The 120,696-nt window shown below is 46.3% G+C and overlaps 5 protein-coding genes and 1 pseudogene across 14 annotated transcripts; 2 read left to right on the plus strand and 4 right to left on the minus strand.

The window, feature by feature from the left end:
* Nucleotides 1-5,550: 5,550 nt before the first annotated feature.
* On the minus strand, nucleotides 5,551-12,557 carry LOC129345559 (cytochrome P450 1A5-like). 4 transcript variants are annotated; one of them, XM_055002770.1, is made up of 8 exons: nucleotides 12,449-12,552; nucleotides 11,694-11,785; nucleotides 10,721-11,584; nucleotides 9,771-9,894; nucleotides 8,737-8,826; nucleotides 8,529-8,652; nucleotides 7,504-7,590; nucleotides 5,551-6,528 (listed from the first exon to the last, which is right to left on the minus strand). In XM_055002770.1, exons 3-8 carry the CDS (start codon nucleotides 11,552-11,554, stop codon nucleotides 6,222-6,224), a joined length of 1,566 nt encoding a protein of 521 aa, XP_054858745.1. In that variant the 5' UTR covers nucleotides 11,555-11,584; nucleotides 11,694-11,785; nucleotides 12,449-12,552; the 3' UTR covers nucleotides 5,551-6,221. The 4 variants fall into 4 exon arrangements, with proteins under 4 accessions (XP_054858745.1, XP_054858743.1, XP_054858742.1 ...); XM_055002768.1 differs by having other exon boundaries at nucleotides 10,721-11,587; XM_055002767.1 differs by lacking the exon at nucleotides 11,694-11,785 and having other exon boundaries at nucleotides 10,721-11,587; nucleotides 12,449-12,557.
* Nucleotides 12,558-18,477: 5,920 nt separating this feature from the next.
* Nucleotides 18,478-24,790, minus strand: LOC129345442 (cytochrome P450 1A5-like). Its single transcript, XM_055002606.1, has 7 exons — nucleotides 24,688-24,790; nucleotides 22,952-23,818; nucleotides 22,115-22,235; nucleotides 20,820-20,909; nucleotides 20,612-20,735; nucleotides 19,626-19,712; nucleotides 18,478-19,204 (listed from the first exon to the last, which is right to left on the minus strand). The coding sequence occupies exons 2-7, from the start codon at nucleotides 23,783-23,785 to the stop codon at nucleotides 18,898-18,900; spliced, it is 1,563 nt and encodes a 520-aa protein (XP_054858581.1). The 5' UTR covers nucleotides 23,786-23,818; nucleotides 24,688-24,790; the 3' UTR covers nucleotides 18,478-18,897.
* Nucleotides 24,791-28,544: 3,754 nt separating this feature from the next.
* LOC129345266 (cytochrome P450 1A5-like) lies at nucleotides 28,545-56,631 on the minus strand (annotated as a pseudogene).
* Nucleotides 56,605-67,986, plus strand: LOC129345516 (cytochrome P450 1A5-like). Its single transcript, XM_055002706.1, has 7 exons — nucleotides 56,605-56,688; nucleotides 58,953-59,807; nucleotides 60,849-60,972; nucleotides 62,065-62,154; nucleotides 62,586-62,709; nucleotides 63,979-64,065; nucleotides 66,201-67,986. Exons 2-7 carry the CDS (start codon nucleotides 58,971-58,973, stop codon nucleotides 66,487-66,489), a joined length of 1,551 nt encoding a protein of 516 aa, XP_054858681.1. The 5' UTR covers nucleotides 56,605-56,688; nucleotides 58,953-58,970; the 3' UTR covers nucleotides 66,490-67,986.
* Nucleotides 67,987-70,241: 2,255 nt separating this feature from the next.
* Nucleotides 70,242-95,265, plus strand: EDC3 (enhancer of mRNA decapping 3). Of its 4 annotated transcripts, none has more exons than XM_055002137.1 (7): nucleotides 70,242-70,294; nucleotides 72,852-73,029; nucleotides 75,276-75,589; nucleotides 80,980-81,312; nucleotides 86,509-86,662; nucleotides 92,766-92,983; nucleotides 93,589-95,265. In XM_055002137.1, exons 2-7 carry the CDS (start codon nucleotides 72,866-72,868, stop codon nucleotides 93,921-93,923), a joined length of 1,518 nt encoding a protein of 505 aa, XP_054858112.1. In that variant the 5' UTR covers nucleotides 70,242-70,294; nucleotides 72,852-72,865; the 3' UTR covers nucleotides 93,924-95,265. The 4 variants fall into 4 exon arrangements, with proteins under 4 accessions (XP_054858112.1, XP_054858111.1, XP_054858110.1 ...); XM_055002136.1 differs by having other exon boundaries at nucleotides 70,250-70,270; XM_055002135.1 differs by lacking the exon at nucleotides 70,242-70,294 and adding an exon at nucleotides 70,497-70,554.
* A 2,699-nt stretch (nucleotides 95,266-97,964) lies between these two features.
* CLK3 (CDC like kinase 3) lies at nucleotides 97,965-119,304 on the minus strand. Of its 4 annotated transcripts, none has more exons than XM_055002325.1 (14): nucleotides 119,091-119,304; nucleotides 112,494-112,645; nucleotides 108,068-108,284; nucleotides 105,582-105,675; nucleotides 105,241-105,307; nucleotides 103,702-103,821; nucleotides 102,515-102,631; nucleotides 101,790-101,956; nucleotides 100,754-100,848; nucleotides 100,325-100,454; nucleotides 99,566-99,648; nucleotides 99,063-99,142; nucleotides 98,617-98,707; nucleotides 97,965-98,385 (listed from the first exon to the last, which is right to left on the minus strand). In XM_055002325.1, exons 2-14 carry the CDS (start codon nucleotides 112,643-112,645, stop codon nucleotides 98,200-98,202), a joined length of 1,599 nt encoding a protein of 532 aa, XP_054858300.1. In that variant the 5' UTR covers nucleotides 119,091-119,304; the 3' UTR covers nucleotides 97,965-98,199. The 4 variants fall into 4 exon arrangements, with proteins under 4 accessions (XP_054858300.1, XP_054858301.1, XP_054858302.1 ...); XM_055002326.1 differs by lacking the exon at nucleotides 119,091-119,304 and adding an exon at nucleotides 118,653-118,786; XM_055002327.1 differs by lacking the exon at nucleotides 119,091-119,304 and adding an exon at nucleotides 116,970-116,987.
* Nucleotides 119,305-120,696: the final 1,392 nt, after the last annotated feature.

A 120,696-nucleotide genomic window follows, 5' to 3' on the forward strand; every position in this document is an offset into this window, starting at 1 on the left:
CTTTTATCCCCCTTCCCTGCCATGTAGGAAGATGGGCTAGAAAGATCAGTTTTGATGACCCCCCCCCCCAAATAAACACACACCTTTTGAAACCCTACTGAGACTTCTGCATGCAGCAGGCTTGTAATCTCTGGATCTTCTCACTTCCTTTCCCAGACTTGAGACAAAACCCATCCCTTTTCTGTCTCTTTCACTCCTGTGCTCCAGTATCGTCTTCTAATTCCTCAGCGTCTTTAGAAGGGAACACAAGATAGGAAAAGAAGGTCCGGGCCCTCGAGAATGATGGCTCATTGTACAATATACAATACCTCGAGGCTCAGTAGAGCTGAATTTCCCCAAAGGGAGAATGGTATCCCCATTGGAGCATCAGACCAATCCACTACTGTAAACATTTGCCTTTAAGCGCCACCGTTTGAAGCTCTGCTTCCCTTTACAAGTTTTTGGGACAGTGAGATAAAACAAAGATTCATGGGGAAGGGTTAGGTAGGTGTGACTTCTACAGCTCACCTGCCTAAATAGTCCACAGAATAAATACTAGTTAGTCTTAAAGTTGTCTCTAAAATCCTGTGTATTTTCATTGCAATAGACTAAGAACCGATTCACATGTTATCAAAGCCCTCATACCCCACTAGTTTCTGCAATGGCTCCATCAACCGGCATATTCTGGGAGTTCTGTGCCCAGAACTTTATTTTCAGGCATGCTTGGGCCCGATTCAGATTGGGGGCACAGCACACAAAGAGATGGACCTTGAGTCACCCTCACTCACTTTGGTTTCCACACACAACCACTGTTTGACCCACTGAAGAAATAAATATGTACTTATGGGCTACATGGAGATTTTCCCAAGGGAGCAAACAGCGACTCCTCTTGGTGTATCAAGCTTAGAAAACGGCACAGGGGAGGTTTGTGCCCTATCTGTAATTTGTGCTGCTTTGTATTTGTATTTTAAATATTTACATTGTATTTATTGTGATTTTTAATTGTGAGCCTGCCAGTGTGGGGAGGGCGGAATAGAAATTGAAACAAATAAATCAATAAATATCTGTGCACCATGGTCCCAATCCAAAGCAGTCCTCCTGTGCATGCCTGGAAATTAAGTTCTGAGCACAGAAGTTCCAGGCCACGTCTGTCGAATGGACACTTGCAGTGCAATCCTAAAAGGAGTTACTCCATGGGATTAGACAGGAGTAACTCCACTCAGGATTGCACTGTTGGGCATTTTAAATCTCACACTGTCTTCCCCTTGAGATGAGCTCAGGTCATCTACCTGCACCACTTTGCTGCTGTCGCCAGATGCCTGACCCTGCATGGTTTAGAACACAATCCAGAGAATGACTTTTATTAGGACCAGCCTATGATACATAAAAGTGTGCAAGCTTTTGAGTTCCACAGAACTCTTCATCTGACCAGATGTTAAAGGGGGGAGATTATAGACCTTGGGGTGATGGAACTGATGTTCTGGAGTGAGTTTTATTACCTCCTGCTTTTATTGCCTTTGGCTTGTAGCAACCTGAAACCTGATTTTTCTTTGCTTGCCTATGCAGGTGTGAGGAGGTTTTCTTAGTACCATGTCCTAGAAAAAGGGTTAAAATCTATTTTTCTCCTCTTTTAACCATTTGTAACATCTTGTTGAATTAAGAGATTTGGGGAACTTGAAAGCTTGCATGCTTTTGCATGGATCGATACTAATAGAAGGTGTTACATGAGTGATGTTCTTGACTTCTTTGGATTTTACTTTGGGAGCAGGGCAGCTGTAAACAATTTGCCTGCACAGCTTGCAACTGAACAGATGGGGGCAGCACAGCCCCAGTTTGGCAGCTCCTGAGACTCCAATCCTAGAAACTCTTCCAGCGCTCCAAAGGCTAAATACTGCATTATGTAATTAGAAATTAAAGCGGCACAGAATGCCTCTTAAAGCACGGACTGTATAGAGGGGGAAAGAGCTGATTAGAGTGTTCCATAAGAATCTGGGAGATGCAGGTTCGAATCTCCACTCTGCCATGAAAGCTCGCTGGGTGACCTGGGGGACGGTAAAATAGAATCAGCCTAACCTACCTCACTAAGTTGTAACAATAAAATGGAAGGAAGGGAAAGGATGTAAACCGCTTTGAGGCCCCACTGAGGAGAGAGGGTAGGAAGGACAGAAGGATGGAGGGACGAACGAACGAACGAACGAACGAACGAAAGAAAGAAAGAAAGAAAGCTCTGCTTAGAATGGCACTGACAGTCTTACAGTGAGGGTAAACCAAGTCTCCCACACCTTAAAAACACACCCTTTATCTGATGGTGTGCAATTCCTTGGTCCGAGAACAGATATTCTTCACAGTAATGCTTCATGGAACATGAATATCCTTTGTGCCTGCACAACTCTCATTCCAAGGAGCCCTTAAAAATCAAAGAGGAGAGGCAAAGGTTGGGGGGGGGGCAGAATGAGAGATCCCTAGACCTCTTGCTACACATGGCCTTATACCTGCAACTGAACTCAGCAAACAAGAGATGTGCAATGACAGGGTCCCAAAGAGGGCTGAGGTGCTCCAAGTCCCCCTCTGAAGTACCCCTGCCCCCTCCCAAAGGAAGACTAGCGTTGCCAGTCTGAATTTGGCTCCCCATCTTAGAGCAGCTTCCAAAGGAAGGGCAGTCAATTGTCACAGGAAGCCAGCAGGGGCTAGGCCTGCTTAAAGACTCTGCAAGCCCCTTCTCTGATTTTGCAGCTTTTTAAAAAGCCGCTTCAGAGCCAGATGTCACTCAGTAGGGGACCAAGTACATTTCTTTTAAAAATAAAATGAAATCTCCATGTTAAGTTTCATCAGAGGGGTAGGTGGCATCCTAGAGAGCGGTAAGCTGCAGTACTGCAGCCCAAGCTCTGCTCACAAATTGAGTTCGATCCTGGCGGAAGCTGAGTTCAGGTAGCCGGCTCAAGGTTGACTCAGCCTTCCATCCTTCTGAGGTTGGTAAAAGGAGTACCCAGTTTCCTGGGGATGAAGTGTAGATGACTGGGGAAGGCAATGGGAAACCAACCCGTAACAAAAAGTCTGCCAAGAAAACGTCGTGATGCGACGTCCCCCCATAGGTCAGTAATGAGTTGGTGCTTGCACCTTTACCTTTACCTTACCTAGGTGGCACCCAAGAATCACCAGTATGTGAAAGGAATGGTAGGCAAAGGTTTTTATAGGACTCAAGAGCTCCTTAGAGATGCTTTGGGAGCCAGTTTGGTGTAAAGGTTAAGAGTGCGGGACTTTAATCTGGAGAACCAGGTTTGATTCCCCACCCCTCCACTTGAAGCCAGCAGGGTGACCTTGGGTCAAGTCACAGCTCTCTCAGAGCTCTCTCAGCCACACCCACCTCACAGGGTGATTATTGTTGTGGGGATAATAATGACATACTTTTTAAACCGCTCTGAGTAGGCATTAAGTTGTCCTGAAGGGTGGTATATAAATTGAATGTTGTTGTTATTGTTGTTGTTTGCAGAAAGGGAAATGATAGGTGTGAATGGTTGCTAGGAATCCAAGCACAAACCATGCACAGATGTATGCCAGTGTACTAAAACAACCACCCGGTGCCCCTGTGTATATTTATGACTTTATGAGATCTTGTGTTGGCCACTTCCTAACAAAGTTCTCACAGCAACCAGTGTTTGGGCGACAGACTTTATGGATTGTCAATCCACATCTCGATGATCAGTCATGTTAAATTGTATAGTTTCTTTTGGGCCTTCTTAGCCTGTTGATCTCTTGCTCTGAATTTTGATTAAGTTTGACTCTTTAATTATTAAAAGGCTGCTGACTCCCTAGGCTAGAACTTTTATTGTTGAGAAAGATAAGAATAGAGCATAGGGCAATATTAGATACAGGCCATAAAGCATACGGGTCTATCGCATAGTACAAAGCCACAATATTTCTGATCTAGCACGGTGGTTGTGAGAATTAGCTGTGATTTGGGAGAGTGTCAGTTGAATTCTTATCTCAGCCATATGCTCACTAGGTGGTCTTATGTAAGCTGGTCTTCCAAGCATTGACCAAATTAAAGGCAAGTGATGGTCAAGTGAAAGGTGAGTGATGGCCAAAGTAGATATGATCCAGGATTCCCCACAGTTGCTGTTTAGCTTTTTAAAGAAACAGGAAAACGTGTTTGTGGACCTCTCAGGTCACATCTACTTTGGCCCTAACTTATCTGTTGAATTTATTTTAAACATTTATTCCCACTCTCTTAACCAATGTGGAACTGTAAGCCCAAGAGAGTAGAAGAAGCCAATGTAAAGTATATAGAGAAATGAAGTAGTCAAAGTGATATGAAAAAAAAATTAGGCCAGCGCAGACCCAAATGTCTTGAGAAGCGAGCCAGAAAGGTGCTGCCACAATTAACCTGAGACAGAATTGTGGAAATGGCCAATATTTTAGTTGTATCAAGGGAAAAGAAAAAGGTGGATCTTAGAAATGTGCAGGAGATGAAAACAACTGAAAATGAACCTGCATAGGAAAGGAAAGAGAACAGCGAAAAATATATTAACTTTTAACCCTAACAACAACCTTACGTAAAGCTAAGAAGAAGGGGGGGGGGGAATCACAATAAGAAAGTGTTCGGCTTAGCTGTTGATAGATTAAGTTTAAGAAAACAAGAGAAAGGCCAACCAGAGATGGCAAGTAAGTCTGCAGAAATGTGATTTATTAGCAGTAGGTGTTTATTTTCAAAACTTAAGACCTGTCAGGCAGGGTAACCAGTGAACAAGGCAGTATTGTTACCTGGAGGCTGGTGACAAATAGGCCAAGTTTAGTTTCCAATGCCATCTGGAAGATGGTTATATAAGTCTGAAATGGCTTTTTCTTCTACGGAGCTCAAGACGCTCTGTTTACTTGGCCAAGTACCAGGGGTGTTATTCGAGTATGGGCTCTAATTGGCTACACATATGTATATGGGATTTGTGTGTTCAATCCACACCATTTTCCCAGGGTTTAAAAGTAATCAGAGCAGGAAGTGGTAATGGGTGGATTAAGGGTACAAAACTCTGGCAGGTTGGTCCTTTGGACAACAAGAACAGTAAGAGCAAATGTAATCAAGCATCTATGGCTGGATCTACTGAGAGAGCCCCTGATGGAACAAAGGTAATTTTCGGTGCAATCCTAAAAAGAATTGCTCCAGTCTAAGCCCATTAATTTCAATGGGCTTAGACTGGAGTAACTCTGCTTAAGATTGCATTATTCGTCTCAAGGACCAAAATAGAGAGGATTGCAGTCTACAAGTTGTATTGAACTGGGAGTTCCCCTTAGCTATGCTGCAAGATATAGACCTTCACATGAGAGAATCTGAGGGCCAAGCTACAAGTGACGAATGACACTTGAATGACAAGTGAACAGACTCAAGTGAACAGACTCACGTGTATTCCTCCCTGTTCACTTGCACTCCACTTGCGCTCCACTTGATCAAGTGGAGCACAAATGAACAGGGAGGAATACACGTGAGTCTGTTCACTTGCCGTTCAAGTGTCATTCATCACTTGTAGCTTGGCTCACAGTCTTTAATCGTCGCAGTGGGTAAGACACTTGACCAGAGACTCAAGGGCTTAATTGACACAGTTTATGAAAGCATGATGCTGCAAAGAAAAGACGAAGGGGTAAACAAGGAATTACAAGGACAGCACAGAAACGAGGCAGATACATTACAAATCAAGCCACTAAAACCCAAGCCACTTTATGAAATTGGCAGTGCAAAAAAGGCTTCTTGGCTGACAACAGCAGTAAAATATTTTCCAAGGAGATACTGTCAGACACAGCTTGACTGCATGGGCAAACTTATGCAAGATGGGACTTTTATTTTGTTTGGAATTACACAGGCTTCTAAGAGGGTCAACAAAGCATAGCTCTTTCACATATCCAAATTATGCAAGGTAACTTGGAATGGTTATACCAGCATAAGCAAGTATGCCCCTTGCAAAAATGTGTATATCCTTTCTGAATATTTTGTACCAATGCCTGTGTAACCAAGGCATTGCAATATACAAAACGTCTTTCTTGAATGGGCAAAGTGTCCCAACTGTCCTCGGGAAGACATCAGAGGGGGCAAATAGGGTGAAGACTGTAAAACCATCTCTGTTAGAAGAGAGTTTGTCTGAAGAGAAAGTTGTGATGGGTCCTTCTAAGAGAAAAAGAGCGCTGCACAATGAAGAGCCTGCAGGGGTGGACATGTGTTAAAATGTCCTTTTCGCTCAGCAACAAGTCTTCACAACTCATTCGGTGGTCTTCTTTGTGGAACGCTTGGTCACTTGGAAGTGCTCGCATCTCGGGAGCTTCATTGTGAGCCCGTAACGAGGCGTCAGGTCCACTTTGACCCCGTCCTGGACCGTGAACTGGAGTTCTTGTAGCAAACTAGTCAAGAACAGGAAGACTTGCCATCGGGCAATCATCTCCCCAACGCATCTCCTCTTCCCCAAACCAAATATCAACACCTTCTCGGCCTCATCTTTGTTGATTTCTTTCCCGCTGGCAGTAAGGAAACGCTCTGGTATGAAGACGAAAGGATCCTTCCAAACAGACCTGGAAAACAAGCACCTTTTTAAAGCCTTGCTTCTTCAAATACTTTTGTTCCAAAGCCTGATTATCCTAATTTATGTATCATTGCATTCATTTTGCAAGCGATCCCAAATGATCGAGGATGAAAACACAACAAACAAATCCTCACAACTTCTGTAACTTGTTTAACAGGAAATCTCTTTATTTATTTGATTCTCAATAGAGACTAAAAGTGCCTTACAACATTTCCCCCATTTTATCATCACAAAGATCCTGGGAGGTAGGTGAGGATTAGAATGTGTGACTGGCCCAAGGTCACCCAGAAAGCTTCCACGGCAGAACACAAACCTGGTTCTACCAGATCCTCTCTAGCCACTACACCACAGTGGCCCCTGATTTCTAGCCCATAATTCCAAATTAAATTTGAAAAAGCCATACTTTCTGATAGATGCTGAGATTTTGGCATTTGTAATCTGCTTTGTGTATCTGCAAGAATATACACAAAGTGGTGGTGGTAGAAGGTGCCATCGAGTCATTGCTGGCTCATGGCGACCAGAGCAGTGATTTTCAAGGCAAGAGACTATAGCAGAGGTGGTTTGCCATTGCCTGCCTCTGCAACCCTCATCTTTGTTGGAGGTCTCCCATCCAATTACTAGCCAAGGCCGATCCTGCTTAGCTTCTCAGATCTAATGAGATCAGGTTTGCCTGGGCTATCCAGAATAAAGTCGAATAAATAAAATTGGAAAGGATGCTCCACACTTAAGGGCAGGGCTCTTTTTCAGCAGGAACGCAGTAGAACAGAGTTCCGGCACCTCTTGAAAATACTCAGCAATAGTGCATGAAAATAATACTATTTCAAAGAATCCTGTGTATTTCTTCCCTATTTCCCTCTTGAGAGTTCCGCCACCTCTTTCCCCAGAAAAAAAAATCCCTGCTTAAGGGTACTATCAATTAGGCAGATGTAGCACATTTTCTGTAAAAAGTTTTCAACATACTCACTTATCATGGTTTACTTGCCACTGGTTGACAAAGACGCAAGTATCCTTTGGGATATAGAAGCCATTCAAGGTGGTATCTCTGGTTGTGCTGGAAAGAGGGGTTTTTAATAATTAAAGAGCCAAACTTAATCAAAATCACTTGTTTTAAATGCCTGTACAAATGGTTCGGTGGATTGTGGATTAATAGTGTTAATGTTGGACTGGGATGCGGGAGGCCAAGTTTTGAACCCCCGGATGAAATGGAGGAAGGAGATCCAAGTATGTCACCCTGAGCTCTGGGGAGGGATGACAGAATATAAATACACTGATCAAAATAGGTAGCCCAAATAGTTTCACAAAGGGATCCTAATTTTTTACAGTCTGTTTTTCTGACAGAGAAGGAGGCACATGGGGAAAGAGAAAGTGTGTGTATCTACAGAAACAGCCATTTATCTATTTATTGTTTGTATAGTTCTTTTATACTCTTTCTACCCAATGGGAATCCAAAGCAGCTTACTTCTTTCTCCTTCCCTTCATTTTATCGTCACAACAACCCTGTGAGGTAGGCTAAGCTGAGAGAGTGTGGCTGCCCATGGCAGAGTGGGGATTTGAACCTAGGTCTCCCAGATCCTAGTCTGACACTATAACCACCACAGCACACTGACGACCTCGAAGATACAAAAGTAAGAGTTGGTGTACTGTCGTACAAACAGAACCTTAAACCGATAGCTGCGTCCCAGGAACATCTCACCCCCTCATGAAAATATGGAAAATATAACACCCACAAAGGGACTGTGGGAGTGGGAAATGAGGAAGAAAGAGACAATAGCAGAGCTACTGTAATGGCTGTAGGATACGTAGCAAAGGGAAGGTGGCCTCTCCTTCTGATTCCGAGACAACACTAGCTTGGCTTTAGAGAGTTCTTCAGAACATTCTCTGTTGAATTTCAAACCAGAATTATATAAGATTCAAGAAAGACATAACCTTGGAGACAAGCCAGAGATGCAAAATTTGCTCAGTGGCCACTTTTCAATGCACGAGACTTACCAGTGGGGGATTGTGAAAGGTATGAAGGACGAGTGTCTGAACGTTTCTTGGATAAAGGCTTCCGTATATGGCAGCAGGGGCCGATCCGAGAGCCTTGGCTTCCTCTCGCTACCAATGGTTTCATCTGCGGGTCAGACGAGAGAGAAAGAAATTGGAATCACCAGCTTCCAAGAAAGAGATGTAAATGCCTGCCAAAATCTGAATTTACCTATTTCTCGTTGAATTTTCTTCTGCATTTCAGGATAAATGACAAGGTACGTGAGACACCAGGACAAGGCGGTGGTTACGGTGTCAAAACCTGTAGAAATATCGAAAGGGCAGTTTTAGGGAGAGAAACAGATGCTGTCAGAAAGGCTTGTAACATATTTTCTGCACAGTCCTTTGAAGTTATCTTGTTCACAATCACACCTTTCGTGTATCTGGCTCAGAACGGTCTTCTACGGCAGGTCCTCCAAGTTAGCCCCGCTACACTTGCTACCTAAGATTCTCAAACTGGAGATGTCAGAACTTGAATGTTCTGTGAAAAAAATTCCAGGATATATCTTGAAAAGCATCATAGCATAGAAAGGGGTTCCCAACGTAGTGCCCGTGGGCACCACGGCGTCCACCAGTACCTTTCCTAGCACATGCCAAGTATTTCTAGAAAGAGAGTGTAGCCAAGTGGGCCTCTGGGCCAGAAAGGCTTTTGATTGACCACTGGAGATATTTTTGCTTCGCAGGTTAAAATAACATTGTTTTGGCAGAAGTCTCTGCTACAGTGCTGGCTTTATTCTCTCTTCCACTCCTCTTTCACAGTGTATTTTTAAAAATTACACTTGTCTGTACTTAGGCCGTCTCTCTATCTGTGTATGTCCGCCGCCCATGGTTGCTGTTCTGTAATTGGCTCTGCCTCTAACATTAGCCATTTTATGGTTGCATCCACCTGTCTGTGTCAGAATTCATAAAGTACCCCAAGGCTGTAAAGACCCCTTGCAAACATCTTAAGAGGCCTAGTTGGCAAGTGAAAACATGCATGTTTTTTCCCCGCTATTATGAATTCCACACACGTTGGATAATGCACTTTCAATGCACTTTATCAATCATTTGAGGTGGATTTTTTGTTCCGCACACAACCAATCTGTTCCAAACGATCTATAAAGAGGATTGGAAGCGCATTATCCAATGTGTGCGGAATCACTCACTGTCTGTCAGGCTCCAAACTGCTCTTGGATTTCCCAGCCCTGATTTTGGAAACGTCCATACCAGCACCGAAAATATCGTTAACGAGGTTCACTATTTTTCCAGTGGGGAGTTGAGTCTTCATATTTTTTTCTTCCTTTTCTTGGCTTAATTCGATGAGCGAATCAGTGATGTCGCGGATGTTGTCCTGAAAAAGCAGAGACAGTTCAAGCGATCCATCACCTTAAGGAGGGTCCATATGAAGGCTGAACATCATGCGTATAGCAAACAGAGCGGAGGAGAAAGCTCACCACGCAATGAAGTGACTGTGCAGTCACTCCACTTGGTGGTGATATCTGAACGCATCCTCAGGTGAGAGAGAGGTTCGTTCTAAATAGTCTGTGGTGGGTACAGATTTACAATACGTGACAGTGGCTACTGAGTCCAAGCACAAAAGCAAGTCAAAATGACATCATTAACTGTAGGATTTGAGTCCAGTGGCACCTTAAAGATGACAAGATTTTCAGAGTGGAAGCTTTCGAGAGTCAGAGCTCCTTTCTTCAGACACAAGTGAGCGGTCTGGCTCTTGAAAGCTTACACTCTGAAAATCTGGTTGGTCTCTAAGTTGCCATTGGACTCAAATCCTGCTGTTCTACTGCAGACCGACACAGCTACTTGCCTAAGATCATTAACCTGTGCAACTCACTGCAACAAAGTGAAGCAATGGCTGCTGCCTTAGATGTCTTTAAAAATGAGTTAGACATTAGATCCATCAATGGATAATAGCCATAACGGCAAAATAGAGTGTCCATGTTGAAAGGCAGAATGACATTTGCTGGGGGGCGGGGGGATGCAGAAATAAAGGAGGCCTGTTTGTGGGTCTTCAGAGATGCCTGATTGGCCACTGTAAGACATAGGATGTTGGACTAGGTGGACTTTGGGTCTTATACCACAAAGCTCTCTTTCGCTCTTGTTTTCGTACAAATGCTTCCTGCTCCTTGAAGGCATGCCTGGACAATCCCCCAGTTCCTTACCTTACTGAAACTCTCAAAGTGGTCTTTGACCATGTTTTTCAAGAAAGTGCTGAATCTGTGATTGAATTCCTTGAACTTCTTCAAGCTCTTCCCTGGGAGAAGTTGAAGCAGAGGGATGAAATCGGCAAGGTTCCCAGAGGCAGCGACTTCCACAAACTGTTCGCTTTCGTTCACGATGCTGAGCAGCTCCTGGTCATCGTGGCCGTAGCGCTTGCCGAAGCACATGGCGGAAACCACGTTGGCCACAGAGACCACGAGGTATCGAAAGGGATCGAGTCTCCGCTGCTCTTGCATCACCTGCTGCAGCTTCATGACCAGGTATTCCGCCTCTTTGGAGACATGCTCTTCTAAGAGGGTGGAGGACACAGAGTCTGGGCTGAGGGAGAACGCAAAACTCTTCAAGGCATTCTGGACCAGTTTCCTGCGGGCCAGCCACATCTCCCCAGAATCCGTGCTGAAACTCAGGCTCTGGCCATCTACAACGTGCCGCATGCTGTACAGGTCCGGGCGCCCCATAAAGTCTCCTCCTTGCCTCACCAACGCTTGCTTGGTGGTTTCAAGCCCACTTAGCACCAACACGGGTCTCATGCCAATGTGGACCTTCATCACATCCCCATATTTCTTGCTCATCTCTGTCAAGCTCAGGTGGGGGTTCTTCCCCACTTCTAGCATGCTGCCAATGATCGGATAGCCCACTGGCCCTGGGAGTGGCTTTAGCCCCTGGGGTATCCGCTTCCAGGAGGATTTGATGGTAACAAAGATCAGAAGGAAAACAACACTGGCGATGAGGAATTCTGTGGCTGAGAGAAGGCCCAGGCTTCCAAAGAATAACATTGTGACCGTCAGGATGTAAGCCCAAGAATCCTACTAAAATTAAACACAAAAAAAGTTCCAGGAAATATGTTTATCAAGCTTCCATGTCAATACTGGTGCATGAGCAATTCCTATATAATAGTAATGCACATAGACCTACCTTCTACTGAGTCGGATCCATAATCTGATAACGTCAGTCTCTGACCGGCAGCTGCAGAGTCTCAAGCAGAGGTCTTCCAAATCACCTGGGTCCTTTTAAATGCAAATTCTGGGGAATCAACCTGGGACCTTCTGCATGCCAAGAGGATACTCTGTCACTAAGCCACCGCCCCTCCCCTTCCCAATTAATTGAATCTAAAGGTAGACTCATGGGAGAACTCTATGTAGATATGATATTGTTGTATAATACAGCAATGCACCAGGGTTCTGCTACAAGGGTGGCATTGGTGGGGGGGTCACTTCTTCCCCCCATTCCCTTTTTAGAATAAAAATTGCCTCCAAGCTGTGGTTAGCCCCAGTGCACGTAAACACATGAAACTGCCTTCTACTTAGTATAGACCCTTGGTCTTGTCAAAGTTAGTATTGTCTACTTTGACCAACAACAGCTTTCCAGGGGCTCAGACAGAAATATTTCATAGCATCTATTGCTTGTTCCATTTAGCTGTATATACTGGGCATTGAACCTGTGGCTTTCCACATGCCCTACCACAGAGACATGTAGCAGAGAAAAGAACTGATCAGTAAACTATCTAAGAGACAAACCAGAGGGGAACTTTCAGTGTTGGTCAATAGCAGTATTCTGTACGGCAACGAGCGTGTGGTTCACACTTTGTCAATCATGATAACGAAACCAGACAAAATAATAAAATGATACATCACAGCTCATCCTGAGTCTGACCCCAAGCCAATAAATACCTCTGTTTTGCAGATGAAGGAAGAAGCGCAAACTAGACAATGGGACTGCCGCAGCCTGCAATGAATCTGGAACTTTGTCTTCTGCTGGGGGAAGAGATATGCCTTCTCAACAGGCTCAAGAGGTCATATTATACTCTGCAGCCAGAGGAGTGATCCGCCCCCTCTTCCATGGCCAAGTCCAGGCTAATAATCCAGTAAGAACTGGAAGCAGTCCAACAACAACACAAGAATTGCTGGAACTTTGGTGAAATTAGCCCCAAGCAGGATTATTGCTCATCAACTACCTTCCAGGGGTTCCCCCCCAATGTTGCATCATTCCTAGAACTAAATGGGATGGACAAGATTTTAAACACGCCATCCCCTCTCTTCTTGCCTGCGTGGTAGTGGTCAGCATGTTGGACTAAGGCCCGGGAGACCCGAGTTCAAATCCCCATTCCCATGAAACGCATTGACTGATCTTAGGCCAATTTCTATCTCTCTCCCCCCCTTTCCTGCCACCACCCCCAACCTAATCCACTTCACAGGTTTGTTGTAAGGATTAAACGGAACAGAAAAGGCCCAGCTATGTTTCCACACTCCACAGAGGAAGGGCAAGGTGAACAGGCAAGTCAGAGCGATCGGTTGCCTGATTCCTAAATGCTCAGTTTTGAGCACTTGTGCTTACGTTTGTTTCTTTGTTTCATTTATACCTCCCTTTTCTTCTTTGTAGAGACTGAAAGAGGCGTACAACGTTCTTCCCGTCTCCACTGTGTCTTCACACAACCACCATCCTGTGAGGTAGGTTAGGCTGAGAGTGCGTGAGGTCACCTAGCGAGTCTCCACGGCAGAGCAGAGATTCAAACCTAGATTTCCCAGAACTCAGTCCAGCACTCTAACCACTATACCACGCACATGCATTCACACACCTCAGAACAAGCTAAAGAGAGAATTTCTCAACTCTTGTCCCGCCGAAAGTCTTAACATTTTATACTCAACAACATTTTAAAACATTGATTTTCTGAAGCCTATTGGGTTTTTGATTGTTCAGAAGATGGAGTCCAGAAGATCTGATCTGAAACACTGCTGGCGACTGAGTGCACAGGTCAGCCTCAGGTTAAAGATTGTCCAGGTTTGCGTGAGAAACCGTTTGGCTGAATTTCCCAATGGCCGCTGGAGCCAAACAGGAGGGAAGGGAAGAGACAGAGATCGTGCAATGAGAAGAACGTTTAGAACAGCTGAAGGAGGGCTTCTAAGAAGAAAGGGGCTATGGCTCAGTGGGAGAGACCCTGCTTTGTGTTTACAAGGTTGCAGGTTTAATTCTTGGCATCCCCACCTCTAAAAAGAGGACCTTCAGTGAAAGATGTTGGAAAGTTTTTTCTGTTCCCTGGCTTTCCAGCTGGAATGGAGAAAACTGAGGTGTTGAACTAGTTTTTGTTTATATGGGAGCTTCATAACTGAAATGAAAAAGAGTCCAGTAGCACCTTTAAGACTAATGAACTTTATTGTAGCATAAGCTTTTGAGAATCACAGTTCTATGGTTGTTGGGGGTTTTCCGGGCTGTGAGCTTCAATCACAGTTCTCTTTGTCAGATGCAGGAGAACTGTGATTCTCAAAAGCTTATGCTACAATAAAGTTCATTAGTCTTAAAGGTGCTACTGGACTCTTTTTGATTTTGCTACTACAGACTAACATGGCTAACTCTTCTGCATCTATAACTGAAATGGTCTTGTATAAGGAAGCTTCATACGTGCCAGAATATGGGAGTCTTGTGTAAGGAAGGAACCTTGTATTAGGAAGATTTCATAGGTGCAAGAATTTGGGAACTATTGAAAAGGGAGTAATCCAAAAAGGTTGTGAAGGTGTTCTATTTTATTTTATTTCTTACATGATTTTTTTAAAAACATGTAAGCAAACAAGCCAGAGGAAGGTCTCTATGCTGAGGACTGTAGTCTGAGAGCCAAGCTACAAGTGACGCCTGACACAGGTTGACACTTGTCAGCTTCCCTCAAGTTTTGATGGGAAATGTAGGTGACCTGGTTTTACAGCTTGGCTCTCCATTACAGCTGCAAGACCAGGATGCCTACATTTCCCATCAAAACTTGAGGGAAGCTGACAAGTGTCCAACCTGTGTCAGGCGTCACTTGTAGCTTGGCTCTGAAATTTCTCCAGTAGGAGAACCAGCAAAGGTGAGGACAGGAACCAGGGGTTGGTTCTGCTTAGCTTTTCTGCTGATGAAAAAGGGAGGAAGGTTTCGTCTAATCCCACCCCCCTCCAGGCTATGCTTGGGGGATCAGAGATCTGCATGGACAAATGGGTTTTGGAATGTAGTACATGCAAGACCGATAGGAAAAGCTGACCGGATCCAACTCAGGGAGAGGAAAGATTAAGGGGCGAATGAGTGTCACTTACTTTTGTCATGCAACTGAAATTCCACACAAATGGATATCAGAATTACTTTCCTCATCTCACCGTTAACTTTTGTTTTATCGCTGGCGAGAACGTTGACACTTCTGAGATAGCCAAATCAAGCAGAAATAACTTTTAATGTCTGTCTTTGCCCCAAGCACAGGTTAACCATTGCCCAGGTTCGCGTGCAAAGCAGAAGCTGGCCCAGTGTCCTCCAGAGCAAACAGAGAGGTGAGACGAGGGTGAGAGGCCAGGGGAGTCCATTCATCTGGAGAGCAAGTTTAAGGAACAGCAGCATCTTAAAGACCAACTTGATTTCTAGGGTATGAGCTTTCGAGAGTCAAAACTCCCTTGATCAAAGCCAGAACGATGCCAAGGGATGACCTGTTAGTTACAAGATAGGCCCAAACAGAACAACAACAAAACACCACTGGTCATCACATACAGTTCCCAGATCAAACCAGTTCATCATTAATGACCTGCAACCTATGCTGGACATGGATAATCCTCTCTCACAGGTGTTAGGAGGCAAAACTTTTCTTGCCCCCAACCTTCAACTCCTTACTCACAACAATGCATTTCCCAACATCGCCATGAACTCTCGGACAAGATCCTGCAACAAACCAGGGCCATTTCCACACGGCTTACCTTCCCTTGGAACGACCCAGAACATTGTGCAAAAACCGCGGAAGATCGTGTTTTCTCGCACGAGATTTGGGCGATGTTGCGCAAATCTCGTGCGAGAAAACGCGATCTTCCATGGGTTTTGCACAATGTTCCGGATCATTCCAAGGGAAGGTAAGCTGTGTGGAAACGGCCCAGGTTAACTCTGCCCCCATATTCACTCCGGTAAATAATCAATGGAAAATTCTTTTAGTCCATATGAGTTTCCACCAGCTTCAAAGGAATTTCAATGAGCTTCAATAAACATTTTCAATATGATACCCAGTTGTTGTTGTTCCGTTTATTTGCAAATTGCTGGACTTGCCAAGCAAGGTTCAATTTTTCAAAGTGTCATCTTCCTGCCCCTTAATTCTCTTGGGTAACAGCAGATTCCAAAATTGGGCAAATGTTTATTGAAGCTCACTGAAATTCCTTTGAAGCTGATGGAAGCTCATATGGACTAAAAGAATTTTCCATTGATTATTTACCGGACTGAATGACAAATTATATGGAGAAGAGTTTGTATGGAATTAAGTGAATATGGTCGATACTGTGTATATAATATTCATTGATATGCTGATGCATTGTAATGATTGTATTTAATCATATAGAGCACTTAATATTTTGAATATATTGGATTCACTTTTGTATGAGAGAGAGCTTTTTGTTCTTTATTCTAATTGGGTTGCTCTCCCTTTAAGAAGCCTCTTTGCTTAGCAGTTCCAACAACCAGGGCTCATTTCAAGGGGGAACATGCAGGAATGCAGTTCCAGTAGTTCCCCAAAGAGGTCATATATCAGGTGGCCCCGCCCACCTGACTCTTGGCCATTTTGGGCCCATTTCAGCCTGGATTGGGACTGAAACGGTCTGGATCGGGCCTCTGACGGGTGGTGGATCACTCTCCCACTCAGCAGCGGCCCAATCCTGACCATTTTGGGCACCTTTTTGGCCATTTAGGTGATGGGTGATGTCAGGGGATGTGGCATATGCAAATCAGTTATGCTAATGACACACTTCCGGTGATGGCAAGGGGCGTGGCATATGCTAATGAGTTATGCTAATGAGTTCCTCCAGCTACGAAATGACCTCTGCCAACAACACAATCACTGGACCTAACAACACCAGCTGTACCATCTCAGGCTTATTCACTTGTTCATCTTCCAGCTCTCTATATTGGACGAACAGGTAAGTTCCTTTGCAACAGGAAAAATGGACATAAATCTGATATCAAAAATCACAACATTCCAAAACCAGGGGAAGAACATTTTAATCTTCCAGGATGTTCCATCGCTGACCAAAGAGTAGCAGTTCTCAAGCAGAGAAAATCCCAAGGAAAATTACAGTTCCTGAAATTGGGTATATTTGCAAATTTGGAACAGTGGATCCCCCAGGGTTGAATCAGGAGGTCAAAGGATTTTCCTTGCATTACAGATGTGAATTTTCTTCACTTAGCGCCCATGCTCTATCAAGCTAATCACAGCATGTATTATAGCTAGCTTCCTGACACTCTAATTGGTAATACCCCTCCCACTCTCTGTCTGGATTATAAAGTAGTAGTAGAGAGCATCCCCAAATCATGTCTGGAGGGATTTTCCTGGCAAGAGACTAACAAGAGGTGGTTTGCTATTGCCTGCCTCTGTGACCCTGGTCTTCACGGGAGGTCTCCAATCCAATTACTAACCAAAGCTGACCCTGCTTAGCTTCCGAGATCTGATGAGATCAGGCTCTCCTAGGCTTTCTTGGTCAGGGCAGGTTATATAGATTCCTAACTTTTTTCCATTCCTTGTATCTGATGAAGGGAGCTTTGACTTTCGAAAGCTCATATCCTAGAAATCTAGTTGGTCTTTAAGGTACTATTGGACTCAATTTTTCCTCTTCTACTGCAGACCAGCACAGGTACGAAACTACGTTCGTTTGGAGAATTGCCACTTTCTGCAATGTGGTTTGTGGAGATGCAATTTGACAAGGGAGCCTGTATACCCCGATGAACTCAGGAAAAAGAGGGTGGCTTGGGAGAAGGCTGTTGGGTTATTAGCAGCTTGAGCTTCATCTCCACAGCCATCACAATGGAGCAGAACCCAATGAGAACACACAAATGTCAGAATTAGGGTTGCCAACTCTGGTTTGTGAAATTCCTGGAGATTGGGGCACTCCCTGCGGAGGGACTTCTTTCTTCTACACTCTATGGTATACCATAGTCTGTCCCTCGAAGGTGCTATTTTCCCCAGAGGAATTCATCTCCATAGTCTGCAAATCACTTGTAATTCTGGAAGATCTCCAGACCTCACATGGAGGTGCCCAGCAATGCTGACCCACCAGGCCTGGAACTGAATCACACACTCTGCTGCAGTCCTTAATTTGCAAAACAAAGGACACAGAATTTTCACCATAGAAAATCTGAAATCTGGAGCTATGCAGCTGCCCCGATAGAATCATGGATGATACTGGCTTTATGTTTGTACTGGAAGTGCTATGTGTTATTCCAGTCTTGAGTCATGCTGTGGCCTTAAGCTAAAGGTAAGTCCCCTGTGCAAGCACCAAGTCATTACTGACCCATGGGGGGACATCGCATCACAACGTTTTCTTGGCAGACTTTTTACAGGGTGGTTTGCCATTGCCTTCCCCAGTCATCTACACTTTACCCCCAGGAAACTGGCTACTCATTTTACCGACCTCGGAAGAATGGGAGGCTGAGTCAACCTTGAGCCAGTTACCTGAATCCGCCTTCCGCCAGGATCAAACTCAGGTCATGAGCAGAGCTTGGACTGCAGTACTGCAGCTTACCACTCTGGCCTTATGTCAGAAAAAAGACCCTACCAGCCAGTAAAAATGAAACTCTACTTGCCCAACGGAGCACAACTTCAGTAACGGACTGTGTAATTCAGTGAAGGAATTGCGTAGTGTTTGTGATTCCGTTTGAATTGTAGATTCTACCACAATTTTACAAACTTCTAAGAGGGTGGGGAAAAGCAAACATTAGCTTTGATTTCATCATGAATTTATTTCTTCCATGTATATAGCATGTTTTCAACTTCTTTAAACAAATTGATAAGGCCGTTCAAAATCATTATTTACAAAATACAAATTTATTCTAGACTACCAAATACATTAATTTGTCCTTAAAATCCAAAGTGGATGTGAACAGAGACAGCAAGGGCATCAAAGAACTGGTATTCCAACACCAGGCCAAATTAGAGTGACATTAAAATGAGTTAGCTTTTCATTAAAATGGTATTATATTTTCAAGAGATCCAACTACTAAGAAAGCGTAGAATGGCGCTGTTAAGCAAAGTTCAATAGTACTGGTTGCATTTAGAATACAGTTGTAAACTAGCCCTAATCCTAAACATGTGGTAGACATGTCAAAACATCCTTTTTGCTCAGCAAGAAGTCCTCACAGTTCACTCGGCAGTCCTCTTTGGAGAACGCTTGGTCACTTGGAAGTGCTCACATCTCGGGAGCTTCATTACGAGCCCGTAACGAGGCGTCATGTCCACTTTGACCCCATCCTGGACCGTGAACTGGAGTTCTTGTAGCAAAATGGTCAAGAAAAGGAAGACCTCCCATCGGGCAATCGTCTCCCCAATGCATCTCCTCTTCCCCAAACCAAAAACCAGCACCTTCTCTGTCTCGTCTTTGTTGATTTCTTTCCCACCAGCAGTAAGGAAACGCTCTGGTTTGAAGACAAAAGGATCCTTCCAAAGATCCCTGGAAAACAAGCACATTTTTAAAGCCCTGCTTCTTTGAAGACATTTGTTTCAAAGCCTGGCAAATTTTTGACTATATTTGGTGGTGGAATGTACTGTCAAATCAAAGCCTACTTATGGCCACCCCTGGTAGGGTTTTCATGGCAAGAGACTAACAGAGGTGGTTTGCCATCGCCTGCCTCTGCAACCCTGGTCTTCATTGGAGGTCTCCCATCCAATTAATAACCAACGCTGACCCTGCTTAGCTTCCAAGATCTGACGAGATCAGGCTCATCTGGGCTATCCAGAACAAAGAAGAATGAATAAAATTTGAAAAGATGCTCCACAGTTAAGGGTACTTTAGTTTAGAGAGGTGTAGTTCAGGGAATACTGTGAACATCACTCCCAGAACATTTTCTGTAAAAAGATTTTGACATACTCACTTATCATGGTTTACTTGCCACTGGTTGACAAAGACGCAAGTATCCTTTGGGATATAGTAGCCGTTCAAGGCAGTGTCTCTGGTTGTGCTGGAAACAGAAAACGAAATTTGCTTGTTTTAAATGACAGTGGTTAAGTGGATTGTGAGTTAATAGTATTAATGTTGGACTAGGATGCTGTTTTGATGAAACAGAAGAAGGGAAATCCAGGCAGGATATAAATACACTGACGAAAATAAATAGTCCAAATGGTTACAGGATGGGATCCTAATTTTTTAGAGTCTGTGTTTCTGAAGGAGAAGGAGCTACATTTGTCCAATGGAGGGAATGGGAAAGTGCATGTATCTGCTGAAACAACAGTTTGTCTATTTATTATTTGTTAATTCTTTTTATACTCTTTCGACCCAGTGGAGATCCAAAGCAGTTAACATATTTTTCCTCCCCTCCATTATATCCTCACAACAACCTTGTGAGATAGGCTAAGCTGAGAGAGTGTGACTGTCCATGGCAGAGTGGGGATTCGAACCTAGATCTCCCAGATCCTAGACTGACACTCTTACCACTACATCACACCGGCAACCTCAAAGATACAAAAATAGAGTTGGTGCACAAACTCTCTTTCTCTCTCTGCTGAGTAGCAGTTCAGGTATAGCACTGGAATGTTCTTTGTTTGCATATGTGTAAATAAAATTAATATTACAAAAATACCATAAATCTCCAGGATTCTTACAAACAGAACCTTAAACTGATAGCTGCGTCCCAAGAACATCTCACCCCTCACGAAAATATGGAAAATATAACACCCACAAAGGGACTGTGGGAGTGGGAAATGAGGAAGAAAGAGATGAGGGATAGGGAAATGTAGGGGCTGTGAATATATATAAAACCTTCAGCACCATGTTCCAGAGATACAAGAAAGACATAACTTTGGAGACATGCCTGAGATGCAAAATTTGCTCAGTGGCCACTTTCAAATATGTGAGATTTACCAGTGGGGGATAGTGAAAGGTATGAAGGAGGAGTGTCTGAACGTTTCTTGGATAAAGGCTTCCGTATAAGGCAGCAGGGGCCGATCCGAGAGCCTCGGCTTCCTCTCGCTGCCAATGGTTTCATCTGTGGGTCAGACGAGAGAGAAAGAAATTGGAATCACCAGCTTCCAAGAAAGAGATGTAAATGCTTGCCAAAATCTGGATGTACCTATTTCTTGTTGAATCTTTTTCTGCATTTCGGGATAAACGACAAGGTACGTGAGACACCTGGACAAGGCGGTGGTTACTGTGTCAAAACCTGTAGAAACACCGAAAGGGCAGTTTTAGGGAGAGGAAGAGGTGCTGTCAGAAAGCCTTGTAACATATTTTCTGCACAGTCCTTCAAAGTTATCTTGTACACAATCACACCTTTCGTGTATCTGGCTCAGAACTCTCTTCTACGGCAGGTCCTCCAAGTTTTCCCCCTACACTTGCTACCTAAGATTCTCAAAATAGAGATGTCAGGACGCAGGACTCGAATTTTGTCTGAAAATATTCAAGGATATATCTGAAAAAGCATCACAGCAGAGAGAGCCAAGCTACAAGTGATGCCTGACACGAGTTGGACACTTGTCAGCTTCCCTCAAGTTTTGATGAGAAATGTAGGCATCCTGGTCTTGCAGCTTGGCTGTCCATTTAATTATTTAATTTATTTATTTATTAGATTAGATTTTTAGTCCATCCTCCTCACTAAGCAGGCTCAGGGCAGAGTACAACATTTAAATTTACATAAATAACAGTTAAAAACAGATAAAACATTATATAAATAACATTAAAACAACTTTATATAATACAGCTTCTCTTCAGATGGCAATGATAAAATACTGCTTTTCAAGCCCTGACTCATATGTAGGGTGGTGGACAGATCTTTAGTGTAGCCAGTGGGGGCCCAACCTAGCCTCCACCATATGCCTGGCGGAAAGATAACAAATCCCACTGGGCCCTGGTTTCCTCAGACAGAGAGTTCCACCAGGTTGGTGCCAGGACCAAAGAGGTCCTGGCTCTGGTCGAGGCCAGGCAGGCCTCCCTTGGGCCAGGGACCTCCAACAGTTGTTTATTTGCTGAACGGAGCATCCTCTGGGGTACATATGGGGAGAGGCGGTCCTGCAGATATGCTGAGCTTTATAGGTCAACTTTATACCACACAGGGCTTTATAGGTCAACATCAAAACCTTGTACCGGACCCGGTACTCAAGTGGTAACCAGTGCAGCTGGTGTAGTATAGGTGTTATATGTTCCCTAATCGGGACCCTTGCAATTACTTGTGCAGCTGCATTTTGGACCAGCTGTAGCCTCCAGATCAGGCCCAGGGGAAGCCCTGCATAATGGAAGTTTACTGAGTGGCAGTCTATGGGAGGGAGAACATGCGGTCGGGAGGGGAGTGCAGGTGTTGGGCTCTCGTCGGGCCTCCCTCTTCCCCTCTGCTGGGTGTGTGTGTGGGGGGGGGGGTTCTCCAAACCTTACCAGCACCGAAAATATCATTAACGAGATTCACTATTTTTCTAGTGGGCAGCTGAATCTTCATATTTTTCTCCTCTTCTTGGCTGAATTTGATGAGCGAGTCAGTGATGTCGCGGATGTTGTCCTGAAAAGGCAGAGCCAGTTCAAATTATTCATTCACTTGGGGACAGTCCATATGAAGGTAATACATGTGGAAGAAAGGGGGCAAAGCTCATCATGCAGTGGAGTGACCATGTACCCACCCACTAGGCTCTGATATTTGGAGGCATCCTCAGGTCGGGGAGAGAATCATTCTATATGGCCTGTAGTTGAAGATTTATACTACATCACAGTGGCTACAGAGCCCAAGCACAAAAGCCAGTAAGAATTACATCATTAACTATAGGATTTGAGTCCAGTGGCACCTGAGACACAAGTGGGAGCTCTGGACCGCGAAAGCTTACACTCTGAAAAACTTGCTGGTCTCTTAGGTATCACTGGACTTAAATCCTCTGGTTCTTCAGCAGACCAATACAGCTACCTGCCTAAAATTATTATTAACCCATGTGACAGGATGAAGTGTTGGCTGCTACCTTAGCTGTCTTAGATCCGTCGACAGATTTTAGCTAAAACAGGCAAAATAGAACTTCCATGTTGAAAAGCAGCAGGCCATTTTCTGAGGAGGAGGGCATAGAAACAAAGGAGGCCTCCTGAGATGCCTGATTGGCTACTGTAAGAAATAGGGTGCTGGGCTAGGTGGACCTTGGTCTGAAACCACAGGGATCTCTTTCACTCCTGTTTTCTTACAAAAGCTTCCTGCGCCTTGAAGGCATGAGTCAATGATTCCCCCTGGTTTCTTACCTTACTGAAATTCTCATAGTGATCCTTGATGAAGTTTTCCAGGAAAGTGTCGAACCGTTGACTGAATTCTTTGAACTTCTTTAAGCTCTTTTTTTGGAGAAGTTGAAGCACAGGGATGAAATCAAACGGGTTCCCAGAGGAGGCGAATTCCACAAAGTCTTCGTTTTCGTTCATGATGCTGAGCAGCTCCTGGTCATCGTGGCTGTAGCGCTTGCCAAAGCACATGGCGGAAACCACGTTGGCCACAGAGACCACAAGGTACTGAAAGGGGTCAAGTCTCCGCTGCTCCTGCATCACTTGCTGCAGTTTCATGACTAGGTATTCTGCCTCTTTGGAGACGTGCTCTTCTAAGAGGGTGGAGGATGCAGAGTCTGGGCTGGGGGAGGACGCAAAACTCTTCAAGGCATTCTGGGCCAGTTTCCTGCGGGCCAGCCACACCTCCCCAGAATCTGTGCTGAAAGTCATGCTCTGGCCATCTGAAATATCCCGCATGCTGTACAGGTCCGGGCGCCCCATGAAGTCTCCTCCTTGCCTCACCATTGCCTGCTTGAGGGTTTCAAGCCCACTTAGCACCAACACGGGTCTCGAGCCGATATGGACCTTCATCACATCCCCGTATTTCTTGCTCATCTCTGTCAAGCTCAAGTGGGGGTTCTTCCCTATTTCCAGCATGCTGCCAATCAATGGGTACCCCACTGGCCCTGGGAGTTGCTTTAGCCCCTGGGGTATCCGCTTCCAGGAGGAGTTGATGGCAACAAAGATCAGAAGAAAAACAACACTGGCAATGAGGAATTCTGTGGCCGAGGGAAGGGTCAGGTTTCCAAAGAACAACATTGTGACTTTCAGGATTTGGACCCAAGAATCCAACTAAAATTAGACAGACATAGAGAAAAAGGTTCCTGGAAATAGGTTTAGCAAGCATCCACATCAATACTGGCACATGAGCAACACCCATTTGCATGGGTATCAAACAGAGAGTTAATATTTAATTCCGATAAAGCTGAGGCACATTCTTAGTCTAGCAAGTTTAATCTCTGACTGGCACCTGCTCTCCAGGGCTTCAGGCAGAGGTCTTCCACATAAACTACCATCTGATGCTTTAGCTGGAGATGCTGAGGATTGAACCTGGGACCTTCTGCATGCCAAGGAGATGCTCTACCATTAAGCCATCAACTGTCCCCAATGAGCTGGATCTAAAGTTCTCATGGGAGAACTCTTTTGGATACAACCCAGTTTAGAAAGGATAGTGTTCTACGTATACTACAGCCATGCACCAGAATTCTGCCCCACGGGTGGCATTGGTGGGTTAACTTCTCCCCCACCCACCCATTTCCTTTTTAGAATAAAAATTGCCTCCAAGCTGCACACAAAACTGTCTTCTGCATAGTATAGACCCCTGGTCTTGTCAACACTAGCATTGTCTGCTCTGCGTTCCAGGGAGAAGTATTTTGTATCCTCCATTGCATGTTCCTTTTAGCTGCATGTACTGGGAATTCAACCTGCAGCTTTCTGCATGTCAAGCGCATGCCCTACCACAGAGACATGTAGCAGAGAAAAGAAATTATCAGTAAACTATCTAAGAGCCAAACCAGAGAGGAACTTCCAGTGTTGGTCAATAGCAGTATTCTGTACGGCACCTAGCATGTGGTTGGCACTTTGTCAATCATGACTAGGAAACCAGACAAAATAATAAAATGACACATGATAGCTTATCCTAACCCCAAGTCAATAAATACCTCTGTGTCGCAGACGAAAGAAGAATCACAAACTAGAGACTGGAAATGCCGCAACCTGCATGTCTTTCCCTCTCTGCAATGAATCTGGAACTTTGTTTTTTGCTGGAGGAAGAGATATCCCTTCTCGACAGACTCAAAAGGTCATATAATATGCAGCAACCAGGGGAGTGATCCACCTCCTGTGGCCAAAGGTACCTTACCACAACCAAGGCCAGGCTGATAATCAGGTAAGAACTGGAAGGGGTCCAACAACAGCACAGGAATTGCTGGAGCTGGGGTGAAATAAGTCCCGAGCAGGATTGTGGCTCATCAAGGACCTTCCAGGTCATCCCTCCCCCCCCACCCCCAGAATGTCACTTCATGCCTGGAACAAAATGGGACGGACAGCATTTTGTTTTATTTTTATTTATTTTTTAAAAGCAAGATTTTATTTTAAAAGAAAAGCTATAACAATAGGAAGTGCATAGGGACTTCTACAAGCAGTACTTTTGAATTTAATTTAAGCTAATAGAAAGATATATTCGGAAGATATAACAGCACAGCTAAATTATATGATAGCTCTCATCCCCTCTCCTTAGTTGCTTATATCCAGATTTTAGCGTCAATAATTTTTAATAATTCATTTCTCCTGTGTTTTATCTTTGTAGCATAACTACCTTAATTTATCTTAGCTTTAACCTAAATATTCAAATAAATCTTTCCATTTTTTCCAAAATTCCACTATTGGTCTGTTGTGCACATAGGAGGTTAATTTAGCCATTGATGCATATTTGTACAACTTGTCTATCCAGTCTGGCATGTCAGGGTACATATCAGTTTTCCATTTTGCTGCATATAATACTCTTGCAGCTGTCACCATGTACCGGAAAAGATCTCCGTGTTATTTTGTAACATTGTTCGGTAAAATGTTTGGTAGCATATTTTTTAAATGTAGCGCAGACCTGAGCTTAAGAATCTTCTGTCTCTCTTCAAGTATCTTTATCCAATATCTTCGTGCTTTCTTACGTGGGGATGGACAGCATTTTAAACACACGGTTGTAAGGATAAAACAGAACAGGAGAGATCCAGCAATGCTTCCAAGCTCCACAGAGGAAGGGAAAGATGAAAACGCAGGGCAGAGCGATGGGGTCAAGATGATGGCAGCATTTTGCCATGGCCATATCTGGCGGGGGGGGGGGTAGGGTGGGCGTGGAGAAAAGCTGGAGGTTGTACTGTTATGTTTATCTGTTGCATCTGTGGTTCTCAACTCTCCCAGGTTGTGGGTGGAAACAGAGACGAATTTCACGTGAAGAGTGCTTGATTGATCCCGCAAGCGTTGCTGGAAGTGGAAGTCTAACCCTGTCCCTCTCCAAGCATCTGTAGGAAAACTGAGTGAAGTGGATTGTCTTGCAAAGAACTTCTCCTTGACTGGAGATATTCTCTCTTTCAAAAACCCAATTGACTGTTTTCCTTCAGGAACTCAGGGGGTGGGGGTTGTAGCAGGACCCTGCTAGGATGGGAGGGAGTGGGTTTCTTTCTCTCTCTTTCTCTCTCTCTCACTCGCAAAACACCTCGGCTTTTTTCCTGCCTCTTGTTACATTGTTCCCAACCTCCCCTCACACCCCCATCCTTAACTCCTGAAGGACTTTTGAAAGAGAGAAAAAGAGAGAGAACGTGTGTGTGAGAGAAAGTCTCTCCAGTTGTGATTCTCCCCTGCTGAGCTGCGAAAGACAGAGTGTGTGAGAAAATCCCTCCAGTTGCCATTCTCCCTGGCTGAGCTGAGCAGCTGGGTTTTTTTAAAACTACAATTCCCAGGGATCCTTGCAGGAGCCAACACTTGACTGTGTGTCTTGTGTGTTTTGACTCTTAGACTATGCTGGTTCCTAGCCGCTGAGAAAGAACCTTGAACTCTGCGTCTTCCCTTATACAGATAGTGGCCAGCCTCTAGAAAGGGGGAGGGGAAATGTTAGCCTGTGAATGATATACTTATGAAATGTGATTGTGCTTCATTCCTGACAATTGTTCTTCTTAAGACCATGATACTAGAACTTTCCAATAAAGATTTTTGACAAATACTTACAGATGGGCTTCCTGATTCCCAAATACTCAGTGTTGACCACATGTGCTTTCTTTCTATTATACCCCACTGAGCTTTCCCGTGGGGACTGAAAGACACAGCATTCTTCCCTTCTCCATTTTATCCTCACAACCACCATCCTGTGAGGTAGGTTAGACTGAGAGTGTAAGAGTAGCCCAAAGTCACCCAGTGAGTCTCCACAGCAGAACAGGGATCCAAATCTGGATTCCCCAGAAACTAATCCAACACAGGGATGGATCTACTATGAAACGAATGAAGCTTAAACTTCAAGGTCCCTAATCCTGGAGGGCCCTGAAGCGACTTCTTTTTTTTTTTATGAGTGAGATTTTCCGGCAAAATTGATAGAGTTTTTTTACGTTTGTTATTAAAATAAGGCTGTTTTAGTGAAGGAATCATAAGCCAATGGGCTGAAGTACTTAATATTGACCTTAGAATATGCTCTGATACCCATTTCATACGGCCTCAGAATGTCCCTGTAATTGGTCAAATTTCAAAATTTTCTCGGGGGCTTGCAGCACTCGAACCCCCAGCTGTACGGGCTCACTGAGCTCACCAGAATCTGTTCATAGCCTACATTTTGGCAGCAGGATCCTTCATTGGTCAACAGCTTAATAGTTCTAAGGGGCTCACCGTATGGCCCATTTTCAAGGGCTCCACCCCACCATTTGAGCCTCACAGTCCTTGCATGGGTAGCAAGGCCCTATGGACCTTGTTGGATGTTGCCCTATTGTTGCTGGTTGAGAAGGGGCCCCCATAACAGTTCAAGCTTCAGGGGCCCAAAAATGTAGGTCCACCACTGATCCAACACTCTAACCACTACACAACACACAGCTATGCATGTGTCCTCCTCTCCCAACGCCTCTAACCCCACCCCGCTCCAGGCTATGCTTAGTGAATCAGAGATCTGTATGGACAAAAACTATACTCCCAAACCCACATGGGCAAGACTGATCGGGAAAGCTGACTGGATCCAACGCAGGAAGAGGAAAGAGTCAGGGCTTTTCTTCTGGGAAAAGAGGTGGTGGAACTCAGTGGGTTGCCCTCAGAGAAAATGGCCACGGCACAGAGGGCAATCTAAACTCCCCTCTGTCTGGAGATCAGGGGGCGGGGCCACCAGCCATATGACCATTTTCAAGAGGTTCCGGAACTCCGTTCCACCGCGTTCCAGCTGAAAAAAAAGCCCTGGAAAGATTAATGTGTGAATGGGTGTCCTTAGCCTTTGTCATGCAACTGAAATTGCACACAAACTGAATTCACCTCTCAGTTAACTTTTGTTTTGTCACTGCCCAGAATGTTGACACTTCTGAGATAGCCAAACTGAGCAGAAATAATCTTTCATGTCTGTCTTTGCCCCAAGCACAGGTTAACCATTGCCCAGGTTCGCGTGCAAAGCAGAAGCTGACCCAGTGTCCTCCAGAGAAAACAGAAGAGGTGAGATGAGGATGAGAGGCCAGGGGAGTCCATTCATCTGGAGAGCAAGTTTAAGGAACAGCAGCATCTTAAAGACCAACTTGATTTCTAGGGTATGAGCTTTCGAGAGTCAAAACTCCCTTGATCAAAGCCAGAACGATGCCAAGGGATGACCTGTTAGTTACAAGATAGGCCCAAACAGAACAACAACAAAACACCACTGGTCATCACATACAGTTCCCAGATCAAACCAGGGCCGATTCCAGATGGGCACTAATAAAGCGAGTGCTTTCGCTTTTTCTCCGATCCAACCCGAAAACCCGATGTTAGACAATGCAATCTTTCAGGATGTCCCATTGTTGATCGAAGAGTAGCCGTTCTCAAGCAGGAAATATTCCAAGGAAAATTACAATTCCTGAAATTGCGTATATTTAGAACAATGGATTCCCCAGGGTTGAATCAGGACAAAAGATTTTCCTTGCATCACAGATATGAATTTTCTGCACTTTGCACTCACGCTCTATACCCTCTGATACAGTATACCAATGCCTGTGTACTAAGGCATTGCAATATACAAAACGTCTTTCTTGAATGGGCAAAGTGTCTCAACTGTCCTCGGGAAGACATCAGAGTGGGCAAATAGGGTGAAGACTGTAAAACCATCTCTGTTAGAAGAGAGTTTGGCTGAAGAGAAAGTTTTGATGGGTCCATTTAAGAGAAAAAGAAAGCGCTGCTCAATGAAGTGCCTGCAGGGGTGGACATACGTCAAAAATGTTCTTTTCATTCAGCAAGAAGTCCTCACAACTCACTCAACGGTCCTCTTTGGAGAACACTTAGTCACTTGGAAGTGCTCACATCTCTGTAGCTTCATTGTGAGCCTGTAACGAGGCGTCAGGTCCACTTTGACCCCGTCCTGGACCGTGAACTGGAGTTCTTGTAGCAAAGTAGTCAAGCATAGGAAGACTTGCCATCGGGCAATCGTCTCCTCAACGCATCTCTTCTTCCCCAAACCAAATATCAACACCTTTTTGTTTGATAACTTTCCTGCTGACAGTAAGGAAACATTCTGGTTTGAAGTCAGAAGGATCCTTCCAAAGGTCGCTGGGAAAAAAGCACCTTTTAAAAGCTCTGCTTCTTTGAAGACATTTGTTTCCAAGCCTGGCAAACCTTTGACTATATTTGGTGGCGGAACACCCCATCAAGTCAAAGCTGACTTACTGCAATCCTTGCTGGGGTTTTCAAGGCAAGAGACTAACAGAGGTGGTTTGCCATTGCCTTCCTCTGCAAGCCTGGTCTTTGTTGGAGGTCTCCCATCCAAGTACTAAGCAAGGCTGACCCCTGCTTAGCTTCTGAGATCTAACGAGATCAGGTTTGCCTGGGCTATCTCAAACAAAGCTGAATAAATACAATCTAAAAGGATGTTCCACAGTTAAGGGTACTTGAGTTTAGAGAGGTGTGGTTCAGGGAATACTGTGAATATCACTCCCAGAACATTTTCTGTAAAAGGTTTTTGACATACTCACTTATCATGGTTTACTTGCTACTGGTTGACAAATCATCACCTTGTCCCCATAAGGTTACATGCTAACAAGTCAGGTGGCAGGTACCAGCCTCTGTGAAGCTTTGTCCTTGGGAACTGTTTCATATTTGTACCTGTGGCTCAAGGCCTCTTATCTGGCCGTAATAGGCAGTGCCGACCAGCCTCAATCTCCTAAAAAAGGGAGGGGGAGTCTCAAAAGCCAAGCCCAAGGTGTTTTAACTCAAAAAGAAACAAACGGAATAAGTGAATTTCACTAGACTCTTTAACGAACCTACCTGGAATCTGTGCCAGGGACTGTAGTCTAAAATTTTACCAGGAGGGGAAACAGCAAAGGTGGGGACAGGAAAAGAGAGCAGGATCCATGCAGTTTTTCTGCTGATGAAAAAGGGAGGAAGCGTCCCTCTAACCCCATCCCCCCCACCCCCACTATGCTGGGGGACCTGCATGGATAAAGGCCGCTTGGGTTTGGGACTGTAATGGTAAAATTGACTGAAAAACACTGGTTGGATCCAACTCAGGGAGCGGAAAAATTAACATGCAAATGGGTGTCCGCGACCTTTGTTGTGCAACTGAAATTGCACACCAACAGAATTCAGAATTACTTTCCTCACCTCGCCATTATCTGGAAGGGAAAGGATTTCATGCCAGTTTTTGTTTTATCTCTATAGCCTCACTCATGAGTAAACCAAAAAAACAAAGAGGCACTGGAGGAGGGGGTAACCACTAAACAAAACACATCCACCCTGAGTAACAACAAGTCACACCAAGTCACACAGAGGCAAGCAGTGTCTCCTCTGAGAGACCAATTTAAAGTGCTTAGGCAAAATTATCCACTCTAAATTATGTTGATGTTTATACTTTCCAGGTTCCTCAGTCCAAAGGAGATGGGATGGAAGTCTCCAAACACAATCTTCTGGTCCCCCAAGGGGGAAAGAATATTCTATACCCCAGCTCATACCTATCTAGGGTATGAGTTTTCAAGAGTCTGGCTTGGGAAATTGCTAGAGATTTGGGGGGCAGTACCTGAAAAGTGTCTCTTAGACTTTATGGTATACCATAGAGTCTGCCCTGCAAGTTGCTATTTTCTCCATGGGAACTCATCTCCATGCCAGGTTGCCTGGTCCCCCAGGGTCCAAACTAGGGGAACAAGGCAGTCGTAAGGGAGAACTCACATGCTTCAGAGCACTTCCTTGTTGCACCGGGAATGATGTCATTTCCAGCATAACAAGAAAGTGCTCTAGAGGGCTCAGGAGCACACTATGGGGCTCCCAGGCCTGTTCCCTGCACCCCTCCCCCTGCCAGCCAGGTAAGCAGTGGGGTGGAAGAGTCTGGGAGCTGGGGATCCCTTGCCCCCATCAGGTGAATGAGACCCCTGTCTCCATAATCTGAAGATTGTAATTCTGGGAGATTTCCAGGCCCCACATGGAGGTTGGCAAATCTAAGGCCATTGCTGGTGCCCAGCAGTGCTGACCACACCAGGCCTGGACTTGAATCACATGCTGTTGCAGTCCTTATGGAGTAAAACTGAGCTAGTTTTTCCACTCTTCTTGACTTCCAACAGAAAGGACACAGAATTTTCACCATAGATATTCTGAGGTCAAGAGCAAGGCTGGTGCCCCAATAAAATCATGGATGATACCAGCTTTATGGTCATTCTGGAACTGCTCTGTGTTATTCTAGTTTTGAATGACATTGTCGTCTTATGTTGGAAACAAAACTTTATCTGGGATAACAAGACAGTGAAAAATTAAACACTTTTTCGTGCAGTGGAGTACAGCTTCAGTAACAGACTGTGGAACTCTCTGAGGAAATTATGTGGTGTTTGTAATACTTTTTGGATTGTAGATTCTACCATAATCTCAGAGAGTTCTAAGCAGAAGGGATGAAGGAAGCAAACATTATCTTTTATTCATCATCAATTTATTTACTGCATACGTATACCACACTTCTCATTTTTAAAAAAAGATTGACAAGGCAATTTTCAGTTTTAGAAAGGAACAGCCGTTCACACCATTATTTATAATTAGGGGTGTGCAAGCCAAAAATTTTCGGCTATAGCCGAAAGTAGAAAGCCGAAAGACGATTCTCTATCGTTAAAGCCGAAAGCCGAAACAAGAATCTCTTTCGGCTTTCGGCTTTCGGGATTCTTTCGGCATTATTTCGGCATTCTTTCGGCATTCTTTCGGCTTTTTTCTATGGGAAAATGCCTCCGTCTTCCAGGACGCCTGGAGGAGGCATTTTCCCACCGAATAAGCCCAAAATTGGTGGGGACCTTCCTCTAACCCTTCTCTAACAACCACCCAAGTTTCAGACAGATTGGACTTTGGGGGGCCATGTTATGGCCCCCCAAAGCAGGTCCCCCCATCCTCCCATAAGAAAGCGAAGGAGCAGCATATTGTTAGCATGCTGCTGCTCATCTTTCTTCATTATTTCCTATGGGGGGAAAATGAAGAGGCAGGCTTCCTTTGCCAGGGGTGGCATTTTGCATGCAAAATGCCCCCTTACCCTCAGGGGCCCTTCTCCCACCCCTCCTCCCACCCCCCACCAAGGCTCAGCCTGCTCCCACTTGGGGGGGCCATTTCATGGCCTCCCCAAGTAGGTGCTCTGCTCTCATCTCTACCACTGACAGCTGGGGGAGGCTTGTCTTGCCAGGGGTGGCATTTTGCATGCAAAATGCCCCCCAGCCCACTGGGGCCCTTCTCCCACCCTTCCTCCCACCCCCCACCAAGGCTCAGACTGCTCCCACTTGGGGGGGGGCATTTCATGGCCTCCCCAAGTAGGTCCTCTCAGCCCCTAAAGTCCACCCCTTACAGCCCCACACAAACCCAATTCCCCCCCAGCTGCCACACACAGACCCAAATCCCCACATTAGCCCCTCACAGACCCAAATCCACCCCCACCTGCCCCACACACATAACCCCAGGAACAGGCTGGCAAAGGCCAGCCCTCTCCCTTTGTTCCCTATGCTGGGAACTTCTAAACTCTCTTTCCCTGGGCAATTCTGCACAGCCCAGGGGTGCCACAATGGTGGGCACACTTCTGAGTGCCAGCTGGTCCCTGTGAAAGAGCACCTGAACCACAGACACCCTCCCTCAAATTCCCCCACCACCTACAGAGATGGCTGGCCAGCCAGCCCCATTGTTCCCTATGATGGGAACCAACTGCACAACAAAGAATAAAACAAGAACAACACAAAATAAAGTTTTTTAAAAATTATTTTCTCCCTTCCAGAGTACAAGTAGGCAAAGCATTATGACACATTACACCAGCAGTCCCCCACACAGAAAAATAACACAACTCACTTAACATCAGAGAATCACAAAGCACGATTCCTGTCAAAAACACTTTATTTCTTGAACAGCTTTAGGTTACACAGCGGGGGGAACACCAAAGGGCATGGCAGCACTATCTTACACAAAAATAACACAACTCACTTAACATCAGAGAATCACAAAAGCACAATTCCTGTCAAAAACACTTTATTTTTTGAACAGCTTTAGGTTACACAGCAGGGGGGGAACACCAAAGGACATGGAAGCAGTATCTTACACAAAAATAACACAACTCACTTCACATTAAAGAATCACCCCAAAAAATTGCTGTCAAAAGCACTTTATTTCTGTAACTGCATTATGTTACACAGTAGGAAGGCACAACAGAGCAGGAAAGCAGTGTACTACACAAAAATAACACAACTCACTTCACATCAGAGAATCACACAAACACAATTGCTGTCAAAAACGGTGAAGTGGGTTGTATTATTTTTTGTAGTACATTGCTATCATGCCCTGTTGTGCCCTCCTACTGTGTAACCTAAAGCTGTTCAAGAAATAAAGTGTTTTTGACAGGAATTGTGCGTTGTGATTCTCTGATGTTAAGTGAGTTGTGTTATTTTTGTGTAAGATAGTGCTGCCATGCCCTTTGGTGCTCCCCCCTGCTGTGTAACCTAAAGCTGTTCAAGAAATAAAGTGTTTTTGACAGGAATCATGCTTTGTGATTCTCTGATGTTAAGTGAGTTGTGTTATTTTTCTGTGTGGGGGACTGCTGGTGTAATGTGTCATAATGCTTTGCCTACTTGTACTTTGGAAGGGAGAAAATAATTTTTTAAAAACTTTATTTTGTGTTGTTCTTGTTTTATTCTTTGTTGTGCAGTTGGTTCCCATCATAGGGAACAATGGGGCTGGCTGGCCAGCCATCTCTGTAGGTGGTGGGGGAATTTGAGGGAGGGTGTCTGTGGTTCAGGTGCTCTTTCACAGGGACCAGCTGGCACTCAGAAGTGTGCCCACCATTGTGGCACCCCTGGGCTGTGCAGAATTGCCCAGGGAAAGAGAGTTTAGAAGTTCCCAGCATAGGGAACAAAGGGAGAGGGCTGGCCTTTGCCAGCCTGTTCCTGGGGTTATGGGTGTGGGGCAGGTGGGGGTGGATTTGGGTCTGTGAGGGGCTAATGTGGGGATTTGGGTCTGTGTGTGGCAGCTGGGGGGAATTGGGTTTGTGTGGGGCTGTAAGGGGTGGACTTTAGGGGCTGAGGGGACCTACTTGGGGAGGCCATGAAATGCCCCCCCCAAGTGGGAGCAGGCTGAGCCTTGGTGGGGGGTGGGAGGGTGGGAGAAGGGCCCCAGAGGGTTGGGGGGCATTTTGCATGCAAAATGCCACCCCTGGCAACACAAGCCTCCCCCAGCTGTCAGTGGTAGAGATTAGAGCACCTACTTGGGGAGGCCATGAAATGGCCCCCCCAAGTGGGAGCAGGCTGAGCCTTGGTGGGGGGTGGGAGGAGGGGTGGGAAAAGGGCCCCTGAGGGTAAGGGGGCATTTTGCATGCAAAATGCCACCCCTGGCAAAGGAAGCCTGCCTCTTCATTTTTTCCCCATAGGAAATAATGAAGAAAGATGAGCAGCAGCATGCTAACAATATGCTGCTCCTTCGCTTTCTTATGGGAGGATGGGGGGACCTGCTTTGGGGGGCCATAACATGGCCCCCCAAAGTCTAATCTGTCTGAAACTTGGGTGGTTGTTAGAGAAGGGTTAGAGGAAGGTCCCCACCAATTTTGGGCTTATTCGGTGGGAAAATGCCTCCTCCAGGCGTCCTGGAAGACGGAGGCATTTTCCCATTGAAAAGCCGAAAGAAAGCCGAAAGAATCCCGAAACGTTTCGGCTTTTTTCTTTCGGCTACCCGAAACGTTTCGGCATTCCCCGAAACGTTTCGGCATTCCCCGAAAGAAGCCGAAACACTTTTGTTTCGGCATTCTTTCGGCATTCTGAATGCCGAAACGCACATCCCTATTTATAATATATAAATCTATTCTAGACTACCAAATACATTCAATACTCTTTAAAACCATGGATTTCCTTTATTTAAAATAACAGAGCAGAATAGATAGTTTCAAATAGCAAAAATGAATGGGGGTTGTAAATCCTTTTCTTACAGGGCCCCAATTCTCTATCAGGTCCCAATGCCCAATACAGCAGTTGGCATTCCATGGACGGACATAGCATTGAACAGAGATAGGCTTTGTCTTTTCTGAGCTCTAAAGCCATCCACAGATTGGTTAGGATGGAGTAGCCATAGCCAAAGCAGATGTTAACAGAGAGTCAGGAGAGGCAATGTTAGCCAGGAAGGGTAGTTTAAAAAGACAGCCGGTGGCAGGGCAAAGGCTTTGCTACACACTAGAGCTGTGTGAAGGGGCTGTGAAATGCCAGGAGGGAAGCTTCAGCCCATCTTCTGGTCCAATTCTCACTGCCAAAGCTGAAATCAGAGGTTGGCATGACTGGACATGTCCCAGAACTTGTGACCTAGCAGAAAGCCTAGACCAGCCTCCTCCTTCCCCTGTTCAAAGTCCCCTACAACTTTTTTCTGATGAGACTCAAGGAAGTTGCCCTTTGTTCCCTCTAACATGGATTCAATTGAAGGGCGTGGGAGATGGCTAAAATTGGGGGAGGGGGAGATGAGTGCACACTTGAGGAGGGGGGAAGTCTGGCTGGAGTTGGGGTGTAGGAGAAGGGGGCTGCAGCAGAGAGGCTGAAGGACACCCTGGTTTTGTCCATCAGACCCTGCTGAGTCAACACTGCTGTGACGGACTCAGCTTCAGATGCTGAGATTTCCAGAAGTGAAAGTATGATTGACATGTTTCCTTCCCCCCTCCCATGGGGCTAGCCTGAAATGGCAGTTGGGGATAGAATGTTGGGGAAGCTGGCAGTTGGAGGTGGAGAGAAAACAAGAGAGGGAAAGGGAGTTGGAGCCTGGCTTTAGACCAGAGAGGGTCAGCCAGAGAATCAGAGTTTGTGAAGCACAGTTAGTCCTCGGACTAAAGTGGGAAAAACCAGCACTGACTCCTGCTTAGACTTGAGAGATCTGGGAGTTACAGTGGGCCAAGGAAGTGGGTAGAAAGGCATCTCCCCTTCAGTGCTAGGAACAAGGCTATAGCTCATAACTATAACGCCTGCCCAGTATCTGGCAAGGGTTTGTCTCAGTGGAGCACCTTTAAGTCTGGAGAGGAGGGGAAGTTGTGCTGTGTCTGTGCTTTAAAAGGGAAACATTTGTGAAGCAGAGTCAACCTCTGAAAGAAGCCAGCAACCTAGTGTTAAACCAAGTCTTTTGTGCCTCACACCAGTGAAGTTGCTGTATAAAAACCTTTCTGTTACTTCAGTTCAAACACCTGCCTACCTGCCTTTTGAGTTTAACCTTCTGTAAATAAACCTTCAGTTGTGTTTTGAACCTCCCCAAGCCTTGTGTGCCAGTTTTTGCTAAAGGGAAGCGCAAACCCCTGATCTGTCCTCTACTAAGACTTGGCTGGGTAACCATTTTTAATAATCCTTAAGGGTGGGACAAGAAAGAAAGTTGAAGCTACACCTCAACCATGCTACCAGAGGCTGTCCAGCCCAGTATACAGCTTCACAGGCTTAAAGAGGAGAAGTTTTACCTCAGGGTAGGGGAAGGTCAGCCTAAGCCTGAGTTGGAGGTGGGTTTGTGGCAACTGCCCAATTCCATTGGCTTTTAGGAACCCCGCTACACTCAAAAAGAGATAGATTTTTGGCACAATCCTAAGTAGGCTTGCTCAGAAGAAAATGTCATTTATCCACTGGGGCTTACTCCCCCCCCCAAAGTGTTTTTAGAATGCACAGCCCAACTTACACATTGTTGTTCACTTGCCACTGGTTGATAAACACACAGGTATCTTTAGGGATGTAGAAGCCTTTCAGGACAGTGTCTTTGGTAGTGCTGATCAGGCCCGGGAGGGGAGAAAGAATGAAATTCAGACACACAATTTAAAAAAACTGCTGCAAAATTGTAGAGAGAAACCAAATAACGAGTGAATCCTGTTTTTCCCTCTGTGCCAGTGAGAATTTGGCCAGAAGGTGGTGCTATGAGAGGTGTTTAGGATCTAGAGAGGATCCTAAAGCAGCTAGGATCTAGAGAGAATAACCTTGTGTAGTCAAGTCCTAATTGCAGCTGTGTAGTGTTTGTGTTTCATGGAGGACAGCAGCCTAAGGGAAGGGAGAGAGGGCAACTTTAACCCTTTTCTCTTCGGCTGGAAAAAACGCCTCCCCAATCCATTACAATCTCATGATTACGAAAAATAAAATAATCTGTTTTATATATAAAATGTGCCAAATATCATTCTGGTAATGGGCTTTCCATCCAGGAGAGGGTGCCCTGAACTCTTAGGAATCTAGCAAGATATACTAATTTCCACACTACCACTATCAAAGCCTGGGTCCTGCTCTAGTCTGCTCTCCTTTGCTCTGAGTGGGCCCTCTGAATCCACTCCCCATTCATCCTGATGGACTAATTTGAGGCTCAAATGAACTAACTGGGGACTTATCAGTGGGGGATTGTAAAAGGCAGGTAGGAGCAGTGTCTGAAGACCTCTAAAATAAAGGCCTCGGGATAAGGCAGCAGGGTCCGGTCCGACAGTTGCAGCTTCCTCTCGCTGCCAACAGTTTGGTCTGTGGGACAGAAGGAAGAACGAGCTGGAATCCAGCCTCCCTAAAGGATTGGGATAGATCCAACCATCCTCCAAGGAGCCTTCTGCCAACTTAAGTGGCTCTTTCTCCAATGAAATAGACACTTAACTTAGAGCTAAACCACATGAGACAAATTGCACGAGGATGCTCAAGTGAAGGGAGATGGAATGTTAGCTGGGAAGCGTAGTTTGAATTTCACCTCTCTCTACAGAGCCGGCAAAGATCGCTCCTCAGACGGTTTGTTAATTTCCTCTTTGCCTCCTCAAAGGCTGTCAATTATTAACAAACCTTCTGAAGAGCAATCTTTGTTGGCTCTGTAGAGAGTTGAAATTAACAAACCCTCTGAGGAGCGATCTAGCTCTGTAGAGAGAGGTGAAATTCAAACTACACTTCCCAACTAACATTGCATCTCCCTTCACTTGAGCATCCTCGTGTAATTTGTCTCGTGTGGTTTAGCTTTTAGAGGAAGGCTCCTTAGACTGGAGGAAGACTTCAACCTTGAGCCGAAAAGAAAGGTGGGATATTAATATGTTAATAAACTTTGCTCAGTGAAGTAGTAGGACAGCAGTAATACCCACTCCACTGTGTGACTGAGGAGGACTTGGTTTTACCTAGCTCTTCCTGGATTCTCTTCTGAATACACCAGGCACCAGGACAAGATACACCAGGCACCAGGACAAGGCTGTCGTAACTGTATCAAAGCCTGGATGGATGTGGTGAGAAAGACAGATATAAATCAAGGGCAAAGCTGCAGTCAGAGGTAATTTTAGGATCTGGATTCAATGGACTTACTCTGCAGGGGACTCCCTTTAGTAACGTATAACGTATACGTTTAGTAACGTAACGTATACTTCAAATGCGAAGTGCATTAACTCAGCAAATTCATCCCATCCCACCATCACCGTAGATAAACACAGAACCAGATTTTATGCATTTTTACTCAGAAGTAAGCCCTACTGTGCTGAATAGGGCTTGCTAGCTACCACCTGTGACTGGCAGTCCCCCAGAAAGTGGGGCCCTGGACTTCTGTTTCAAAGTCCAGCCCTGATATCACCAAGAGCCGAAAAATCACATGAACTGGTATGGCCGCTGTGTGAAAGAGGATGCTGGACTAGATGGCCCATTGGTCGGATCCAGCAGGGCACCTCTGATGTTTATATGATCAGGAAGGTTTACTGGCTCCAACAACATCATTTACGAGATTAACTATCTTCTCTGCTGGGAGCAGAATGTGGGAGTTGTTGGCAGACTTCTTCCCCTGGCTTTGCACAATCAAGGAATCCATAATGTCCCTGATGTTATCCTGGAAGAAGAAGAAGAGGATTGGCACATCCTGGCTCTGGAATGATGGGCTCCCAATACCATTGCCAAATCAAATTTTCAAGATACTTAGACATGATGAGATTCGCCTTAAGGAAGAGTTGCTCCCAGTTTAGTGGAAGTGTGGAGAGACAGAACACCCACTGTATTCTGGAGCATTGTAGTCATTCTAGAATAAGCAGCATCACCTTAAAATACAAAGGTGTTAACCTTGGTGTTTAAAGCCCTTCATGGACTGGGACCTGCATACCTGTGGGACCACCTCTTCCATTACGTCTGGCCTCAGCCAGGAGCAGGGCTTTTTCTGCCCTGGCCCCAGCCTGGTGGAACTTTCTCCTGCAGGAGATCCAGGCCCTGCGGGACCTGTTATAGTTCCGCAGGGCCTGTAAAACGGAGATGTTCCGCTGGGCCTTTGGCTGAGTGTCGGCGGGTGTCCCCCTTCTTCCACCTAAGACCACCACTTTTTCTGGGACTGCCCTTGGCCATGTGCTGTGCCCATATATATGCCCTTATACAGACTCCCAACTATTTATTTAAATAGCCTGTGCCTGGACTATTTTAATGATTGTCTTAAGATTATTATTGATTTTATAGTTTTATGATGAATTCACTGTATTTTATGAATGTTGTTAGCCGCCCTGAGCCCATTTGTAGGGAGGGCGGGGTATAAATCAAATCAAATCAAATCATGGTATATACACTGATCTTGTCAGAACTCAGAAGCTAAGCAGAGTCCATTATTTCTTTAATAATGGCTTTTGCCACCTTTTCCCTCCCGTAATTGCTCTAAAGTCATCTTCCTTCCACCAGAGCTGCCAAATAGCCCCAAACTCCTAAAACAGGCTTTTTTGCTTTTCAGAATTCAAGCCATGTTTACGATCTCCTTTGAGATCTGCCTCAGAACACCTCACCCTAAAATATCTGCAGCGCTGCAAAGAGTTTATGGCATCACCCTCATGTGGAGGTGCTCCTTATCTGACTCTACTTTCTCACTGTTATCAGACTTCCTAAATTGCAAAGAAACTTTGGCAAGATCGGAAGCCATCAGCAGCGCCTGGAAATTCCAGGTGATTGATGTGCAGAAGACCAGCATCTACTTACTTAGGATAGACTCTCCACTTGCTTTGCGGTGCAGAAGACAATTCTCTCTCTGCCAGACGCCGGTGAAGCCACTTCGCTTTTTGTGAATTGAATTCATGCACAGTAGGTAACATGAGATATGATACCCGATTGGCTGGTCTGGTTCCAGTCACGTGACACAAAAGTATTAGGAAAGTCAGTTTACTTCAAACATCAGAAAGAAAATTACTGCCTTGAGGGAGACTGTCGGTCTACCTGGAGCAGGTTCAAAAATTCCATTCATGGATCTTAAAACTGATTTTCAATATGGGTGTTTTTTTTTAAACAACAACATTAAACCCCATTTCTCTTTTGATTTCAGCATGAACCTTTGCTAGCCAAAGCCCTTCTATAATATTTCATTCATCTGACTGAAGTTCACTCTGGCCTACAGAGCTTCTCTGATACCAGAATATAAGTTACAGTGCATTCCTAGACAAAATAGTAAAGAGTCCAGTAGCACCTTTAAGACTAACCAACTTTATGGTAGCATAAGCTTTCTAGAACCACGGCTCTCTTCATCAGATGCAACCTTATTGTAGCATAAGCTTTCAAGACCCACAGCTCTCTTCATCACATGCAACCTTATTGTAGCATCAGCTTTCGAGAACCACAGCTCTCTTCATCAGATGCAACCTTATTGTAGCATAAGCTTTTGAGAACCACAGCTCTCTTCATCAGATGCAACTTTATTGTACCATCAGCTTTCAAGAACCACAGCTCTCTTCATCAGATGCAACTACGGACTAACACGGCTAACTTCTCTGTTCCTAGACAAATTTACGCCCTTCTAAACTCATTGACTTTGACTGGGTTAGAGAAGAGTAGCCCTGTTTTAGGAGTGCACTGCCTGTGTGCCAGTGACCACACAACTCTTTGTCATTCTATCTGGGACGGACAAACACAGCTGCTCTTCTAGAACATCCCAAATAGTTTTTCAAACTGCAGATTGATTCCAAGCATAATCCTTCAAAGGCTGCCATTCACAGAATCACAGAATCACAACATCAAAGAATCATAGAATTGGAAGTACCCTCCAAGGTCATCTAGTCCACCCCTTGCACAATGCAGGAAATTCACAACTACCTCCCCCGCCCCACGCCCCCAGTGACCTCTGCTCTATGTCCAAGAGATGGCAAAAACCGTTCAGGATCCTGGCCAATCTGACCTGGAGAAAATTGCCTCCTGAAATTGACAGTCAGCATTACCCTAGGCGTAATTCACACTTGCTTGGTAGTAAACACTACTGGAATCAATGAGATTTATCAATATACATATTAATATGTGTATCCATATCAATATGCAAAGGGCTGGGCTGCATAGATTGCTGGAATGGTTAACTTGCTCAGATCCTTACAAGGAAAAACTTTTTCCCAGCAATGTTCAGGAGCCAGTTTGGTGTAGTGGTTAAGAGCACGGGACTCTAATCTGGAGAGCTGGGTTTGATTCCCCACTCCTCCACGAAGCCAGCTGGGTGACCTTGGGCTAGTCACAGTTCTCTGGAGCTCTCTCAACCCCACCCACCTCATAGGGTGATTGTTGTGGGGTAATAATAACACTTTGTAAACTGCTCTGAGTGGGCATTAAGTTGTCCTGAAGGGCGGTATATAAATCGAATGTTATTATGTTATTATTAATATTATAGCTTCTCCCAATGTAACAGTAGAGAAGCTGCATGTACTGAGATTCTCACCTCTAGAAACAGTGATAAGTGTTTTTTAAAAAATCCTTTGCACACAGAAGATGCCAGGTTTGATCCATGTTACCTCCAGTCGAAAGATTTCAGGCAGAAGGTGTTTGAAAGCTCTTTCCCTATTTCTTTTCTAAATATAATGCAAGTGTATGATTGGTTATTTTCTCTCCCGCACATGCCACCAGCCAGCAGAACGAGCTCACAACCACCTATAATCACGTTTCCTATGCCAAACGACAGACTCTGCTAACGGCCCAAACATGGAATCCTTCATTTAGGTTTCTGGGGCCTACATAACGATTTATTTATCAAGTACAAACTAGTGCCTTTGAGTGGTGAGGACGGTTATATATTTACTTCCTTTATTTAAAGCTCACCTTTCTCCCGAATGATGGCCCAAAGTGGCTTGCATTGTTCTCTTCTCCTCCCTTTTATCCTCACCCAAACAACCCTGCAGGGTAGGTTAGATTGAGAGTTTGTGACTGACCCAAAGTCACCCAGGAAGCTTTCATGGTAAAGTGGGGATTCGAACCTGGGTCTCAGAGAACCTAATCCCACACGTTAACCACTGTGCCATACTGATGATACTCAGTGGGAAAGAGGCTGCCTGTGCATGTTCGTGACAAACTCAAGTTAGGAACAGAACATCTGCCCATGCCAGGCTGGGCCGGAACCTGCACCTCCCAGCCACCAGTTTCAGAGATTGTCCTTGCGTGCCAGGCAACTATAGTTCTCTGCCTCCGACACCTGAAAACGCCCTCTGATCTCTCTCTCAAACACGCACGCACGCATGTATGCACACAGGCTGCCTCCTCCAAAGATTGTTCGGCTCTGACAAACAGTCCGTGCCGTGGGAAAAGCACTTGGCTCCAGGCTAGGAGTGAGCAAACAGTGTCGAGTGCCTACTTTGGTGCAGAGTGTCTCATTATTTCAGAGAGGAAGAATTCAAACCTCCCCCCCCCGCCCCCCAGACAACTACTAGATGAAGCAGTCAGGTATGTTGTTGCACGCTAAAGACAGACAGACTTACTGCAACATCAGTTTTTCTGGGTTACAGCCCACTTTGTCAGATGCAAGAACTGAGGTGGACGGATGGATGGGCAGACAGACATCGTTTCGGACATTCTGAATTATTTAAAATAATTTTGAAACCAGGACTTAGCTTGCATTTAAGCCCTGATTAACAGCAGCCACGAAAGCTTGTTTGTAATAGAAACTGGTGGTAACATCTGGCCGATCAGTATAAATTTGGTGCCATTTCCAAAGGAGGGGGGTATTTTTATGCTCTGATCTCTAGAGCCCAAAAGAGGAACAACAGCAAGATCAGGAATCATTGAGGACTAGCCTGCTGAAATGACGTTCGCCTTCTAGCCCATACGTCTGTGTTTCTTGCCAATTTGGCATTTCATATTGGTCACCTCAAAAGCTTTAAATCATGGAAAAAGGGGTAAGCATAATTTAAATACACGCATTTTTATAAAGAGTCCACAAAGGCTCGTTTGAGGCTCCACAGCACTGCTGTTTTTCCTGCAACAAATTAAAAACAAATTGTGTATAATCTGACATATTTTTATCCCTCCCTTCGTCTAAGGAACTCAGAGCAGCATACTTCCCATCTTCACAACAACCCAGCGAGGTAGATGAGGCTGAGAAAGAGAGCCTCAAGGGGTGAACAGGGGTTTGAACATTCTGCAATCTAATATGCTAACCGATACACTTCACTGGAAAGAATAAGCCCTCTCTACCCACCTCATTCCTAGACAGGGTCATCTCCAAGCAGCAAACATGGGCCGTTTCCAGACGGCTTACCTTCTGCCACTCCATGCCGCAACGTTGCGGCTCATGCCGGAGAAAACGCGAAATAGCACGTTTTCTCACGCGAGTTTTGCACAACATTGCGCAAAACTCACGTGAGAAAACGCGATATTTCGCGTTAGCCACAGCACAAGCCACGGTGTTGCGGCATGGAGCGGCAGAAGGTAAGCCATCTGGAAACGGCCATGATTTTTCCCGACTTTCTCGACTATTATCCTAACAACAGCCCAAGTTCTCCCGGCAAACTTTGCAGCCAAGCAGAGATTTGAATCTGGCCCTCCTAGATCCTCATCTAACCGCACTAGCTGTTTACATTGCAAATCCACCATATAAAATTTAAAATCTGCTTATTTAAAAAAAAGAAGAATTGCAGATCGACGTACTGTTCCACCCTCTGGAATCAGTCCAGGTAAAACTATGATTCCTGGAATGTTTACATGAGCTGTTAATTAGCCAGTGTCATTTTGAAGTATCTGCTAAGCATGCCTGCTTGGTATCGTTTTATCTGGTTACATTAACACGCCGCTCTGCATCTAAACCGCTCTGGGCTGCTTACATAGGGCTTGCCTAAACGGTCTGCCACGCAGGCAAGTGACAGGCCTTCGGCCCATTCCCTAAGACAGACACTGGCTCAGCAATTCAGGCATCAAGCCAAGCAAACAGTTTAGCGTCATTCAGACATCACGGCAAATAGAGAGTGGCTCACAGCCGGCACGATCACAGCTTTGACACGCTGTCCTGTAGTGGCAAGCCCAATCACAAACTTCTAAATTCGGGAAACGAAACAGGAGTCTGGTGGCACCTTAAAGACTAACCCCATTAATTCCAGCCTGAGCTTTTGTGAGTCAGAGCTCACTTCCTCAGATGCTAGGAAGAGGAAATAATTTCCCACATTTTCTAAGGAAATAATACAGAAGGGGAGGGGGAGAAGGGAGGGGTTGGGAGCAGAGACAGAGTTGGTTTAAATCCCATCAGAAATCTTTTGAGTGTAATTCACTGGGTTTGGGAAGCTAGTGTGGTAAGAGTGGTGTGGTGGTTAGAGCATCAGTCTAGAAGACCCAAGTTCAAATCTTGCCCTGCCCAGGGAGTTCATTTGCGTAGCCTGGAGCTATCACTCTCTCTCAGCCTAACCTACCTCACAGGGTTGTTGGGAGGAGACAATGAGGAAAAGAGAACCATGTATGCAGTTTTGAGATCTTTGGAACCAGACAAACAACTCTGAAATCCTTGAAATCAGACAGAAAGTTCTGAGATCCTCAGAATCAGACAGACAACTCTGAGATCAACTTTCAATAACTAAAGAAAAATACAAGGAAAAAAATCAAAATAATCTCGGTTGCAAACATGCCAACCCATCCAAAGCGAATGCTCAGCTCTAACATTGAATTCAGTGGGGCACACAATGCAATCTCATGCATATTTACTCAGGAGTAAGCTCCACTTTATTTAAAGGGGCTTCCTTCCAGGGAACTGCATAGGAGGGCAGCCAGAAATCTACTTCACTTTCACCAAACCGTGCCCGTTATGCGGTGTTTGGATAAACCAACATCATTCCGCACTCTGTTTTGGAGAGCCTGCTAACTTGATCCATGCAAGGGACTCTGGTTTACACTTAACTGACTGCAGCAGGCTTAGACTGTAGTAAACTCTGCACAGGGATGCCTGGAAAGCAATTGACTTCTTGGCCCTTGCAAAGCGTGCAAAGAGGCACAGCTGAAAAGACTGTTTCAAGAAATCTCTAGCGAGCAGCTCCGCCGGAGGGACTTGGGGTGTGTGTGTGAAATGACTTTTCATTGTCCTCCCTGGTTTCCCCCAAGGGCCAGCCCCTCCCTGCCCCCTGCCCTCCCTGAGCCTAGCTTCATTCTCACGCAACGTCCCTGAAAGTGACCCCTCCACCACCACCCTTCTCCTTCTCCCCCCTAAGTCCCTGTTTGCTTTTGCACGGGAAGCCCGGTGAAATGCAGCCAAACGCCTTCTCACGCAACCCGGGGCAATCTTTAACCTGCAAGGGGGTGGGGGGGACTGTGACCGGCACAAAGCACTGCCTGGAAGCGGGCCTGATAAACTTTCACCCTGCCCTGCCCTGGCAAACCCCCAGGCTCCACTAGATCCCTAACAGCTGCAACTGCCTTCTCCTGCAGATGCAGACAAGATTTCCAAAATGGACTTTCTCCCACTTGCTCAAGAGATTCTCTCTTTGAGACCTGTGGGCTGCCCTAATGGTGTAAGCACCCCTGAAATCAGTGGGTTTGATGCCCAAGCCAATGCAGAGAAGATTGGGCTGTACATGAGAATGAACAGAGACCAGATGAGTGTTGTGGCACTTTGAAGACTGTCAAATGAATTGGGGCCTTAACGTTCACCCAGTTAAACATTCGAAAAGAGCAAGAGTCCAGTACCACCTATAAGACTAACAAGACTAACAAACACCATAAGACTAACAAAAATTTTGAAGAAGTGAGCTGGGACTCCTGAAAGCTCATACCCTACCACAAATTTTGTTAGTCTTGTAGGTGCTACTGAACTCATGCTCTTTTCTATGCTTCAGACAGACTAACACAGCTAACCATCTTGACCAGTTAAACATGATCACTTCCCTTCAAAGCAGTGGCTGCCTCCTTTTTAGAGTAGCACCTCCAGGTCTTTTTCTCAGCGGGAACACGGTGGAACAGAGTTCCAGTAACTCTTGAAAATGGTCACATGGCCGGTGTCCCCGCCCCCTGATCTCCAGACAGAGGGGAGTTTAGATCACCCTCCACGCCACTGGCGGCACGGAGGGCAATCTAAGCTCCCCTCTGTCTGGAGATCAGGGGGCGGGGACACCGGCCACGTGACCATTTTCGCAAAGGGTGATTTAAACTTTTAAAAACTCCCCCCTTGTTCCAGCTGACCCAAAGTGACATCTTTGTGCAGTCCTGAGTTCCACCAGTGAGTTCCAACACCTTTTCCCAGAAAAAAAGCCCTGAGCACCTCTATATGAGAAGAGCAATCTATTTCCCACCACTCTACCATCTGAGCCCACCTTCAAAGAATCAATTTCCCAGTTTTCAAGAGCCATGGACTTTAGAATTGGGATCTAGAATGGAAGAAATATTAATAATAACTGCATTTATATACTGCTTTTATATACTGATCAGTGCCTCACCCAGAGTGGTGAACAAGTTAGTGTTATTATTATCCCCGCAATACAGCTGGGGAGCTGGGGCTGAGAGGAGTGGCTGACCCAAGGCCACCTACTAAGCTCATGGCAGTAGTGGGATTCAAACCAGTAGAGTGGTGATTTCCAGCAGAACCACTTAACCACTGTGCAGCCACCTGGGTTAACTGGAAGGAAGGTTTTAGCCCAATTCCATAGCCAGTCAAGGAAGTGACTGGACTCAGAAGTCTTCACGGTTTCCCCAGTCTTCAAAGAAAATTCCCGAAGAAGAGGTTCCACCTCAAGTCAGGAAGATAATCAGACTTCTTTGTCTATATTTTCCTATTCCTACACTATTCCGTAAAGACCTTATAATTTATATTTTCTGATATATGCCATTTCAAAAGTTCACATTACAATGTATAGAGAGCTCGTGGGGGGGGGTGCACAGAGAGTCATACCACGGACCCGGGAGACGCAGGTTCCAATCCGCATTCAGCCATGAAGTTTGTTGAGTGACCTTGGGTCAGTTCCTAGCCCACCTCCTAGGGTTGTGGTTGTTATGAGAGGTCCCTAGCTTGACATCCTCAGAGGAAGGGTGGGGTAGATCGATTTCTCCCCTGCTGACCCCAATACAAGCCAGTTTGGTACTGACCACAGACACATCAGAGCAGGGCTTTTTTCTGGGAAAAGAGGTGGTGGAACTCAGTGGTGGAACTCAGGACTGCACAATGACGTCACTTTGGGTCAGCTGGAACAAGGGGGGGATTTTTTTAAAGTTTAAATCGCCCTTTGCGGAAATGGTCACATGGCTGGTGGTCCCGCCCCCTGATCACTAGACAGAGGGCAGTTTAGATTGCCCTCCGCGTCCCTGGAGCAGCACGGAGGGCAATCTCAGGAGATCTGGAGATCAGGGGGTGGGGCCACCAGCCATGTGACCATTTTCAAGAGGTGCCGTAACTCCGTTCCACCGTGTTCCCGCTGAAAAAAAAAGCGCTGTATCAGAGAAGGACTGTAAAATCCAACCAGGTCCTGACTCGAAGAACTACTTTGTTATCCTGCTCTGTGCACATGTTGTGATCACAGCAATCCTATGTACACACACAGGACAGTGCTGCAGAAGAACTGTGTGTAAGTAAGCAGCTCATTGGTGTGAGTCGTGTACCATGGATCTCTGGCAAAGCCAGAGAGGCTGATTGCTCTTGGGGTGAATGAGGTCAGGAAGGCGGCTTGCGTGCCAGCCTCCTGCTCAGATCTCATGCATCTGAACACACCCAGCTGTCTAAGCCTTCCTTCCTTCCTTCAACCACGCATGGAAGGCCTTAGAGGCCAACAGGGCACCCGCAACAGCGCCTGACTGGATGCCGACCAAAGGAGGAGGCGGAAGCTCACTGGGGGGGCTCTGCCTGCCTGTCTGTTCAACCTCGCAGGGTTGCTGTGAGGATCATTTGGAGGAAGGAAGGGCTACCTGTGCTACCCAGAGCTCCATGGGAGAAGGGCAGGATTTAAAAATGGAAGGAATAAAAATGAGAGAGAGAAGTCATGTGAGAGCCTGTGTTCTGTAATGGTTAGGGGGTCAGGCTAGGATCTGGAAGAGCCGGGTTCAAATCTCCACTCTGCCAGGGAACCTTGTTGGGTGACCTTGGGCCAGTCACACACACTCAGCCTACCACACAGGGTTGTAGTGAAGGAAAAAATGGAGAAGAAGAGAATGACATAAGCCAATTTGGGGTCTGTACTGGGGAGAAATGTATAAATGAAGTAAGTAGGATGAATATATAGTTTCTTCCACTTTCTCTGTCCTTGTTCCTGCTATCAAATGAACATAAGGACATAAAAGAACCCTGACAGCTCAGACCAACAGGCCGTCTTGTCCACCAGCGTCCTTCCTAGCTAGACCCACAGACAACAACTCCCCCCCCCTTACCGACTTTTCTGCAGCAACTGACCATAACTGGCATTCCACCTCTGGACTTCAAAGTCCCATTCAACGTCATAAATATGTCCAGTTCTGTCTCCTGTCCTCACAACACCCCGGTGAGGTAGGTTAGGCTGAGAGCATGTGACTGGCCCAAGATCAGCCAGCAACTTTCTGCTTCAGAGAAGGGATTCGAACTTGTGTCTCTGACACTCTAGCCATGACACGGCACTGGCTCTTAATCCCCTCTGCCATGGAAACTGGCTGGCTTACTTGGGCCAGTCACGTACTCTCAGCCTAACCTACTTCACAAGGTTGTTGTGAGGATAAAGTGGAGGAACGGAGAATGATGTAAGCCAGTTTGGAGAGAAAGGTGGAGTATAAATGAAGTCAGTTAATAAAATAATTAAGGTTACCTCTTCTAAACCCCAAAGTCCTGTGCCTTGCTTTGCAGGAAAGGCTCTCTGACCTCGTGACCCCTGGGGCTACCTTGTTCAGCCCTTAGGAAGCACCCCTTATGCTGCCTGTCTATGGGGTCTCACTTTCCCAACCCCAGAGAGGTTTCTGCCAGCAGAGGCCAGAGACTGACCTGGCCCTTTGGCCTGTACAGTGGAAAAACCCGGCTCCACAATAGCCTAATCCACGCCTCCCCCCCACCCCCATTTCTTAATGCAAAACCATCTTGGGCAAACTTCCCAAGCATGGTCGCCAACCTCCAGGTGGGGCCTTGATATCTCCCAGAATTGAAATGCTCTACAGAGTTCAGTTCCCCTAGAGGAAATAGATCCAGGGGAGTGAGCCGTGTTAGTCTGTAGTTGCAAAAGAGTAAAGAGTCCAGTAGCCCCTTTAAGACTAACCAACTTTATTGTAGCATAAGCTTTCGAGAACCGCAGCGCTCTTCGTCAGATGCAAATAGTAGAGTCCAGTCGCACCTTTAAGAGTAACCAACTTTACTGTGGCATAAGCTTTCAAGAACCACAGCTCTCTCTTCGTCAGGTGCAAATAGTCCAGTCGCACCTTGAAGACTAACCAACTTTATTGTAGCATAAGCTTTCGAGAACCACAGCTCTCTTCATCGGATGCAAATAGTAGAGTCCAGTCGCACCCTTAAGACTAACCAACTTTATTGTCACATAAGCTTTCAAGAACCACAGCTCTCTTCATCAGATGCAAATAGTCCAGTCGCACCTTGAAGACTAACCAACTTTATTGTCGCATAAGCTTTCGAGAACCACAGCTCTGTTTGTCAGGTGCAGCTGACGAAGAGAGATGTGGTTCTCGAAAGCTTATGCAACAATAAAGTTGGTTAGTCTTCAAGGCGCCATTGGACTCTGTACTATCCTGGAAGAAATGACTGCTTTGGCAGGGGGCCCTTCGGGCATTATGCCCCACTCGGGTCTCTCCCCTCCCCAGATCTCCAGGTATTTCCCAACCCGGAGCTGGCAGCCTTGGCAGGCGCTGGCACAGGCGAGGGCGCTTCTCTGCCAAGGCTGCCAGGCGCCTTCACCCGTGCGTGAGAGGAAGGACGCCCCAGCCCGTCTGGCCTCCATCCCCGCTTTCCTGCTCCGACCCCTGGGATCACGAGTCGCCGGCGTGGCGAGGGCGCCGGCCCGGCAAGAGCCCTCCCATCGCGTGCCTGGAAAGTGGCCGGGGAGCGGCGAGGTTCTGGGCGCAGAGATTCCGAGCAGGCGCGGCGGCTGCTTCTCACGCGAGCCGCCCCGATCCTGCCCCGAGCGAGAGGCAGAGACGCGCTCCCAGGCACCGGCTGCGCGATTAGAGACGCGCCAAAGGCGCCGGACCCTGCAGGGCTTCCTTTGGGGAGGCGTTGGCAAGCGCTCTGCATAGCAAAGACTGCTTTCTCCACGCGTCTCGCTTGGATGGCGCGCGTCCACACGTGCAAGAGAATGAGCCTGCGGGGCGCGTCGCGTGTATCGAGCCGGCCGGTGGAGGACCCCGTTAGTGCTGCGGCGAAACTTCGAGGCGACTAGAAATCTAGCAGAGAGGGAGAGCTTTTCTCCTTGCTGCGCTAGATTTCGGTTTGCAAGGGGCAATTCATTCATTCATTCATTCATTCATTCATTCATTCGCAAGGTTTGTCCCCCGCCTTTCTATCCCAATAGGGCCACCAAGGCGGCTAACAAATATGCAAAGGAAATGTGCCAAGCTGGAACATACACGCACACAATCACACACCCAACACACACACACATTTGGAGCATTCTTTCATCTCAGCATTCTCCCACCTTATTATCCTGCATGTGTGAACCTGGCCTTATATGGAGGGAAGAGTACCGCTGGGGTCGTTTCAGCTCCCACAGCAGCGGGTCATGCACAGGACAGTGCCTAATTTGCAGGATAAAACAATCCTAAGAAAGTCTACTCAGAAGTAAGTCCCGTTTTATTCACAAAAGTGTTTTGGGCCTCCCGGATCCTCCTTTGGCACTCTAATCACTACACAGCGCTGGCACTAGTGTGTGCAGTTACCCTGAATAAAAGCACTCTGTGAATGCTCAGAGGCACTCTTCTCTGTTCCACTTCTTCTCTTGTGGGGGGTTGAAATAGGTTCCAGAGTTAAGTCCTGGCTCACATTTAGGTTTTGAAGGAGTAGCTAGGAAAGGCCTGAGACTTAGCAATAGAACATCTATCTATCTATCTATCTATCTATCTATCTGTCTGTCTGTCTGTCTGTCTGTCTGTCTGTCTGTCTGTCTGTCTGTCTGTCTGTCTGTCTGTCTGTCTGTCTGTCTGTCTTATCCCACCTATATCCCCCCAAGGGGACCCAAAGCTGCTTACATCATTCTCCTCTCCTCCATTTATCCTCACAACAGCCCTGTGAGGTAGATTAGGCTGAGAGTGCATGACTGTCCCAAAGTCACCAAGCCAGCTTCCATGGCAGAGTAGGGATTCGAACCTGGGTCTCCTGGATCGTAGTGGGACACTCTAACCACCACACCATACGCCCAGTGTTCTTTTCCTTTTTTTAAAGGACCAGGTGATGTGAAAGAATAGAGATCCTGGAGGGCCGCTGCCAGTCACATCAGACCATACAGAGGGCCAAATTACAAGTGATGAATGACACAGGTTGGACACTTGTCAGCTTCCCTCAAGTTTTGATGGGAAATGTAGGCAGCTCGGCGGAATGTTGTACAAGTGACAGTTGAAAAGTCCATTGGACAGCAGTCGGAGAGCCGAGCTGCAAGACCAAGACGCCTACATTTCCCGTCAAAACTTGAGGGAAGCTGACAAGTGTCCAACGTGTATCATTCGTCACTTGTAGCTTGGCCCTGAGATTGTAGACCAATGGTCATAAGGCAGCTCCAGGTGTTCAGGTCTGGCCTAACCTGTTTCAATGCACTAGTCTATTTCAGAGTCAAGTCTGTTGCGGAAATCAGGAACGCGGAGTATTTCATCCAGACAAACCAAGGCAGAATATTTAGTTAATTACTTTATTTATAGGCTATCTTTCTTCCCCGGACTGGGGCAGATTACACAATTTCAAAACAACAGTATCAGCGCAAAGAACGGACAGACAGCAAAATAAACCGATGTAGTAAAAACAAGATAATGCGTTCAATAAACAGCGCAATAAACTCCAATAAACAGCGCAGTAAACTACAACCCTGTTTCCTTTTCTCGAAGCGCCCTCCCCAATAAATTTCATTTTATTACAGCTCTGTTCCCTTTACAAAACTGCCCCTCCTGAACAACAGGACAGCATGAAAATAAAGCGACTGGATTAAAAAAAAATAGATGAAAGGGGGCAGCCAGTTTAGCGCCGGATCCCAGAACCGTTTCTGAGATGCTACGCAGTCTTTTCATCTGACGAAGAGAGCTGTGGTTCTCGAAAGCTTATGCCTCAATACAGTTGGTTAGTCTTAAAGGTGCGACTGGACTGTTTGCTATTTTGCAACTACAGACTAACAGGGCTCTGGAGCTATTTTCAGGGAGGGCTGACTGCCTCTTTTCAGGGCTGGTCTGATGGGAGCATTGCAAAACAAAGCTATTCGTGGTGGAGACAGCCAGCCCTTCTCCCCCGCAGTTCTGGGGCATCGTGTGTCAATCTCTGCCCGGCGCGTTCGTGCAAACGGACCGGATTGCCTGCCGGGTTGCATTTCCCCAGTTTCTGGGCTGGGCTTTTCCTGGGAACCATCCCCAATTGAGGAGCGCTCCTCCGCCCCTTTCTCCGCTCCGTGCCACCTCCGGCTGCCTTGGCACGCCACGGATGCCCGGCTGCTCCTCTCCTCCGCCGCCACCCCCACCCCGATCACTTCCCGATTTCGTTTCCGCGGCACCAAGAGCCGCCGCGCCGCCAAAGCGCTTCTCACGCGAACCCGGGCAATCTTTAACCCGGAGGGCGCTCGCAGGGAAAGCGGGCCGGCTCCTTTGACTGATAAACTTTAACCTCTGGAGCGGGATGTGGCGATTCTCCGATGCTCCTGTTGCAAAAAGGGCGTTTGGAACTCCAGGGAAATGCCCCCCCCCACAGGTTGGATTGGACTAGTTCTGTTGGTGCAAGATCGCTAAAAAAAAGTAGAATTTGCCCTGTAAGGTTGCTCAGGGTTCAAAACCTACTTTGGGCAGGGCAGGTCGTGCGCTGCACAGGGGCGCATGTCTTTGTTTTCCTTCTCTGCCTCATCTCCACCACTGACTGAGTTGTAAGTGGTAGAGGCCTGAAAGACTGAAAGGACTATACCGGTTCAGGCTGTAGGTGATGGGACAGCTATGCACTGCAAGTGGGGAAAGAAACTTCAGAAAGGAAAGCTCCAACCTAGTTTGCTGCTTCCTGTGCAGCTACTTCTCTTTTGCAGGGAGTTTTCACATAGGGGTGCTTTGGAGCCCTGTCTAAGGTACCCTTGGACACAAATCCTCATGTTTCAGGTAGGAAGCCATGTTGGTCTGCAGTAGAAGAGCAGAATTTGAGTCCAGTGACACCTTAGAGACCTTCTTCTGATACCTAAAGAAGAGAGCTTTGACTCTCTTATTTACTGTTGTGACCCGCTGTGAGCCCGCTTGTGGGGAGGGCGGGATATAAATAAATAAATACACAAACAAACAAACAAACAAATGAATGAATAATAAAGTTTATACTCTGAAAATCTTGGTCTCTAAGGTTCCACTGGACTCATATCTTGGAGCAATGTGACATCTCATTTGAGTATACACTGCACCACATCTAGACCTTATGGTTTCATCCCTCTTCCTATGTGGGTCGACAAGTAGATCCTCTGCATTGTCTGGAAAGTTTCCATTCCAGCCACAGATACTTCCAAGAACATTTGTGCATTAGGTTAGGGAAACTCTCCACATGACCAGGACAATCCAAGGACCGGTTCATCCATGCACCATGCCACACTGATTGATTTTTCTGTTCTGGATCATGCTATACTCGGGCCTGGTACCCACAAGTATTTTCACTTGGCAGCTGCAACAACCAAGTGATGCCATGGGTGTATGAATCCCAGATATTACTCCAGAGACACAACGTTCCAATCACCTTGTACACAGTGTGCAATTCTGAATAAACAAGTCGGGCCAGGGTTCGCACTGGGTTGTGCGCATGCAGTCTGAATTCGGAGTTCCAGCGGTGAACTCCAGAGAAAAATGGATTCCGTTCCTGAAGATCCAATGTGCAATTTTCTGAATTTTATAATGGGTTACCCCATGTTTTTCCTAGTTCTGCATATCGCACATTCCAGGATGCGTTTGTTGATGGGTGCTAACTAACATTCCAAGAGGTCCTACCCCAAGATATTCTACAAAAGTTGGCCACCTGTAAAGTGTTCCCTTCCTGTCCAAAGGGACACATATCCTTGATTAGAAAGTGCTGGCCTCCTTCGCCATCGGGAAACTTTTCACTTTGGGAAATGGATGTGACTGATTGGAGAAAATGCTGAGATTTGGTGGGGTGACAGATGTACTGGGTTTGAAACTTGCTTCTGCCATGAATTCACCAAATGACTGGGGCAAGCCCAGGGGAGAGGCATTGGTTCAGTGGGAGAACATTGTCTCGGTTCAGTCCCCCTGGCATCTCTGGTTTATAAGAGCACGTTGTAGGTGACGTGAAAGGCCTCCTCCACCTGAGACCTTGGAGAGCTGCTGCTAGCCTGAGTAGGCAACTCTGACCTTGATAAACCAAGGGTCTGATTCTTTATAAGGCAGCTTTATGTGAGTTCATGCCCCTTTCCTCAGCTGCAGCCCAGTGCCTGTGATAAGGGGCTAACAATACCGGCCTACTTTACAAAGCTGTTGTAAAGATTATAACAAGATGAAGCATGTGGAGCGCTTTGACAAGTCCACAGGGTCATGCAAATACTATTATTTACTTCTTATATTTTTACATTATTATTATTGCATGCAATGCAGGAACAAAACCCTATGCAAACTGAAGCTGAAATCTGTAATCTGTGCAACTGACAGATGAATCAACAAAGGATTATTTAGCTGATTGATTGGGAGTGCTTTTATTTCTGAGCGGGCAGCGCCTTTACGTCTGAAGCAATGGTGTTTATACTAAGTTATCCGGAATAAAAGAAGGGGTTGGATCCAGACTAACAGTGCAATCCTAAGCAGAGTTACTCCAGTCTAAACCCATTGATTTAAATGGCCTCAGACTGGAGTAACTTTTCTTAGGACCGCACTGTAAATTTTCCAAGGGGAGACTAGAACTTTCCTGCCTCCCCTTTCCCACTGCAGTCCCCTGATCCACACGAAGTGCTGCTTCTAGGAATATGGGACAGGGAAGAATCAGGAGGGGGGGGGTCCTGCAACATGAAGGTGGAAATTTAGCTTGGATCTAACATGATATCTGCTTTGTCAGTTAGTGGTAACTTTTGCCTGTTGGTAAATACCAGATTCTCTGATGTCTATTTATTTATTTATTGCATTTCTAGACCGCCCTCCCTGTCAGACGGGCTCAGGGCGGTGTAACAACATACAATTTGTAACATACAGTTTAAAAACAAGAAAAATATTATAAATAAACATTAAAACACTGTTCCACATACAATAACATTTCTCGATTGGCAGAATAGGCAATAACATTTCTCGATTGGCAGAATAAATATTAAAACACAGCATTTTAGGCACTCTCAGAAATAAAATCCAGAGGACTGGGATTTTCAGTAACTCGGAGAGATGTCTTTCTCCCTCTCCCCTCTCTCTCCCAGTCTCACCTGCGGCTCAGTGGTAGAGTATCTGCTTGGTGGACACAAGGTCCCAGGTTCGGTCCCTGTCATAGGAAAGACCCGAACTTAGGATCCTGGAACGCCGGTGCCCGTCTGAACAGCAGGATTTGAGTCCAGTGGCACCTTTGAGACCAACAAGACTTCCAGGGTGGAAGCTTAGGAGAGTCAGGGCTCCTTGCTTCAGATAGATGTCGGTCTGAGTAGACAATACTGACCTTAGCGCAATCCTATGCAGAGTTTAAACACTTCTTAGGATTGCCCTACAAGGGTCTGACACAGAATTCTACCACCCCATTAGCACATAAGACCAACTAGATTTCCAGATACGGCTCTAAGGAGCCACTGGACCCGAATCTTGCTCTTCTGCTGCAGACCAACAGGGCTACCCATCTGAAAGTACCACCCCACTGGGGTTGAAACAGGCTCAGATCCACGGTGCGAACGGGGCACAGTTTGGATGGAAAAGCCCCCCGTGCCTTTGCTGCCTTTTTACCCCAGAACCCCTCTGCACCATCCAGGAAGATCGGAACCCCGTTTACAGCAAGGACCCCTCGCTTTGAGCCCTCCGGGGAATAAATCCGGATTTGCCTGGGCTCTGGAAAGGGGGAGAGAGCCCGCAGCCAAAAGAGCCACTTCGCTTTTGGTTACCCTTCTGCCACGTGACCCGAGGAGGCCGGGCCAATCAGGATCCAAGGAGGTGCATATAAAGCTGGCAGAAGTCACCGGCAAAAGAACACGCCGGGAGGAGAGGAGCGCTGCTCGGCTTTGCCATCCCGGGGAAAACTTGGTGGCAGCGACGCAGTTTGCAAAGGAGCGCAGCGCACCGCAGGTAACCGGGCTTTCTGCAAACTTTGCAACGCAGGATCAGCTGGCTTGCACGTGTGCATGCGGATGCACGCGTCTCCTGGTGGGAGAAGTATCTTAGGTGGGGTGTGTGTGCTGATTTCCACGCATTCGATGAGCTCCAGCACGAACCGAACCGGTGTCACTTGGCTGAAATGCTGCTTTGAATTCCTAAACAGAATCCAGGTTTCATTTGGGGGGGGGTCCCCGTTAAGAGGGGAATGCCGTGCATCTCTGAGCATGTGCAGAGATCCTTTTCTTTCACCGACAGATCGCTTTGTAGCCCACCTGACCACCCCCATCCCGCAAATTCAGCCTCACTCTGTTCCTAGTTCCAGAGATGCTGTCCAGATGTGTTTGCACACATGTGCCACTGTCCATGTAACCAACGTTCTCGGGACACTGCATTTCACCACCACTCAGAGTCTATGGAGTTGCAAGGGAAATGCAGTCCTGCCACCCTCACCAGCAATTAATGCAGCAATGAATGTTGCACGGTTTGCTGCTATGCTTGTCCCATAAGGGCCTACTGGCTAGTGTCTGTGACATCGCTGAAGTAAACACCCCTAGTGCCTTTCCCTCTGCCACTTGAAAACCGACAAATGCACAGTTTGCGGTTGCTGTTCCTCTCTACGTTTCTGATATATAATGCTCAAACAGCAACAGGCAATTTTGTTAATAAAAAAACTGCATCAAGATTCTGTCTGTGTAACGGCTTTGCAACTGCCCATGTGTGTTTGGGGACCTTAGTTTTTAAAAAACACAGAATACAGAGCACTTCTGTTGTTCTGTCTCACCATGGGAATGTATATGAACTGGCAACATAGCTGGGGAAGATGGCGATTACTCAAGAGAATAGATCCAGAGGAGTTAGCTGTGTTAGTCTGTAGTAGCAAAATCGAAGAGTCCAGTAGCACCTTTAAGACTAACCAACTTTACTGTAGCATAAGCTTTTGAGAGAGACATGTCTCTTTGTCAGGTGCCTACATGCATCTGATGAAGAGAGCAGTGGTTCTCAAAAGCTTATGCTACAGTAAAGTTAATTAGTCTTAAAGGTGCTACTGGACTCTTTTTGACTCAAGAGAATTACAGCACAATCTTAAATCAAGTTATAGCTGTCTAAGCCCACTGGAAGTGAATAGGTTTAGAAGGCTGAGCCTCTGTTTCATTTGTATCTTGAGAGTTCCTACAAGCCAAGTATGTACTGTGTTCCGCACAGAATGTGGAAAATTGTGCATTCCTAATGTATCAATTCCGCTTTGGAACTTCTTTTGAATTTTTTTTTAAGGGATGGGAGCTCAGGTGGGTCACAAAGAATTTGGGAGTGCCAAAATCCAAGGGGAAATCTTTTGGATGAAGAGAATTTAGGCAGCAGTTCTAGTCGGCCTCTCCATCTCCAAGGTGGATCAGGTTTAGCCCTGTTAAACATGCCAAGATGGGATGCGGGATTCTGTGTTTCTGTTCCTCGGCAACGAGCAGCAGCCGCAAGTTTGCTGGCACTTTCTAATGAAATGCGTACCAGTTCTCAGAGCTCTCCACTTGAGAGCAATCAGTAAGGAGAGCCCGTTTGGTGTAGTGGATAAGAGCAGTAGGACTCTAATCTGGAGAAACAGGTTTAATTCCTCATTCCTCCACTTAAAGCCAGCTGGGTGACCTTGGGTCAGTCACAGCTTCTCAGCGCTCTCTCAGCCCCACCCACCTCACAGGGTGTTTGTTGTTGTGGGGATAATGATAACATACTTTGTAAACTGCTCTGAGTGGGTGTTAAGTGGTCCTGAAGGGTGGTATATAAATCAAATGTTGTTATTATAATATTATTAACTGAAGCAGGGCTTTTTTTCTGGGAAAAAAGGTGGTGGAACTCAGTGGTGGAACTCAGGACTGCACAATTACGTCGCTTTGGGTCAGCTGGAACAAGGGGGGAGTTTTTTAAAGTTTAAATTGCCCTCGGTGAAAATGGTCACATGGCCGGTGGCCCCACCCCCTGATCTCCAGGCAGAGGGGAGTTTAGATTGCCCTCCGCACTAGGCGCAGAGAGCAATCTAAACTCCCCTCTGTCTGGAGATCAGGGGGCGGGGCCACCGGCCATGTGACCATTTTCAAGAGGTACCAGAACTCCGTTCCACTGCATTTCAGCTGAAAAAAAGTCCTGAACTGAAGTAAATAAAGATTGCACACAAAACTCTGGATAATGACCCAACTTGTTGCTCACAATATTTCCCTCTCATCTTTTCCTTTTCTTGCATTAAGATACCCATATTTAGCAAGATGAAAGTTGCCCTAATGGAAAACCAAGATTTCCTGTCGGTGACAGAACTCCTAATTGCTTGCATTGTTTCCTGTCTGGTTCTGGTGATCATAAAATCCTTCAATAAGAGCATCCCGCAGGGGCTGAAGAGGGTCCCAGGACCAAAGGGCTATCCTTTGATTGGCAACGTACTAGACCTGGGGAAGAACCCCCACCTGGCCTTGGCTAAGATGAGCCAGAAATACGGGGATGTGATGCAGATCCATCTTGGCACAAGACCCGTGATAGTGCTGAGTGGGTTGGACACTATCCGGCAAGCGCTGGTGAAACAAGGAGGAGACTTCATGGGACGTCCTGATCTCTACAGCTTCCGGTACATCAGTGACGGCCAGAGCATAACCTTTGGTCACGATTCTGGAGAGGTTTGGCGGACCAGTCACAAGCTGGCCCAGAACGCCCTGAAGATCTTCTCCGCTTCCCCCAGCCCGGTCTCCTCTTCTTGTCTGCTGGAGGAGCATGTCTCCAATGAAGCCGATTACCTGATCATGAAATTCCAAGAGCGGATGAAGGAGGAGAAGAGTTTCGATCCTTACCGCTATCTGGTGGTCTCGGTAGCCAACGTCATCTGCGCCATGTGCTTCGGGAAGCGCTACAGCCACGACGACCAGGAGCTTCTCAGCATAGTCAATCTGAGCAATGATTTTGGGGAGGCAGCTGCCTCGGGAAACCCAGCAGATTTCATCCCAATCCTTCAGTATCTTCCCAACCGCACCATGAAGGTCTTCAAAGATCTCAATATGCAGTTCAGTGCATTTATACGGAAGATTGTCAAGGATCACTACATAAGCTTCGACAAGGTAAACATGGAACATCGATTCCAAGCGGTACTTCAGTTTCGGCATTACTATATGAATCTTCTCTCTGTTAGATTCTAATTGTATTCTAAAGGGCTGGTGGTCTCCTTTCCCAAGGCAGCTCCGGTCTAAATTATTATTATGTTTATTTATAGTTTGCCTTTTTCACTGAATTCCAAGGCGGATTACATAGTGCAAGTGAATACAATATAACGAACAACTAGGACATTTTGATAATTAGGTCAACACGGCAAAACTACAATATGATCAGCTGTTGGGACATTCAATGAAAAACAGAATACAATAGGGTACTGTAGCCGCAGATCTGAAAACCAGCATAAAGCCAAAACACATATGCTGATTCCGCACATGTTGGATAATGCACTTTCAATGCACTATCAATCGTTTGAGGTGGATTTTTTGTTCCGCACACAAAAAAATCTGTTCCAAATGATCTATAAAGAGGATTGGAAGTGCATTATCCAATGTGTGCGGAATGGCATAGATGAATTAAAGCATAATTAATCTGACATCTTTAGCAATGTGGAAATACCCAGTAGGAGTATTTCTATATCAGCAGCTAGTACTCAATAGCCTAGTATACAGTATCTTTTTAAGCTATGACTCAGACCTATAATTTGGATAGAAAACTGTCCTGAATAATTCAGTCTTGCATAGTTCGCAGAAAGCCAGAAGAAGGCTTGTGTCGGTCACTGAAATGAGATGCTGGAAGATCTGATTATGGATCTTCCAGCATTTTGTCTGTTTATAGAACAAGTTGCAAGGTGACTTCAGAGGTCATCTAGCCCAACTGCTTTGCTCAGTGTAGGAAACCCCAAACTAAAGGAGCTTCCTCAACTAAGGGCGATCCATCCCGTGCTTGAAAATTCTCTCTAAAGGAGAGGTTCTCCACTTTCAACTTGGTTCCTTTGTCAAACTGCTCTTAACTGCTAGCAAATTTTGTGTCGATGTATAGTATAGAAACAAATGCTCCAATCTTCAGTGCCTTAAACTACTGTCTCCTTCTGGTCCCGTGCATTTCAGGAAAACATCCGAGACATCACAGACTCCCTGATCGACCACTGCCAAGATAAAGTAGACGAGAACGCAAACATTCAGTTCTCAGATCAAAAGATTGTCAATATTGTCGGGGATCTCTTCGGTGCAGGTAAGAACCTGAAAAAAAAATCAAAAGACTGCCCCCCCATGCTCCCTCTACGATAATTGCTGCCTTCAGCAGCTTCTAGAGATAATTGACCAGTTACAGCTGCTGCTTGTATGATATATGATATGATGGTTCCCCCCAAAGGACAGAACATACCGGCAATATATTGTCACTTCAGATCTGTTCTTCGCAGGAATGCCTTGCTTTTCTCTTTTCCTACATAAAGCTTTTTGCTATCCTGATAGTTCAAAACAGTGCTTTTTTTAAAGCAGGAATGCAGTGGAATGGAGTTCCAGCACCTCTCATGACTGGTGGCCCCACCCCCCTGATCTCCAGACAGAGAGATTTGTAAGGGGGCCTTTTTGTAAAGGGGCCCATGTGTTTTTCACTGATTTTCCTCTTGAGAGTTCCACCACCTCTTTTTCCAGAAAAAAAGCCCTCGTTCAAAATGTGCCAAATCATCCCACCGCTGACATTTTGTGAAGCATATGGAAATGCTGGATTTGCTTTCCTTGGCAACTTGCCAAAGAATCCTTCCTCCAAAACATGGAAAATGGTTCCCCCCCTTAGACTTCCGCTGCTCATTAATGGTCCCAGATCTCTAGCTCTTGAAGTTTTTGTTCTCTAGATCAGGAGTCCCCAACCCCCCGGTCCATGGACCGGTACCAGTCCGTGGCCTGTTAGCAACTGGGTCACACAGGAGGTGAGTGGTGGGTGAGCGCAGAGTCAGTTCCAGGGAGCAGGCGAGGTAGGTGGTCACCTATCACCCCCCCCCCTGATGGGACCATCTAGCATGAAAATAAGCTCAGGGCTCCCACTGATTCTGCATTGTGATGAGCTGTATAATTATTTCATTATATACTATACCGTAATAATAGAAATAAAGTGCACAATTGTATCATTTCAAAACCATCCCCTCTCTGGTCCCTGGAAAAATTGTCTTCCACGAAACCAGTTCCTGGTGCCCAAAAGGTTGGGGACCGCTGCTCTAGATTAAAGTAGTAAACGAGGCTTGCTGTGAATTCAAAAAAAGAGAATAGGTGTTAATGTTTACCCTTTTGCCTGTCTTGATGTTCATTTTTTGTTCCCATCTAGGTTTTGATACAGTGACGACAGCTCTGTCGTGGTCCCTTATGTATCTGGTGACCTATCCGGAAATCCAGAAGAAGATACAGGAGGAGATAGGTAAACTCAGAAGTTGAAACCCAGCCATTGGAAGGATGCTTAATCTACATAACATACGGGAGACCCAGCAATGTGTAGTGGTTAGAGTGTGTTGGATTAGGATCTGGGAGATTCTGGGTTCAAGTCTCTACTCTGCCATGAAACCTTGTTGGGTGGCATTGGGCCAGTTATATACACTCAGACTAACCTACCTTTCTGGGTAGTTGTGAAGATAAAATGGAGAAGAAAATGATGTAAGCTCCTTTGGGTCCCCATTGGGGTAAAAAGTGGGGAATAAATACAGTAAATACAATAAACAAACACACATTCAAGCTGAAATCCTAACGCCAATTTCCTGGGAGTAAGCACCATTGAATAATATGGGACTAACTTTTTCAGTAGACCTCTTAAAGATTGCTCCTTCAATCTCTTTTCTCTCTCCTGTCCTGCAGACCAAACAATTGGCAGAGAACGGACGCCCCGGCTATCTGACCGTTCCAAGTTGCCTTACACAGAAGCCTTTCTGCTGGAGATGTTCAGACATTCCTCTTTCCTACCCTTCACAATTCCTCATTGGTAAGGGTTCTACAAGAATGGACTGGTGTACGATAACCAGGTTTGCCAACAACCTGGAGAAAAATATGTCCTGTCCCTTTAAGAGCAGCTAACTGCCATGTTATGACCACCATTGTCATGAAATGCTTTGGTCCCACCTATTAAGCTTGTATTAAAGGGACAGGACATTTTTTCCTCAAGGTTGGCGGCAATCCTAAATTGACACTTTAGACTTCATGGTCTTGAAACAGGGCTAGGCACTGTGGTAGTCTGATGGCTGAGAAGCAGAGCATCTGCTTTGCATGCAGAAAGTCCTGGGTTCAATTTCTGGCATCTCCCGTTTAAAGTACTGGGGGGGGGGGTAAATCAGAGGTCCCCAACCTTTTTGCATCTGTGGGCACATTTCGAATTCTGATACAGCGTGGTGGGTGCAGCAACAAAATGGCTGCCACAAAATGGCTGCTGCAGGAGGCGGAGCCAGCCACAAAATGGCTGCAGCAGCTTACCTTCAGTCACTCAGTGAAGATCCTTGTGCTATGGAAACAGCTTCTGCCAAAGCAATGTTTTTAAAATTCTGCACAGCCAATCAAATCTCCAACAGCCATTCAGAAGCCACGCTTTGCAAAAACCCCACCTGGACTCACCCACTTTCTGAAAACACTGGTCAGGCACCAGGAAAAGTGTTATTAGGCACAATTGTGCCAACGGGCACCACGTTGGGGACCCCCGGCGTAGATGATGTGAAAGGCTTCTACCTGAGACCTTGTAGAGCTGTTGCCAGTCTGAGTAGAATATAGTGACCTTGATGGACCAAGGGTCTGATTCATTATAAGGTAGCTTCATGTGTACTGCCCACCTGAAATTGGCCCTAGGTTAAGCATAAAGAAGTAGGATTAAAATTCTAGGTCTCCCTTAGGTAGTTCATGTAGACCAAATTTTGCAGTAGTATTTATTGAAGAAACTGATGGTGCAATCCTAAGAACACTTTCCTGGGAGTAAGCTCCCCTAAGTAGATCTGAAAAGGGTTCTGAGTAGACCTGCTGAGGATCATGTTCTGAAAATCCCAAGGTGGTTTATTGCGTGCAACATTTTTGACTTTCTCTGAGATTTCTCTTCAAAACACCCCTGAACAATTTAACTAGAAATAAATCTCTTCAGAGGGATTTTCTTCCGGGTAAGTGAGTTCAGATGGCAAGCATTTTCTGTTTAGCTCATGTTATTCTATAAAAGAGCTTGATGCTTGCAGTGACTTAGCTTTGTGTAAATCGTGGCATTCGTTTTTCCTTGTAGCACCACTCGGGAAACATCTCTGAATGGCTTCTACATCCCTAAAGATGTCTGCGTGTTTGTTAACCAATGGCAAGTCAACCACGATCCGTAAGTATCTCCGGAACCCTCTTCAAAACTCCACTGAAATAATCTTGGCCGGCATTTCTAGGCTGCAGCCACCTATAGGTCTGACCTCCGTGGGAATAGTAATACTAGAACTTGGAGGCATCCAATGAAGTTGTTGGGGAAATACACTCAAGACCAGGGGTCATTCCATAGAAAAAGAGCTGGAGGAACTTATTAGCATAACTAATTAGCACAACTCATTAGCATATGCCACACCCCTTGACATTGCCAGAAGTGTCATTGACATAACTGATTTGCATATGCCACACCCCCTGACATCACCTATCCTGGCTGTTTTGGACCCAATCCTGGCCATTCCGGGCCAAAATTGGGACCAAAATGGCAAAAGGGCTGAAAATGGCCGAAAGCGGCCCAAAATGGTCAGGATTGGGATGCAGCTGGGTGGGAGAGTGATCCACCACCCATCAGAGGCCATATCTGGGCCGTTTCAGCCCCAATCCAGGCCGAAATGGGCCCAAAATGGCCAAGAGTCAGGTGGGCGGGGCCACCTGACGTGACCTCTTTGGGGAACTGCCGGAACTGTGTTCCTGCTCATTCCCCCTCAAAATGAGCCCTGCTCAAGACAGAGAAAAGGAAATACTTCTTTATCCAATGAGTAACTTTAGAGTCTCTATAGACGAGACATCTTACACGAGGACGCTCGAGTGAAGAGAGATGCAATGTTAGCTGAGAAACATAGGAGATTGAGCAGAAGGCTTCGTCACTTTCACCTCTCTACAGAGTTGAGAGATGGCTCCTGGTAGGGTTTGTTAATTTCCCCTTCCTCCTTCTCTTCCCAGTTGGGGAGGCAAAGAAGAAATAAGCTCTCTCCCAGCTCTTTGTAGAGAGGTGAAAGTGACTCAGTGCTCAGACTCCGTACATTTCCCGGCTAACATTGTGTCCCTCTTCAATCAAGCATCCTCCTGTAAGATGTCTCATCTGTAGAGACCATCAGTTGTGGAATTTGCTGTCAGTAGAGGTAGCGATGGCCACGAGCGTAGGCTTTAAAGGTGAGTGAGAGCGGGACCACAAGTGATGCCTGACACAGGTTGGACACTAGTCAGCTTCCCTCAAATTTTGATGGGAAATGTAGGCATCCTGGTCTTGCAGCTTGGCTCTCCGACTGCTGTCCAATGGACTTTTCAACTGTCACTTGTCCAACATTCCGCCAAGCTGCCTACATTTCCCGCCAAAACTTGAGGGAAGCTGGCAAGTGTCCAACCTGTGTCAGGCGTCACTTGTGGTCCCGCTCTGAGGCAGATTTCTGGATGAGAGGTCCATGGCTACTAGCCATGGTGGCCAAAGGGAGCCCCCATATACAGAGACAGAAAATCTCTGAACACCAATGCCGGAAAGCAACATCAGGGGAAGGCCTCTGTCTTTATGCCCTGTCTCTTTGGGACTCAAGGGCAATTGGTTGGTCCCCTTGCAAAACAGGAGATTGGATTTAATGGACAACTAGTCTGACCTAACAGGCTCTGCTTACGTTCTAATATTCTCCTCTTCCTCCCTGGATTTTCAGATTTTGTTTAACAAAACAAGTCCGTAGCTATAAAGACAAAATACCTGGTTAGCGAGAGAGCTTGTTCCGTCCTTTTGTTGTTTTAGCAAGTGACTGCTAAGACACTTGAGTAACTGACAAACATTCAGCCCCCTCTAAGTTTCACAGCAATGTTATTCATCGTATTTGTATATTTATCTTCTCTCAACTTGCTGTATTTTTTGACCCTGGGCTTTCATAGATCAACTTACCTCTTACATAAGGTTGGTCCAGTTCAGTTAATTGGGCAACCAGAAAGCTTTTAACCACCTAGAACATAACAATTTGTGCGATATAAAACAATGAAACATGATATTTATCTCCCCCCCCCCCTTGGCAGGCCACTGCAGAAGTCTTCCTGAGATTCTGGATTTGTACGGCAAATCGGGCCGCTTTGAACATATTAAACATAATGATCAAAGTCAAATGTGGATCTTATCCGTATCGGCACTCCCCCTGACCTGCATTCACTTGCCAAGTTTTCCTTGGCAAGTCATAAACATGCCAGCACAATGGCAAACTAGGCATAGTCTTATAAAATGGCAAACTAGAGAGTCTGCTTTGGTTTGTTTTTTAGGAAACTTTGGAAGGACCCTTCTACGTTCCAGCCAGGACGTTTTCTTGCTGCTGATGGGGCTGGAATAAATCGAGTGGAGAGCGAGAAGGTGCTGACTTTTGGTCTGGGGAAGAGAAGATGCATTGGCGAATCCGTTGGCAAAGGGGAAGTCTTCCTTTTCTTGACCACTCTCCTCCAGAAACTAGAATTCAGCGTGTGCCGTGGACAACTGGTGGATATCACCCCTCAGTATGGACTCACAATGAAACACAAGAGGTGTGAGCACTTCCAGATCAAGCAGCGTTTTTAAACAACAAGATCGGGAGTGAACTGAAATAGAGGCTTAGGAATAATTTCTTACGGTCTGTCACCTTATTTTAAGTTTTGCCTGGGGAGTGGGACGGTCTCCCAGGCTGAAACTGTGGGTTGATGCTACGATAAATGCAGACGTCACATCTTTCTTCAGTAAAGAAGGGTTAGGTTATCCGCAACTTCTGGATAGAGGTGGCATTGAAAGACTTATGCTTCAAAGACTCAAAAGCAAACTCTTCGCTCAAAACAATGTTCATTGTGTAGTGTTCCTGATTAGTTGAGATCACATCATAACAAGGGTAAATCTTAAGACTGACGAGCATTTCCAGCAGATGAGGAACACCATGCTTGCTGCAAAAAGCACAAAAATGTTAAGACAGTTGATATGTGGCCATCAAACATGATTTGTTGAAGGTCTAGTGAAAGGTTAGACCACAGCACAATTTTTAATGCCTTGGTTTTAAATAACATTGCAAGGGTTATACTTGTGGTGTAATAGTAAGAGCAGCGGGGTAGAACAAAGATTCAAGATCAACTCGTCACTAAGCTCTCATCTTGGGCTGGGAGAGAGAAATCTTGGGCCAAGCCTACCTCCTAGGGTGGTTGTGAAGATAAAATGGAAGAATGGGGTTGCAACTCTTTCCCCCCCCCCCACCCTTAAAGAATCCCCAGACTCTAAAGAAGCAAAAGCTATTTGCATTCCGAAATGATGTAGCGGGTGCTCTTCTGTTTTAAAAGCTATCAGAATGCCTTTCATTCTCAAAGGCTTGCTCATCTTCCGTTCATTTCCACAGGGTTTCCTCAGGAAGTTTTTGGCTGATTGTTCTTGAAATCTTGACATCTAAATGTCTGTACTAAGTTGATGGACCTCTTAACAGTAGTGGATTCTTGCCAGACTGGGAGTAGATTAAAGTTCTCATGTGTAGATTTTACATAGCTTGATGTGGAACTTTTTGAATGGGACATATCTGGGGATTCTCCTCTTTGTTTTTTGTATACCAAATACCAAGTCTTTAAGAAAGCAATAGTTTGACCAGAACAATGTTGTATGAACTTATGGAGTATCATGTGCAGGCTAATGTCAAAGATCTGTTAGGGAAGAGGGTGGGGTGCTAAAGAGAAATCAGGCTTCCTCAAGGACAAGGAAAGTTCTTGGAGGTGGAGAGATACTGAAGAACTAGGAGCCGGACCAAAAGAACCAGCCAGATAGGGAACTGGGAAAAATATACAAGAATAGGAAGCAACGACCACAAGGACGGAGTTAATTCACTGATTAAATGAAAGATGGAAAGAGATTTGGAAGTCATAGATGGCCGTTGTCAGCAGGAGCCAATTAATAGAGTGAAGAGGGGCAGGAAGCAGCTAAGAAAACAGATCCAGAGGAGTTAGCTGTGTTAGTCTGTAGTAGCAAAATAGTAAAGAGTCCAGTAGCACCTTCAAAACTAACCAAGTTTATTGTAGCATATGCTTTCAAGAACCACAGCTCTCTTCGTCAGATGCATGACGAAGAGAACTGTGGTTCTCGAAAGCTTATGCTAAAATAAAATTGGTTAGTCTTGAATGTGCTACTGGACTTTTTACTAAGAACAGGGCTTTTTTTCTGGGAAAAGATGTGGTGGAACTCAGTGGTGGAACTCAAGACGGCACAATGATGTCACTTTGGGTCAGCTTGAACAAGGGGGGAGTTTTTTAAAGTTTACATCGCCCTCGGCGGAAATGGTCACATGGCTGGTGACCCCACCCCCTGCTCTCCAGACAGAGGGGAGTTTAGATTGCCCTCCGAGCCGCTCCAGCGGTGCAGAGGGCAATCTAAACTCCCCTCTGTCTGGAGAGCAGGGGGCGGAGCCACCAGTCATGTGACCATTTTCAAGAGGTGCCGGAACTCCGTTCCACCGCGTTCCTGCTGGAAAAAAGCCCTGACTAAGAAAACAGATTTGCTTCCGAGGAAAGAATGTGGCAGAATGGCATGAAAGCTCATGCCATCCTCAACGACTCCCAGTGTAAGGCTGCCTGCAGAGCACATGGAACAGTTCTATTGTTTGCTTGTTTAGCTTTTCTGAGCTGCTGCGAGTTCGATTCCAGAAGGAAGGCTCTCTTTGTTTACGTGCATTCTACTTTATTTGTATAATGCTTTTGTTTGATCACTTGTATCTGATATCGTGGAAGATGTATTAAACGTTTATATGAACAGTTTACAATCGGTCTGAGTTCCTACCAGCGGAAAAAGAACCACGTGGGTGCTTGATGGCTTTTTTGTATAGCCTCGTTCTCAGCTGGCTCAGGATTCAAAAGCTTCTTCTTGCATTCGGCGTAGGTATGGCAAGGGCCTGCCTTTTACAGACTATAGCTGATGCAGAATTTTGACATTGCTAATAGTCCATCATTTCATCTAACAGTAAACTGGCTGCCCTGAACAGGGCTGTTGAAAATTGGACTTCGCGCATTCGCCATGCTGTGAAAATCAACTCCTGGCCTCTTCCCACAGGCAGGAACGACACTATTGTATGTTCCTAGCTGCATGGGTCAGCCACAGGTTCATTTGTTGCAAAAATAGCAAGGTTCGTGACCTGGTGCTTTATTGCCCAATGATTTACACCAAGACTTGAAGAACTCTGAAGAGGAAAAACTTTTTATTTCATGAAATAAGGGGACATAGTTTTAGCAAGTAAAAAAAATACTCTGAGCTCACCCTGTTTTGCACAGTTACACTTTGGCCAGGCAACTAACCTGCTTTGTATTTCAAGCTAGCTAGAAAAATGGCTGCGCTTTTGCTCACACATCCAATAGCTTCTTTCCCTGTCCCCATATCCAAGCCAGTCCTGCCAATATGGAGAAAGCCACCATCTGAATCAGAGGGTTATATGGATATCACTGGTACAGGCTGTGAATTGTGAACATTTATTGTATTTACTCAAATGCAAGCCTAGTGTCCCCCCCCCACCCCGTTCTTCCATCAAAGGTGAGGGGGAGGGCAGAGCATTTTCTGCTTGGCATACAAGTTAGTTAGGTTGGGTAATATTTTTTAGCGCTTCTCCTTAGGAAAGCGCCTAAAGCCTTTCACAGCACAAATGAGGTGTATCAGTTCACGCTAGCAACATTTTATTCTAGCCTAAGTTTTTGCAAACCTGCTTCTTCGTATGCAAGAGTGGATCCTTGCTGTGCAAGGACTTTAGGTAGGTCTCAGCATTCATAAAAAAACTTAAATAGAAAATTAATTAAATTGATACACAGTTTATTTTGATGGCAGTAGTTAATATCAACGTTTACCCCGTTCTGGAATTTTGGGGAGAGGGCTTTCATGGGACACAAAATAGTAAAAAGTCCAGTAGCTCCTTTAAGACTAACCAACTTTAATGAAGCATAAGCTTTCGAGAACCACAGTTGTCTTCGTCAGATATATGGGACATAGACATTAATTAGCAATTGGGTTTTATTTCAAAAATGCAAATGCGTTTCTAACGATGTAATCCTAAAGAGAGTTACTGCAGTCTAAGCCCGCTGAAATCAGGAGGCTTAGGTGGGAGTAACTCTACTTAGGATCGTACGTGCTGCAGTTAGCAAAACCCCTTTACGCCCCTTCTGCGCGTGCGTAAGAGAAGGAGCTCCCGCACGAGAGGGAAAAAGCCTTTCCCGCGAAGAGCGCCGTGCGCATGCGCTTCTCATTATCTCGGCTATGGAACGCTAAAGGGAAGGGGAGGAAGACGAGGGCGGAAGTGACGGAAGCCGAGCAGGCGCTTCCGGTGGTAAGATTCCTCCAAGCGGGGCGGAGAGCGAAGCGAGTGAGTGGCGGCCCCCCAGCCCAGGTGTGGAAGCGGCGCGGCGGGGGCTGGGGGCCGGGGTCGCGGCGGGGCGAAGCGGGGAGGGGGTCGGCTGCCCGGCCGCTGCTTCGCTCCTTTCCCTTCTCTGCTGGGCCGAGGGGGCGTGAGGGGAGCTGCCACGCCCCTCCCCCACCCCAGCCAGGAGCCCCTCCCCCCTCGAGCCGGGGGACGCGGCCTGCCCCCCCCCCGGCATTTCTGAGAAGTTGTTGTGTTGCATGAATATTGGCGCTCGGTGCTGAATATGGGTATATAAAGTCAAATAAATAAATATTGGTGCTTAATTTTGGCATATAAGTCAAATATTGGTGCTCAGTGCGTAATATTGATGCTTGGTGTTTAATATTGGCATAGAAGGTCAGATGAATAAATAAATATTGGTGCTCAGTGCTTAATATTGGTGGTTGGTGCTTGATATTGGTGTGTAGGATACATAAAATATTGGTATTTGGTGCTTAATATTGGTGCTTGGTGCTTAATATTGGTATATAAGATAAATAAAATATTTGGGGCTTTATATTGAAGCTTGGGTCTTAATATTGGTTCATAAGATACGTAAATAAAATATTGGTAATTGTTGCTTAATATTGGTGCTTAATATTGGTGCTTGGTGTTTAATATTATTTATGTTGGTAGTTATTTTTGGTAGCTATCTGTTGTTATTACAACCTGATCTCATATTGTTCCTGCATTGGCTTTATTTTTACATTGTTGTTGTTATTAGGAATTTCTAATTGTTGCTACTGTTGTTGTTTTCATTTATAGTCCCCCTTTCTTACTGAGACCCAAGGCGGATTATAGGATACAAAAACTTTTATGTCAGTGGTTGGGTTGAGAGTTAGCATTCTGCTGGTTTGAATCCCCAGTACTGCCATGAGTTCAGCAGGTGGCCTTGGGTAAACCAGTCCTCTCAGCCCCAGATGCCCAGCTGTATCATAGTGGTAATAACGCTCATTACATTCACTGCTCTTGAGTAGACATTAGCCTGCCTAGAAGAGTGACATACATTGTGAGGATAAAATGGAACACTGCACGTTGCTGTGAGCACGTCAGAAGAAGGGCAGAATGTATCTGTAACAAATACCCCCTTGTATGAAAATACCAATCAAGACTCCTTTAGTGAAAATAATCCAAGTGTCTTGTGCTTCCCTGAAGACTAACCTGTTTTGGGGTGATGAAATGGAGGTGGCGGGGGTGGGGGGAGAGCCATTAAAAGTGAGTATCCTAATACAAAGCAAGCCAAGCCCTATTCAGATTGAGGCCAGCTGATTACTGTTTGAATTTCCTTACATTAATGTGGGGAGGGTGAAGAAAAGATTCAAGATGGAACTTCGTAGCGGGGGAAATCTTCCCATTATGAAACCAGCACGATTAACAATGACATTTTACAAAAATCCTCTAACTCTGGTGCAATAACTTTTCACCCGTGTTCAGGAATCCTTAGAACTGCCCCCTTATTCAGCTCCAAGCCTTCTGTTTCTCAAACCTGATACGATCTGAAGAGCTGTAGCTAGGCTAACTTTCAAAGCAGCGTGACGTGTAAGCTCTGATTGCTTTCTTCAAGTTCTAAGCATGTTAATGGGTTGCAGAAACAGACGACAGCATTGCATGAAAATCCCGTTCTTTAAGTGTATGCTTAAAGAGATGACATTTATCAGCTTTTGCTACTGGAATCACGAAGACCTTGATGCTTTATGGCTACGCAGGTGGAGAAGTGGGTGTCATAAGTATAGAGGTCTGAAGCCAAGCTGTCAGCACATCTGAGATCATTGGAATGATCTCAGAAGCAGAATTTTTACCTTATTTTTTTTTAATTTTTTAATTTGTTTTAGTTCCATCTTATTCTAATAACAAAGTTAATCAAAAGCCTTACATTCTTTGGATACATGTTATACATCATTCGTTCCATTTCATCTCTACAGTTCCATCATAATTATACTATTTTCACTACGCTATTATCACTGTAAGTCTGCATTCTTTAATTCTAGTACTTCTTTAGTCTGCTCATTCATTTGATTGTATTCTGCTAACGTATAGTTATGTCTCTATTTTATACTTCCGTTTAACCCATCTGTAAAACAGGGTCCATTTTTGTTTTCCATCATGTCCGTTTATTTCTTTTATTAATTCTGTCAGTGTGTCCATTTCTGCCATCTCTAAGATTTTCTCTATTCATTCTTCTTTTGATGGTATATCTGTGTTTTTCCAGTATCTGACATATACTATTCTTGCTGCTGTTATTAATATGTATTATTAGATACCTATTTTCCCTATTTAGCTCCTCCGGTATTATATTTAATAGGAGCATTTCTGGTTTATAGGGTATGTTTATTTCTAGCACCTCTTGCAACGGCTCATGTATCCCATTCCAATATCTCTTTGCTTTTTTACATAGCCACCATATATGGAAAAAGGTGCCCACTTTTTCTTTGCACTTCTAGCATTTATTGGGTACTTCCGTGTACATCTTTGCTAATTTTTCAGGTGTCACATACCACCTATAGAACGGAATGTTTACCTTCTTTATTACTCCTTTGTGTTGCAGTGTTCAGAGAAAACATGGCTACAGATTGGCTTGGAAGCATCGTCTCCATCAACTGTGGAGACAGCTTGGGGGTCTACCAGGGAAGAGTATCGGCTGTGGACCAGGTCAGCCAGACAATCTCATTAACACGGCCTTTCCATAATGGGGTCAAATGTTTGGTACCCGAGGTCACCTTCAGGTAAGCTTCTACTTTCTTGTACAAGTGAACATTTCAGAAAATATGCCGAGAGACTGTCAACATGTGTATGCGATACACGGTTTAATTTTTCATTTGCAGGAAGTGAGTGGGTGACAAATCTAGTTAGCAGTGTGTGTTGCTTTTCTTTTTCTGGAGCATTTTAGTCCAAAAGGTGTCCCTTCCAAGCTGAAGGGGGAAAAAAATCTGGGAGCTGCCCTTCGAAATATCTTGCTACATAGACTAGGGGGACGGTACTTCCATGCCTCCATGCTCATGGCCTGGAAACATTTTAAAAAATAACAAACTGAATATTCGCTTTAGCTGTAGCCTACGATGGGTGGGTACGGGGAGGGACGAGGTAGTCCTCGCATGTCCACCTTTATGTTCTGTTTTGCTATTTACTAACACAGGAAGTAACAACCCTTGATTTCTGCCAGTCCGTGCGTAGGAGGAGGGAAGTGTCTTCTACTGTGCTTTTCTTCTGATCGCACACACAATCCAAATCTTCACAGTTGGAACAGGATTATGGGAGTGGCCAGTTAGATTGCTGTATGTGGCAGTGATGTGTTAAGTGTGCATGTGGTGGTGGTGGGGGACAGCTTCCAGACAAGAGGTTGACAACTGTTTCCCTGCCTTTCTGAAAAGTAGAAGAGAGTCCAAAATCAACAAGCTTACTGCTGTCGAGGGACGATGGCAGTTTTATGAATTTTATCTTTTTGCTGTGTTGTTTGCACGTAAGTTAACAGGCCTAGAAAAACATGCGATACCACCCTGGCTGGAAGCCAACATTAAATGACTTCTCTTCCCTCGGGGGCTCCGTTTTTCTGTTGGGAGAGTAAAGGTGGGAGAAAGGGGCAGGGTCTTTAATATTGGCGAAGTTCATGGATGCCCGTGGGATGGTCCAGGGCTTCCGTGTGTGTGTGATTTCTAGGGGAAACGCAAGCACCGGGAAGCCAAACCCTGCGACATGCATAAAGTACATAAATTAAGCTGTTTGTAGCATTCCTCTTCTGCCAGGTTCAAATTTGTGTCGTGCAGGTATGAGGAAGAGTTCCGTAGGCAGTGACTGAATCATTGCCTGCCTGCCTGCCTTTGTGGCTGGAAGGGTTAGATTTTTTTTTTTTGTATTTCTGAGCATGCTGAACTCTATCCTGGGAGGAAAAGTAGCGAGGAATGGGATGTGCAGAAGATTGAATCATCCCCAGGACTGCCAGAAGACAGTAGCGCCTTTCTACATACCTCGTCTTCTGAGCATGTTGAATTCCGTGCCCCAGAGCCAAATGCTTACACACTGGATGAGAAGCTGTAATTCTGTCAGCCCCCTCCTGTTGACTCACCCTCAGTAACTTCATGGGCTGTATATATACCTGTGGCAAAGCTTGATTGTGCAATTCTGGATATCATCAGAACTTCAACAGCCGCTGCATTTTATAGAAGCTCTAACTTGTCATCTCCGGAAATAAATTCTCTTTCATCCCCCCCCCTCATGTGCACTAGTAAGACTTAATAGTTATTCAACGATCAAAGGATTTCCTACACATCTCAGTAATTACAGTGTAACGTAGGCCAGTATTATCCCCACATTGGTAGGGGAGGGGCAAGAGAAAGTGGTTTTCCTAAGGTTTCTTAATGAGCTTGTGGCAGATGAGAGATTTAAACCAGTGACCTGCTGGGTAAAAGCTGTAGTCTCTTAGCCGCTGTGCAGCAAGAGACTTAAAGATGGGAGTTGCTTGTATATGAAAATAAACCTTTATTTCAGATCTAAAGAATTAGGTTTTCAATATCTGCCTTTTCTCTCCTCCCCCCCCGCCCCCCTCCAGCTTTAAATATTTGAGAAATTTTACAGAGGCAGGATATGTTTTGATAGTAGCAAATCCAAATGGCTCATCCTAGGGAATGTATCCCTATGTAATTTCCCCCGTTTGCACAGGATTTTCAATATGAAGGAGAAAAAATTAAGTAACAGCTCCACGGAGTCTGTTTTCCTTGGTACGTCAGACTTTAAAGACAAGTTCTAGGCCCAAATTTGTGACGCTGTGCCGGTTCCTGAAACTGAGTATTTTTCTTTGTCACGGCGAGTCTCCCTTTAGTGACGCAGAATGCGAACAGAAAAATTCTGACTCAAGTTCTCATCCGTTTTCCCCCTCCCGAATGTAATTGCCAGCTCTCCAGCTTGGCGTTCCTGTAAATGTCGATGGATAACTGCTGCACAGTCACGCCTTGGTTGGCCCTCTTCCTTTGTCCAGGGCAGGTGACATTACTGAGCTGAAGATCTTAGAGATCCCAGGCCCCAGTGATAACGGGCCGTACGGAGACTTCCAGCAGACCGATCTGGGCATATCCGGTGTTGGATTCCCAGGGAGTAGCAGCCAGAACGGTACTGGGAAACTGCTGAAGAAACCCGGCAGCAGCGCCCCACAGAGCATCCCCAGGAGGACAGACATGAAAAATCAAGACGTGGCCACTTCTCCCCAGCAGCATCAGTGTTCCAAGAGCTACATGGATCGGCACATGGAGACTTTGAATCAGTCGAAAGTCTTCCGCCGGCGACACAACTCGTGTGAGTATAGTGGCCACTCTTTCCTCTTTGGGCTGGTGGTTGTGCTATGCCGGCTGGCTGGCAAAGTTCTTACGCGTTACGAAGTTGTTGGGAAGAATTGAACACTGGTTACTGGCATTTCACACTGCTGCTTGCTTCTCTCTCTCAGAGGTTCAATCTCCAGCATCTCCAGTTAAAAGGCCCACACAGTAGCTGATGGAGAACTTCTTGACAGAGACCCTGCCAGTTAGAGTAAACCACGCTGGCCTTGATGGGTCGGTGGCCTGACTCGATACAAGGCAGGTTCATGTGTTCCTTCTGCCTAAAGTGAGATGCTGCATTTAAAGCTTTGATCTCCCCAAAGCGACATCCAGGCAGGTTTGAGGGCTTTTATGATGTCATCTGTGTGTTCATAAAGGCTTCTTGGCACTTGCTTTGCTGACAGGTATCCATTTTCAAAGTATTTTTGTCGGGAAGAGTACTCAAATCTGCAGCAACCAGAGTGAGAAATGCCAGGTACATAGTACTAACGCTTCATACTTGTGTACAAGGCATGTGGCTCTGTTCTACTAATAAGAGTGGTGATTTCCACCAGCACAAGGTGCTAGAGGCTCTCCCCTAAGGAAAGGGATCTATGTATCTAATCCACTTGTATCACTTCCAGGTTGACATTTTCATTGGCTTTTAGTATCCTAGTAATTATCTCTTTCTTTAGCTTTGAGGATTGCTGTTTCTTTTCACTTCTCATCTCTGGTGTATATTTTGAATGTTCCCTAATTGTAGCCAGCCACGATAAATCATATAACGATCAGGATTTTGTTCAATACTTTGTTCTGCAAACTTCTGAAATGTGCATCAGCTGAATGTCAGAAGCCACATCTTCCTGACTTGTTCCCATCTGGTTATAACTTCTGCATGCCATTGTTTTCTAATACATGCTTGCAGCTCTGTTCTACTTAATACTCTAAAGCTGACTTTTTTTCCAGAAAAGCTGAAAACTCCCCCTCCCTCCCCAACCTCCTGTGCCTCTTTACAGTCATTTTTTTTCTTACTAGCTTAAGTGAGCAACCTGTAAATGGGTTTGATTAGCAAATCCCTGTGGCAAGTGTGAATTCTGTACTGCTTTTTAAAAAATTACGTATAAGCATTTGTCCCACTCTTTTAAAGCAAAGTGGAAAGCAGCAATTTTAAGGACGAATTTGAAAAGCAAAGTCAAATTGAACAGATGTCACCAATGTTAAGTTAAACCTGTAATAGTGTCCTGCTCACTCCCGGGGCAGACAACAGGTCTCAGGAGCACAGTCAAGGAGGTGCGTAAAACAGTCAAGGCAAGCATTGTCAGAGCTGTTGGTTCCACAACAGCCAAAGCTAAATTGAGGCTATTTAGAAGAATTAGTGCCTGCAGATGTTGCAGTGGCCTGAAGCCTGCAGGCACATACAGCAGTATCCTGCTCAGTGTCTTGCGAAACCTCTCCCTGCCTGGGCTGAGCACACGCCCAGGCTTTCCACCTGAGGTTTGGAGGGAGGTGTCTGTGGTGTTCCTGACTTTCAACTCTGGTCCCTGGTTTCTCCAGTTAAAACCTTTCCAGTAGCAGCAATTAGGGAAGACCCTTCTCTGCTTGAGATGTAGAAGAGCCCCTGCCAGTCTGAGTAGACCATGCCTGGCTAGAACGGATCAGTGATCTGACTTGGTGTAAGGCAGTATCGTATCTCCCTGTCGCTCAAAACCCTCCTTGCAGAAGTTTTTCTCTCTTACTGAAAGGGGCACAAGATTGGGGGACAAGCAGAGTGCCCCAGCAAGGGGCATCGTCTCTCGTTGTTGTGCACCTTCCCACTTGTTTGAGTGCTGCAGCTGTCTCAACCTTCCTGTAGAGGAGGGCTTAGACCTCCTTGTTATCTCCCCTCAGACCGTTTCCTGGCCCGAGGAACTGAGGAGCAGGAGGGGGAGGGGCGGGGAAATGGTCTCCACGTAGTGAAGCTCTAGAAATTTCTCTTAGTCTTTGTGGTAAATGCCATAGAGACTAGGGGGAGGGGCTGAGATTGTCATCTGCATGGAGCATCGCCTCCTGCCCAGGTGCCACCCTGCAAAGGCCCTGTGCGGCGCCCTGGGAAAGCTGGACAGAAAAGAGGGACTGATTTTTCTCCTTGGTGGAATACCCAGCCTCAAAATGTCTTTAGAAATTTTTAGTAGCCCAGGGCAGCAAGAAAGGGGATACTTCCATAAATGCTGAGGAGGATGGGGATGAAATGCTCTTGTGTTTTTAGTCTTCAAAGTGTTGCTCTGCGTTGAATGATCTACAACTGACCTTTGGGCGCCCTGTGCTGTGCGTGCTAAGATGGAGAAGATCCCTCTTTTCCTTCTTTCTCATCTTAATGCTGGAGTGAGAGGAATCCATAAACAAACAGTAGCCCAGACAGCTGTACAACAATGGCTTACGTGCAGAGCTGGCACTTGGCTCTTCCGTGCCAGGGCTGGCAGCGTGTCTTTGAAGGGGTTTTTGCAGGAAGGCAGCCAGCCTGCTTGGGAGTTTCACACGGCGGTGGGTTGGCTGAATAAGTCTGGGCGCCCTTGTTGACCTTCTTCCAAGGAAGGCTCTCCTGGCAGGGTGCCAAGCGAACAAGAGAGCCGCACAAAACCTCTGACTTCAGGGCCACCCGCACTTGAGGCAATCTGTTGTGTAGGCTGGGGGCTGGCAGCCCTATGCGGATGGCCTGTTTATCATCTTGCAAACAGCAGCCTCAACCCGAGGCAGCCCGTTAGCCAAAGTCTGCATCATATACAATAGCGTATTAATGGAGGCATCATCCTGGCTGCAGGATCTGCGGCACGTGGGAGCAGCTTGCTTCTAAAATTGGCATGGGTGCCTGTGCTCCTGGTTAACAATCCGGTGGCAGTGTGAGCCCGGCCAGGTAAAAACAGTGCCGGCTGGACTCTTTTTGGAGGAATCATAGAGGAATCATAGCTGCAAGTAGTATATAAAGGCAGCAAAGCATTCCTCAGTGCCTGACGAACTGAGTGGCAGTTCCAGGCAAGGTCCTGACAGGTTAAATCTGTCTCTGTGGTGCCAGTAGACTCTGCTCTTCTGTAGCCATCTCTGCCTGCCTGCCTGCTGGGTAGGACAGGCTGGGTTGTGCAGTTCTTGGACAGGACCTCCCCAAGAGTCAAAATGGGGAAGCCACAAAAATGCACAAAAACTGCATTTTTAAAACACTGAACAGATAGATCCAGAGGAGTTAGCCATGTTAGTCTGCAGTTGCAAAACAGTACAGAGTCCAGTAGCACCTTGTAAGACTAACCAACTTTATTGTAGCATAAGCTTTTGAGAGCCACAGCTCTCTTGCTTGCTTGCCCTGCATCTGACGAAGAGAGCTGTGGTTCTCGAAAGCTTATGCTGCAATAAAGCTGAACAGATGGAGCCCTAGTTTGCCTGGTACCTCGCCTGTTTGGACCTGTAGTCATTGAGGATTTGTGATTGGAAGTTCTGATATTGAGAATAAAGCATTATCCTTCCCCGTTCCTAAACCTGAGAATTCCTTCCTCCCTCCTCCCCCCCGCCCCCATTAAATCTGATTTATTACAAAAAGTGGCCTGGCTCCTCTAACCGGTTTTTGTGTCACTCTTCCCGAGGCCTGGTGGTGCTTTTCCGGAGACCACCTGATGGGTTTTGGTGACTCATCTGTCCAAGTGATGTCACTTTCGGTTGCTGCCGCCTTTATCGCCAAGCCAACAGCAGAGTCAGCAAGACTGGGGAGCTGGCAATCATCGGGGTGGATTAAGTGGCCCGACCGCCACAATCCCAGTGTGTTTAGCTTTGGTGGGGCCCAAGGCTGGCACTCTGTCAGGATGTCTGTCGGGAGCCTGCGGAGAGTGTTCCAACTATTGTTTTTCCTGCTTCTGTGACCGTTTTTGTTCTGTCAGCATTTCGACGCCAAGCCCGTTTGGCCTCCGCTGTCCTTTGAAATGGGCACTGCTGCTTTTCTTCTTTTCTTTCTTTTTTTTGAGTTAGCGCTGCAGTCTTCTACTCTTGTTTGTAGAAGAGTCTGGAAATGTCAGTTTGGCCGTTGCAGGCCACGTTGTAACGCAACTCTTTCTGACCAGACTGAACTTTTACCGTCTTGTGACCAAACTGACACACAGGGATTTGGTAGAAGATGAATAAACAAGGATTTGGGGGTAAGGAAGAACCCTTGCCAAAAAAGCAAGGGGCGTCAGTTGCTTCCCCAACCCTCCCAAATCCCCGTGCTTAGCAATGCACGCTAGTCCAAAGAAGCCACCTCTACTTAAAACTACCCACAGCTTTTGCAGATATGTATGACCCCCCAGTCTGACTTGGAAGAACAGGTGTGTGGCCACGTGTCAGGCCCCCAGCCACCCTCAGTGGGGTTTCTGGTGGGATTGGGGGTGACAGGGTACGGCTACCATTCACTCCAGACTCTTCTTTTGCTGTGGGAAATCCAGGGGTGAGTGCATGGGTTGGGAAGAAATGGGACATGCTTTGGCTATCTTACACCCCTCCCCCAATACATCTGCTTAGTCACAGAAAGAAAACTGGGGGCGGGGGGGGGGAGGTTCTGTTTTCCCTTGGCACATGGCCTTTCCCCTGGACCTCAAACCACCCACCGTGTAAGAATAAGCTTTCATTTTGCAGCATCACCAGGAAACCTGGGCGGGGTGTTGCTTTCCTTCCACAGTAAGGAGTTTTCAAGTATCCAGAAGCCAGGAGCTGCTTTGCTTTATACGCCCGATTTCCCAATACCAGCTCTTCGAATCCAAAAACTAATAGACCTTCTTGGCGGCAAGAAGGAGCACACCTGGAGTAGGGTCGTTGTTATATTCATTAGCACCGCTGACCAGGAAGAGCCACAGCCGGGGGAATCGGGGAAAGAGGTTATGAATCTGGGTCAGTCTAATTTTGGGCGATGACAAAGGGATTTGTAAATTGCCCGTCTGATCAGTTGCAATCCAGATGGACGTTTCATGGCGCTTGTGGCTCTAGTTTGGTATCGGTTTCTTCTATTGACATAAAGATGGGGGTGTCCCTTCGTTATGCTATAATCTGCTTGTGTTCTTCAAATAAGAATGGGAGCTTCCTGGTAAGAAGGGTGCTGAATGGCCAGAACCTCACCCAAGGAATGCGTGTCCTCCAGGCAGAAGTTGTGCCAAAAAAGTTTCAGTATAAACAAGGTGCTTCTTGCCTGGCTTGTCTGGGCTTGTGTGCTTGAACTGTGACTAAGAGTATGGCCTAGCCAGACCCTGCTAGGATGCCATCCCAATAGATGCTGGTTAAGTTGTTTGAAATGCAAGGCAGTGACCTGAACATCCCCTGGTGGAAGAGGCTACAGGCTGTGCACGGTACAGATCCTGAGTTTTTCTGTCTCTGACCTTTGGCCTCCCTTGTTCTTCAATTCAGGGTCCTCCAGTAGCCGTCACCCGAACCAGGTGACTCCGAAGAAGAGCGGGGTGAAGAACGGGCCAATGAAAAACAAGGATGACGAGTGTTTTGGGGACAACATTGAGGAAATCCCGGATACGGATTTTGATTTCGAAGGGAACCTGGCGCTCTTTGACAAGGCAGCTGTGTTCGAAGAGATAGAAACTTTCGAGAGGAAGAGCGGGACTCGGTCCAGGGGCACACCGAACGAGAGGTCCTCCCGCTATCGCCATGACGAAAACATCTTGGAATCTGAGCCCATTGTGTATCGAAGAATCACGGTGCCCCAAGCCAGCAAAGAGTTCTGCACGGGTATGCTGGCTTTTCTTTACAAAAATAATAAATGCAGTAGCTTTAGGGTATGGTTGACAAGGTGTCTGTCAGCTGAGGACCAATGGAGGTAATTAGATGGATATCATCTCTGCAAAGCCACTTGCTTTGTGTAGTGCGATTTTCCATGCAGGATTTGAGTCTAGTGGCACCTTAGAGACCAGCAAGATTTTCAGAGTGTAAGCTCGTGAAAAGCTTACACTCTGAAAACCTTGTTGGTCTCCGAGGTGCCACTGGACCGAAGTCCTGCTGTTCTACTGCAGACCAACATGGCTACCCACCTATCTTTCCATGCATTGTGTCAAAAGCTGTTCTGTTGCACAAAAGCCGTTCTATTGCACAAATGATTGGAGAAAACCTATAACTAGGAAAATGATCGGAGAAGACCTATAACTCTGCTTGACTGTGATGCGCTCTGAACCTTCGAAAAGGTCTTACCACCAGTATCTTTGCACTCCTTACAAAAATCTTGTGGTGTAGGCCAGCACTCTACATATCTCAAGGCAGCAAGGTTGGGGTAGAGGGGCTCGCTGATTAAGCTCTTAGAAGTGATGCTATGCCAACCTCTCTTACTCTTGTAGTGACTCTGCTGTTTAAAACACTCTTGTCCATTGAGACTTGCAATGCAAACCAGTGAGCTTTGATTGGATTGATTGGATCTGCATAGGATTGTACCATTAGATGGCAGGATCGATTTCAGTCCTTCGTGGAGGCTATCGTAGGGGTGCCGGTTTCTGCGTGTGCCCGCTTGGCTCCTATTAGGGGATGCCTCCCTTGAGCATCTTTCCACTAGTGTTGAAAGAAGCAGGGGGCTTGTTGGCTTTTTGAAGAAGCCCTCGCTGAATCCAGCAGATACATGACATTCTCAGAGACTGGTGGAGGGTGAAATGAGCGTGGGGCCATCCCTCTCCACAGGAAGGGACCTGAATTCCTGGATCCGTTTCAGTGTGGGGTTTTCTTCGTAGGCTGTGGTAGATAATCTGCCAATGAAGAGAGGAGTATGACTCTGTGGGCAGTTCAGCGGTCTGTGTTACGTGCAGAGTATTTTATGATCTTTCTGATAAGTTCTGGTAGCTGGATCTACACATGAAACATAAGGTGGAAGAGAGGCCTACCGGTTCATATTGTAGGCGGGGAGTCACTTTTCTTTATTGCTGTTTCCAAAATACGAAAAACTCCTTTCCATAGAAAACTAGCACAGCAGGGAAGGAGATGGCTGAAACCTTTGCCCCTTGCGTGCTAGACTCAAAATCTTATTTCTGGCTTGTGGGTTTAGGAGTGGCCTCAGCTCTTAAGTAGAACTCATGGTTCACAGGCCAGCTGGAAGGATCTTGGGGCGGCTGCTTTCAATGAGCTCCCAAGCAAGGAAAGCGATCCAAGAGGTTGTGAATCAAACCTGAGAAATTACCAGAAGCCCCCTTTCGGCCTAACCTACCTCACAGGGACCTTGTGAGAGCAAGAAGGAAGGAAGAAGAGAAGCTTGAGTGCTGTCCTCAGCTCCCTTTGTGTGTGCAGTGGGGGCAGAGAAGGGGGAGAATGGGTTAAAATTAGTTGGCAGATAGAAGCTTGTTTTAGAAAGTCACAGGATGGCCAAAGACAAGCCAGTCTCGGGCCCTAATCTGTAAAACGGCCTACTCTACAAGCTTGTTGTAAGGAGTATTGACGTTATGCGATATAGTGTAGGAGGAAAAAAGCTCTGCTGCTGCTGCTGCGTGTGGTTGTTGTTGTTAAGAAACGGCCGTGAGGGCTGTGGTGAGCACAGGGGGGTGACAAGAGGGAAGAGGGGGCAGGATAGGAGCAGAGCCAGGTGAGAGGGCAAGCTTCCCCTCCAGCGTTCCTTCTGAGGCTGTGTTAACCTTTACAGCGTCCTTGGCAGCTGTGAAAGAGATCAAGGCCCTGCATCGATCTGTTTTTGTTACCTTTTAATTAGGGAATAATACAGCTGCCCTCCCCTGTTTCCCAGCCCAAGCACAAATCGGCCTGGCCCCCGTCCAGCCGCCTTTCACAGCTTTCTTGTTGTTGTTCTTCAGGTTTACACGCTACCTCCCCTTGATCGCTTTGCACTCTGAGTTTATTTAATGCAGTCTGGCATCGATAAGCCGGTCAAACTGGTTGGACCTTGCGTGAGTGAGAAGAAGGGAAGCCGTCTAGGTGCTTGCACGCTCCCGTCGGAGAACAATTGGGGCAAAGTGGAAAGGCAGCTCGGGGCCTCGGCGTTCTCGCGTGCGAGGGTGCTGCGTAATCTTGCACCTTTATCTTTTCCTCTCGGCTTCAAACGAGGTCCCTGGAGCTGTGGGTTTGAAAGTTCCCAGAAGCATAAACTCAACCCGGTATTGGTGGCAGGCTTAATCCAGGGCGGGGGGGCGGGCGGTCTTGCAATCCAAAATCTGTAGGTGGAAAACCAGCCAAGCTGAAATGCATGTTGAATTGGGCACAATCACCCTCAGGAAGTTCTCTTGCCCTTGAGGAGCTCTTGTTGAATTCATTGGGACTCGCTGAGCAGTCTCTCTCTCTCGCAAGGTCCCTTTTTGGGTTTTAAGCCTCTAGAGGGACTGTAACGGGTGGGGCGGGGCGGCTCGCAGGACCACCTAAGTAGCAGGAACTCTTGCCTGCTAATCTGCGAGGAGAAAAGAGAGGGCTGCTGGGGAAAGCGTCCGAGCGAGAGGTCAGGAGTGGCTTGATGAGGAGCCCTGGCGTGCAGAGATTACTGTGGAACTTGGCTGGCTGGGCATTTTTCTTGGCTCTTTAGTCTGCCTTCGGTCTGTTTTCCTTTCTGGCTTTTGTGTGCAGGACGAGGCACGTCTTGCTTAATTGTCTTCCAAGCACAACAGCCTAAATCTGGGCATCCGTTGGCATGCAAGCCAGACCTAATGGGACCTGTTTCCTCAGACTAGGATGCAGGTTAGTCGAAACTCCCTTGGGATTCTCTGCCGTGCTTCTCCCCTGCAGATTTTGAATTTGGGCTGGTAGGCCACACCAGGAATATCGATGGGTACAACTTCTCACTCCTGTGCTGTACTTTCTTTTCACCTTGATAGGTGCGAACTTGGTTAGGGACCTCTGCGAAGTCAGATGTTTCCTGCCAAGTCTTCCCATGCGCCGTCGTGAGTTCCCAGGCGTCAGAAAGGCAAGAGTGTGAATGGAATACATTTCCCAGAGCATAAGAGATGTCAAAATAGGCCACATCTGATGAAGTGGGGTGGTTTTTGCTCTTCTAGGACACCATTGTAAGGTAGCAAAAAGAACTTGGTTTGGCATTGAACTGGGCTCTGCTTTCTGCCCCGGCACATGAAAGTCCCGCCAGCTCTCGATATCAGGAGCTTGGCTCCGAGGGAAACAAGCGGGAGCGAGCAACGGCTGAACCTTGCGTGACTCAGGAAGGTACGCCGTGAATGCTGTGTGACGAGTTCAGCAAGGCCTGGGTCCTTTGTGACTTGGAACAGTTCAGGTTGTTGTTTTTTTTTTTTGTCTCCCAAGCTTCTGCTATCAAGTGTTTTTTGAAGCCGGTTTTGAGAATGACCTAGTGTTAGCCTGGGTGATGCGTGCAATAAAACTGATGAAGGGAAGGCTATTATCTTAATTGGCTGTTAACATGCGAGGTCAAGTGTATAAACAATTCACCTCTCCCACGCCTGTCGCAGGCTCGTCTTGAGGGTGGGGATTGCGTGTTCAGCCAGCTCCTCATCCTCTGGGACCCTTCCCAGCGGCTCTCTGTTCCTTTTTAGATTTGACTCTAGCCACTTTTCCCTCGGAGCTGAATCCTGACTTGAGCTCTTATAGCTGTGTCGACCTGATCACGCTTCACCCTGAAATCCATGCGATTCCCTCCACGTTAACACCTAACCATGGGCAGCTACGCCTCTCACGTGGCAAACGGAAGTGCTACACATACTCAGGTGTTCACAGCTTTGTGAATGACAAATACCAGTGCCTGTGCAGGGGGTCTGGGAGGCGTATAGTGAAATGAAGACATGAATGACACACGAAGCCGCACTGATGTGTATCCAGGTCGGCACTGCCAGTTGAGTTTTGCAGTGGCTCCCCAGGGTCTTCCGCCGAGGAGAAAGATGCTTTCTCCTGCTGAGCTGCCTCTCCTCGCTTTTGGGAAATGGACCCTGGACTTCTTGCATCCCAAGTGAGAATCGCACGCATTCATGCTGCTAAAGCGGCATGGTATGGTTGCCCTGAGCATGCTCAGTGGCATTCAGAAAGGACACCACCTTTGGAGATGACAGCCGTGGGGTAATATTGAGCAGAATCTTTCCCCCCTCGTCTGACAGTAAGAGGGCTCTCTATTGCGAGACACCGGGTTACTGCACGTGCAGTCTTTCAGGAGAGCCGGGACTCCCAAGAAAAGGAATTCTTAGAGATGCAACCAGAGCTCCTGAGCATGCAGGAGGATCTGTGGCCTTGCTCTGGAGCGCCTGGAATCTTCCTTTGGGCTGGAGCTCTGCAGACCTCATCAGCTTTCATAAAAAAGAATTTTAAAAGGGCTCTAGCTCGGTAGGAAGGCATGTGTTTTTTTTCCCACCCAGAAGGTCCCAGATCAGTCTCTGGCCTTGTTAAGGTCTCTGACAGGACAGCTGCCAATCATAGTAGATAATACTGAGGTTGTTTGAGAAAAATCCTAACCAGGTCTACTCAGAATACAACTCGGGTCCAGTCAGTGGGGCGTGCTCCTAGGAACGTACTCTTAAGACTGCACTATTTGTGTGTGAATTTAGTGCCTTGCCAATGACATTGAATCTAGTATATAAAGTAGGTTTTGAGACCTAGTTATTCTATGTTGTTCCCTTTTCTCCCCTGCACCTACCTGAACTGGCTCATCCTAGCCCTGATGCGGTGATTTGTGCACACGGGCAATGTGGAGTAGGTCAGAACTGATAATTCACCATGTTTAATTCTCTTAAGTGAAATGCCACGCTGTTTGATAGTATTTGTGTCTTAAGAGGCTTTGGGATCAAATGTAAAAAATGATTCTAATACGAAAGCCTGTATCTGAAGAGGGGAGCTTCGATTCTAGAAAACGTATACCCTCATAATCTTGTCGGTCTCTAAGGTGCTACTGGACTCAAATCCTGCTAATATGGAAACAACCATCATGCACGTTTGAGAGCTGCCGTTGGGGTTGGGGAGGAGTTGGATTGCTTAACAGCCTCTTCCTGTTCTGCATTTCAGACTCTGGCCTGGTTGTTCCGAGTGTCTCTTACGAGTTGCACAAAAAGCTGCTCTCGGTGGCTGAGAAGCACGGGCTGACTCTAGAGCGGAGGCTGGAAATGACAGGGGTGTGTGCCAGCCAGATGGCCTTGAGTCTGCTTGGAGGGCCCAACAGGTAAATGACTTCCAGGAAGTGGGCACACAGCCCTTATTTACCTTGTCAGGGGACGGTATGAGGGGTAGAGATGGGAATCTGTGAAAATTGTCACCTGTAGGAATCTTTCTGTGGATCCCAGCCACTGTGGTTTTCTCTTTTTCTCTGCCGAGGTGCACAGTAGGGGTGTGCACGCTGGAAATAATTTGGATTTCCTGCTACGGGTTTACCTGAGGCAGGAAAAACATTCAGAAACACCCACATTTGAATTGCTTCAGAATGCTCCGTAAAGATTCGGAGCATTCCAAAGTAATTCAGGGAGCTGGGTTTTCCAGCACCCTCCCCACCCCACTCCCCACCCCCCCTTATCCCCCCTCCCTATCAGCTGGCAAGCAGCAGAAGGGGATTCCCCTCTGCCTCCTGCCAGCTGATAAAGGGCCCTGTCCTGCCCCAGGGCCCTTAAAAACCCCCACAACACACAGCCCCCCCCCACTTACCTTTGCCGAGCACCTGACAGGGAAGTGCAGGCTTATGCCTGCATCCCCACACCTCCCCCCCCGTGTCGGGCCGAGGAGCTCCTCGACCCGACATCGGCAGGCAACTGGAGCTCCCAGCGGGGGTGGGGGTGCAGGCTTAAGCCTACAGCCTCCCGCCACCTGTTTCGCTCGCCCAGCTGATGTCGGGCCGAGGAGTTCTTTGACACCGACATCGGTAAGCCTGCAGCCTCCCACCGCCTCCTTTGCTCGCCCATCGGAGTCGGGGTCGAGGAGCTCCTCGACCCCAACAATCGGCAAGGCGAACAGAGCACCCGGCAGGGAGGTTGCAGGCTTAAGCCTGCAGCATCCCCGCCACCTCCTACACCGCTGACGGGGCCAAGGAGTTTCCTGGCCCCAACAGTGTAGCCCGCACTCAGCTGCTTGTTGGGGAAGCCCCCAGCGAGCAGCTGATTCGGGCTTTAAATGCTCCTTTCCCTGCTACTTGCAGCGGCAGGGAAATGGGCATTTAAACCCGAAGCTTCCCGAAGCATTACGAATGCTTCGGGAAGCTTTGCTTCTGGCTTTCTGGACTGGGGCTAGCATTCGGAAATCCCAAAACTTTTTGGATCGGGTCCGATTCAGGTATTTTACCCGAATTGGATTCCCGAAGCGCACACCCCTAGTGCACAAGCCATAGTTCAGAAATAAGTGCAAGATGTGATTCCTTTCTCCATAACGAATATTTATTGATTTATTTGATTTTTAGCCCACCCTCCCTGCAAGACCCACCATGAAGGAGTAGGTGTACATGACTCCAAGAGTCTTCTTTGGCTATTTCGTGTAGCAGTCAGTTATCTGACTTGCTGTTGCGTCTTCACCTTGTCTCGGTTGATGAGGGAGAGCCAGTGTGGTACAGGGGTTTAGTGGTGGAACAAGATCTAGGAGACCCTCTGTGCCGGTCACACACTTTGAGACTAACCTACCTCACAGGGTGGCGTTTGTGAGGATAAAATGGAAAGGGGAGAATGTTATAAGCCACTTTGGGTCCCTGTTGGAAAGGAAAGTGCAATATAAATGAAAAGTGGGATATAAATGATGTAAACAAAGAGAGGGCAAGTAGGGCATATTGAACACGGGTTTCTGGATATTACCTGCTGCTTTTCAGTGCCTTTTTCTTCTTGGATCCAGGGGAGTTAGCCGTGTTAGTCTGTAGTTGCAAAATAGTAGTCCAGTAGCACCTTTAAGACTAACCAACTTTATTGTAGCATAAGCTTTTGAGAACCACAGCTCTCTTCGTCAGATGCATTGTGTAAATTCAAGGGACCTGTATACCACTGAGTAGTCATGGCTTAAAATATTTTTTTTTGTCAGAATCCTTACCAGTAACTCCCAAGTAGGGATGTGCGTTTCGGCATTCAGAATGCCGAAAGAATGCCGAAACAAAAGTGTTTCGGCTTCTTTAGGGGAATGCCGAAACGTTTCGGGGAATGCCGAAACGTTTCGGGGAGCCGAAAGAAAAAAGCCGAAACGTTTCGGGATTCTTTCGGCTTTCTTTCGGCTTTTCAATGGGAAAATGCCTCCGTCTTCCCGGACGTCTGGGGGAGGCATTTTCCCACCGAATAAGCCCAAAATTGGTGGGGACCTTCCTCTAACCCTTCTCTAACAACCACCCAAGTTTCAGACAGATTGGACTTTGGGGGGCCATGTTATGGCCCCCCAAAGCAGGTCCCCCCATCCTCCCATAAGAAAGCGAAGGAGCAGCATATTGTTAGCATGCTGCTGCTCATCTTTCTTCATTATTTCCTATGGGGAAAAAATGAAGAGGCAGGCTTCCTTTGCCAGGGGTGGCATTTTGCATGCAAAATGCCCCCTCACCCTCAGGGGCCCTTCTCCCATCCCTCCTCCCACCCCCCACCAAGGCTCAGCCTGCTCCCACTTGGGGGGGCCATTTCATGGCCTCCCCAAGTAGGTGCTCTAATCTCTACCACTGACAGCTGGGGGAGGCTTGTGTTGCCAGGGGTGGCATTTTGCATGCAAAATGCCCCCAAGCCCTTAGGGGCCCTTCTCCCACCCTTCCCCCCACCCCCCACCCAGGCTCAGACTGCTCCCACTTAGGGGGGGCATTTCATGGCCTCCCCAAGTAGGTCCTCTCAGCCCCTAAAGTCCACCCCTTACAGCCCCACACAAACCCAATTCCCCCCCAGCTGCCACACACAGACCCAAATCCCCACATTAGCCCCTCACAGACCCAAATCCACCCCCACCTGCCCCACACCCATAACCCCAGGAACAGGCTGGCAAAGGCCAGCCCTCTCCCTTTGTTCCCTATGCTGGGAACTTCTAAACTCTCTTTCCCTGGGCAATTCTGCACAGCCCAGGGGTGCCACAATGGTTGGCACACTTCTGAGTGCCAGCTGGTCCCTGTGAAAGAGCACCTGAACCACAGACACCCTCCCTCAAATTCCCCCACCACCTACAGAGATGGCTGGCCAGCCAGCCCCATTGTTCCCTATGATGGGAACCAACTGCACAACAAAGAATAAAACAAGAACAACACAAAATAAAGTTTTAAATTTTTTTTTCTCCCTTCCAAAGTACAAGTAGGCAAAGCATTATGACACATTACACCAGCAGTCCCCCACACAGAAAAATTAAAACAAAACTCACTTAACATCAGAGAATCACAAAGCACAATTCCTGTCAAAAACACTTTATTTCTTGAACAGCTTTAGGTTACACAGCAGGGGGGAACACCAAAGGGCATGGCAGCACTATCTTACACAAAAATAACACAACTCACTTAACATCAGAGAATCACAAAAACACAATTCCTGGCAAAAACACTTTATTTCTTGAACAGCTTTAGGTTACACAGTAGGAGGGCACAACAGGACATGATAGCAATGTACTACAAAAAATAATACAACCCACTTCACCGTTTTTGACAGCAATTGTGTTTGTGTGATTCTCTGATGTGAAGTGAGTTGTGTTATTTTTGTGTAGTACACTGCTTTCCTTCTCTGTGGTGCCTTCCTACTGTGTAACCTAAAGCAGTTACAGAAATAAAGTGCTTTTGACAGCAATTTTTTGGGGTGATTCTTTAATGTGAAGTGAGTTGTGTTATTTTTGTGTAAGATACTGCTTCCATGCCCTTTGGTGTTCCCCCCCTGCTGTGTAGCCTAAAGCTGTTCAAGAAATAAAGTGTTTTTGACAGGAATTGTGCTTTTGTGATTCTCTGATGTTAAGTGAGTTGTGTTATTTTTGTGTAAGATAGTGCTGCCATGCCCTTTGGTGTTCCCCCCTGCTGTGTAACCTAAAGCTGTTCAAGAAATAAAGTGTTTTTGACAGGAATCGTGCTTTGTGATTCTCTGATGTTAAGTGAGTTTTGTTTTAATTTTTCTGTGTGGGGGACTGCTGGTGTAATGTGTCATAATGCTTTGCCTACTTGTACTTTGGAAGGGAGAAAATAATTTTTTTAAAACTTTATTTTGTGTTGTGCTTGTTTTATTCTTTGTTGTGCAGTTGGTTCCCACCATAGGGAACAATGGGGCTGGCTGGCCAGCCATCTCTGTAGGTGGTGGGGGAATTTGAGGGAGGGTGTCTGTGGTTCAGGTGCTCTTTCACAGGGACCAGCTGGCACTCAGAAGTGTGCCCACCATTGCGGCACCCCTGGGCTGTGCAGAATTGCCCAGGGAAAGAGAGTTTAGAAGTTCCCAGCATAGGGAACAAAGGGAGAGGGCTGGCCTTTGCCAGCCTGTTCCTGGGGTTATGGGTGTGGGGCAGGTGGGGGTGGATTTGGGTCTGTGAGGGGCTAATGTGGGGATTTGGGTCTGTGTGTGGCAGCTGGGGGGGAATTGGGTTTGTGTGGGGCTGTAAGGGGTGGACTTTAGGGGCTGAGAGGACCTACTTGGGGAGGCCATGAAATGGCCCCCCCAAGTGGGAGCAGTCTGAGCCTTGGTGGGGGGTGGGAGGAAGGGTGGGAGAAGGGCCCCAGAGGGCTGGGGGGCATTTTGCATGCAAAATGCCACCCCTGGCAAGACAAGCCTCCCCCAGCTGTCAGTGGTAGAGATGAGAGCAGAGCACCTACTTGGGGAGGCCATGAAATGCCCCCCCCAAGTGGGAGCAGGCTGAGCCTGGGTGGGGGGTGGGAGGAGGGGTGGGAGAAGGGCCCCAGAGGGTTGGGGGGCATTTTGCATGCAAAATGCCACCCCTGGCAACACAAGCCTCCCCCAGCTGTCAGTGGTAGAGATTAGAGCACCTACTTGGGGAGGCCATGAAATGGCCCCCCCAAGTGGGATCAGGCTGAGCCTTGGTGGGGGGTGGGAGGAGGGGTGGGAGAAGGGCCCCTGAGGGTAAGGGGGCATTTTGCATGCAAAATGCCACCCCTGGCAAAGGAAGCCTGCCTCTTCATTTTTTCCCCATAGGAAATAATGAAGAAAGATGAGCAGCAGCATGCTAACAATATGCTGCTCCTTCGCTTTCTTATGGGAGGATGGGGGGACCTGCTTTGGGGGGCCATAACATGGCCCCCCAAAGTCCAATCTGTCTGAAACTTGGGTGGTTGTTAGAGAAGGGTTAGAGGAAGGTCCCCACCAATTTTGGGCTTATTCGGTGGGAAAATGCCTCCTCCAGGCGTCCTGGAAGACGGAGGCATTTTCCCATAGAAAAAAGCCGAAAGAATGCCGAAATAATGCCGAAAGAATCCCGAAAGTCGAAAGCCGAAAGAGATTCTTGTTTCGGCTTTCGGCTTTAACGATAGAGAATCTTCTTTCGGCTTTCTACTTTCGGCTATAGCCGAAAATTTTTGGCTTGCACACCCCTACTCCCAAGTCAAGCCTTGAATTGAATTGACCTGAACGGGGTTTCTAGCTGCATGGTGTTATTTCCTCGGTGAAATATTTCGGTTTAACTACTTTTGGTTATTTGGAAACACTTCAGGAGAGTTACATATATTTAAAATATTCATACTTTGCCTTTCTTATCATCACACAATGGCTCAAGTCAGCTATTGGTATGACTTTAAAAAAAAGTGTTGTTTGCTCAATAGAAGTTACAATATGCTTCAGAAGATTTTTTGCAGAGATCCTCGTGACTAGATTGAACCTGCGGCCGTCTTGTTTTACGCAGGGCTCTTGGTTGAACTGCAAAGAAATGCTGTGAGCCACCAAGGCAGACCGTTCGTTCATCAACTTGTCCGCTTCATTACTCTGAGAAGGGGTTGTTTACATTCTTGTACACCCGAGGAATGTGTCGACAGGGTCTGACCCAGGCATTCCCCTGGCAGTGATACTGCCTGGCTTACTTAAATTCAGAGGAAGAAATGGTATTCGGTAGATTTAGTTTGTGCTTAGGAGACATATGCATTAGATTCTCTGGTTCATTTCAGATGGTGTGGCTTACTTAACTACAGCTAGAAGGGGATTGTCTATTTGCAAACAGGCCACACTTCTAATTACGGTTATTTAAGGTCTCTGAAAACTGGATCCGAAGTCAGTGTCATCTTTTGACCCAGGCTTCTGTGCTGGTCTTATTATTTTTTGAAGTTCCCCTTTTGGGAGGGCCACGTTTTTAATCTAGATGTCATAAATAGAGATAATAGTAAACTGGTTTGGATACTTCTAAGACCTTTTGCACATCTTGACTTCCAGGTTGAACCCCAAAAACATTCACCAGCGTCCCACGGTTGCCTTGCTGTGCGGCCCCCACGTGAAGGGGGCCCAAGGGATCAGTTGTGGTCGGCATCTTTCCAATCACGACGTGCATGTCATTCTTTTCCTTCCCAACTTTGTCAAGATGCTGGAATCAATCACCAACGAACTGATGCTGTTTGGCAAGACCCAAGGCCAGCAGGTGTCCAGTGTCAAAGGTAAGCCTGTATCTTGGAGCACGTCTTTTTAGGGCAGCCTGGTGCATTCATTAATCAGTTCGATTCCAACAGGTGATTGCCTGCTTTTTGGGAGAGGCTGATTTAGGTTTCTGATGCAGCAGCTCCATCTAGTGGCAAAAGTCTGGGGTTTTTTTTAACATCCCTGTGGTCTGCTGAAGGGCGTGGGATCTGAAAGAGGCAAGTAGGGGTCATAGGATCAAGGTGGTTTGTATCCTACTGCTCTGCCAAATTCTGAAGCTCTCCTCTTAGAGCCACTGTTGTAGGAGAGAAACCTTCCCTCCAATAGAAGTGGCTCTAAGGGGCAGGTAATGCACAACTCATAAGCCCGCCAAAGAATTGGAATTCTCAAAAAGGGACCTTTTGGGTGCCTTGCCAGAAATGTGTTGAGGGGTCAGTGGGGTGTGTGTGTTGTGGCTTAGCGGAAGACCAGCTGCCAGTCTTAGTCAACAACACTGACTTTGATGGACCAACGGTGTGATTCCCTTGAAGGCAGCTTCACGTGGGGTTTTTGTAGTTCTTAATATCCTTTTGATTTGCAGACTGTCCAAAGAACCTGTCCATCAGCCCTCTCTTTGTCTTGTCAGATCTTCCAGACACGCCAGTCGACTTGGTGATAAACTGCTTGGATTGCCACGAAAATGCCTTTCTGAGGGACCAGCCTTGGTACAAGGCTGTTGTGGACTGGGCCAACCAGAACAGAGCCCCGGTCCTCAGCATAGACCCGCCTGTGAGCGAGGCGGAGCAGGGAATCGATGCAAAGTGGTCGCTAGCCCTGGGGCTCCCCTTGCCGCTGGGCGAGAGGGCTGGGCGGGTGTACCTGTGCGACATCGGCATTCCGCAGAAGGTCTTCCAGGAGGTGGGGATAAACTACCACTCACCTTTCGGCTGCAAGTTCGTCATCCCTCTGCACTCGACCTAGGGTGGGCCCCGGTGTCTCGGAAGATGGGAAGGGGCCGAATCGGCTCAACCCCTTTACGAAAGGATTCTGACCGTATTAAAACTATGTGACGCCTTAAGGAAGCAAAAGTTCTGGGTTTATGTTTCTTCTTCCAGGAGAAACCTCAAGTGTTAAAAGAGAACCAAGGAGGACTGGTGTACCAAGGAGCCTTTGATGCTCTTGTGCCATTGTCTGAAGGAATAGCCGGAGAACCAGCGGCTTCGACTGGCTAAGAAAGTTGGTGGTGGGAGGGCAGGGGGAAATGTGTCTTCACACATGCAAGTGCCCTTGCCAGGCCGTATACCAGATGATGTGATTTCCTTTTTTTTCCCCTGTAGTGGGAGGAGTTTCTGGGGTACAGCCCCCCCTCCCTTTTGATCATGTGGGAACTCTTGCAGCCCTCCTGTGTTCCCTTCTTGTGCAGCTAAAGCCCATCACTCAGTCCACACCTGAAGCTACTTGGGACTTTGAGAGGCCGTGCCTGGTGCTCCTGCTGGCAGTTTGGAAGTTGCAGGATCAGCACTTAGCATTTACCCACAGGCAAGCTAGTGGTGGCTTCCTCCCCCCCCCCCCCCCGGTTGACTGAATGACACCTCTTGGGTGACAAACGTGGCTTAAGAGAGGGAGCAGGCAAAATGGTGCTGATACTTGTATTTGCCACAAGTAGCTGCCCTCCCGTCTTACTGTAGAAATCCACATTGCTGGTGTTTTGTCTCCCCCCCCCCCCCCGCCGCCCTCTTCCATTTATGTTCTGGGAGCAAATTTGTGCAGAGGACACATACGAGTGCTCTTCATCCACCTTGTGGCACAAAAGCTGCAGGAAGATTTGTGCGCTCAGCTCTGGCACTTCGTTCCATGCCCTTGTTGATATGTCTCGATCAGGCATGCAAGGGCGCTCTAGTAAAGCAACAGCACAGTATTGCAGAAGAGGGTACCCGGGCCCCCCGTTTTTGCTGAGAACGCCAGCCGGCATAGCCCCTTCTACCCTTGCATGTGCTGTTGCACTGATCTAATCTGGCTCTCTTGCGCTTTGAGCATGAGTTCTGTATAAATACCATTGGCGAATTGTGCATTGCCGTCTCCTCTTCCCACTTGGGGACTAGCCCCTTGCTGTCAGTGGCTTGCTGTTCCCTCCGAGCATTGCCAGCACACTGTGTTGTAGCCAAGCACTGTCTAGTCTCCGGGGACAAACAGTGCTGTGAAGTGACCAACCTTGAGTCCCTCCTGCTGGTTTCTGAGCAGTTGGCAGCGCTTGACCTTGTCCGTGTCCCGAAAGGTGCCATACTGAAACTCTCTTGCCTAGCCATGACTCTGAATAAAACGTACAGCAAATGCACTGGGCCTTGTGTTTTCATTTATCTCGAAGGAATCGTCCTTTTAGCCTGCTGGAGTTATCTTGGGGAAACAAAAAACGGATTTAGAAGAAAACAGGTGGCTTGATATTTAAGGAGCTTGTGCTTTGTGTGCTGGTTCAAAGACCTCTGCCCTGAGCCCCTGCCCCTCAATGTAGACAATACTGATGTTGCTAGACCAAGGGTCAGGGGTTTCTGGCCTTGCTGTCATTTCAGAAGGGCCATTCATTTAAATTGGACGGTAATTTAACGGTAGACATGCATCCTCAAGGCAGGCTTCCCTCAATACTTAAGTTGAATTGTTTAGCAGGCCACTGGTGGGAGCTGGGTTCTGCTTATAGACTGTACTCCTAAGAATATAAATTGAATAATAGGAGTCCAGTAGCACCTTTTGACTAACCAATTTTATTGTGGCGTAAGCTTTCGAGAACCACAGCTCTCTTCGTCAGATGCATGCATCTTGACGAAGAGAGCTGTGGTTCTCGAAAGCTTATGCTACAATAAAGTTGGTTAGTCTTAAAAGTGCTACTGGACTATACTATTTTACAGCTACAGACTAACATGACTAACTCCTCTGGATCTATAAACTGAATGGCAGCTGTGTTTAGATGGCCGGGGGAGCGGGAGGCTAGTTGTATTGGGCCTTGGTTAGTGGTGCCTGTTGGTCCAGAGCTTTAGAACCTAACCTTTGTATTCTCTTACTGTTAAGGGAAGACACATTTTTCAGGCATGGGGGCAGGAGGGACTTTTGAAGTGCTATTTGAATATCTGGGAATTTTAAGCTGCCTTTCCATTCATTCCCGTGGCTGCACAGTGCTTGGTAATGCTAATTAATAATCTTCAGCGAACAAGGAGATTTAACAATACTGAAAGACAGTTCAGGCCATGCTTACCTGTGCCCACGAATAGCCACCTTATCGTGCACACAAAACCTTGTTGGTTCATCTGAATATTGGGATTGCTGCCACTGAAGCCTAAATAAGGGTAATGGCTGAATGACTGAAGCCTGGCTGATTTGAGCTGGGAAGACCATGCATGCCTTTCTTCCCAAAGGAGAATCAAGGCAGTACAGTTTTAAAAGTCTACATCAAATTGGATGATTAAAAAGAATATGCCTGCTTGCCCTGCAGCTGGTTCTATTAAATTTACAGAGCAACCCTCTTGTCGGCTGAAAAAGTTTGAAAAAATGTTAAGTAATCTCATTACACACATACAGGACAATAGAAATAGAGCAAAAGCACTTGCTGAATGAGCCATGTTTTCTGAGGGAGTCACCCTTCCATGCACTTGGTAATAATGCAGCTCTCTGTTTCTCTGCATTCCTGTAGATTCCAGTTCCAGGTGTCTGTGGAGTGCCTGTGCACTGGCTCTGGCTTGGGCCGTGTCATGCCTCTAAAAAAAGCCGTTTCATGAGAGGGTGGCAGCTGCTGTGGCATCTCAAGGGCATCTCCTGCAGGCGCTAATCGAAAGATAGGGAGTCCCCTTTGTCAGGGAGATTGCAGCAGCAAAACATAACCTTTGCTCAAATAAAGCAGGGAGTCTGTTTTTAGATCATGTATTGAAGCCAAGTGAGGTTAACAAGGGGCCTGAATATTTTTGCCTTCAGATGCAGTCCTATCTCCATTAGAAGGTCCACTTTTTACTTCCACTTCCATTGTTCTCGAGGGCAGCTACCTCTGCAACTTTGAAAGCACTGTTATGCTACAAAGGCATAGCGTTTAGGACTGAAGCGACTAGGAACACCGCTCAAAATACAGCCCTACATTCCTACTAGAATCTCTTCTCCACTACATAATCCTCTTGCCGCTCCTCCTGGAAATACATGTACAGACTGCAAAATTAGTAGGTCCTAAATTGCACACTTGGATTAAGAGGCGGCTCCTGGGTTTTCAGCGGCTTCTCAGTAAAAGTCATTCTTCAAAAGAAGAAAAGTAATTATCTCCCTCAACTACTAAAACTTTGTAAAAAAAACACTGGATTCAAAGTACTAGAAGACTTACTACTACCCAATTTCCCCTGCTTCAGGGCTGTAGTTTTAAAGTAGAGCGAGTTTATTTGAACACGGTCACATCAATCTGGGTCATGAAAAAGTTTTGAGAATCGTGTTTTCAAACGGGGAACAGGATTATTAGTATTTCCTCAAAAATGTAAGCTAGTGAATTGCCATTCCTAGCAGGAAGCAAAGCTGGCTAGACATGACTCTTCGATAGGGTTAGGATTACGGTTGCTTCGCTATGCCAAGGATAGCTTCTCATCTTTGTGGCGTCTGCCGATTCCATTCTGACTTGGCACACATCTTTAAGGTCCTTTCCACGTGATTTGGAACTCCTCTGTCACCTCAAGTTTTGCAACACAGCAGGAAGATTCTTTTAGAAAAGATTTTCTGCTCCTTGCAAATCTTTGAAGTTACTGGTTCCAGCAGCAGCACACAGAAGCATCTCAAAATTAAGACTAGCCACAGCATGCAAAAGGAGAAGAACAGAATCAGGTTCTATTCCTGCTTTCTACGTCTTATGCAAAAGGGACTGACTAGTACACAGCAAGGCAAGAAACTACTTTGTGAACTACCAATGCAGGTTTGTGGCAAGATACAAAACCACCATTTTATTGTTAAAACAAAAAAAATTTCAATAGAATTAGGAGCAAAAATATCAGGACACAATCATACAAGTAAATTATCAAACAATATGAAACACTTTATTTTAACTTTACAACATATAAATATGAGACAAATCTGTGCTTTTCAGGAGCTGTCTCTTCCCCTCCCACGAGGGTCCATTTGACATTGCACCAATGCCTCGAAATGCTGCGCTACAGAAGGGTCTCTGGAGTCTCCACAACAAAAGTCAGGCCAATTTCAGATTCTGTACATATCCCCCGCTGGAATCTCCACCTTTGACCTTCTGTCATCTGCTTAGGTCCCGGCTAGAATCTCGGCAACTCAGCCGCCTCTCCTCTGAAGACAGGCCAGCAAAGAATGGGTGGACCAGAGCTTCGGCAAACGTGATCCGCTGAGCAGGATCGAATGCTAACATCTGTCTCATCAGGTTGAACAGCTGCATGTGCTCGGAGGAATCTTGCAGCATGTACGTCTAGGAGAGGGGAAGAGAAGTCCGGTAAGAATGACAACAAGGAAGGAGAAACTCAACCAGGATTTCCCTGGAGTCAGATTAAGTGCAAATTAACAGCGGCTACTAGGCTGCCAAGGCAGGCACAAAGCAGACCCATATGCCTGCCTATAATCCATCGCAGGTGGAATACTGTGAGCTTGGAACACACTTTGAACCTGTTATTTTTGAACTTCAGCAACACGACGTTCTCACCTGCAGTGGTTTACAGTTCTCCTGGACATATCTACCATCAGAGGTATTCTCATCCCACATCAAACTTCCCTTGTGAAAGTACTTTTGCTTCCTGGGTGGGAAGAGACAGAAGAGATTAGAGACAGCTATCCATGTCTAAACCTTAAAAAGCTACAACCCTTTCCCCTCCAGGACTATTCTATAGGTTCGTATCACTGGCAACCTTGAAATTTGTCCAGAGCTTGATTACGCTGCACACAAGTTTGCTATCTATAGAGAACGCCCGGCATCGCCAGAGAACCTTGGAGGAAATTGTTTTCTCTTATGAGTACGAGCAACAGGAAGGGGGCATTCTCGCCAAGTCTCTCCCCGCCTGCTCCTCCCGCAAAGGCCAAGCCCTATTTTGCGGTTTTATCTACTCAGCTGCAGACTGGAGGGACATCTTTGTTCACAACCAACCAACTCACCGTGTTTTGCGGACCATGTGCTGTGGGATTGGGCCGAGGATTTTCTCCATCATTACAAGATGCTCTCTGTTCTCGTGAGTCTGTAGAGCAAAACGGAAGGCACACGTCTGTCTCTTAGGAAACAACCAAACAATCCTCTTTGCCCCAAAACAGGGCAAGAGAAAAGATGGTCACTTCTAGCAGCCCTTAGCTATTCAAAGAGCATCGCAATGCCTATGATGAGAGAGACAAGAGCGAGCGAGCTGTATGGCTGCGTGCTGCCACCTCCAGCCAAACCCAACTTCCTGCCTAATGGAGGAGGAAGTCGACTATGGCCTTGTACTGGTTCATCAAGTTTGTTTTTCTGCTTCTGCCACTGTAATCTGTTTCTCTTCCTAGTGCCTGACAATGTACCATCTGTTTGGACTACTCACTAACCACAGATGAGCACTGAGAAATGCTCACTAGGAGGAAGTTAAAAATAATTCCACAGGGCACATTTTGGTTTATTCCCACAGACATACCTGGAAGAGTGTGAACCCCCGGTAATACTCAAAGAGAATGCAGCCGATGCTCCATACATCACATGGCTGTGCCCAGCCCAGCTCTGCAAAGAGGAACACACAAGGCAGACTAAGCGCGGAAAACTTGTTTTTGTCTGTCTGCCCTTCCCATGACACACACGTGAAAAATTTCTCCTTTGTGTTCCTTTCCTCTTGTTTGCAACACAGAATGAGCAACTGGGGAAAAACTGGTTTCACTGGTACGAGAGGAAATGCTCCATGTCTGTGGCATGCTTGAGGATCAAGAAGAGCCAAACTCCAATGATGTTGTTTTCAGCAGAAGTTGGACAGCCAGCATATTCCTGCTTGGTGCAGGTGTCGTCTGTTCAGCTCCCTTAAACAGGGCTCCCCGTGCTTTAATGATGGGGCAGTGGTCGTAAAGTGAGAACAAGGCCTTTCCCCAGTCCTTGAAAATATTGCTCATCCTGGTCCCACAGCAAGGGATGGTGAGGTGTGTATGAACTTGGCATCCCTGTCTTCACATAAATAATGCTCCAAGGACTCTTTTCTCCCTCCCCAACGTTTAACACCTCCCTCTCCTTTTCTGCTTAGCGCCGCTTCCTAAAGTCTCCATTTTATGAATGTTATTGGGGGGCGGGGCGGGCTTCTGCTATTTAAGTTATCATCTCGGTGTGCACAGCACACAGACAACCACCCTTCCCCCTTTTAACTTCTGCTCCTCCCAGCTCCTCAAAGGCATTGCAGTTAAAACCAACTCACCCAAGATCACCTCTGGGGGGCGATAATGCCGGGTCGCCACAATGGTGGTATGATGCTCGTGATCAAACGTGGCGCTCCCAAAATCAGCGACCCGGATGCTCGTGTTCCGGATCAACCTCTCTTCGCAGTTCTGGAACACACAAGGAAGACCTGTAGGTTAAGCTTCCAGAGGTGGGACTGCTCTAGCAGGAACACTCCACAGATGGCCGTTAGCTACCAAACAGAAGTTTGGAGATTTAAAGAAAATAGTATGTCAAGCGGGCCGGCCACAAAGACTCAGAAGGTAGGGTAAGACAGGCTGCAAACTACTGGCTAGCGGGGAGTCTGAGAGAGGCCGGCGTTCCTCCCCACTGCTTTTATTCTAAGGGGGGAAAGAGCAACAGACAGAAGGATGAGTACAAACGATCAAAACACTCCAATAAAACCCACCTTTTTCTCATTGTACAAAGTGTCGAATTCTGAATTTACAAACAGGATATTTTCTGGTTTGAGGTCAGTGTGAGTCAGCTGGTTGTCGTGCAGAACTGCAGGAGAGACAGAAAAGATTGTCGGCTTTTGAAATTCTGCTGCGTGCTCAGGGTCGGCAGCAGCGTTTGCGGTCACCGAGAGACAAAGCACAAGATCGTCTGCAGAGGGGCAACGGGGCTTTCGGGAAGCTGTCAAAAAGGCTCCGTTTCCATCCTTTCATAGGCAATTGCCTGTTTTGTTTTGACTCATACAGACACAAAGCGAAATTGCTCCCTACAGATGGCAAGTCACGGGATTAATAAAATAATGTTGCCATGTTACGAACATCCAGGCGCAAACACTCTACGGTACCAGAGGTCTGACCAGGCGTATTCCAAATTTGTACCAGTTATTCTCCTCAGACCTGTTTGTTTTTTAGTACTACCATTCTCATGCAAGATCTGGTCATGTAGATTCGAAGCCTCTCGAACTACGTCACCAGCAATATTCAGGCCAGCTCACCGCGTCATTTGCAGCATGCAGAACTTTCGTGGCCGGGTGTGCTAAAGGAGACGAGGTTCTGAGAGGAGGGCTTGCTCTTAAGAGCACAAATACTCCTTTGCTTCAGATTCTCAGGAGACAACAGAAAACCCAAGTAGGAATGCCAAAGTTAAAGCAGGTCTGAGCGCAAGAAAAACCTTGACTCCCCACCCCATATTCACCAATACAGTGTTCCATCACGTGCCTATCTGAGAAAGGGGGCTATTTGACGAAAACGAAAACTCATACTAAAATAAATGTTTGTCTTTAAGCTGCCACTGGACTTCAGTTTTATTCTGCTACAACAGAGTAACACAGCTACCCCTTTACATTGCAAGCACTACTGGTGAGGGGCTGTAGGAGGAGCCAAATTTTAAATGCAGTTGCGGCAGAAGTAACAAAAATAATAATAATTGGACAGCGGAGAAGAAGAGAGCCAAGCTTTTTTAATAGACCACAAGAACATGGAACCACTTACACTTCAGGGCATGGCAGAGCTGGTAGGCCATGTGTCGGATCTGCAGGAGAGGGTAGGGCAGGAAGTTGTTCTCCTTAAGGAATTCAAACGTGTTCTTTCCCAAAAGCTCAAACGCAATGCACATGTGCCCGTGGAAGTTAAACCAGTCTGACATCAGGACACACAAGCTGGACCCAAGGGGGACAAGAACAGAATTGCTGAGAGGCTGCCCCCAAAGTATTGGCTCCACCCTTCCTCCTCTTGAAGCCAGGACTGGGGTGAGCAAGCCTTAGAGGACCATCTGGGTCTCATCCCAAATTACACCCATGTGAAGAAGCCATTAAGAGCCACGCTCCCGCCCAGAAACAACAGTACAGCCTCCCTATTACAGATTTGCATCCATGGGGAGGAGGGGGTAGCTTTACTGCACTGGATAAACCCAAGAATAGGACATTTCTTTCTCCTTTTCCAAATCCTACCTAAGCAAAAGCGTATCAGCACCCTGTCGCTTCCAACAGTTAAAAGGATGCATGGAACGCTGCGTTCCAGTCCCCAATTCTTCTGGGAGCAGGGCGGATTACAGCCCTTATTCAATGTCTAATTGTTTCAATGCGTCCAACTGGAGAAAGAATGGAAAGGAATGGCCCTGGCAGCCTCTTCGGCAGTAATGGTGGTGGGGAACAGGCAAAAAACAAACAAACATAAAAACAGCCAATTTGAAAATCAACCCCAATGGCGAGACTTACTGCTTGTTTTCCTTGTCTTTCTCTTTAATTTTCTTTAGGACATTAATTTCTAGTCTGGCCGCCTCACGATATTTGCCCACATTTCGAATGATTTTCAGAGCTACCAGAGCCTTGCTTCTGCATGGGAGGGGGGGGGGGCAGGAGAGAGAAGAGGAGCGGTAAAGACACGTGAGTGAAGTCAATGGTAGACATCTTCGGACGAGGTGAACAATTCTGTTCAAGTCCTCACACTCTTGGCTAGACAAATCCTGGAGCAAGAACTTCCCTTCTTATCCCCAACCGCAATAGCAGAGGAGACAAACGCCAAAACTTGGGAGGAGAAGAACAGCCGAAAGTTCACTTTCTTTCTGTCATGTGAACCTTAGCAAGTGTGCTCTAGTAAGTGTGGTCCAAAGTGCAGTAGAAAGAAAAAAAACCCTCCAGACTTTAGCTATTTATCCAGTTCAAAGGAGTTATCAATGGGTTGTACTAGTCCAGCCTGCTCCGTTACATTCATTTGAATACATGGGTTGTACTCAAAGAGACATTCCTAGCCCCTTTCCAGGGACATTCTTCTTGCAGTCACTCATAAACGTACAGCAAACAAAAGGGAACCCAGTGTGGTGCTTGTTAGTATTTTACAACATTGCCACTCAAATAGAAGGCAGTGAACTCTTGGTTTCCTTAACATTATCCAAGGCCAACGAGTGTCCAAATGTCCAATCTGGGTGAAGATGGATCAGCTACACAGAGGCTAGTGGCAACCCACAACCTCTTCTACCATCTCCCCCCACCCCCAAAACCCCAGGGACTATTGTTTCCTTGTGTTCATGTCTTATCTGGTCAAGTACTACATGGCCAAAGATTTGCAGACGAACACCATCTGTGATGCACACACCCCAACAAATTGAGAGAGATGTGAAACAAGTCAAGGACTATCAAGAATACATCATGTTCTACATATACATTTGGAGCTCCTCTAAACTAGTGTTGTTACGGGGAACAGTAATAACAACAATATGCTCGCTGTCAAGCTGAGAAGGAATGACATGATCCCTTATAAGGGACCCCTTCCTTGGATGATGGATCAATATCTTCTTGTACTGAGGATACCCCTTCAAGGTTGGATGTGTGTGTGTGTGTGATTAAATTGTTAGGAATACAGAGCATTGGGTCTGTAACAGGCGTTTCGACCACTGGTGACTTGCCGGCTCAGTGCAATGTTTGCAGACATCACGCATTGTCTAGATCGGTTGATAGTGCTGGGGAGAAGTCTGGTTGTGGGGCACGTCGGCACCAATGACATTGGGAAATGCAATTGTGTGGTCCTGGAGAAAAAACGTAGGTTACTAGGGTGGAAGTTAAGGGCCGGGCCCTCAAAGGTAGCACTCTTAGAATCGCTATTGGTTCCAAACGCAAGGCCACCTAGACGGGCATAGATGACGGTTCTCAATGTACGGATGAGACAATGGTGCCAGGAAGGAGGGTTTAGATTTGGTAGGCACTGGTGGAACTTACTGGGACATGTCAACACTGTGCAAAAGACAGAGGCTTCACTTCAACCAAAAGGAAACCCCATTACGAAATTAACCTCAAAAAGGTGGCAGAGCAGCTTTTAAACTAATCCCAGGGGGAGAAGTGACAAGAGCTGGCAGCTGGGACAAGCCAGTCCAAAGGGACGATACTGTAAACACTCAAGATAGTATTGACAGGAGCACAACAGGTGAAGGTTGCTGCAGAGGGAAACATGCTACAGGTGTCTATATGCCAATGCTAGAAGATGAGGGCGCTGGAGTGTTTGCTGCTCAATGACCATTTAGATATAGCAGATGTCTCAGAAACAGGAAAAATCAATGGGATACAGTTACGCCTGGGTATAAGTCCTACAGCAAGGGACATGTTAGGGGAGGTGTTGCACTGTGTATCAAAGAAGGCACAGACTCAAATAAAGCTGTCAAACATTACGAGAATGAACTCTGAAAAAGAAGCGACGTGGATGGAAATACTGAGCCCTGAGGGTTACTTAAAGGAGGGGGTGTACCATCGTCATCTGGTGAAAACCTTGAACTTGATCTCGAGATGCAGAAGTAAATAAGGAAGGTGCCTGAAGTAGATAATGCTGTGATACTGCTGGGTGACTTCAACTACCCTCCCACTGACTGGGCAAATATGCTCAAGTCATGTTGTAGAAACAAGATTCCTAAACATCATAAATGGCTGCAGTGGAACAGCTGGTCACAACGGCAACCAGAAGGGCCGTGATCTCAGACTTGGTTCTAAGCAGGGCTCAAGGCCTGGCAAGAGGTGTAGATGCTGTCACACCAACTGAAAACAGCAGCCACACACAATGCTATTAAGTTCAGACTTAATTAGAAACTGATGTCAAATTCCTAAGAGGAGGAAAAGAAAGGATAGTTGGGTTTCAGGGAGAAATTGGGCAAAGAGGGATTAAGAGAATTTCTCTTAACAATCCTACTCTAAACAAAATGTATTCCCTTTCCTAGGAAAGAAATGAAAGAGGAAGGGGTTTTCCCACTGGTGGAAACAGGAAGCTCAAAATAGCACCAGCTTCCTGGCCCAATGGAAAGAATCACCTGCCCTGTAAGGTGCCACCCTCCTCCTCCAAGTGAGAAGAGGCCAAAGATCGCCTTGTGCCAGAGACTGCGGTTCCTTTCTAATACCAGATCAATGAAGGTTTCATTTGGATGCAAGGAGGCAAAGGAGGCAAGAGGTCACAGGCGGCCTACCTGGCGTGGTCCACACACTCCACAACTTTCCCAAAGGTCCCTTCGCCCAGGCTCCCGACAATTTCATCTAGGAGAAAAAACAAAAGCACATGTGAGCGCTGGGGAACACCGAGGGAGCGAGGTCCTGCAATTTCACAGCATACAAGTCTCAAGAAAGGCTCTCTCAATGCTATACTCTTTTTAACACACAAGTGGCTACTTCCTGTTTCAGGCAATTACTAGTCAGTCCATTTATAAACAATAAACACGCTAGAGACCCCTCCCGTACACTGAGAGCGATCTCGTCTAACATGGGGTGGATAGAAAGTAGAGAGGTAAAGTTTTACGAAAGGTGGCTGTACATCGCTCTTGGAGCCAATCGCCGATCCTGCACACCAGGTGACCTTCCTTGTCATCTTCCACGCTCCTGCTGCGCTTATTGCTCTGTTGGCTTCTCTGTATACACCGCCCCCCGAAACGCCATCCGACCAATCGCACACAGCGGGCAGTTCCGATTGGCAGATTGAGTTGTCATTCAAAGGCGGAGAGACGACGATGCGTCCGGTGGTTGGATTTTCCAGATCCCAGCATTTCATAAGGCACACAGCATATATAACGATAGGGATATTGCAAGGGACACGTCAAGACACAAACCGACTTCAAAACAAAAGTTTTTTCTTTTTCTTTTTAAAAAGACAGCTACAGGTATGTAAAGAAACTGATTAGGTACAGAAGGCAGATGTGGTGGCAGCCTTCGGCAGTAAGCACCGCACTGTTCTCGAGCGGGGAGGGGGGCAGCTAGGATGCTCCAGTCACTGGGCACCCTCCCACAGAGACACTACTGCCCCCTCTCAACTACCAGGGGGAAAACAGCCAGCAGCGCAGGGAAGAGGACTCAAGGACGGCAGCTTCTCCATCAGCAACGGTGACAATGGGCAACCCAAAAGCAAGTCAGTTTGGCCAGCAGAATGCTAAGGAGCGAAGCCTCCCCTCCAGTCTGTCCTACACGCTGAACAAGCCTGCTCGCACGGAACCGGACCCGAGCTGTGGGCTTTCCATTTCAGGCAGAAATAAAGCTGGGAGGCACTGCAGGAGAGATGGCCGTAGACCAGGAAGAACTCGGACAATCTGGGGGTATCGCTGCCAACTGGCACTACTTGAAGTGCCAGAGGCCGACTGGGAACCCCACCTCCTAACCCTTAGGAAACCTTTCAGCTCATTGCTTCTGCTCTTGGAGAAAGAATTGGCTGCAGTTCAATCCTGCATCACTATTAGCTTCTACTGAAGGGGAGAGGAAAGAAACCACCAAGAAATCCTGAAGGGTTCCAGCTATTGTGAAGAATGCAGACATTTCTAACCACCCCCCCCCCATTATCATCTTTCACACTGTGACCTCTCTAGGCTGAGCTCCAAGAAACTGGTTACAAGCTCCATGCCTGCACCCCCTGGCCTTCCATTTCTCTCCACTGCAGGACAAAACTACATACAAGTCCTAAGAGAGGGTCTGAGAATCAGAGAAAAGTGGCAAGAGCAACTCAGGAGATCCTTAAAAGAAGATTTAGGATGTAGAAAGTTTTAAAAGGTCACACCAATTGAAATCCTTTTAGCATCACACGCACATAACCATGGGGCAGGTTCCCCCACAAAGGGGTGTGTTTATGGGGACAATGATTACATCAAACTTTGAGATGTAAGTCAACGCGACTGAAAAGTGGAGGAAGGGGTTCAGATCTCTGTGTGTGTGTTTGTTCCATTTGTCAACACTAGAATCATCAAAGTGCCTAAAAACTGCAGGATAAACCCAATTTGAGCATTCACAATTTTCAGTATTTGGGAGGCAATTCAGCCAGTAAAACGGAGCCAGATGCGGGCCTCTATGTCACCTCTCTCCCCCATCATGACATTTCTCACTCTCTGTGGGGATAGAACTTGGGGATTACTTTTGCTACCTGCTTGTGAATCACAGTCAAAGTCAGTAACAGCTTTCATTTTTTTTTCAAAAAAAGGTACTAAGATACGAGTAATGTAGACAGAAAGTGTGAGTGAGTTTGTGTTGCGATTCACTGAAGCCAGGAGACCTACACTGTTGGTCTGGATCTTTTAAGACCCAAACAACTAAAAATGGCCCACCGGTGTGTGCTGTAGCCTTTTTTAGGCGCTCCGCACACTTCTCTCTGCTCCCAGGAAGTTAAGAGAGCCCCTCAGATGGGGCTGGAAGACTCTATTCTGCTTGCTCTGTCATAAGTCGTGCAGCCTGATATTTGTCAGCGGCTAGAAAGCGGATGGTCTCACCCCAGTAAAAGGGACAAGAACCCTTCATCCGAGGGCTGCACGAAAGGAGAACTAGAGCAAAATACTAAGGATGCAACTGTCATTGCTCAACTTGGCCATAAGAAAGCAAGGGCACGGACAGGGGTGCTTCCCCGCCGTGAAGGGATGCCCCAGACCCCCGAACGGAACCATCCACCGCCGCAATATGCAAATAAGTAGCAGATCGCCACAGGAGAAAACCCAAAAGTGCCAAATGACGACAGATGGCACGGCCGTTCTGAGCCACACTCACACATGTATGGATCAGCATGGACGCACGCCCTATTCGGCTTGACTAGGTTTCCTTCCCAAATTCACTCTGAGAAACACATCCATCAGTCGCGAGGGAACCACCAAGAATAAGAGCAGCTAACATAACACAGATGTCACAGAGGTGCAAGAAAACTGAACTCTATAACTGTACTGAGGAGAAAGAGAGAGATTAGAGGTACTCACCCAAAGTTACTCAAAGCTGTGAAAAAGCTAGAAGTTGATTAAGGCCCTGACCAATCCTGAACTCGTTTTGGATGCTACTCACCGAGGAGGTACTGCTACAAGACCTGGTCCTGCGTTTCCGGCAACGATGCTGGCGCTTCCGTGTCCGGTGACGCTCTCTGTCCCGAGTTCTCCGGCGATGGCGTGAGCGATGGGAAGCGTAATAGTCCTCTCCAAAAGACGGGCTCTGTTCTTCAAATTTATAGACCTCGTTGTCTGCTCCATCTCGGTATCGTCTCTGATAGGGCATTCTGTCCTGGCTGAATTGAAAAGAGAAGCTAGATTATAAAATTCATGTGTGTCTATTGGGAAGGGGAGATGGACGCAAGGCTTGTACTGAATCAGACAGCTGGTCGATCAAGGTCAGTTTAATCTACTGTCACTGCTAGTGACTTTCCAAAGTATCATGCAAACATCATTCTTATATTCTGCTTCCTCATCATTTTTAATTGGAGATGCTAAAGGGTTTAAACCAGGGACCTTCTGTGTGCAAAGCGGATGCTCGACCACTAGGCCATCACCCCACAGAAGCAACAGGCTACACTAGTTGAACATCGCAAGGGCAGTGCAGTATGTGAACCAGGGCTACCTACCCTTTCATTGCAGGGCAAGGCAAGAGACCGTTGAAGTAGCTAAAGCGGAAAGCTTCTGTGAGTTTTAATTCTGGGGAAAGGCAGCCCAGACTCCCAGAACCGGTATAGTGAGTATCTCAGACTGAATTGTGAACACACTGGCCCAACTGCACACTCAGCACGCGCACACACATGCCTACATCCACCTATTACAACACCACAAGCAAAGCAAAAGGGACGAGACGTTGGAGGAAGGTTCCTTAGGCTGGAGGGCTTCAGAGCTTGCTGTATGGAACTGGTTGGTTGGTGTCTTTTGCCTCGTTTCTCTCACCCTTGTCTCTGCCAACAGCAGCTAGTTAGGCAGGGTCAGGAAGGCTACACCAAGTGCATGGCTAGTTGGTAGCAGCAGAACAGAATACTGCAAACCACCTCCCTCAGTTCTTTCTTGCTTAACACTTGATCCAGACTGCTGGCTGTAGAAAAGAGGATAACCACGTGGGTAAGGAAAGAGAACTCGGCAGTATGTGCATGCATGCCTCTACATGGATCTGGGCAAGGGCAAAACGTTTCAACTCCTGAATCAAGGCTGTTCTACAACTGATAATTCATAACAGGTTTTCAAAGTATATGAAAGCCACAAGAGAATTGATAAATGGCCCGCTGATGTCGCTATTCAAAAGATAGCATTCGGGCCCTCGTGGGAGTGTGTATTTCATAAGAAACAAAGGCACAGGGGCTCATCCTTTTCACGTCCGTCATTTCTACAATGTCTTTCAAGACGCAGAATGTTCCATGATCTCTCCATTCCTGCAACCCTGCAAAACAGCTACCGCCGTGTCAGCAGGGCTGCCGTCCGGCGCTGGATGCCTGCCAAGGTTCAGGGCAGGCCTGACGAGGGGGCCTCCTCCCTGCCATAGGCACTGAGCTGGACTGACCATTTTCCAAGGGAAGGAACATCGGGCGGCGGAAGAGAAAACGAGGCGCTAGAGAGTCCCGCTCGCCTGCCTTTTCCAAGCACGACACCCTTCCAGACCCAGAGGCACTGCAATGCTGAGCCTGTCTCCTGTTGCCTACAGGCAGGAGTTCTTGCGGGTGAGTGGGGCGCAGCAGCTCTTCTGTGCTCCTTTGCAAGTCACCTACACCAGTGGGGCTAAAAGGCGTGCAAGAAAGCCCTAATTTCCTCCCCGCACAAGGAGCTGTAAAGGGAGAGGCACATAAAAGGAAGGGCCCATGGCCCTGCCCATAAACTCTGTAACTGTGCCTCCTTGTAAGGCAAGATGCAGCAATCCCCCGTGGACCATGCGGCGATCTCTACGGCTAAACAAAGATCTGAACTGGGTTGTCTCAATTACATCACCCTGGACATTTTTTAAAAAGTAGTTTTAAATGGTGTGCTGCTTTTTTAAAATATCTAGGTCCAAAGCAGCAGCTCCTTTTGACGAGTTATATAAACAGAAAGCCAATTAAAGGATATGAAGAGGAACAGGGAAACTATTTTGCTTGCAACGGATAAAATTCATAAGACATTGCAGCTCTGCAAATCTGAATATGATTACACATTGTATGTTTCATAATTTGACTCTTAAGTTTAGTTAAATAAAGATAACTAGTAAAATAGAATGTATGATCAATAATACTGAAATACTAGTAAAAAGTCAACATGGTTATTGTTAAGAAATATATTAGGGAATGACAAAATAGGGGAAATAAGAACTTTTTAAAAAATTTAGGATCAGTAGAAATAGGTTTAAATTCCCAATATTATTTTAGCACTCTTAAAAGTTACAATAATTAGCTGTATTAGAACTCAGCATTGTTATTGTTTAAGAAGGTAATGATAAGATGGAATAATGAATGTTTGGAATAATTAGTGTTTTTATTTTTTTAAGATAAGTACAAATAGGTTTGAATTCTGCATATATTTATTTGAAAATATATACACTAGACAGTTTAACACCTTTAAAGTTTAACACCTTTAAAGTTTATGATTTTTGTACTATGTGTTTAAATAATCCTTGTAGCACACAGCTTTATATTTGGTTTTCTTGTCCCTTTCCTTTAATCTTCTTTTTTCTGTAGTCCTTTTTTGTTGTAATAAAATAAAATATATATTTTTTTAAAAAGCAGCAGTTCCTTCAAGAGACACAAGTGCCTTTCTAGAATTCCTCTCCTTAGCAGAGGCTACTGGATCAGGGGCACAAATATGCAGTTTCTCCCTATTAGCCAACTTCATTCAATTTCTTATTTTGCAAATGCCGCCCAGCCATGACTTTTTATCACTGTTGACCTTCGAGCTCCCTTCTTCAGTTTCATCTATTCCTGTGCCAACCTGCTCCCTAGCCCACCAACCTGCCCAGTGAAATTCAACGCCAACTTGCAATCCTTCCAGGTTGGTAACTTCTAAAACTGAGACAAGTCTGTCTCGCTCCTTAGCGTGGCAGTTTATTTTAGGAGGAAGTTTGCTGCCAGCATACATCTAATCAATTGCAGGCACACGCACACACACACACACACATCCCCTTACAGTAACACACTGCCACAGATTAAAAGTGTTTTGGCTCTTAAACCTGCACATGCGCCATCTACCTTGATATATACTAAGCGTCACTTTCCAAAGGCAATCTAACTGGGCACAAAAAGTATTTCTCCTGCCGTCATTTCTGCAGAAGGTGAATTACCTCGATACCATACCTGACAAGCTCAACTCCGTACGAGAGCTTGGTTTTTAAGAGTTTATATTTCATCTTCCACGTTTTCTGTCTTGCACTTCCTTCGACAGACTCAGGGCAGTGCACTTGGGAGAATCCACTTTCTTTTTCTTCACAAGCAACTCAGTTGGGACTGGTCACTCACAGCCACCCAGCAAATTTCATGGCTGGGCAGGGACTTGAATTTGCTCCAGGCCAAACCATACATTCTATTAGACCACAGCAGCTTCTGAGAAGCCTTTATCCTCATGGCTGTGAATGTAAAATTGATTCTGAAAGCACTCAGGGTCACCCCTCATATTAACACTTTGAAAAAGAAAACTTGCTTTCCTTTGGGCTTACAGGTTTCCCATAGATTATCTACCCTTAATCTAAATGAGGGGTGGTGCTCAGACTGCTGGGGTGGGTGCTCAGGATTTGAGGCAGCGCCTCCCCCCACATGCAAAGGCTTCTGACCGCCAACAGAGTTGCTTTATACTGCTCACCCGACCTGAGGAGTTGCCCCCCTCAGGCCTTTAAAACAGTGGCCCATAACCAACAAGAATCAAACCTCACATTAAGGAACTGGCTGATGCCTGCCAGGCACAAATGTCCCCATAAATGAATGCTTGAGATCTGTGCGGTGCATGCATCGGTCATAGATCTATACGAAGCGGCCTCGCCTGGAGTGCTCTTTCTATGTCCTAAATTTGTTTTACTTATTACAAGCCTATATCTATCTCCTAGGTGGGTTCTCTCTCTGAGGTGTTCCTTTGTCCACAGGCCTATTATTTTTCAGGGGCCACTTTGGGCCGCATGGCTAGATCAGTCATCAGTTACACAAGACCTTACCAGCCTTATGTTATCTAGGAGTCTAAGTTTGAAGAACAGGAAGTCTCCTAAGAGCCAGTTTGGTGTAGTGGTTAAGAGTGGCAGGACTCTCATCTGGAGAGCCGGGTTTGACGCCCCACTCCTCCGCTTGAAGCCAGCTGGGTGACCTTGGGTCAGTCACAGCTTCTAGGAGCTCTCTCAGCCCTACTCACCTCACAGGGTGTTTTGTTGTGGGGATAATAATGACATACTTTGTAAACCACTCTGAGTGGGTGTTAAGTCATCCTGAAGGGCGGTATATAAATCGAATGTTATTAAGAAGATGTATACAGCCTTCATATAAAGGCTTCCCCCTGCCCCAAGCAGAAGTCCAGCTCACCTTCTAGAACGTGACCTCCGTGAAAGGTCCCGGCGACTGGGATATCGCACCCTTCCTTCGTGATGCTCCCTGCTGCGAGACCGCCTTCTCTTCCATCTGTGGTTCGTGTAGGGCTCCTGCTCGGGGGAGCGGTAGCGCTTACAATGATGCATCTAGGGGTGCAAAGGAGGCACTTGTGAAAACGCCAGAACAACACTGTCAGTGAAACAAGGCGATCCTAAAGAAGCGCTCCCACAATCTTGCCCAACACTGGATGCCTACCTTTAATACACACCACATGAGTATTACCGTACTTATATTTTAAATCTATGCTGCAGTGTCAAGTGCGCTAGGAAATTCAGTCCTAAAGAATATTCACAACTCAGTGCCAGTAAAAGGGCCTTTGTGACATAAGCACTGTGTCATTCAAGTTAAAGGCATAGTGCCAGTTTCTAACCACCTTTTTACAAGACAGATCACCCAAGTGCTACTAACATTCATAGCAAAAGACGAGCCCTTTCAAACTCTACTGGATGACCAGGGTTAAAGGTTTCATTTCTTGCCACTAATCTTATTTTAGCAGCTGTGCCGATGCGAAGCAGTTTCAGGACTGCAGGTGAGATCTGAGTTCGCTCCTGCTGCCGATCCAAAGGAAACACTTGTCGGAAAGGCCAGTGTAGCAACCAATGTAAATGCGAGGAAGAATACAGCGGGATAAAGACACAAAGCTGCAAACTTAAAAGAGGAAGCTTCGCAGCCTCAGCAGAGCCTCAACTCAAGTAAGCATACACAGAACTGGGCTGCACCTGTTCTCAAAGGACTAGGAACTCAGAGGAGTTTATCAACAAAACAAAGAACAGACTGCCCTGTACTCAGCATCCCGGTTCGGTGTGCCCATGGCATATACCCACCTTTTATTTCAATGTGACCTTTCAGAGCATTCAGACCGGATATTAAATGCCAAAGAGAAATCTCCACTACCTGAGAACTATTATACCATCTCCAAAGAACAATTCTCTCTCTGTTTTCATCTGACGAAGAGCGCTGTGGCTCTTGAAAGCTTATGCTACAATAAAGTTGGTTAGTCTTAAAGGTGCTACTGGACTCTTTGCTATTTTGGTTTGCAGTAAAACTAAGGAACTAATTTTAATCAGCACATTTACACACACACACGCCATACTGCAGAGGTGGTTAAGCTGGTTATTCTCCTTTAACGGAAACTCATCTGGACATACAAAGCAGTAACATCTTTATCCCAGGAAGTGACATTATTTCCGGGAGAACGGGGAATACAGTGATCTGCCTCTCCCAACTTCTGGAACTATTTCGGAAATTCCTCTGATAGGAATATGGATTCATAATGACAATCTCCCTGACCTAAAATAAAATCAAGTGGATTAAAATAATTTCCTTTCAACCATCTTCTTGCATGGATGCCTGCCATAGCCATTTCAGATGCAACCGTTTGTAGCCTACCACTCAGTTCAGCAAAGCTGGAAACCTTCCCTCAGCTTACAGAGACGCCCCCCCCCCCTTAAGTGGTTCTTTCCGCAACAAGACGATCCACTTAAGTTGGAGGAAACCTTCCAACTACTGAGTGGAATGACAGGATGCGGGCTGTTGACTTACAACTCTGCAGAACGCGGGCACAGTTACACAATCTTCTTACACTGTCCGTTCTCTGCTTATGCTATAACTTCGAACAAACTTCATTCTTATGGTTAAAGTAACTTCTATGGTTTGATGAGATCTTTGATGCACTAAGAGCTGTCTAGAAGCAAATGTTAACTGTAGCTGCATATAAAGATTTATTTATAACCTGGAACGCGGAATAATTAGTTTATTTTAAAAGGGATGATACTTTAAGTCTGTAATTTAGGTGTGGGACGGGGCAGGATTTTCCACACTGTTTTCATGACATCCCTATGAAACAGCTAGAAAAACTTCCTAAGCCACCATTAAAGAGATGCCTTAATTGGTACATATGGTGGAAAATTCTTTCCCATGAAAAGGCAAGGACGTGTTTAGTCACAAACCGTGGCTCCTTTTGTAGCTGGAGCTGCTAAAAGCAAATTGATTCGGAAAATTAGGATCCCTCCAAATATATAACAGTGTGGCCTTTCCAATTTGTGTGCATTTAGCAGCCCAAGGGCAGATACTGTTGGCTGAAAACGGCCAACTCTAATATGATTTGGTAAAACCTGAAATGCCCTTGAGACATCCATAGAATAATACTGTATTCCCTTTCTCCAGCTGCCCAATTGACTCTTTTTGTTAATTAGTCACAGTTAACCTTTAAATACGTCACAGCAGCCCAAGTTGTTCTTATGTTGACACAACGCACACATTTGTCATAGTTGCAGTTGGGAGGTGTTTGTATGTTTTAAAATAAGATAGATTTCAAAATATCACACTTCTCCAGGCAAATACATTTTGTGAGTTAACATTTAAAAACACTGTTCTGAATGCATTCCTATGCCTTTTATAGTATTTTGTTTTCGCTACAGAGGTACAGTGACTATACAAAAAGATATCAGGGCCCCTAATCACCATATTAAGCATAATGCACTCCAAAGGAGGCCTGGGTCAAAGGGATCCCAGAAACAAAGAGGCATTAAAAGTATATCTGTCAATTAACACTGCAACAGAAATATTAAAATGCTTATTTTAAAGTGAAAGGGAAAAGTCATAAACGGCCAACACCGTCTGGCAAGTCCTGGCAAGTAAATTATATCATTTAAATTATTGACAAGTTATGTTCACAGCAAATTCCTTTGATCCTGTTTTCTACGAGGTGTTCATAAATAACCACCTCCATTTTCGCAACATTCTCTTAGAAGCCCGACACTCCTACAGACCCCAAAAGAAAGGTGTGCATAAACATCTCCTTATTTCAACTCCTATGTCACCATAAAACATCTATTGTGTTAGTAAGCAAACATTTGCTATGCCTTGCCTCTGCTCTTCGTCTAGCTCAAAACTCCCTAAAGGTGTAACTAGCAAGCCAATCCCAAAAGACTAAGACTAGCTGGTTTATGTTAACAACTATATATAGTCAAGTATTTTGGGAAAGAGAAATTTCGTCCCCTAATATCTGAATGAACAATTATGAGCAATAGTTACCACTCATTCACTTTAACTAGTGTCCAAAGGAGTCCTTGTGACATCCTCAAATTAAAAAACAAGATGACCCACGCCGGCATCAGTCTTCCTGCCTTTCAGGTTTCCATCACCATCCCATTTTTAATCAGATTTTTTAAAAAAATCCTTAACACTTTTTTTAAAGCAAACGTAAAATTTAAAAGGGATGAAATACTCAAAAGCAAGTATATTATCTGAAAGAGAAACTTCTCTAACGAAATCTGATTCTTGTAGCTGTGAGAATCCCGATCTGGAATTCAATCTCCATCCTCCATTTTAGATAGCAAGACGGGAGGGAAGGAAAGCTTTGGGTGGAGAGCCATGTCTGTATCTCACAGCAGGCCGTTTTCGCTCCATCCCCACACCCCATTCGAACTGGCCCACTGGTAAAACCAGTTGCTAGAAAGGAATGTAGAGCCTGGGACAGCCTGGCCCTAATTTTTCTTTGGCTTGTAAACACAGGTCTCCTGCCCCGCTTCCAGTTTCTAAATTGCCATGATTCATGATTGACAAGTACAGAAGTAGAGCCCGACTAAAGTATATAAGTTCCATTTACCTAAATGGCAGCACAAAACCAGTTCCCTCTGACAACACAGCCATCCACAGTCCACAACACAATCGTCCTTTGTAAATGACCAGCTTAATTGCATCCGCTTCGAGCACCTATTAATCCAATTCTCCTCTACGCGGAGGAGAACCTGAAGTTAAGCTCGTACTGGAAACTGGAGGGAAGCATGTGTGTGTATAAAGACTCAGATAATTTCTGGTCTAGCATTTAGGCATTTGGCCACCTCTGTTAAAATCCAAAGTAATCCAGATCCACTCTAAGGACCTACTAAGATTCTGCCAAGCGGTCATCTTTGTAGATTGTATCATGGTATTCAGGTTTAGTGCCTCTGAACGTGGAGGTTCCCTTAGCCGCTGACTGACCTCTCCTCCGTGAATCTATTTGATTTTTTAGAAGTCAATTAAACTAATAATCCTCTACTTATCTGACAGGCCTATTTCAGAGATTATCCAGTTTAAAGGACATATAGCCACATCTGAAATCCACATCAACAAAACAACACAGCCCATTAAAGGGGATTCAGACGTCATTCTCTCCCGTCTCATCTCTCATATTCCAATTTTACTGAAGATTAATCGATTTGTGACATGCCAAAACACACACACACAGGCCCAGTGAGACACAACACCCAGGCAGTTCTCATCATCATTGCACAATTTCCAAAGATTTGAAACATGCAATTAACAGGAGATTGGGACCCAAGCTGATTAAAAAATGCTTTAAATTGCAATAACTGGGTCTTGTAATAAAGAGAGGGTTTTTAAAAAGCAATTCATAGCAGAACTCACATTTTTCAAGCTTAGTTCTCAGTTAGATGAACCTGACTGGGCTGTTCTATTTCCGATGAAAGACAGAATAAGGAATTAATGAAAACCAGAAAACCAACATTTTGGAGAGAACAGTCTTTCCCTTTAACATGCTAGCTTTCCATACGGAGGTAATATAGTTTACAGAGAAGCAAACACAGTCCAACTGCAAACATTTTATCCCAAATCCCACTATATGCATGCATAAGAGTGTATGTGATCATACAATTAAGCAAGCCCCTACTTGCAAACTGAAAACGGCACCACTCCATGCATTTTCTACCCTATCAAAGGGAAAAAGTACTGTCATCCACACAGAACCCCCTACCCAGCTAAAACCAGCTTTCCTTCATAACATACTAGTTTTCTGTGTGGAAAGATCTTTCCCTCCTCCTGGCAGAAAAGAACATCCAATCACACAATCCCTGCTTATATTTTGCTCTATTCTGCTGCAGTCTGCTTCATGTGTTATGTAATCCTTGAAACACCTACCAATATTTTTTTAAAAAGCCGTTATGAATGCAGCTCCCAACTCCAACCCCTGCATGGTATAGCACAAACACAGACCTCGGCCTGCGCAAACAGCATGCATCTGTCTCCTTCAGAATCAGGCCATCCTACCCAGTACTGCCTACTTGGTCTAACCACTGTACTGGCAAAACAACTTGTCACTCCCCCATCCCCATCCTCCAACACAAACTGCAGTAATCTTGCACCATTTAAACACTGAACAAGCTTATATATTTCATATTATTTAAAACTATATATCATGGCTCATGGTGTTTACTGGATAAAAGGCTAAAATAAAAAAAAACCACAATATTTTATTAGATGGTGTTTGGAATTTGCAATGGACAAACACAGCTACCTAAACTATTAATGTTCATGGTCATTTTGCACACGAAGCAAGAACACTATTGGTGTAGTGGTTAGAGCATCCAACTAGGCTCTGGGAGATCCAGGTTCGAATCCTCCACTAAGCCTTGAAAATTTAACCTTGGGCTCTCAGGCTAATCTCTTCACAGGGATGTTGTGAGGATGAAATGGAGGAGAGGGGGAAGATCTAAGTAGGTTTGGGGGCACACTGGGGAAAGAGGCAAAGTAGAAACAAAGCAAGTAAACAAGCAGAAGCAAACCCAAACTGGCCATCTCCCCAGGTCACCCTGTTTCTCCTCCTCCTCCCCATCTGCACGAGAGAAACGCCATGCCCTTTGGGGGCCCGACACAATCTAGGGTTGCCAGCTCTGGGGTGAGAAATTCCTGGAGACCTGGGAGGTGGAGCCTAAGGAGGGCAGAGTTTGAGGAGTGGAGAGATCCCAGGAGGAATATGAGAGTCCAAGAGCAGCCGCAATCAGAGGGCATTGCAGCAGTCCAATTAAGGTTGCCAGATCCGGGTTGGGAAATTCCTGGAGATTTGGGAAGTAGAGCCTGGGGAAGTCAGGGTTTGGGGAGGGACCTCAGCCGGGTATAATGCCGTAGTGTCCACCCTCCAAAGCAGCCATTTTCTCCAGAGGAGCTGATCTCTGTGGCCTGGAGATCAGCTGCAACTCCAGGATAGGTCTAGGCGTCACCATGAGGACGGCAACCTCAAAACCAGCAGTAATTCCAGGATACCTCCAGGCCCTACCTAGAGGTTGGCAACGAACCCCCACCCATACACCCTACCTGCCTCCGACCCGAGATCCTTTTCGCCGAAGGAAGCCAGGTGGGGGGAATCGAACCTGCGACCCTCTGGGGTTCGATGCCCCTCCAGAGGCTCGAGGAGAAAGAGAAAAAAGGGGGCCGACGTGCCTCGCCCGCAGGATGCGAAAAAAAACCTAACCCCTCGCAAGAACAGGGAAGGGGGGGGGAAGGCGAGGCGAAATATCGCGATAGGCGAGCGCGCGCCCGAGATCGCGACGGTCCCTTCGAAGCGGAGCGAGGGGCGTGGCTGTTCAAGGGCGTGGCCGAGGCCTGCTTCTCTGAAAGAAAAAACAGCTCCGCCTTCTTCCCTCCGGATTCCACTCACGGGAGCGGCCTAGTCGGCGCTTCGGGAACGGGGCAGTTTTGGGGCCTCCCCTATCCGTCCCCTTCACCCCCGATCCAGTCAGAAGAGGCTCTCACCGCTGCTTCCGACGCTGGCCGAGGAAGAGCGGCTCCGTCCCGCTCTTCTTACCCTCTTTCGTCGTAACGAGATTCGGCGCGCAGGCGCACTCCCCCAACCAGCCTGAGGAGCCCTGAGGAGGGAGGAGGGAGAGAACGCGTCGCGTGGGCAAGCGCGACCGTCGCCTTCGGTCGCTCTAGCTCTCCCTCTCTGTCATCCCGGAGGACTGCGGCAAAGAGAGAGTGGAACGCGCGGTGGAGGATGGGAAGACGCTGCGCCAAAGAGGCAGAAGACTTAATAGTGCGCCACAAAAAACTTCCGGTTCCTGATTGCAAGCGCCTTAGTGTCCTCCATGTGCGGGGCGAAGAGGGACTAAGGAAATATAGGGTGGGAGGCGTTCGTTTGAAAAGGAAAAGCAAATGAATGTATACGATTTATTATTTTAAAATGTTGTGCATGCTTTTCAAAAAATTCGATTAAGTTTCATTAGTTACCCTTTTTTAAAAAAATATTTTTTGTAAATATAAATATCTTTGCAAAAATGTCTAAATATATGCATGTATTTATATGCCACGTGGGCAGTCTTAGAAAATCAGGGGAAGCAGCGATCGCCTATCAACAATGCCTTTCTGCTGTCTACAAAATATTAGTCTGGCTGACCCACACAAATACATATATCTCAGTTTTTAAAAAACAGTGTTATTCAGAAACCAGTGAGAAAACATTGAAGTCTGTGGCTGCATTGATGTACTTATTTATATCACATCTTTCAAAAGAACACTCGAGGTAGCTAAATAATCTGAAATCCTATCATAATAAAAACAACAACATTCAATTTATATACCGCCCTTCAGGACAACTTAATGTCCACTCAGAGCGGTTTACAAAATATGTCATTTATTATCCCCACAACAAAACGCCCTGTGAGGTGGGTGGGGCTGAGAGAGCTCTGAGAGAGCTGTGACTGACCCAAGGTCACCCAGCTGGCTTCAAGTGAAGGAGTGGGGAATCAAACCCGATTAGACTCCAGATTAACCACTACACCAGACTGGCTCTAATAGAAATATAAATTTGTATTATAGTGCAACAAAGATTAACTATTGTTAAAAAACAAATTCTCCCCTAGGCAAAAGGCAGCATCTCCAGGTTGCAGCTTCTTAACAATACAATAAATGCAGAGAGGTGTCATGGATGAGTGAAAATATTGCTGTGATAGGCTGCATTTTGTTTAAGGCAAGATGCCATGGCAAAACGCTGTCCATATCAGGCAGTATTGCAGATCTCTCTTCCCCAGACCCCACTCGCCCCAGGCTCCACCCTCTAAATCTCCAGGAATTTCCCATCCTGGAGTTGGTAACCCCTATGCTTGTCTTCTTGTGGGGGAGGAGTCTGACTTGCTTCAAGTTTCAACTAGTCAGGACATCTGGATGCAGACACCCTGTTCCCTCTTTCATGACCTTGTAAATGTGACTGGTGTGTTAGAATTGCCTCTTCCATGGAACACTGAGAGTCTCTCTACACGGGACACCTCAGTGTGTGTTCGTCAAGTGTAGGGAGACACAATGTTGTCCAGGAAGCATAGTTTAAAAAGACAGAGCTGGCGGAGATCACTCCTCAGAGGGTTTG

The sequence above is a fragment of the Eublepharis macularius genome, chromosome 18 (genome assembly GCF_028583425.1).
Source record: "Eublepharis macularius isolate TG4126 chromosome 18, MPM_Emac_v1.0, whole genome shotgun sequence".
NCBI classification, from domain to species: Eukaryota; Metazoa; Chordata; class Lepidosauria; order Squamata; family Eublepharidae; genus Eublepharis; species Eublepharis macularius.

Excerpts from the sequence above, each read along its gene's own strand:
- LOC129345516 (XM_055002706.1), top strand. The coding sequence starts at position 58,971 with ATGAAAGTTGCCCTAATGGAAAACCAAGATTTCCTGTCGGTGACAGAA. Across the intron at positions 60,973-62,064 it reads CGGGGATCTCTTCGGTGCAG|GTTTTGATACAGTGACGACA; the intron begins GTAAGAACCTGA and ends GTTCCCATCTAG. Across the intron at positions 62,710-63,978 it reads CCCTTCACAATTCCTCATTG|CACCACTCGGGAAACATCTC; the intron begins GTAAGGGTTCTA and ends TTTTCCTTGTAG.
- LOC129345442 (XM_055002606.1), bottom strand. The coding sequence starts at position 23,785 with ATGTTGTTCTTTGGAAACCTGACCCTTCCCTCGGCCACAGAATTCCTC. Across the intron at positions 22,236-22,951 it reads ACTATGAGAATTTCAGTAAG|GACAACATCCGCGACATCAC; the intron begins GTAAGAAACCAG and ends CTGCCTTTTCAG. Across the intron at positions 20,910-22,114 it reads TAATGATATTTTCGGTGCTG|GTTTTGACACAGTAACCACC; the intron begins GTAAGGTTTGGA and ends GTGTTTCTACAG.
- CLK3 (XM_055002325.1), bottom strand. The coding sequence starts at position 112,645 with ATGCATCATTGTAAGCGCTACCGCTCCCCCGAGCAGGAGCCCTACACG. Across the intron at positions 101,957-102,514 it reads AAAGACAAGGAAAACAAGCA|CTTGTGTGTCCTGATGTCAG; the intron begins GTAAGTCTCGCC and ends CCTTGGGTCCAG. Across the intron at positions 99,143-99,565 it reads GGGGGTTCACACTCTTCCAG|ACTCACGAGAACAGAGAGCA; the intron begins GTATGTCTGTGG and ends TTTGCTCTACAG.
- EDC3 (XM_055002135.1), top strand. Across the intron at positions 73,030-75,275 it reads GTACCCGAGGTCACCTTCAG|GGCAGGTGACATTACTGAGC; the intron begins GTAAGCTTCTAC and ends TCCTTTGTCCAG. Across the intron at positions 86,663-92,765 it reads CTGCTTGGAGGGCCCAACAG|GTTGAACCCCAAAAACATTC; the intron begins GTAAATGACTTC and ends CTTGACTTCCAG.
- LOC129345559 (XM_055002767.1), bottom strand. The coding sequence starts at position 11,554 with ATGTTATTCTTTGGAAGCCTGGGCCTTCTCTCAGCCACAGAATTCCTC. Across the intron at positions 9,895-10,720 it reads ACTTTGAGAGTTTCAGTAAG|GACAACATCCGCGACATCAC; the intron begins GTAAGGAACTGG and ends CTGCTTTTTCAG. Across the intron at positions 6,529-7,503 it reads TGGCAAGTAAACCATGATAA|GTCTGTTTGGAAGGATCCTT; the intron begins GTGAGTATGTTG and ends CTTGTTTTCCAG.